We start from the raw sequence: 104,624 nt of genomic DNA, 5'->3' as shown, positions 1-104,624 counted from the left end.
CAAGACATTACAAAGAGTGGATGGTGCAGTCCTGTGAGCAATATTACCTTTGCCAAAAGAGAATATTAGACGTAGGTCTTTAATTGAGGCGTCAACGTTGGGACCAAGGTCATAATTGTGTAGTGGTTAGCACCCCGCTTTGTGGCCGCAGCAATCGTGATTCGAATCCTGGCCACGGCACGGGCAATGACCCTGGCGGCCCGGTGGTCCAGTGGTTAGCCCGCAGACCTCATAGTGCAGAGGTACCGGGTTCAGTGCCAACTCAAGCCTCCCTGTGTGGCGTTTGCATGTGTTACCCGGACCTGTGTGGGTTTTCTCCGGGTACTCCAGTTTCCTCCCACATTCTAAAAACATGCATGGCAGGCTGAGTGAACACTCTAAATTGTCCCGAGGTGTGTGAGTGTGAGCACGGATGGTTGTTCGTCTCTGTGCGCCTTGTGATTGGCTGGCAACCGGTTCAGGGTGTCCCCCGCCTACTGCCCAAAGACAGCCAGGACAGGCTCCAGCACCTCCCGCGACCCTTGTGACGATAAGCGGATTGGAAAATGGATGGAGGGATGATGTGGTGACCAGTGATTGTACTGCACTTCCATTGATGATGTTTTTCCTATCCCATCTGCCTTCCTATCATCTATGTATTACTGTATATCAAATAGCTATAGATCATCACAACATCTGGACTTTATGAGTGTGGAATCCATTACATATTTTTGTCTGCTGCCCAGAGGTTCTGTCTGGATTATACGAACAATATTTCTCTAACCCCTCTGACCTGGAAAGTCCAATAAGTATTTCCATTGTTCAGTTTGTTAACAATTTCACACAGCTGCCGGTTTGATGCAGCGCGCTTCTAAACCACATCAAATACATTTACAAATATATGGTGAAACGATTAGCTATGAAATTGACCAATATCGACCAGTGCCTTGACCTACAAGGAAACAAAATGAATGAGAATGTAGAGAAATGAACAGACTTGTTTTTTTTGTCAAAGTGTCGGTGGTGTGGTATGTGTGCCTTCAATTGAAGTGGCCAAGTCAGTGAGATCAGGAGCACGGCTGGTTCGTCTTCCTTTGAGATTTGTCCTACTGTAGCTGCTCCCGAGTGTTCTCCTTTAGTATTTTCACAGCCTAAATAAGTACTTTTTAACGTCGCAATATCATATTTATTCTGCAGAGCTTGAATCCTGGTAACTGGACTGTTCTTGTTTGTTGAAGTGTTTGTGTGTAGTGTGTGTTTGTTTATTTTCTGAAGTCATTAATCAAATAAGTCGTAAAATAATATGCTATTTGGCTAACAATGGTATACTGTATTGCTCAAAGTCAATCATCATGAAGTTAGTCAACTATTTTGTCAATCGGAAACACTGAGTGTTGCGGTTTAAAATTCAATTTTATTTTCAAATTGTGCAAAAAATATTTAAAAAACATTACAGTATACATGCCTATATAAAAATAAGTGAAACGACAGAATACAAACGCAGTCACATTCCTTTCATGACCTCACTGCAAAAAAAAAAAAAAGACCAAAATTATATCATTATTTACAATTCGGAGAACTTTACAAAACCCATCATACACTTCCCATTACAATTGCGGTATGTTAAAGATCGGACTGCCAAGCATAGCGATAGGATTGAGGTAGAATAAAGAAATATACACTGAGAAGATTTTCTTTGTGGCCACACGTGAATATGATATGAACAAGAACAGTAAATACTGCTCATAAGGACAGATTATCCTGGCTTGTGGTTGTAGTCGTACTTTTGTCCATTTTGGACACATTTCTCACGTAAAATGCAATGAAGTGTAGAATATAACAAAAGTGCATCAACAAAATGATTTGGATTTTGAACATGAAGCTTTCCGTACTTCCAATTATGGCTCCCGTGTCAACATATAAAACGCATCTGTCATTGAAATGTGACACATTCATCTGGCTTGGGTGGGGTCGGGGAGGCAAACATTTTCATTTGGAAATTAAGCCAGAAGAAGTAAATGCAGAAGTGATCCAATGCCATAAAACATAACCACAAGATTGCCAACATTCTCTGAGCCAAAACAGCAACGAGTCATGAGCAGGAGTGAGGAAGTGTTGCAAAAGGAGACAATATTTAAAAAAAAAAGTTAATACATGGCACTTCTTCCAAATATATATTATGTACACGCTGATTAAATAAAGTGTGATCAGTATACATTCCCGCATATGAAACAAATATTAATAACACCAATGTAAACATAATAACTTTCATCGAGCCAGCACCAGCTGTTCAATGTATTTTAATTTACAACATTCACACGTGAAGCCTTTCTAAGGGTTTTCTCTATGTGGGAAAACGTGATTTCCTTGATTTACTTGAAAGGGTGAAAGAGTTCAGACTGTGTGGAGGCGCTTGCCTTCCGCCGAAGGCACGTGTATGGTTGTGGTATCAAACCTGCAAGCACTTCCTGCTCCTCAAGAGCAGGTGAAGTGACTTTCAGATATACCGACAGATGCCTCACTCCCTTACGGCGAAGACGCGGAAGGAGCCTCCCTCTGTGTTGCTCTTGCTGCAAAGAAAGACCAATAACATGATTGGGAGGGGGCGTCTATTATTTTTATCCGACATTGACTGCAAGAAGAAAGGATAAGATTCATTGTGATTAGTATATATATAGAATAATAAATATGGCAACTTGGATGATATGTGTACCGTATTAGGACGGTTTCATGCAAAGCTTTTATATTTGCGCCTGAATTGAAAACAAGCACATGTGACGTGACTTATTACTGGCACGAACCTGCTAACGTGTTTACATTAGAACGCCTTTATAATTAGTTCACCAGTGAGACGATAGGCCGCTCACCTGCTATCATATCGCACATAATTATTCTTATTGTATAGGAAAGCGGTGATTAGGTGGTGGTCAGTATTTCCAGCCAGGAGCAATCAGATCCATGGTGATTACTCGCCCATATAATCCTACTGCACTGTAGCCGACGTAATGTTGGCCCAGAGTACGGACCTCCACTCCAGCCATTTATTGACCTGAGACCGCCGAGCCCGATTGCATGAGTGTTTTTTTTTTTTTTTGTATCGTTTTTGTTTTAATACTTTCATTGTAGTCCGACCGGTCTGATTTTTTTGGACCACTTAGCACTTTGTACACTCAATTGAAATGCCAGGCTATAAAGTAAGCAAAGATCCCATGTGTGGCCCATCCGCACAGCCAACCACACCATTACTCTTACAACAGGGCTGGCCACAAAGGCCTCCCTCGCCTACATTTGCACCCCGTCTGAGCCGGCCGCAGAGATGTGAGAAAAATGGCGTGCGTGCATGCAAGCAAGCCGCTGTGTGCTTTAAACACATAAATCCTGCTTTGGTGTAATGAATAAATGTACCTTCCTTTCACACAGATCTCAACTTTGAGCTGTATCCAGGGCGTTTTGGCCGGACAGTGCCACGGTGCAGAAGAAGATAAATATTATGTTTGCTTTGATATTAAAGCAACTTTGATTTGATTTTGAGACTCATCCAGTGTGCGGGATGATTCTGACCGCAGTCAGGCTTCCACGTGCAGCGTAAGGCCTTTAGACCAAACAGGGTTTCTCTTAGCCTGGTTCCAAACATGCACCACAATTTGTTCAGCAGATTTGTTTCTTGGGTTTAAGCAAAGAAATTCAGATCGATTTCAATAAAACAAATCAACAAGAAGCAGATTTGTGAATCAACTCGACTAGTACTGCCACTATAGAGTATTTTTTTGTATCAATGATTCTACTAATTATCCTATTGACTAATTGGATCAAACTATATTTTACAATTTTCGACATGGCAAAGTGTTTGCAAGGTTCAAGTATTGTTGTTGAGTAGGGGTACTCATGCTCCACACTGTAATATCTCTGAATTTGAGTGTGTGTGTGTGTGCGATTCCAAAGATGGTGCATGGTCTGATGAGTGATGTGGGAGGCAGCACATGGGAGTACAGAGTGGCTAACGGTTAGCCAGTCTGCATGTTAACTTGCTAAGTGTCAGTGGTGGCCGCAGAAGCCCGTGTGTGAATGTGCAGATTTTGTGTTTGTGAATGTTTTTATTTTGTTACCATTTGTTCAATAAAGCGATGGACCAAGTTATTCCCTTCGATTGGTGTATGGATCTGTAGTAAAATCATTCTTTTCAGAAAAACAAGAACATTGTGAAACTTCCAGGAAAATATTTAGGCCTCAACTTTTTTGTGATTGAATTGTTCGAGGTGTTTGAACAAAATTCAACTTGGTCAAATAATAACAATAAATATCTTTTCCTTGCCTTACATTATATAGCTCTTGTTGCCTAGCAACCGAGCATTTGTGACCAACACCATGTACAGTAACTTCATCTATTACTTCAGTGACCGTTTGTGGGCTCATTGGGCTTTCATTTCTCTTGCCACTCATTTAAAATGAAATGGGTCGGATTTCCAATCATATTTGTAAAATGGAATTAAATTCGCTTTTTTCAAACACGAAATGAGCCATTTGAAGAAGCATGTTGTAATGAATCAATCTTGCAGCGATGCTGTTGAGAAAAATTGTCCCAATCCTCAATACAACCTATACATTTTTTTAATGGAAATTAAACATTCACATTTACAGAAAAAAGGAAAGAATTTTAAATGTTTGAAAATACTGAAATGGAATCTGGGAAAGAACGCCCCCCCAAAAAACAAAGAGCAAATAATCTATTGCATTGACTGACTTGATGTCAAGGCCAAACAATCCTATTTCAGGTCACAACCATCCTGGATATTTACCATTATCTTGGTTTTATAAATTTTTTTGAAGATTAAATAGATCATTTCTGGCCCGGAAAGTTGTCCTGATTGTGGCGATGGCAAGTTAACAAACGAAAGGATTACCTTTCAGACTGGATGCCATTTTTCAGCACACCAACATAATTCTTTCTCTTGTCCAGAGGCAGGACGTCCACGAGCCCCCCGTCTGGTGAGATCACCCCTGCATGGATGGCCGCCTTACAAATACTGGAGTTCTGTTCGAGAGAAAGAGGATGGGCACGGTTTAGCCCCTTGTCCACAGGTTTCCATTTCTTTGAGGAGACCTCCCAGGGCACATTTGCTACACAGTGCTCGTGTCTGTGACTGTTGACATGTAACGGGACTGAGAGCCCAGGTGCCTCTGGGGAGCGGTCATGTGCAGCCAGCTGGACATCATCAGAGGCGATGTTCGTACAAAGTCTATTAAACTTCACGTAGACGTTACGTGCCAGTGCCAGTGCTAACTCAACACACTGACTCATGAAGGTGACGTGAATTCTTGCACATCACTGTTTAGTCTGCTTTACAGTGAAGCAATCCACTTTCAACATGGCTCAGAAGAGCTTGCAGTGGTCATGAGCAAAACCAGTCTTCCTGAGAACATTTCTGCTTTTTCTGGATGGAAAACGGTCAGAGAGAACTGGTACTGAACACAATCTCACAACAACTCAAAACACTTTAAGTTGGGCAACGCATAATTTCAATCAAGATGCCACTAAATCAATGTTTCCCAAGGTTTGGAGTTTTTTTTCCTCAGGGCCCAATAATCGAAATTGAAAGTTCAGCAAAAATGTGGCAAAATGGCAAATGTGAAGAGTACTCTGCATCACCTGTTTCCCCACCTCACGGCTTCCCAGGTTTTAAGAATGAAAACAAAAGCTAAGCAGCCTACTGGAACAGATTGTTCTTGAAATTCCATTGTTGGACATAATGATCAAGAACACAACAGATGTGAATTAAAAAGTTTCAGAAGGGCTAATCTTAACAACGTTGCTCACATTAAAATCCGCTGTTATTTATTTAATCATTTTTTTCTATGCTCGCCTTTATTTTCAGGTTGCATCTTGTTGTAATGAATTTCTTACATTGCTTGATTCTCAAGTTCAACAATCACATACTGGAAAGCTTTTACAATGAATGTAAAGAGCCTCGAGAGGTTCCTCAAGGTTTATTTCTAAGTCCTCCAATTGTTCCACTCCAAGGTAACCATTTTACTGGTTTTACCAGGTAACCATTTTACTGGTTTTGCCTAGTTTAAAAAAAAAAACAGTGCTTGTCTTGTATTTAGGTCAAGCAAGGTTGTTATGGTGTGGTAGCCGTCCTTCACACATGAATAAATCTATGTGTTTCGCAAAACCTCATCACTTACGTCCATGTAGATGTTGCTGCCAATAACCGGTGACCAATAAGAGGGTTGACTCTTGCAGTCAGAAGGACAGAAGACTCTAAAGAGGCAATTGGACATGACTGTCAAAATGGAGCAACATCGAGAGCTGTATCAAAGTGCTAGCTTAACTCATTTGCTTGGAATAATGTGCATTGATAATGAGCGTACAAGGATCATTCCAGAACTGGAGGGCATTTTTGGTCCCCAGTACGAAAGTTTCACATTTTGTATGCATTTGAGTTGTCCTGAAACACAAATTTAACTACAGCTGCGGTGAAAGTGATTCCTAAATATTATTCAAAATGCCAAATAGTTTTTGAACACCCCTTAAAATTGATTTTCATCTGTCTTTTCCCTCCCTCAATGATGAACTTGAATAAAAATGTAACAGAAAAAAAATGTTTTCGGGGTCTGGTTTCGTGAAGTATTCCTTGCAATCGTATTTTGTCTTATCACAGACATATTTCAAATTATAGTGTTATGTCAGTAGTTGTATATAAATTCAACATCCCTGTGAACTAAGATCATTTTAATCATCCAGAGGAAGAAAAAAGTGAGGTGCGTGACTCAGCCGAAATTTCTACGATCTTTTTAGCCATTTGGAGGAAGTGAAAAAGAGTGAGCTACGTGAGTGAGTAGAAATGTCATTAATAATTGCATAAGGCTCAGACCTTTTTTTGTTACGGTAATGTCCACTAATTCTAGAATGACACACAAATAGACGAGACCTCGTTCGGCTTTAGTGAATGCATGAGACGAGTCACCTCGGACAATGTGAGAGGGGCTTTTTGAATGGGCAGATTTCGGCCACTGTCGTGTAGCAGTCAATATTGGTTTCTGTGAGAGAGGAATGACAAAATACAACATACACATGTTAAGCATCTTGCCTTACTTGGTGGTTAAACAGGCCATCTTATGTCAGTGCAGCACATCTTCTCTCACCTTGTACTTTGGCCATCATAAAGGCATTTCCTGGCTTATATTTACTGCAAAACATGTTCAAATGTGTGTTTAGACAAAGAAAAAAAAATCACAGTTTATCACGGTATACATTTTTGAGGTTTACCTGAAAGACTCGATGGAATTTTTGGTGGCTTTGACAAAGAAGGGAACCTTTGTTTCCATCCTTGTAATGTCTACAAGTCCTCCGTTGTTGTCGATCGCACCGGAGTGAATGGCGGCACGGCAAATACTCGATTGCTACTCGAACAATGAAAAAGACACTTTCTTTCAGTCACAATTCATTCATTAAAATCAAATTGATCCATTTTTGTCGTGTTGTTTAGCAACCATGCTCACCACATCATAGTAGAGTGTTCCCCAAACTTTTCCTTTTCTATTCATGCAGTTAGCAGGACACTTGTATCTGCAAAGTGAGAAAAAGATCCAGTCAAATTATTTTGTACAATGATATACGAGAGAGAGAGAGAGAGAGAGAGAGAGAGAGAGAGAGAGAGAGAGAGAGAGAGAGAGAGAGAGAGAGAGAGAGAGAGAGAGAGAGAGAGATTTTAATGGACACTCTAAAGGGGTGGCCCGGTGTTTGACTGTTTAGCACGTCGGCCTCAACGTGCAGAGGTGCAAGGGTTCGATTTTAAATTGACAGTGCAGAAAATGCACAAAGTGAGAAGGATTCAATTACTGGTTTGCTGAGTCATGTGTCACAACATTATTGTTATAAGTTAAGTAGAAGCAGATGTTTGCACATTTATTCATTTGATTCAAGACAAAAATAGTAAGTCCGCTTTCATGGAGGATTGCAGACATTGGAGAACATTGACTGTTGAGAGGCTGAAATTCAAAACAAGGTGTCTAAACGAGTAATAAAAATAAGTATTCATTTGATTACCGATTAGCCGTCGATGAATCAATTAGTTGGTGCAGCTTCAGAACTATCGTTGTATACTTGAATATTTGCTGCCATTATATGATTTATGACATTCATAATACAGTATAAGCGATATTGTGTTTATTTTACTATTATCATTATAACGGAACGCTGAGAGAAACCATAAGTACGATGGAGCAGTGACAAAAATGAACTGAACACTCTCACAGTCCAGGCTGTACGAATGTATCTAGGTGGCCACCCGGTGTACATTTCTTGACAGGTACTTCATTAAAACAAATCTAAATAATATAATTATACCTGTTGCAGGTCACTCCTCTGCACTTGTCTCTCAGTCTGGTTTCACACTTGATGCTCTGAGCTGACCAAAAAAAAAAAAAAAACACACATCGTGAAAAATGAGGTAAAATAATAGAATATAATATCATGTAGTATACTAATACTTACCCAGATTGGCGTTACTAGGATTCCTTGAGGATGGACTGCTTGGTCTGGACACGGGTTTCTTTGGAGCGGAGGGTTTGGGTGCGGGTTTTGCGGTTGTGCGAGGCACGACGGGCACCTGAGGCTTCTCCACCTCGTTCATATCCTCAGTCTCTGTGCGCTGGGAGTCTAACATTGTAAAAAAAGATGAATACTTTTAATAATAATAATTCATACAGTGCATGTTATTGGCGTAAAAAGCTTGACAACCGCTGTATTAATGGATCATAGATATATATATATATGTATATATATTGAACTGAAATGTAACAACACTGTCTATCTCACGGTCATTGTCTCACCTTTGTAACACAAATTATTCCTGCATCCTCCTCCGTAGCTGGGAGGACACTGGGAACAAGGGCGGCCATTTTTGTAGGGAGCCTCCCCGATCCAGTTGCCCCTGCAGGAACACATGGCGCATATGTCGACTGAGGTTTGGAACATGTCAGCATCACTTTGCTGGCAGCTTCTGTAATGACTTTAACACTATTTGCCTGCGGTCAACACTCCAAAGAGGCTAATAAAAGCCCTCCTCGTTGTGTCTGAATGGAATGGAAACAAGCTCTTATTTTTCTTTCCCAATGCTTCGTTATCCTTTTTTCTATTTTCTGACTTCTGGAGGAATTGGAGTGGCCCTAAAATGTCATTCAGCGTTCAAATGAGCGGTCAAGCCAACAGCTGGGAGTACCGTGCCTTAGGAACTTGCAATTCGCTGCCAGGACGTTTAGGAGGAAAAATGTAAGCAAAGAGCAAAGGTGTCATTTCTGGAATGGTTGCTCTTACTTTGGGGAGTAGTTGCACACGAGGTAGACGGCGTTCTCCCATGTTTCCCCCCACACGTTCATCCTCGGACACACATGCACGGCGCAGCCAACTCTGCTCGTGGTGGCCCAAACCACCTGCGAAGAAGGGAACGAAAGAAAGGCCAATGTAAGCTGGAGGTTCTGGCTGAATGAATGAAAAGAAAAATCTCGTAAGTTAACCTATAAAACCGGCGGCCCATTTTTCCTCAAGTCGTCTCTCTCGCTGAGCTTTTGGGTCAATGGATCATTCCAGAGGAAGCGAGCAGACATGCGGTCACGATTAACGAGGCCAGTGGGACGCAGCAGAGTGGGCAGTCTGTTTTTCTGCCCTCGTCAGCTGCTCATCTCGTGCGAAAACACTTTGCCCTCTGGGATGTTGCCTCGATCCCTCTCATCAACCAAATGGAAAAGCCGTCATGCTCTAAAATCTTACTCGGAAGCGTCCAGGGTAAAATAAAGCACCTTCTTCAACGGAAAACTGCTGCAGCAGTGCTCAAGATGAATGATGTGCCATTTGAAGGGGGAATACGACACTCCAGGTTCCAAAACTCCTCCCAACTTTTCCTCTTTTTTCCTTTCAACGTGTGTGCGTGCTCTCCCTGCTTCGGAATGTTCATCTTTTTTCCTGGTTGAGACATTTCGAGGCCACTGGAAGCAGTGAGTCAGCAAGCAGAATTCGTTTCTGATGTGCTGCGACGTGAAGCTGAAGAGTCTCCATCTTTGGAGTGTATTGACCAGTGGTGCAAATAATTAGTTTTAGTACCGTACTCTAAATCTGACACACCACAGAGAAGAGTTTGGTTAACAATCCCGCCAAATGTGAATGTGTGAAAAAAATTGTATATCAAACGGGGCTTTAAAGTGGTGAAATACATACAGTACTCTATCAAGCCTTTCCAATGTCTAAACACATGCTACAGCTGTAAAAATATATCCGCTTAAAGTCTCCCGCGGTTGGAATAAATCCCACCAATTCGTCGTGAGGCCGACAACGAGGCGCTTGAAAGCAAACACGCTAATTAATAGCCCTGTTTCACATGCAGGTTATGAAGCGGGACATTTTTTTTTTCGCCTCACTCTTCCACTTTCTCTCCTTGGCATGCACGCACTCGTGGCCAACAACAAGGCGCTCTAACATAGGTGCATCAGCGGACCATCGGACGGAAAGATGCATTTTCAGGGTGTAGCATAGCTAGCTAGCTAAGTGCATATTGCACCCCTCAAGCTGCAGCATCTTTAGAGGAATCCAGGTCAAGCACGGAGGGATGAGAGTGAATGACTACCAGATGGCCCTGGTCAGGTTTCAGGCTGAGGGGCAGAGGGAGGAGTCCGAATGTTTCGGTAAACACATCTCAGCAGCTTCAAGATAAACCTTGAAGGGAAGATTTTCCTCAAATGCAGCTATACTCATAAAATAATAGGTCACAGTATCTTCAAAAGAATTTGATGACCTGACAAAGATAATAGCAGGCTACTCAGTTTAGATTGACACCATCTTGGATGTAGTCATTGAACATGGTAGCAAATGAATGGCATTTTCATTCATTTCAGCGGGGAAAGATGATTTGAGATGAGGACACCCTGCAGTATGATGCAGCAGTGCAGTTCAACGCCGGTGGAATATACAAAGACAAGAAATGTGACAATATCATCTCTTACAACGCAGACAACTGTCAAAACACATCATTATGATGTTTATGAGTGACCATTTTCATTCTTCTTCGACAGTGCGTGTGGCATGTGAGCATCTATCTTTTTTAAAAATGATTTGTCTGCCCTTCACACATTTTTTTTTTTTTTTTACTACCGTGTCTATTTGTTTACCCCTGTTATGCCTCTATAGAGACCTCTGGTGCGTTTGGGCTTCCCTCACCTGGGTGTAGTGGGTGCACATGGGCCCGGAGCAGCGCTCTGGACACCACGGGTTACACTCATGAGGGTAGGGATAGGTGTAGTCTTTCACTTCGTCGTACCAGGACTGAACGTGGAAGGCGGGTGAGCGGTATCTGCACACACAAAACAGTTGCTTGGCTCAAAAGGTTTCTGGTACCACGTGAACCTCTTAGCACCTCTTCCTCTCCATAACATGGCAAATTAAAAGAACTCCAAAGAATCAAAGCAAACGAAACATTGTCCCACCGTTTGACAAATCAGTATTGTAAACATGCCTTTTTAGGGTATTGAAGAGCACACAGCATGATGTGGTGGGGTTGGGGGGAGAGCGAGCATAGGGAGCGGAAAAAGGGAATCCTCAGTGGGTGTGCTGGCAGGGGAAGAAAAGAAGTGAAAGAGGGGAGAGTATGACGGCTCAGTGAGAATCAGAGCAGATTCCTGGAAGGGCACCTGCTGTGATAGCAACACACAGAGGCCTACTGTGATCAAACACACACATTCATACAACAGTCAACCCCTACTTACTGGACATGACATTGACAAAACTACCCATGATGGATGATGGTGTTTCCCAATACGTTTGCCCACATAATGTGTGGTACACTTGAATCGACCCAACACAGTTAAAAAAAAAAAAAAAAAAAAAAAAAAAAGCAGTAAAATGCAGCAGTAGTAGAAATACGTACCAGCGGTTTAATGGTTTCCCAGTGACACATGGACAGTAGACCCCTGACAACATGTACATGGTTCACACTAAAGATGGCAATAAATTCATTTTAAACAGGGATTAGCACAGTTTGGCTGAATTTTGGCCCGATTTATGGTGCCCTTTGGGAGGGTAAAAAAAAAACCCACATGAATGACAGAGTGTGGTGGCAGCCAGCAGTGGAGTCGGGAAAAATGATTTCTTGCAATTGGCACGATCGTCACCAGCTCTCAGCCAGAATGGCCTGTCGACAACACTTAAGTGATTGCCAGTGAATGTCAACGTGAAATAAGTTACCGGCATACGCCGTTAGCGACACGGTGTGTAAATTAGCCGCGCGCACGCACGCACACACGGTGCGCTGGATCGTGTGTGAGAAGGAAGGAGTCACTTATAGTCCAAGTGCTACATCTTGAAGGCAAACTATTGACGCTGAAGTAATGTGTGGATTATAGGCACCCAAGGCTCCAAATGACTTTATTTTTCTTTGGTGAGCAGTAGTGCTCATCTATGACTTCATTTGAGGGCAACTTTCTATTTTTAAACAGCATCCTGAAGCAAGGGTTTTGTTGTAAAACAAAAAATGCCAATATAATAATTGAACAATGGGTTTTCTTTTTTCATGTAATCAACAGGTTTGATTTCTTAAATTGACGTGAATAGAAGCAAACTCTTTTATTGTCAAGAAACTATTTCAGGGGTTATTTTAATTTCAAATATAAATATACATTTCCGTATAAACTTAATATTTCTGAATGGGTTGTAGTCTTTTGGCAAAGCAATATTGATTTTTTTTTTCCAACAGCTGTAATGCAATTTTGAGATTTGTTGTGCAGATGTCAAAAGTCAAAATCAAAATTCAGGATTCTATTGTGAAAACGGACAAAAAAGAAAACCTATATGTGCAATGTTCAAAACTATATGAACACTTTTCAGCTTATAGATTAATATTTATACACTGTTCTTTTGCCTAAGCATTAGCTTTCCTCAATGGTACCATTAATAATCAAACATGACATGTGATTTGACCATGAAAACAGGATAATTGTAGCCTTCTTTCCCGCTGCAGTTTCAACGTGTGAATTGTCAGTCGGAAAGATGACATTACGTGAAGCAAATCATTTCGATGGAAGATAAAACACTCTAGCAAGTAAGTTGATTCAAAAATAGATGTGTTGGGAATTCATGACACCGACGTGCTCCTTTTAAGGTGAAATGGACAGCATGTTAGCCATGATGTTTTTTTTCCTAACGGACTTAAAGACAACCAAACCTTTGGCACAACCCAAAACACAACGTTTTTCTCATTTAAATTCAGGTCAGTAGTAGTCAATCACATGATGACACCTGCTGTTTGTTATTTACAAACATGTTGAAATGATGGCTGCTTCACTGGTTTGTGTCCCGGGCTTGGATTTTATGTTGTATTCATTCATACTTGTAAATACAAATAACACTGCTGTCTGAAAATGTCTGGTCTGTTCATTGAGGAACAGCTCCAACATGGAAAACAAATCTCATTGGAATCAAAGTGGTCAAAAGTAGAAATGTTAAAGGGTCTCACCTGCCCCAGTGAACAGCCAGGTTCTGCCCGATGGACATGAGCAGGTCCTGCGGTCCATGATCCCACTGGCACACCTCGGCCCAGTGCGTGGCAGACCTCTCCAGCTCGTCATCCCACACCTGTCGACATTCACCAGATCAACTCAGAAGGTTAATTTGGACAACCCAAATAAACCTCCAAAATATATAATAATAATAATAATAATCTGCTCCTCTGAACTTTCATGGAGTTGCCCTATTAGTATTCCATAATTGTCCAAATATACAGATGTCTCACACAGTCATGCAAATAAGTGCTATTGGTGAGACATTCTGTTTACCAATCCACCCTAATTATTCTACTGGTGTGCTAAATTAATTATTTTATAAGTGAGGGCAAAGAGCGGACTTGTATATTCACCGAAAGCTCCTACATTTTAAGGCTATCAAATAAATGCTCCATAGCAGAGAGGACACCTAACTTACTCCTCAGTACATTTCCAGTCCTTTGGTGGTCAAACACATGCACACATGCACACACACACTCACACAAATCCCAGCACCCTGCCTAACCTTCAAGGAGTCCCAAAAACAATAATTGCTCTCGTTTGCCCACTCCTGTGCCATGCAGGCTGCTAACAAGCCCCCCCACCCCTCCCTCGCTCGTCTTCTCCAGCATGAAGCAGGTAAACTGCACAAAGTCAGCATTATTATCCAGCTTGTTAAAAAGAAACAGCAGGCTGGTAAGAGTGTGCCGTCATGACTGCATGTTTCCAGCTGAGAGAAAAGGCTTCTTCTTTTTTTTTTTTTTTTTTTTAGTATATACAGCAGCACTTTGTGAAGTATTTTAACCCTTAAGCATATTCCAGGTTCCATGCCCACCTATCCTATAACATGAAATGGAGCTCCTTTGTTCACTGAGTGCCAGTTTATCTGTACTCATGGTTGTCTATAACAAATTCTAAACTATAAAGATGATCAAAATGAATTCCTAAACCGTTTGAGATTAAGAAATTGATGATTAATCCTTCATCAATGTTTCAGCAAATAGGGACAGTTCACTTTTATTTGCTACATTGCGCATACGCATTACTTGATCTTGTGCCTGTGTCGAGGCACCCTTGACCTCTGACGCTTTGTATGCACAGTATCATTCTTACTTCTTTTTTTTCCACCGTCACTGTTTTGATGTAACCCCAGGATACAAAAAGTGCACATGTCTGCAGGATGCTGTGCAAATGCGGTAGAAACTCAGCCAGTTGTCAGGAATGTTTCAAGCTTCCCCGTGAACACCCTCCCACAAAAAAAAAAAAAAAAAAATCTAAATGATTTGGACTCTTTTCCTGTTTCGAGATCTCCCATGAGCCTTCGGCCTTCAGAGACAAGAGGTGCATGATTCCATGACCCCTGTGCCAATGTGGCGGAAACATGTACAGTTCTCTCTGTTTCAAGCTCGTACATTATGCCCCCCAATCCCATATATACTTCATATACATATTTACATGACTGTTTTACTGTTTCAACATTCCCCCACATGCGCATGGTTCTAAAGGAACCTGTGCCAATGTGGTGGACACACAAACAGTTCTCAGGACTGTTTCAAACTCCCTCGTGACAATTGTCTGCTAAAAGTACACATTCTTCAAACACCAACAAATGCATGTTTCTGTGGGAAACTGTGCAAATGTCGTGGGGAAAAAGACAGTTTGAAGCTCCCGTTTGAACACTGTTACCACTTGCCAATGCCCCTGCCCCCGCACCCAAAAAAAAATCTTGTACGTATTACATGTAGAGTTTAAAATCCTCAAAGATTTCCTTGATTTAACACAAACTGGTACATCCATCCAAATCGTGTCATGTGTAATGAGATTCCCAAGTGTGCCTCACCATGTACTCCATGTTGGCCGCACTAGGGTACACCGAGCCCCTCAGTTTGTTGTGCAGCTGGAGGATCTCTTCCCGGTCCGACCAGCGGATGGCACGTCTGCTCCTGCTGCCGCTTCCATTTTGGCCGGTGCTGTTGTGACCCACTTCTTGGTCCTCATAGCGACTCAACAGCTGCCTGAGCTCCTGGGAGTCGGGCAGGAAGAGGGACGTCGAGCTTCCGAGCCAAGAGAGGAGCAGGAGGGTGAGGAGAGGGATGAAGGCCATTGTTGACACTCTGACGATTGAACACAGCAGTGTTTTTTTTATATGTGAGGGGGGCTTGTCCTGACACAACCTGCCGGGAGGGAACATTTCATCAGTTTCTTCCTGTTGTGGGAGTACAAATCACAATAGTTGACAGATTACACAAGTCATGTACTAAAAACTTCCTCTTGCTTTGAGTTTTAACTGCTTCACAAAATGTCAAATTACAGATAAGCGCTGATGAGTAATGTGACAAGAAGATAACCAGAAATGCTGTCAATGCTGCACTAATGACTCATATAAATGAGTGCATCCCAATCATGAGCATAAGTGTCCTATGCCTCATTTTAAACACATGACCTCAGTTTTTCTACTGGAATTTAAGTTACAAGTAATTAGGTCACTAGTTTGCACATGATCTTCATATGCATCATAATTCCAAATTCAGATAAATCATTTTTGAATAAAAATGGTGCATAAGGTTTGGAGCTAAAGCATTAAGTTGTCTGGATTGACGCTAACAAATAATGGGCCATAGTTAGACAGGATAACTAATAGCATTGTTAGAATGCAACAAGCCGTTTGACAATAAATATTTGAACACGAGCAGGAGCGCAACACATGTAGACTGATACAATACTCACAGGGATATGTTGTTTCCTCCGTAATGAATGACAAATATTACTGCCGCTTACTGAAAAGCTGAGCCGTTTCCAGGTGTACTTGTATTTTACAGTCCCCAGGCAACCAAGGCGAGCATACCAGAAGAGTAGCACAATGTCCACTGAACTGAAGCAACAAATGCGCCCAAAACTGCTTAATTCTTAACTTTCTATTCAATGACGGAATCACGATGATGTTTTCAATTAGTACAATTAATCTAGCGTGGATTTTGTGTTGGGTTTTTCGACTGAGCTGGAACAGATAAATGGCAGATTCATTCATTTCCATAGGGAGAGATGATTTGAGATCTGAGTGTTTTGAGCTACGATCGGTGTCAAGGAACAAACTCAGTCTGTGTTTCAACAAAGCACTGTAAGGTAATCTACCAGTTTTTGTAATCAGTTGATGTAGCATGCTAAATTGTAGTGTGATTCATGAAAAAAAAATATCCCTAGAGCACCAGCTTCATCAAAAAATCAGTCCTTGAAGATAACGAATGATAATAAAACTCATGCTTACAGAGATTTGTGCAAACTACAACCACAATACTAAAAATTGTGCTGCATCGTGTTAAATGACCATCGGTCTGACGTCTCAATAAAAAGTTAATATTATCCTGTGTAGGCATTTTCTTTTGGGGGGGGGGGGGGCTTCAGCCGAGTGTTGGATCTCATTTGGTCGCTAATGTTGCGGCCAATAATGATTTAATGTCGAAACAAGAGGGAGGACTTGTTAAAATAAAGCGAGAAAGGTGCAGCGGGTCCGTGTGAACCGACAAGAAAATAAACACGAGTTCTCGCTCGCACTGCTTCGCTCCTTATCCTTGAATCCCTTCAACTCTTTCCCCCTGGCTGCAAAGAGGCGGCTTGAGGTCTGGCACCGTCTCTGTGTCAACACGCCGTGCCAGGGGCAGCTGAGCCAGGCACCAGGCACCACACCCTACTGCTGCTGCTCGCACTCAACCGAGAGCAGTGTCGCTGCCCGGGCCCTTCTCATGGTTCTCCTGAATTTTAGACTGGAGTGACAAACGGGGCGAGAAGATATGGATGCATACTGTTGCTTCACGCAGTCCGGCCTCTTGAGAGCTCTCCGCAGAGGGGATGGGGCTGACCTTTCGTTCACCTCAGCACCACGCTTGCATGTCATCTCCACTTCCCGAGTCATACAAAATAGGTGGTGTGTATATACCATTAGTTTCCTCGGTGACATACATTAGGCCTACAGTATACACAGTCATATTAATAACCCAAGGGTATGAATAATTTCAGGCGTGACCATATATACGCACACACACACACGTGTCACCAAACAGTAAAACCAAGAACAAATCTAAGTCATGCTGAGTCGAATGCCAAAGAATACGAGTGAGTTTTGAGGAGGGCTTTGAAGATGGGCAGCGAGGAGGCTTGCCGAATGTTCAGTGGGAGGTCATTCCAGAGAGAGGGACCAGCAACAGAAAAGGCTCGATCCCCTCTGAGCCTCAGTTTAGTTCTTGGTACTTCTAATAATATCTGGTCCACAGCTGATGAGCTCAGACAGGTAAGGTGGCGCGAGAATATTCGGAGATTTTATAAACAAAGAGGAGGATCTTGAAAATAACTCTAAACGGAATGGGGAGCCAGTGAAGGGATGCCAGAGTAGGAGTTATGTGCTCCCTCTTACGAGTATCAGTCAAGAGGCGAACAGTGGCATTCTGGACCAGCTGAAGGCGCGTAATGGAGGACTGGCTGACTCCAAAGTAAAGGGCATTGCAGTAATCCAGCCGGGATGTGACAAAGGCATGAATTACTGTCTCAAAGTGTTCATGTGAGAGGAGAGGTTTTATTTTGGCCAGCTGTCTAAGGTGAAAGAAGCTGGATTTAACAACGGCACCAATTTGCCGATCGAGTTTGAAATCACTGTCCAGTTTAAGGCCCAAGTTTGAGACTGTTGACTTAAGGAGACAGGGGGCCCAAGTCTACAGGATGGAATGTACAAGGGCCACTGGGACCAAACAATATCACCTCTGTCTTCTTTTCGTTGAATTTCAAGAAATTTTGTGCCATCCAGGTTTTGATTTCTTCCAGACAGGATAGGAGTGGCCTTAATGAGAAGGCGTCTTTCTTGCTCAGTGGGACATAGATCTGGCAGACATCTGCATAGCAGTGGAAGGGAATACCATGTTTCCTTAAGATGAAATGAACAAATTGTCTATCGACACTATCCTCCAACCCGCCCTGACAGCACTTGGTAGCTCCTTCAGCCAGAGACTGTTACACCCGCCCTGCAAGAAGGAGAGATACCGACGCTCGTTCCTACCGACTGCTGTCAGGCTGATGAATACAAAATAACAATCATAATGATAATAATTAAATGATGTGAAGGAAAATTGTAAATAGTACTGCGATTTATCCATTTTGTGTTCATATTGCATTTAATTGAAAGATGTTTGTTGTTTTTTTTCTCTTTCTTCTTTCTTCTTTCTACATACATTCTTGCTGCTGGAGGCTGTAAATTTCCCCAGGTTGGGACGAATAAAGGATACCTTATCTTATCTTATCTTATCTTCCATCCATCTTTTTTTTCAGGCAATTGGTGACTCCCAAGGATATGTTTGTCCAAGCCTCGTCGTGTGCCTAAAGTTACTAAGAAAGGTCCTTTGCCTGATAAAATAAAACATTGCAGAAAGCATTTTGCACAAAATAAATATTAACGCCTTCCTGGGTGTTTAGTTCGAAATATGCCAGCTTAGTTCAAGCAGATGAGAGTTGCCCCAAATTGAATGGATATTTACATAATGTCATTTATCACTTGTCATTACGCCTTATCTAGTTCCATGATTAGAGGAGTCACGGTGATACTGGGGCTGAGGCTGTTTGCCTGTCAATCCAAGTACTACATAATGATATACAAAAGAATGAATGACAGATGTGGAAGAAGTTGTGAATTTAGCGCTCCAAAAATCATCTTGGATTACAATGTTGATTTCCCGTCCATTTCAATGAGGGCTGAGGGGGCTGCAGAGAGCCTTCTTTCACATTCATCATCATTCAACTCTGTACCTACTGCACAGTGGATGCAGCTACAATGATGTACTTTTTGAAAAATGGAATGCACCAGACAAAACTGGTATGAATGAAGAGAAAAAAAGTGTCTCAAGGCAGATTTCGGTAACAACAATAAACTTTTGTTTTCTCACCTCTGCTCGTCTTTGGTCTCAATTCGCTTGCTTGAGGGCTGTCTTGTATTCCCGTGTGAGGATCTGCAGAGAGTTGTCAGCACGCAGGATGTGTCTACACTGGGAGAAGCTTGGAGAGCCTTATATAGAGAAAGGACCCCTCAGGATGAGAGGAGGGGAAGGGAAAGGGGGGGGGAAGCCTCCCCCACACCAGCTTCCCTGAAATGTTCCTGGCTCAGTGTGCATATGAGCAGCAGCAGCTTCACATCAGGAGGGAAAACTACAAATAATGTTAATCATCTCAGTGACAAATGAGTCGAGCAGCTGGATGAGGAGCCCAGAATGGAGCTCGGCTGACTGAGTTTTGCTCACATGTGTGCAAGTGCAAGCACTCGGCAAGAGCGCACAAATACAAAGCATGTTTTACCCTTCAAATCGAGATGAACAACTTCATCTAAGTGTTGTCTATGGTGTTTTATAAACAAAGGGGGTGCAGTTGCCGGCATTGGTGTTCAAATGGTAAATGGGCTGTCACTTTTCAAAGTCAGGTACAGAAAGGGCTTGACACTTTTACCTCATTGACCTACTGATGACGGGGCATCAGGCCCAGCTGGTTGTCAGTATCATGCTCAAGGACACTTGGACATGCTCGCAATGGGCGGGGACTGAACCCCCAACTTCTCGGTTGGGAAACAACCATTCTATCGCTGAGCCATGCCACCCCCGTGCATGGTATCGGATCATTTTTGTGAGTCAGAGCATGAGTTACCGGCATACACTAAAAGATAGTGGTAAGGATATCGGTGCCGATACAATTCCGGTACCCTGTATCTTGCCTAACGGTCAGCTGGGATAGACTACAGCTCGCATGCAACTTATAACAAGGACAACCACTAGATAAAATGGGTGGATGGATTGATTTAATTTGTTTTTATTCCCTATTTGTTGGTACCATATTTTCCATACTAAAAGGTGCACTGGATTATGAGGCGCACCTTCAATGAATGGCCAATCTACAACGCATCCACTAGATGGAGCTACGCTCAAGGAAATGCCAACAGAACGATCAAATGTCAGTAAAAAAGCAGCGACACAGTTCACTTAACCAACAGCAAGTTATAACATTGACTTGTTAACATTGAACTCTCTTGCCGCTGCTCTATTTCCATGTTCAACTGCATAACCCGATCACCTTAAGTTTGAACTCTGTGTTGTAAGCACGTCTCTAGCAAGGATCCATTTTGGGGGTTGACATATGACCGTAATAACCATACACAAGGCACATCGGATTTTAAGGCACACTGTTAATTTTAAGAAAATGGAAGGCTTTTAGGTGTGCCTTTTAGTGCGGAAAATACGGTAACTACTTTTCATCGATCAGCTTTGCTGTTTAGATGATCTCAGCGGGAGATTCCATGTTGGCCATACACCAACTGACTCAAGTATTGGGACAGGGAATGAAAATTTGAAGCAAATATGCAGTCGCCATCCATCATTTGCAACTATGAGAGCTCCCACTCTGAGGAAGATTTTGCGCAAGATGTTTGAGTGTGTCGGGATTTTATTTAATTTTTTTGTCCATTCATCCACACCACACTCCTTCCTCCTTTATGGACCTTGGAACCCCAAAGGGCCTTCCCAAAACTGTAAAGAAGGGAAGCATTCTTACTAAGATTTAAAAACAAAATTAAATGGATTTAAAAAACCCTGATTGATTGGTCATTTAGGGGGCTAAAAATTGTGTCTTGATTGGTGTGTGTAGAGGTGAATGTTGACTAAAATCGATGCCATCATCCAGTTGAACAATCAGTGTGGCAAGTGACTGGTTGGCACATGAATGACGCAAATGTATAGCGACATTTGGCAACTCTGGGTTTTCCACACTACAGCTTTTATTGCAACGTTAAACTAACATGTTGCTATGACATCCTGATTCATCTTTTACACAAAAAAGGCAGTATGTAATGTAAATGTAATGTAAAAACAAAATGTAGTTAAAGATTACATCTCAGTGTAAATTTGTACGCAAGTGTGGAACTGCCAATGTGGAGTATGGCAAATGTTTTTTGACTGGATACATTTAAATACGTTCAAATGTACTTGCCAGTCAAAAATATTGACTCCAGATTGGCATTTCCATGCTTCTGTAGTATTGAACTGAAAACTGAAACGTTTCATACATAAAATAACGTACTAGATCAAAAAAGGTGAAGCAACTACAACATCATGCAGTTTAATAGTTCAGTAAGTGGTTCTTTGCGTACCACAAGTGGGAGCCCGCTGACCACACTTTGAGAACCACTGAACCCAATCTTAACCACAGTTGAATATACAGTACAAATACTCTCAAAATGTACTTGCGCATACTAACAAAGTATCTGTACTTCATACTTCATACCACTGAATGAGGAGCATACTTTGTGAGCTAATACATAATTCATACAATTTCAGTGGAAACTCTTGTGACGTTATATAATCAGAAGCAGGTGTGATTGCCGTTTTTTTGGTGGTGTTCAAGGGAAACCACCATCACACACACACACATATATACACACAGTACTCCATATGTATTACAGTGCACGGGTTTATTTTGACAGGGGCTGGAGGAGGTGGTTTGGATAAACTCTAAACATGACGCACACAGGCGAGCTGAACATGAAGCTGATTAGCAAAACAAACCACAGAAAGGCATTGAAACGTCCGCACAGGTTGCGTGACGACACAAAGTTGAGTGAATTTTAAGGTTTCCATTGACTTGTGCTTCACCTGTTGTCAGAGGATGCTCCAACAGGGCAACCCTGGGCTTTGAGAGACAAAGTCATTGACACAAGTGGACCCTTAGCCACTTTTGGTTGAACCAGTTAGTCGGCGAGTTTACTTTACAACATTTAGGTTGCTTTTGGGGGGGGGGGTCGTTTTTTTTTTTTTAACGTCTCTAAACTCTCTAAGATAATACCAACAAATGTAAACAGTGTAATATACCAAAAGAGCAAGAGCAATGGATATCACCAAAATATTGCAGTGCATCTATCATTGTTTACAGGAAACAAATAAAACTAAACATCATTAATTAATCATGCCCTAACAGCAGGGGTGTCCAAACTTTTTGCCAAGGGGGCCAGATTTTGTGGTAAAATGTTGGGGGGCCGACCTTGGCTGACATTCTTTACATTGAACAACAATATTGTTCAGCAAATTTTAGTAAGCCAGTCTGTTTCACATTTCCATTTTTATTTTAATTTCAACAATCTTAAGAATTTCTTTTGGTTCATTTGAAACAGGTATATCACATGCAACTGCTTATTCACTTGACTTTTTCTTAAACAGAAGTCTCCTGAGTGCAAATTGATTGATTTGAAACATAAAATGTATCACCATGACTTTTCAATAGTCACAAAATCTTTGACTCGAACAACAAGGAAATGAACAAGCAATACACATATCCACAACTGCAAGGATCATTTGAAATATGACATATCAGTCAATTTAAACACGGAGTGATGTCTTGTTAACTCATGAGTGATGCCCTCTAGTGTCTAAATGCTATTACTCATTTAGTGAATGCTATTACTCATTTAGCCACTAGAGGGAAGCCGTACTCTATGAAACATCACTCACCAGTCTACGAGACCTCAGTCAATGCAACACGTGTTCCATTGCGGCCAACCTGCGGGCCAGACGGCACTGATTTTATGACAGGGGCCGAGGGCCGGATGAAATTCGACCGCGGGCCGGATTTGGCCCGCGGGCCGGAGTTTGGACACGCCTGCCTAACAGAATTAACCTATGGCTGTGCTAACTGTAGGCATAAAGAGCAGGATTACAGCAGATGACGTTCAACAGGCAGACTTCCTGTTTCCTTCTTGCTCAAATGAAAGTTTATCCCAATCTAGTGGTCAAAAATGGCATTACACCTGATGTAAACATACTCTTCCAAATGGCCAACAAAGGGACACAGTTGTGTCCACTCAGGTATGAGAACTTGGAAACAAGCTGGTAGTAGAGAATGATGTATCGCGAAGCGGTTTTTCGGCTATTTCGATTACTGCTATTTTTATATTGCCAGTCTACAGAGGTGTGGAGCTGCCAATGTGGAGAAAAACTATTTGGACTGCCAAACATGTTCGAACGTTCTTGCAAAAACGTTCAGACATACAGTACTCGAGAATACATTTGAACATACTCGCAAATACGGTCGATCACACTTTTGGGATAAATGCTACAAATGTAGCATTTTTTTCCCACAATGGTCTTGACTTGCACACGCGCGAGTAAAATATATATTTTTTTCAGCATTTGGCATTTACGTTAAGGTTTTCTATTTATCGTCAGCCGGGGTCGGGAACTCCGGTTCCTCGAGAGCCGTCCCTGCCCGTTTTACATCCCTCTCTACTCCAACTCCCTCCAACACACTTGATTCAATTGAACAGCTCAACAGCAAGCTCTGAAGACGCCTGAAACAATTGTATCCGCAACGTGTCAGTGTTTAAATCCACTGCATTTTTTCACAAGCTTTCTTTGTTGAATGGCTGGGAGAAATCACAGGGTTCTATTGTCTTAAAGTAAGGTGTGGTCTCCTTTTAAAATTACATTTAAGTTTTTTTTTTGTTCCTTGAGCTCTAAATTATTAGAGCTGCGTACCAACAACAGTTAAAAAAATTGTAACTCACCAAGAAGATGAATGCCGAGAGATGCTCCCTTTAAAATGAGAATACAGCCGCACTAATATGATGAACTTTGAACAGTCTTTTGAAAGAGATTGAATCTGAAACTGACATGAACAAATAACTTTTGACCACCCATGTCGACATTTCAAGAAGTTATTCGTCCATTTTCCATAGCGATGGTCTTTGTTAAGGTCACAGGGTGAGTTTGAGCATATTCCAGGTGACTGGGTGAAAGGCAGCAACCAATCACAGCAGGGCACATTTAGAGCTCTGTTTAGACTGACATCAACACAATCGCCGCATGAGAATCAAACCAATCCGCAATGCACAGAAGTCAGTCGAGTAACCCACTATACAATCCTTAACACAAGCATTGCTATTAAAACACAAACAAGTCATTGCTTGGGGCCGTAATATTTCCAGGGCCGCCCCAAACATCTCATAAAAACAGAAGTTTAAGGCTACCATTGTTTTAGTATTAATTCACGTGCTTACTTACACATTTAAGTATATCAGCTATCCAGGGGTGCCCATTAGGTAGATCTAAGACAGGTCCCAAGTAGATCCGAGGAGTGTCGAGAAGAAAAAAAAACAACCAACCATTTGTGTGTCCTTGTACATGTTAGTAATATATTTTTTGTGTTAATATACACTGCACACTAATCAGTCTCATTTTCACAAAAAAAATATTTAAAAAATAAAATAAAGCAGGTAAATCTTAAATTTGTGTGTGTGTGTGCGTGCGCGCGAGCCGGTAAGGGTAGATCCCGTGAGGTTAGTTGATCAAAAAGTAGACCTTCGATCCAAAAAGTTTGGGCACCCCTGAGCTATCATAATGGTATAGACTACTCCCGTCTCTCACTGTGCATGTGTAGATTTGATAACTTTTTATTCCAGCTGAATGGAAACGTTTTTTGTTGTTGTTGTCGTTGTTGTTAATCAAAATTGCGACTGACATTTTTCATAGTGACGCCAAGTGTGTATGGAAAACGGCACGAGCCAGACACTCTTGCCAGTTGCATTAAGTAGCACTGCATAAAATGAAGTGGAGTGGGACTCCAGATTTTACGAATACATCTTTGAAACTACACATTATTAAAGCGGTCAAAATCGTAAGCTATGTTACATGTCCCTTAATGTTCTTCTGAATTACTGTTAAAGCATGAAGATTGTTTCATTTTTTTGGTCAGTTCTGTACACGGATCTGGACGGTTCCCTTGGGGTCCCCCGGATGACTTAATATGAACCAGATGCAAACAAAACAGTGACCAGTTTAAACACAATTTGTCCAAAATAAAATACTGATATTTTATGTGGTATAGAAAAAAATGGTACAGCAGTTATACTCAATCACAGAGTTGCAAGAAAATCAACCGGTACCTATTCATCCGAAAAATGTTTGTTCATCTATCTATGCCAGTGATGTAAAGTGACAGGCTGAATAATTAATTACTCTTTCACTAAATAGCAGACGGACCAATTAACACATAGGTGTCAAATTCCAGTCCTTGAGGGCTACATTTCCTGCATGTTTTAGGCATTACTCCTCCTCCAAACACGCCTCCTTCAAATGAGAAGGATCCTCCACAGGGTCCTGCAGAGCTTGACGATAAGCTGATCACATGGCTGAGGTGTGTTGGAGGAGGGAAACATCCAAAACATGCATGAGGACCGCAATTAGTGAATTAACATGCTTTGTTCAACTGAACAGCCTCAGATGTCACACAGCGTCCACATTTCTGAGTAAATCGAGACCAGATCATCATTCTTCATCATTTTTGTGTGGTGCGTGTGCTATGAGAGGTTTTGAAAATATAATACAAGATAAATGACTTAGCTGGGAAACTATGTTAACAGTACACAACTCTCTCAGCATTACCATAAATACTTTGGCTGAAAATACAGTTTTAAACATAATTGCAAACCTCAAAATGTCAATGAGGAACTTGTGCGCGGGTGCGCGCGCACACATGGGTGTTGCATGTAAGGTTAAATATCATTTGGCAGAATAAAACATTGCATTTGTTGATTTGTGCAAACCGCACACACGTACATGGTGCGCATATAACTCCAACATGAAAAGGGCATTGACTTTTTCTGGACATGCTAAGCAGCGTTGTAGTGGTATACATTTTTTTTTAATCCCCTGGCTCACATTTCAAATGGAAGACATTCTTTGAGCAAAATGGTCTCCATTATAATAAACGACTCGCTCGGCTTTCACATGGATAAACCCCCCGCAGGCCTCCTCGCGTTACATTTGAGACTTTGGAAGGCTTTTTTTGTGGCCACTCAAAGTCAAATAAGATACCAACTTCAAGGCCATGGTGGTCCGACTTTGAATATTAAGACTAGAATGGCTTCAACAGCCTGTAATTATTCATGCAGCGCTCGAATTCAGGCTGACAGCTTCACTGGCACAAGCGTGCACAATGTCATTGGAAGCATGCTTCTTACATACATGCTTACGTGAGTTAAAAAAGCCTCACCGAGTGCATTTGGAAGCAGCTGCTGGAGCGCGTAGAGTACAATATGTCCTTTGCATGAGAACCCAAGGTCACAAGTCTACCCCTAAAACTGACAGCACGGGGGCCTCACACTTTGCTCGTGCATGTTTAGGATTGTGGCCCTTTGTTTTATTAAACCTGGCACATGGTGATGCCGTGAGGTCACTTTTGACCAAATGTTACTGCAGCTAACAGACTGGAGAACAAAAGCGGGAGTCTTGCGGGACAGAAGTGAATAGGATGAGGTGGTTTGTTCCTGAAAACTATCATAAACCCCAAAAACATTATAAAATTTGTGTTGGACGAGTTTATGGATAAGTCTATTAAACTATTGTTTACCCGAGTCAAAGAATGTTAAACTATAACAGGTAAATTTGACCTTTTCGTAAAACATTTGAATGTAGCTCGTCAATGTTTCAGGACTTTCAGCAAAACTGGCAGCTCTAGCAAAGAAACCAGAGCATTCTGACCCACTTCCAAGGTTTCTAACTTCTTTTTGTGACTCCTGCAGTCTCTGCTACATGACAATTCCGTGGCCACACCAATTCTGAGAACATCCTGTTTATGGCAAGGTACCGTTACTCGATTGGTAGGTGTCGGCTACTCAGTCTCATGACGTCAAAATGTTCACATGATGAAGACGACGGGTTGAATGGCAATTGGCAGTTCAGAAAATTTTTACCATGATTTAGAATTATTGTTGCACCTGTACACATGTCAAACTTTGTGCAGTTTTGCACAAAGGACAAAGCGTGAAGTCGCACTTTTGTGCAGAAATGTCACCCAGTAGTCCAAGGCAAGTTTTCTATTCCACTTGACTAGTGTTGACGATCTGCCGCAGAGCAAAGCATTCACGTGTTTGAGGCCAGCCTAGTTTTCGTTTGGAAGGAGGGGTTGAAAACAAGCAGACCAAGCAGATTTTTCAATGATGGGTCTGCTTTCCATTATGCCGAGGCAAGCCGCGCCGCAGGAGCAAGTGCACTGCATGGCAAACCAGTCACACACGAGTGTCTGTTGTGGAGCACTTGAAAAATGACAACACGTCTTTGTCTCTGTGTCATTTTTAGCAAACTCCTTTTGCACAATCCTTTATTCGAACAACAAACAAAATAGAATGGCGGAGGCCTGAAATTCAAAAGACAATAGATTGTTGTATACAACTCCAGCAGACAGTGTTATGAGCTCATACCGAAGACACACATGAAGCAATCCGAAAGCTCTGGCTGTCCGTTTCAAAGTCCAAATGTTCTGACATTCTTTTCTTCTTGGAGGAATAAATACGCAAATGAGGGTCAATGTCACAGCTTGGGAAATAAGCACTACAACGTTTGCAGCGCAGTATGAGCGCAGGAGATAAAGACAACAACAACAAAAAGTTGAAAAATAACCAGGAGTTCAATATGGTGTCCTTTGGTTAAGTTGGCAAAGGTTTTAAAGTTTAAAACCCACAAAAGTGGAATGACATCACAACAATCCACTAAGTGATTTTTCAAATAAGTGTTGAGATGTGGAGACATACCATGAGGTATTTTTGGCCATTTCAGTTTTCGCGATAATTTGGGCGTGGCTCAAACGGTGCTCAGTGACACACTTCCGTCCGCCGTCATTCGAATCACTGGTTATCTGGCCCTATTAACTCATTCAGTACCAGCCAATTCTTGGACCATGTCTGAAAAGATGGTTGAAAACGTCTTTGGGTGTGAATGAGTTTAGAGTTCCTTAGTTATTATTACATGTTGGCTTTCAAGATGGCCGGTGGCTCACGCCCTCTTCGGAAGGCGTGCAAAGCCCCGCCACGGTGGGATACATTCAAGTCACCGTTGATACAGTTTTATAGCTAAACATGTAAGCATGGGTAGGCGTAAAGTAAGATGCCACACAACGTAGCATCCATTATTCAGGAGGGTGTGTATTTAGCGAACACATCCACGACGTTCATAACCAGAGACAAGTTTTTTTTTTTTCGGTGGACAATTTTGAAGCCTCAAATCCATTTTTTTTGGTTTTCAATTATTCAAATTGACTTGATTTGTTGACCGCACTCATGTAAAAATGTCTTCACTTTTCAGAGACTTTAAATGACAATGTTAGATATGGGGAAACGGGGTGCACTTCGTTGGGTGCTTGGTGCTGGAGGTGATGTTGGTGAAAGTGGTTGTGCTGATGAGAGAAAACGAACTAAGTACAGAGCAAAGAACTACTTCATCTTTATTCATCGTTGTGCTTAAGCCCGTGTCATTTCCTTTGAAAACATCCAATTCAAACGCAAGCGCAAGTCAGAGAGGAGCATGAGCGTGGGGATGTTCGATAAGTGACCGAAACAGAAAATTAACATTTTAGTAACATGAGCAAACAAAAGTCATCACAATGAATTATGCAAAAAAAAAAAAAAAAAAAGATCTTCAACGAATGCCATCTCCATTTGTGTGAGTGTGTCTCCGTGCAGACATCCGTGCACTGGTGTCAGCTAATTTTTACGCACCCTTCAACACACGTTGCCGAGATGTGTTATTTCAGAGGTTCCCGCCCGATTCGGGCAGGGAAAAGATCGCAGATCGAACCTAAGGCTGGCCCCCTCCCCTCACAGCTGAGGTTTTGGGGAGAATTGGATGGGTGCTGTGGCTCAGACACACCGACGAGCCACCTGGAGATGACACAGAGACAACAAATGGATCTAACAGGAAATGTACAAAGTAAACGAGGGCAGCTCTTGCAGTGAAATCTATCTTTTGATTAGTTGCCATCTCCAGTGCAAACAATCTAAAAACAAGCAAAGTCCTTAAGGACTGCATGTTTTTCTTTTTTTCGGGACATTTTAGTCTAAATAGTTGCAAATATACCTGCCACATTATCGTAATACACAGAAAGCTTGCCGTCACAATTCTAAAACGCAATAAAGACTTTGTTGAGATACTCTGTCGACGTAAAAACCCAGGGAGTGTTCACTTCAGATTACGTGCAGCCCAGCCCTCGCTGTGCGTGAGGGCTCAACCTGTACCTGGATGAGGAAGAGGAGACAAGCAGGCTTGGGATGATGATGATGATGCTGGTGCTAGTCCTGGTCAATGCGCTCATTCAATAATGGGCCTTTTCACTGCAGCTCGCCAAATGAAAAAAAGCCAACACTGATAATTCCTGGTGAATCCGCTCAGTGGAGAGAAAATACTCCAACAGTCCAGTTTGCAGTTCTCCATCTGAACCGACTATTCTTTTCATGTATTTTTTTTTAAGTCCGGGGAAAAGAACAGAAAACGACAGCAGTGGTGCACAGAGAAGAGTGAGCCGTTGCAAGGAATTCTTGCTGAATGCAACTTGTGTCTCCTCTTGGGAAGAGGTGCTGGAAAAGCTGGCTCTCAAGGAAGCAAGGACACAAGGGAAGAGGAGGAAAAATCTTGCAAGAGAACAAAGTCGGGCAGTGTTCCTGTTCATCATATGTTCCACATGTGTGTTTGTGTGTGTCACGTGTAGGATGAGGGGAGCTGCGTTAGGCATGTATTTGTGAGCTTATGCATGTATGCTTGTCGCCTGCTCCGTTGTCGACGTGCGTGCGTGCGCGACTACAAGAGGTCAACGCGGCGGTAGTACAGCAGGTAAGCAGTGCGTTCTGCAATCTGCTTGACCACCTGGTACTGGTTGATCACCTTCACCGCCTGGTCATCGATGCGCAGCCAACCGTTGAGACCGATGTGGAAGACATCCGTGGTGTAGTGACCGCCTGTCGCACTGTTCCCGTGGTGATAGACCACTGCCGCGGAAAGAGAGACACATGCCTTTTTAAAGCCTCTTCCCTCATTTAATTTGAGCAAGATGATTATAAGTGAAGTATATGGAAAGAAGCGTCAGCATTAGTTTGCTATAGACTTTCAGATTCAAGTACTAGTGCGCTCTTTGAGCTCACTGATGAGACAATGAAGGACAACGGTAAAAAGACTGTTATATGTTTTTTCCAGGGGGAAGGTGGGGGAAAATGTCATTGAAATGAAAGAAAGAAAAAAAGATCATTTCTGGCTAATGTTGAGAAGTAGCGCTCCCAGCACGGCATCTGAACTTAAGCCAAATAAAACTGACCTATTGCGAAATTCAAACAAGGTAGAAATTCAATTTTCAAAGCACAGGCTCACCTGCAAACAGCCTGTACGTTCTTTGGCCTTTCACAACTTTGCTCCTCACTCCAGAAGACAGCAAGTCTGCAAGATATCACAAAGCCTCAGCATAAACTTTGTTGCATTGCATCCTGCTCTATTGCTGTCACAAAAGTGACCGTAGGTGCAGAAAATAAGCATATAAATAAAACGGAGAGATTAACCAGCACTACGCAATGACAAATTGACATTTACATCCAACATTTGTACAAGTGACTAAAGCTTTGATTTATTGAGACGTCTGTCAAATAAAACTGACAACGGAGGTTTTATTAGGTCCGTACTATTTTAAAACAGTCATACCTTTGCTTATTTCAAGGTCAACAGGGTACTCGATGATCTTGTTGAGTTTCTGACAGCCTCCAGTTTTCTCAAAGACAAATCTCTTGAGATGGAGCACGAGGACGGGGGGCAGCTCCTCCAGAGTCACCCTCCGACTGACCTCAATCTGACATGAGGGATAAAAATGCGTGCAATCAAAACTGATTGTGGGGGTGACAAGATTTGTCCCGGACCATAAAAACAGTTTGGGTGATGCTGATTTATAAGTGTGGAACTTAAGATAAAACCCAGGATAAAAAAAAAATGTTGCAAACAAGAGAGGAGGCGACACGAGAGAACAGAAGAGAACATTTTGATCTTGCCAAGCGATGACTAGTAAATCATTTCTGATGTTTTGGAGGCATTGAACACACAACACTGTGTGACTGCAGCAGGTTGAAATTAACTCAAAATGAAGATAACCTTTAGCAGTACACCGAGATGTTGAAGAACAATCAGAGGACAACAAAACTCTAGAAAAAAAAACTTGTTGGAAAGAATGTCGCATTCTTGTCTCACTAACAAATAAGCCAACTAAAACTCCGTGCAGGCCAAGAATAGTACCAGCAGTAATGCAAGTGATGTCTGACAGCACGTAGCATCCACATGTGGTACTTCTTTCATACCTCCTGCTTGCTCTTGGAAGTGTAGCCCTGGACCGACTCCCGGGCGACGAGCGTTTCCAGGGCCTCCTGGACTGTGCGGACCTTCTCGGACTGGATATCAAGCTGCAGCGTAAAGAAGGGCTGCAGAGTGGCTGACTCCTTAGAGTTCTGCTGATAGACCACCGACCTGATGCACAAGCAGTGTGAAAAAAATACCTCAGGTCACACAGGATAGCATCATCGACAGTGTCCAAAAAAGAATCTACTATTTGATTGTCCGTGGCTTTTTTTGGGGGGCTAATAATGACACACTTAATAATGGCAAACGTTAGTGCTGGGACAGTACTGAGCAAAACTCAGAACTATTTGGAACGCTCTGCACAGTACACCATGAACTTATGGTTCGGGGAATTTGCACTCGAGGTTGGTTGGTGAGTTAGTAAAAAAAAGAATGTTGCAATAATGTTGAAAAATATTGGATCACAGAATCTCTCAATTCAAACTGAATGTTCTGTGATGAAATGTTTAGAAACTGACGGAAATCTATTTGAACATTTGTGAACATGCAGAAATGGACTAAGTGGAAAAGACGGTTTCCTTTTATGACCATGAAATCCTTAACTTACTTTCTTTAATCAAACACACTTGACGTGTATCTGACAAACATCCGAATGAACTGCAATGAGTGATGTGAGTCATAGAAAAGTAAATTTTTTGGAATCCCCTCAGACTGTCATTGGGCAACAAGCTCTTTCCTAAAATACACTAACATCTACTAGCGCTCAAAATAACCACAGCGAGCAAATGAGCAGACAAACATACACCCCCCACGTTCTATTTTTCTGCTTCCAAACAACGTTGAGAAAATAATGTGGCCTGTACCAGACCAGAAGATCAGAGAACATGTTATTAAGGCCTGTTTTACCCACTCTGGGTCTTGCCTTTCAAGAGGGCCAGAGGTTAAGTGTCTCTGTGGGTGGATACCACACGCCTTCCGTCTCATGAGACATTCACAAAAGCAGCACGGCTATTTTGGTTTTGGTTTGGTCCGCGTACCTAATGTGTCCTCCAAATATGTCAGTGATGGGCGTGCGAACAAAGTCGGCTTGGCGAGTGATAGAAGTCTTGTTGCGGGGGCCAACTTGCTCCCATTCGTCCTCGCTCCCCTCTTCATCCTTGTCAGCGTCGTCTTCCTCCACACCAGGCAGTGACTCTGGGCCGTTGGCCGTCGGGTATTCTGCTCAAAAACAAATGAAGGAAACACTTGAGATGCTCGTGTGACTGTTCATTTACTAAAAACTGCCACCTCATTGCCTCTCATCAATTGAACATTTCCAACTTCCGCAGTAATTTTCACACACTGTGCCAGGTGACACACGAGTGTCTGTGAAAGGTGCTTACTCTCTTCCTCAGGCGAGATTAGTTTTTTCAAAGCCAGCATCTCTTCGTGCAGCCCGTTTAGAGTGAAGCCAAGATATTCCTCTGCATCTTCCTGTCGACCCTGGCAACACATCATCGGCATCAGTTTAAAAAACACGAAGAATGCCTACCGTCATAGAAATCTCAAGGTCAAGGTGTGGACACAGACAGAAACTCGTTAAATTTGCTGTGTTTTCATAAAATATGCAAGCAAATACCTTTCGACAATTGTTCGATTCAGTACATTTTCCCCAGCCTAATTAAAAATGTACATTTTGGCAATCCAACAACACTGGCCAACGGGACTGAATGTTCCAGAGACCTTGAAAGAAGCAAGAGATCTTGAGGCTGCCTACCTTTTCCGAGAGACTGGACTTAATGAGCGTGAGGAGTCTGTAGATGTACGTCGGCTCGAAGGGAACGCCTGGCCGAATGTCTTTCACCAGCTTATCGCCAACAGCTGTGGACAAGACTTTGGGTCAGCGTTGGAAAGAGAAGAAATGAAGTCAAATCATCATCACGAAAAGCAGCTTACCTGGTTTGGGTTTCGCCGGCACCGGCATGTTTGTGAACTCATTCACCAGCTTCACACTTGATAGTGAAGACAGAAAAGGCAATCGGTCAGCAAAGCACATAATCAACACCATGGCAGGATGCGTGACTCACAAGTTATCTATCATGGGTGTGGAGGTGCACGGCCTCTGTGTTTCATTTTGTAGAGGAATGGACTTCATCAGGTGATACATGGGAGGACACGCGATCAGGGCCTGGAGAGTCTGGGGTCTTCGAGTCAGGAAAGAAAAACTGGCATGTTGAAAAGATCGTTTATGATTCATGAGCTCAGCCTTTCCGAACCTTTGAGCCAAGGACAGATCTTATGATAAAAATCTCACGGCACACCACCAGACAGAAAGTCATTAAAAACACACACACACATCCTGCAATCAAAAACATTTCAATTTAGTAGAAAAATGACCATGGAATGTGTATGGCATACAGGTTGTGTTGTATGAATGGCAACTTGTGGATACACAAGTGAATTATGTATCTTCCGCCATCTGGTGCAATTTAAAAACATCAAATAGCAACCTCAAACTCTGTCAATGTATAAAAGTTAACAAGTTTTAATTGTCCAGTTAGACCTTCATGAAGGCAGATGTTGAAAGGATACAGCGTTGATATAGCACCAGTTTCCTTTGTTGACGAGTCCTCTCGGCTGCAAAGACACTGGTTTGTGTATCAACTTGACATTCTCAATAAGTTCTGGGGATTCAAACAGACAACGTTAAATAGGCAGGCTCCTTGCGCACAGTAAGTAACATGCAATCGGGCGTTCGAGTTGGAACATGTTCCTTTTTCCAGCTGTGTCTCTTGTGACAGCAACATAAGAGACGTGTGAACGGGAGCGAGGTTATGCTATTCCACGCCTAGGAAGGGAGACTGTCATTAGAACACAGCTCCCATGGTAACGTGGACAGGGTGACATTGTGGATTTTGCAGTTTGGGGAGGGGGGTGATTTGGACCCTCTATCCAATTGTAGTTTTTAGTTATTAAGTAAAAATAATTCGTAAAACCAAGACTCACTTCACTTGGATAACCACACGAACCATCATGGGACAACAATGTTATATCTCAATCACGAGAACCATATGGTTTGCCGCAATTATTGTGGACTGAAAACACATGTCGAATAAAGTCGTTTTAGGTTAATGACTGCAAATATGTTCTTGACAGTGAGAGTAAAAATTAAAGCCATCATCGAACCTTTCCGACTCCGCAAACGGTCCAGATGAGAAACATGAAAACCAAAACAAGCCTGAGGACACAATTCCTTATTTGTCAGGCATTGCCTTGTCCGGTTTTAAACACGCAGCAAAAATTAGTCACTTCACACATTAGACAAAAACAATCTGGCCTGTAATATAATCAGGACGTCAGGTGTATACACAGGAACTCGATGAAAACGATGGCAAGCACTCCAAGTGAGATTTAACTAAACACCCACTTCAACGTTCACACCCGTTACAGATGTGACCCTCACTTCTACCCCCAACCTATATCCCCCTTGCTCTGAGGAGTGGCTCACATGCCTGGTTAAACACTGCCATCAAGTGGTCAAACCGATATTGCTTTTCTTAATGCAAGACCCCGACTTGATCAGGTGCAGTCTTGAAAGCGTTTATTCACACCCACTACCCTTGATATCGGCTCACGGTCCAAGTGCTCGTGCCCTTTTTGCCCTTATCAGCAGAACAATTCAGCGCACTTGCAATCTGACTAGGGCACACTAGTAAAACAACTGTCTAACTTGTGACACTATTATATGCTATTAGTATAACTCTCTATTAGTAGGATGATTGACATTTCTGCACACAAATGGGGCAAGTTTGTCATGAGTGGGACAACTACGTGTTTCTAATGAGGCAAAAATGCACTAGCTGCCAACTGTGTGCTACTAGCAAGATTAGTGCCATAAAACATTATGTGCTAATATTCAGTGCTTCAAAAGTCATGCTCAGAGCGCACCAATGTCATCTTGTGCAGTTTTGCCTCATTACTAAGTCGCGTTGCCGAATTACAGCGCAGAAAGAATGTCATCCAGCAGTGGGGAGTAAAAACATACTAGTAAGATGCGGTTGATCCCTTAGTGTGCTGAATAGAATCACTAGTGAGGACAAAGGGGATAGCAGTACTTGGACCTTAAGGTGAATATCAAGATTGAATAAATGCTCAAGTGAAGCCACTAAAATTCTTGGCAATATAAAATATAGCTTGTTAACTTGTATGGAGAAAGAGTGGGTCGAATTGAGTAAATGGTAAAGTGTGCTAGTAGTACTACTAGTGAGATTGCAGAATATTACTAGTTAACATTTAGGGCTTCACCAGTGGTACCAGTAGCACAAAAAAATGAAAACTAGTGCAGTTGTGTCTCACGAGCAACATGTTAGTCTGACTGGTTTGCCAAAGTTGTCCTGGTTGTGTGCAGAAATGTCAGTGGAAGCAGTGGAAAAAAAGACAAGTGTGCTAAATTATTACTCATGAGGACAAAATGCACACGGCTACATAGAGCTGCATACGTTGTCATCGTGTTTAGTTATCATGTTCAGGGAAATCGTTTACGGCACTACTTTTCAACAAGCAATATGCAAACGGTTAGGGTGTGTGGAAGCAAACTAAAATAAATAAATGTTAGAATAGTGAAAATAAAGAAATTATCCCAAGATTTTGAAATCGACCAAGGGCTAACTAAATAATATTCTAGTATCTCTCTCTCTCTTGTTATTTTGGCAGCTTTATAAAACCTTAAGCAGGATTTGCCACCGCCCCTCGTGGCTGGCTGACTCCCGGTTGAGAATTTGGCACACCTCAGCAGAGGTGTCCCAAAATTTTTATTGCAATTTAAGCCAGCGATTAGGTCAATGTATTCACAGCAGCCGAAACCATGATCACGATTAAAATCGAATTAGTTGTGCAGGCCCACTAGCGCATGGACTTGAAGTTGGATATTAAGGATATTGGATAAATGCTCAAACGGCTTTCCGTACAGGGTGCATTTTAGTACAGCGGCAACATGAAGCATCTTTGCGGAATACCTGCAAGTTTAGGAGCCATAGGGTCCTCTGATACAGGGACAGGGCCTTCCTTGACCTCAACAAGCTTTTCCTCGGGTGTCTCTGGTGTCAGGAGGGGAGGGGCAACAACGTCCACGGCATTCTTAACCTCCACAAAGGCCGGAGGGCTGCCAGGAAGGGGCTTAGAGTTGTGGAAGAGGCTAGCCCAAGATTTGGGTGGGTTAGTCGTAGGCGCAGCAGGAACTGCGGGCGAATGCGACGACTTTGCCACTTTTGTTTGGGCAGCACAGTGTGGAGAAGCCTGCGCGGGGGTCAAATCGTCACTCTCACAGTCTTCCTTGTGTCCATCTGCACCGACCGGAGTGCCAGAGTCTGCCAACCCGTTACTGTCGGTCACCTCCCCCGCCTCGGGTTCAATCGTCATAGCAGCAGAAGCAGGAAGAGGTGACTTGGAGCGGGGGCTCCGTGGACTACCTGGAAGTTCAGGACTCTGTGGAGCCAACTGATCTGGCTGCTCATCTGCAGTCCTTGATCCCTCAGTCACGCTTCTGCTTTGACATGAGGCCGAAGAAGAGGGGGAAGTTGCAATGGTGCCATCTGATAAAGAGGCGGCCCCACTTTTCATGTCCGATGATGAGTCATCGGGGCTATCACAAGTTCTCTGATTGGCAGTGAATTTGGCCGTCGGAGCAGCTGTCGGCGTGGAGACGACACCCAGAGAGGAAAGGCCGCCCCCCGATAAAGTCTGACAGTCTGCATCCTCGGCATGATGTTGCGATACGCCCATTGCGTGTCCATTCACCAGTGCTGTCACAGGCGTCCCATCTGCAGCGCTGATGCTGTTGGTGCCGCCGGCTGATGGGTCCAGGTAGTTGTAGTACCCCGGGGGCCGCTTTTTCTTTTTCTTCCTCTCTCGCTGTCCCGGGCCACCAGGCATCCCGTCCATGTCCTGGCACACCTGATGATTGTCCAGGGCCGAGGCCTCAGAGTCGGGCCCATCCTCAGAGTTGAAGTGGCTTCCATCTGTGGCGTCGCCCACCGGAGTCGTTGTCTGTTGGGTCTTCTGGGCTGACTGGCAGCCCAGGATGAACTCTGGAGCCTGTGGGTTCAGGGTACTCGACACTTTGTACAAAGAGTCGTTCACGCCACCGACGACGGGCTTGGAGTCCATGACCTCATCAACACCAAATTTAATGTGCTGATAGTCATCACCTGCAGGTACCATGATACAGACATAATAAATCCATTAGACACATTTATAGACCTAAACTGAACAACTGAGGCTTTAAATAGAACATACACATAAAACCTACTTCTGCAATCTGGCAGAGATGCAGGTGGACCTCAAAAAATTTGAATATCTATTTTATTAATTCAATTCAGAAACTGAATTCAGAGAGTGGAAAGGAGCTCTATTTTGTATTTAATGTAATTATGTTGATTATAGCTTACAGTCAATGCAAACCCCAAATTCATTTTAAATGTCCTTCAAAATATCAATACAACTCCCAACGTGCTTTTCAAAATCCCCCCACCCCCACCCACCTCCACGTACATCTGTAGATTCTCAAACACCCAAGTTGTGGCACTGGTAATAATTAACATTGGTATTGTTGCTTAAATTTGTGGGGGGATTTTGCCTCCCCTTATTTTCCTCCGGTTGCCGTTTTTACTTTGCAGAACAAGGAACAAAGCGACACAAATTGAGAGTGTTGCCTGCTACAACAAAGGGGCCTAGATTCAGAAAGTGATCCATTTAATTGCATTGCGATCTCATTCAATGTGGCGGCATCGGAGGTGGTATGTGCGTGTGTAGGCTTCCTGACACATTAACATACCACCTACATGCATATGCGCGAGTGTAAACAGGCTTTTGGGCAAGCAATATTGCATTACAAAATCACAATTAGTACGGTGCTGGCTTGCCATTAAAGTACCGGTAATCACTTCTGCTGCGTTTGGTGTGCACCCTCGGCCACCAGGAGCCAGCATAATACAAACAGACATGAATCTCAACTGATAAAACTGCAAGCTGCTCTATTTTTCCAGCGAAAAAAAGACCACTTGAGTATTGGTATATTTTCTTTTGATCCGTGTCAATTCTCCATTTGCATTCAAATATCAATTGCTTCAAAGGTTAAAAGTATCACTTAATGTACTGAATAGAAACGCTACATAGAAACTATGTATTGTAATGTATTGCATCCATCCATTCTGTAGCCACTTATACTTTAATTTGTTGAGATATAATGTTGCTCTGAGGAGCAAAACTTTGAGACTGAATATTTTTTAACACAAACTATGACAGCAGGTTGACAAATGATGGCAAGCGTTTTGAATATAGAGTATTAAAAATTTGATTTGTTTGAATTTTATCAATATTTTTCAAAGTCAGACATAAGTTGACAACAACAAAATCAATGTACATTTCTGTAGTTCGAATATAGTGCCGTGTAAATGTGAGGCGCCAAATGAAAAAGTGAACAAACAGGAAATATTAGTGCGTGCAAATTAGGAAAACAACAATTGTCGTGACTAAGCAAACTGGTAACGCAGAGTACACAAAGCAGTGTCCTCCAATGGTCAACAGAGCGTGAAGCCTGCAGTTACCTGCTCAGATAAGAAAAGGCCCTCTCCGTTAGTAGGACTGAAATCACACGCCGCAATTGTACACTGCAGTTGAACCTCAACAACAGGTGTTAGGAACAACTCAAAAAAATGCTCAGTCAATGCGTTAGGTTTAATTCTTCCCAATAGATGGAAAATCAACTTGGGGCCTTGCAGAAGTGAAATGCATTTTAATGCAAGAGAAGACAAGATACATAACAGGGTCTTGAGCATGCAAAGCTCTACAGATTTGACCAACAGGCAAGAGAAAGAATATAGGCACAAGAAGCCACCAGTTATGAAGGCTGGATTTTATTTATTTATTTGCTTAATTTTAAAGTTTGACAGCACGACGCACAGCAGCGAGTCAAGCCACGGTGTCGGGCCCCTCCACTCACCGCAACCCTGCAGTCCCATTGACTCCATTATATATGGTACAGCAGGAGGGCAGTAACCTCCTAAATAGTCAATACAAATCAAGTTAAAACAACAGTCATATATGCATATGCATTTTTTTTTCAATGTGGCCGCTAAGTGGTGTCTTTCGTTTGGGTATTCTTAAAAGATCTCAATGTGTTGGTATCTTGAATTGCAAATACATTTTTGTACAGATGCATGCTAAAAATGTAACGCTCCCCACTTCCCAGTCTGGTGAGACCATCTCAGCCTGGGATATAAATAGTATTGCAATTTCAAAATCTGCTTTGATATAGCATATGACAAAAAGTATTTTAAGAGATCATGTGCTCAACATAAACTTAAAAGTAAGTGGATCTATTTCTCAGTAAAACAGAAATATTCTCAAAATTGTGATTGTATTTAGAGTCATTTGCGGTTGTTTTGTTAATGACATGATTGTTCTCACAAATGCTGAGCAGTGAGTGTGTACTAATTTTCATTTGTCGGAAAATATTTTATGGGGCACGGGGATGATTCTGAGAGGAAACAAGTGTTTTCAAACAAATCAATGGGGGTGTACTCATTCATGTTCAACGCTGTCAAAAACATTCACTGTAGTCAAAAGAAAAGTGAAAGTTAAATGTGCATACCGGAAGATTGGCTGACACAAGGCGCTTTGTCGTTGAACGGTGGAAGCTGGAAAGAGAAAGGGGGTGAAGCCCAAATGAGCACCGTTGCATAGGAAAGACACAAAAAAGTACAACCGATATTCTGAAATAACACATTCGAGATGCATGGTTGGAGACCGAGTCATTCTCAAGTGTGAGATCATCTGGCGTGCCACAGGAAGTTATTGACTAATTTAGTTGGAGTTTCAAGTATTGACGACCAAAAACATGTATTTGTTCATGTCCGCCTGCAACAATTAATTCTCTGCCACTAGATGGCAGGAGGTACAATTTACCAGTTATTGTACAAACGAAGGGCGGCCCGGTAGCCAAGTGGTTAGCACGTCGGCTTCACAGTGCAGAGGTACCGGGTTCGATTCCGGCTCCGGCCTCCCTGTGTGGAGTTTGCATGTTCTCCCCGGGCCTGCGTGGGTTTTCTCCGGGTGCTCCGGTTTCCTCCCACATTCCAAAAACATGCGTGGCAGGCTGATTGAACACTCTAAATTGTCCCTAGGTGTGAGTGTGAGTGCGAATGGTTGTTTGTTTCTGTGTGCCCTGCGATTGGCTGGCAACCGATTCAGGGTGTCCCCCGCCTACTGCCCGGAGACGGCTGGGATGGGCTCCAGCACCCCCCGCGACCCTAGTGAGGATCAAGCGGTACGGAAGATGAATGAATGAATGAATGAATGTACAAACGAAAAAAATAGCTTGGTTTTCAATTAAAACACCCCAAATGACTTCACTATAGATACATTACTTCATAATATACATACTTTTTGCAACATTTTTGTTTGCTAGTGTGCTGAAACATTTTTCATCCCAATGAACAATTACTGCCGATATATAAAATGTAAAGTCGTGTGTATTTTAGGTGGTTGCTGCAAGGAGCAATTAGACATAGCCACAGATTCAGAGCAGTATTATGGAGCTTCTACAATGTGAGTGTACATTAAACATAAGTCAAGAATCATTACCTTCTCACAAAAACTATTTCGGACATCGTGTTGACCCTCCTTACCTCGACGTAACATCGTGGAGTCACAAAGAACTGATTGATCTCATCCGGGCTGAATTCTCCAAAGATATACTGTGGAAACAAGACAAACATGAGCCCGATGGGGAGGCAACATTTGAAACGTGCATGTAATTAGCTGCTGTAATCAAAATGACAATGCTTTGAAACGAACAAATTCAACACAATTGAGGTCCAAGTCTACTCATATTAGAAAATGATTTTTAAAAAATTGTACTGTAGTACCACGAGTAACTCTAGCGAGCCCGAGTGAAGCTAAATTCAAAGTGCCGAGTCATGTTGGGTTAATCATAAACCTTGACCATTACTTATTAAAAAAAAAAAAAAAAGAAACAATGAGCCCCCCCAGGTTTGTGTACCAATATCTACTGTATTGTTAAAAAAAATAAAATACAAATTTCAACATGCACAGTGCAGGGAGTGCTCGGTTTTATGACAGGGCCCTGAATTTAAACTCAAGTCTGAACCTGCAAGTAACCGGCCACAACTGGTTTACTTATGTTATCTGAAGACTGAAGTCAGATTATCATGGTTTAAATGGTTCCATTGGAGTGGAAATTTCGACAAGGGTTCTTTCTGTGTTTATGTTGCCCTTACTCAGGGTTCCTCCCAATGTTCACAAACTAAATCTTTTTACTAGTTATTTTTTCCCAGGGAGAACACAGCACTGGACTACAAGGAGTGCGCATAAGTATATTTCACCAAATGAAACAGGAGGCTTAAACGTTCTCCCACCGACCGTGAAACACGCAGTGTACTGGTTAGCGATGCACCGACAGACACAGTTGAAGTACTTACATTTTACTACTTGGCGATACAGTGTACAAATGCCATTATGTCTCGTAATCATGATGGAAAAGCGCTTTATTTTAATCAAATATTGTTCAAAAACACAAAAGCCACCTCTATGGAAATGAGTAATGAACAGCTACCCGAGACACACTCCTTTTATGTGAAGAAACTGCTATTTTTTTGTGATGACTCACAATATTTAGGAAACAGATACAATAAATAACCGGTAACACTATATTTATGAATTTATCCCAATGTTTCAATTTTCAAATGATGACTTGTACAAAATTTGTAGAAAATCACAATGTCCCATTACTTGTGAGCTATTTTCTACCCTGGGGCGCTACCTGGTGCCTGCAGGCACCGCATCGGTGACGCCTGCTTCAGACGAACAACTTGCCCTTACTGAAAATGTTAACAACCAACCGGATGTTTGTCTAACAGCCTCACGAGACATTTCACGCAAATGTCACGTGTAACGAGGCGTTTCAGTTATGCGGCGTCCCAGTCTGAACACTAGGGGCACTGTATAAAAGTTGTACTCCAAATGTTGTAGACAAGCGACAATCAATAACCTAGACTGCGTGTTCACCTCAACACAAAAAGTGCAAATAGAAATACAAGGCTGCTTCTTGAGAATACCTCAAGTTATAAAGCAAAACTGAGGACAACTGAAGTGATACTTTACCACACCAACGTTTACTTTTCTTGCCGTACAAAGCCGCGATATTGGTTACCTGCGTATTGCAACAAAGGGCTCAGGATAAAACTTCCAATTAACAAGTAAGCATTTTAAAACTAAACAACAAGCAGTTTTGAAAATAGGCACTGTACTGTACAATTTGAGTTTCACTTGATACAACTTGGATTACCGTATTTTCACGACTATAAGGCGCCATTAAAAGTCTAAAATTTTCTCCAAAATGGACAGGACGCCTTATAATGCGGAGCGTCTTTTATATGAGCTGAGTTCCAAAATCTGTCTGAGACCAGACACGCTGTTTATATAGAGAAAAGGCGGAAGTGAGGTCGACCAATCAGTGAAGCGTGTCCGTGCACTTATATGTAAATATATGGAGAGAGAGAAAATGTGTACGTGAGTGACGACACGCACCCATGCGGAGAAGAGGTCGGCCAATCAGTGAAGCGCGTCCGTGCACATATATGTAAATATATGAAGAGAGGTGGACGTGAGTGAGGACAGGCACGCAGGGGGTGGGTCCGGCAATGAGTGAAGGGTGGGCGTGTAAGTGGACGCTAAAGGCGCGCCTCTAGCAGGACTGGTCTACAAACACGGACACCCTGATTAGGAAAGGACAGAGCCGACTCTTCCTACTCAGGAAACTGAGGTCTTTTGGGGTTCAGGGGTCACTCCTTAAGACGTTCTATAACTTGGTGGTGGCCTCGGCCATCCATTATGGAATTGTCTGCTGGTCAGGCAGCATCTCGGCCCGGGACAGAAAGAGACTCGAGCGACTGGTCAGGAAGGCCAGTTCTGTCCTGGGTTGCTCCCTTGACACTCTGGAGGAGGTGGGCAACAGAAGGATGCTAACTAAGCTAAAAGCTATGATGGCCAGTCCCTCCCACCTCCTCCAGCCTGCCCTGACAGCACTTGGTAGCTCCTTCAGCCAGAGACTGTTACACCCGCGCTGCAAGAAGGAGAGATACCGACGCTCGTTCCTACTGACTGCTGTCAGGCTGATGAATAAAAAAATAACAATCATAATAATAATAATAATTTTTATCCATTTGTGTTCATATTGTATTTAATTGAAAGATGTTTGTTGTTTTTTTTCTCTTTCTCCTTTCTTCTTTCTACATACATTCTTGCTGCTGGAGGCTGTAAATTTCCCCATTGTGGGACGAATAAAGGATATCTTATCTTATCTTAGCAGGTACCAGCACCTGTATAAAATGTGAGTATGTGCATTATTGCAAAACAACTTCGGTTTTGGTTTCCAAGAACCCCCGAAAATGTATTCCACAAAGAGACACGCCTACGAAGCGCAATTCAAACTCCAAGCCATTGGTTATGCAGTGAAACATGGGCACGACAAAACTGTCGTTCTTGGTTGTCATGCCAACGGACAGAAACTGCCAGATTTTCAAGCGAAAGACGCCGCCGAAAGAAAAGTTTCCAGCCGGCGTCATCGTGAAAGCAAACCAAAAGGGCTGGATGGACGAGGAGAAGATGAGAGAGTGGCTAAGTGAGGTGTATGTTAAGAGACCGGATGGCTTTTTCCATGCCTCGCCGTCACTCTTGATTTGCGACTCCATTCGTGCCCATCTCACACCAGCGGTGAAAAACAAAGTCAAGCAAATGAACTCCGAGCTTGCCGTCATTCCCGGAGGCTTGACTAAACTCCAACCGCTGGACATCGGCATCAACCGGGCGTTCAAAGTGAAGTTGCGAGCGGCATGGGAAAAATGGATGATCGATGGCGAACACAGCTTCACGAAGAGTGGGAGGCAGCGCCGGGCTAGTTACGCCACAATCTGTGAATGGATTGTGGCTGCTTGGACGAACGTATCTGCTAGTACAGTTGTTCCGAGCTTTTGGCAAAGCCGGCATCATTTCTGTGGAGCCACATGACGACAAGAGTGACTCTGACAACGAGAGGGAACCCAGCGGTTTGGATTACCGATACAGTGCACTCCGCTTAATAGAACACCATTGGGCCGAAGCGCTTCTGTTCTACTAAGCGGGGTTTCTATTAACCGGAGACACTTTATTAGGTACACCTTCAGACACGTCGACGACCAAGTTATGCACGCAGAAAACCCCCTGCTGACAAGTTAGAAGAGATATTTCGACTGTGGACGTCCATATCTTTAATCAAACAACAACTTTAATCAACTTCAGTCAAACATCTCAAATCACGAGAAAAATTTCGTTACTTTTGTCTGGAAACAGGAGTCCGTAATTTTGCGGTTGACTTCCCTCTCAATGCGCTGGATAAGAGGGAAGTCCTGGAAACCGCGGGCGTACCTTCTGAGAATCCGGCAATGCATCGTATCGTCTGAGTATGTCCTTCTTATCCGCAGGTGATAGCCCTCGTCTCTTGAGTGAAGTTGAAGCCATTGTGACGTGCGTGTGTCTATGTGTGGAGTGACGCATGCTACCTGTTACTGTATACGGCTAGAACTACCGCGTTTTCTCGCGATAGTGGTACAGTATCGCGATAGCTACACTTCGTCTCTCTCTCGTCTCTTGAATGAAGTTGAAGCCATTGTGACGTGCGTGTGTCTATGTGTGGAGTGACGCGTGCTACCTGTTACTGTATATGGCTAGAACTACCGCGTTTTCTCGCGATAGTGGTACAGTATCGCGATAGCTACACTTCGAAAACCACTAGTTTACAATGTTCATTGCTTACGGCCTGTTCTATTAAGCGGAGATCTGTTCTACTAAGCGGAGTATCTTTATAGGAAATTGCATTAGGCAAATCTGTTCCAGAGCCTTTTGCTCTATTAAGCGGATTACTCTATTAACCGGTGTTCTATTAAGCGGAGTGCACTGTACTTGCACAATTGTTCAATTCGGACACAGAAGATGACGACTTTGATGGCTTTGAGTGATGATTGACCAAAAAACGTGAGTACCTTGTAAATAAAATACACCCGAACTCTGTTCTGCTTTCGTTGCCTTTTTAAAAACGTGTTTTAGCTTCGAGCTTCAGTGTATGCTTCAAGCTAACGTGTTGGCGAACGTGTTAGCATGCATGCATGCCGTATGTTTAAGCTGGCGTATGTTTTACCACTGTAAAACTGCGCCCATTAGTACAGTGCGGTCTGTGTATTTGTAAAATACAGAAATGTCACCCATTAATAAGACTGCACCCAACCGTACGGTGCGTTGAATAGTCGTGAAAATACGGCAAGTAATTTCTTCCACAGCTCCCGATGCTGTTCTTTTCAATCTGCCGTATGTATGTATTCTTTCACTTCACCACTGCGTGGCCGCTTTAAAGAATACCTACACACAGTCAAAGTGCAAAGGTGACACCAGCGCACCAACCGCGGGGCCGGTTCAATCGTCACGGTAAGTAAAACTCTGGAGCGTGAACGGAGAGGCGCACAGAAAAAGAAAGTGCAAGTCAAGCATATAGAACTCTTTGCAAACGGGGCCTCACGTGACACCCCGCATTGCTGAAATTGCACTCCGCCAAACGACAAATAGCCGAGCGTAATCCGATGGCTTCAGGCGGCAAATACAATGACAACGGCGTGACTGCCGCTTTGCTTTACTCTGTAGGCGTGCCATGCGAACCTCGCTAAGCTGCCTCTGCTGCTGCTTTCCACTGAGGATTACAGCAAATTAGCCATCTGCATCATTTTACCGCTTGAGCCAGGACGCTCGTGTGCGCGCGCACGTACGCTCAAAGCTATCATATGGTATGAAAACATTTCAAGTCATCTCCTCATGGATTTGAAGATTCATCAAGCTGAGATAAAATATGCTCTTGAAATAGTTTGTATTTTTATAATGCGTGCACACCTGCCACGGGGATGGAAAGCACCAGTGCTAATGTGATTGTTGGAACCTCTGGAGCAAGCATGTGGCTGTATTTTAGTGTCATGTAATAACAGTGACAATAACCTGCTGGCATTAACTCTGGAGGGTGTGAGGATGGAAGGAAAGACTGCCATTTTGGGTGCAGAACCAGTTAAAGAATTCAGTGTTAGGACTAACACCCACCACCGAATACGAGAATAGCAGAGCAAACACCTTTGTAGAGAAGATTAAAATTTAGGATTTTATCAGACAGACGGACAAACAATAATTGTTTGTCTGTACTCAGACAGACACACAAATATACACATACTTGGGCTGCCACAAACAATTATTTTGCTGGTTGACTAATCATCAGTGATTAGTCAACTAATCGGATCATATCGTCAGCGCCCTAAAATAATTGCCCAAGTCTGTTATTTTAGGGGGGAAAAAACCGCATTCTGATATGCATTAATCATTTCAGGGGGGGTGTACGTGATCTGTTAAAGTACGGATGTAGCCGATAACGGCAATTTTCAATTAACATTTTAAACTCAAAGATGCATACGCGCACACACATTATACATAAGGGCTACCAACAATCAAAAGGAGACAAAACATTCGGATCGATGAGCCTGAACATAAGTGACAACGTTCAGTTATCATTTGGGTTCAGGTCAAAATAAACAAGTTCTGAAACATTCAAGTGTGAGCAGATAGTTACTTGTGTATACATGTTAATTGCAAACAATTGGAATATCCTAATTTAAACCCTGACATATAACTTCAGGACGCAAGGACATAATTTCCGCTTCTTACTTTTTACCGTCAATAAACATTTTATTTATGCCACTCACTAAAGCAATAAAGCAGCTGCTTTTCCTCCTTGCTCTGTCTAACCAGCACCATATTATTTTACCTCTGCTTGTGTTTCTTTCGGCAAGTTGCACGCTGGCCGCATGGACTTACATACACGTATTTGCATGTAGATATGCACACAGTGCCATTTTCACAGAGACAAATAACGTGAAAATACCACGTAAAAAACTAGGTATTCAAGTTATTGGGTGGCAACATAAGATGGCCGCCGGCGCCTTCACTTCTTGCCGCGGCAAGTTAGCGGGTATCGCCGTACAGTATGTACAATTGCTTCCTGTATTCAAAAGACCAAGTTTCCTTGCAGGGAGAGCAAGGACAAAACACAAACCAACTACAATTTCTTTGAAATGACCAAATAACTGCCTTTTTAAAAATTAAGACGAGGGTATATTTGGGTTTTGTGCAAGTTTATATGGCCTTTCAAAGCTCATATATATCACCAATATTCGGCTTCTGAAAGTGTTAGATTGTTTAACAAGCACTAATTGTAGAGTAATTATCATTAGAAAATATGACAACTGAAGGCTGTTTTTAAGATTTGGGTTCGGAATTCCCATTTGCCAGCGCCCTCGTGCATGTGCTCGGATCAAGAAAAAGGATGTTTCTCGGCGGAATAAAATGAGGCAGGCTCTGTTGTGGGTGCAGGGTTGAACAGCCTGACATCTGTGGCAGAAAGCTGGACGTTGAATGGCCTGTCCATTATGGGCAAATCACAGCCACCTCTGCGGAACACCGTCTCCGGGCAGAGGAGCAGCTTCAGTCACAGGCTGCTATCACTGCCCTGTTCCAACCGTCTTCCCCATTCCAAAAGGATTTTTAATTCCCTTTTGGGAGGGAAACCCTCACATCACATTTCCTCAACTCTACTGTCAGCATTTTGCAAGCTGATCACAATGCAGCTTCAGATTGCACTGGAATTATAAACTATTGTATCTACACTTGGAAAAAAAACAGACTTGTTGCTTGATACTTTTTATATTTTACAATTGATTAGTAATTCGGTAAACCTGACTACCGTGTGTTTGCAATGTTCAATTTTTGTTTTTTAACAATTGTTTTTTTGAGTTTTGAAGGTACATTTCAAACGTCAAATTCATTTTAATGCTTCAACTTGGAGAACCCATTGGAATTTCAGGCCGTAAAAGCTTATCCGTGAATATTTTTCACAAAAAACTGCCAGTCAATCCAAGAATTAGTTCCCAAAATAGAGGGGATATGTTGAAAATAAAATGAGTTATTCGATTTTACTCTAATTTGAAGAAATTACAACCAAAAAAAAGGCATTTTGACAATTTTTTTGCGGGATGTCTCAAAAGCATTTCTGAAAAGGCAATTTTCCCCCAACACACACAAAAATTGTTTGGGACTATTAATTTGATTTTCACAATTCTGTTAAAGCTGCCATGCAAAATTCTACGTTTTGAAAGACTCATTTTTAGGAGGATTTGCTACAGTGCTAAATTAAAAATATATCGCCAAAGTTTATTATTCCTGGCTTTGGTTATTTGATGGTGGTTGTCCATCACTGGCTATATGTGCAAATATTTGAAATACAAGTTTTTGGGTGCAAAAACCCTGCAATAAGAATGGGTGATGGCAACTTCGTATTCAACTTCCCTAATCGGGGCAAATGGTGTTCAGCATGTGCACGAACTCATCCTGCACACGGTCGTTAACTATCTCGCAATCGGGAACACTGTGTCACTTTGGACGTAGGCTGCAAGTGGACCTTGTTTCAGGTTAACCGTCTCCTTGAGTAACCCGAATAAAGTTCAGAGTTGCGATGCGTCCGCTTTACCAAGTCACACCCCCCCTCAACTTCCACAGCGATGACACCCGATGCATGAGTCCATTACCGTAAATATAAATCAAAATGTGCAGCATATAAAATCACGAAGGTCAGCTGAACTGTCGCAATTCGCGCTACGAGCTAAGGGGATGTTGAACATTTTGAATACTTTAACACTTAAAACATGTTCGACCTTCACCACCTGTGCAAAGCTGCTAGCTGGCTAGCAGATAAGAATGTCTTGTTCTAAAGCAACAAGAAATTACCAAACCATATAGAAAATGCTTCTTTTGTGGCACAGTTAACTGCAAATGTGCAGTAGGAAGCAGTGGTCGCTGCATGCGCTCAGAGAAGGCCCCTAGCTAGCCAGAGCAGGTGGGCCATGCAAACACGCAGCACTTTTCGGTGACACTTGACTCTTTGGCATCAACAGCAGACACTCACGCAGCATCGTCGTTCAAAGTGTCACGGTGGTTGGGTAAAGAGTCGTTCAAGTCATTTCCAGTCATTGGAAAATCCGCATAAGCCCATTCGACGAAGGAAACGTGGGGCCTGTTAGCTTACCATGCTTGCTGGTGCTGTTGCAATGAGGCTTAGTGGGGGCATTAGCAAGCACTTTTTGACACCACATTTCCAAAGACAACAGGAGCCAAGTCCTTCATTTATATCGACATATCCGTGCCGCCGACTTGTAGCATTGACACGACCCTAGTGCAAATAAAATTGTTTGTCGAACGTATACGCGGCTGCGAGGTCTAAAAGTAACGTTAGCTCGCTAACTACCTGGTTGCCGTAAGAAGCCATGCTCCCGGTGAGATTTGCTCTCCTCATCGGACAAGACGAAAACTCTCCCGGGGAGACGTTGGGGGAGCTCTGCAGTGGCCGCCTCGACGGGTGTCCTACTTCGACGCCGATGTCATTTTCCCAGCATTTAGATGTGTCCGATCCACGTAAAAGGCGTTTAGCAACCTCATGCCTTAGTACTCGTCGTAACCGCCATTTCTGTGTAGCGTCTTCTTCGCTTGCTTGGCGGCTAAGGGAGGTTTGTCATGCAGCGGGAGCCGAACGAATGACCGCACATACTTCCGTTGGCCTGGGCCTTCGAAATAAAAGCTGTGAAACCTAATCTATCTAACCCTGTATAGATGGAGATGATAAAAGAACACGCAAAACTTCACAAAAAGTAAGAAATACAGTACAGTAAAGAAGTACAGTAATCCTCCCTCCACCGCGGGGGTAACGTTGCAGAACAACACCACAACCAGTGAAATTCGCCAAATGGAAATAGGCTCTTTTTTTAAATGTAATACTCCCAAAGCATAATTTTAAACGCACTATTGAAATAGAAACACGTGTAAACAACATTGTGAGAAAGAGCAAGGGCAATGAACACAAACATGTACAAACAGCGTAACACAGATCCCTCTCTGTTTGCAAAAATATGTTTTTCCAAACGAACAAATGTATCACGTCATAATCATGCGCAAAGAAAAACGCTATAAAATGAATCTACAGTCGTCTTTTTCTGAAGGAATAGTTAAGATTGTATTATTGCCAATGTTTTATGTTATGCGTTCTGTATTTTTTTTTTGTTATTTTATGTTATGTTGTATGTCTGGAAACCGCATTATTAGATCTGCAACCTGCGATTGGCTGGCAACCGATTCAGGGTGTCCCCCGCCTACTGCCCGGAGACGGCTGGGATAGGCTCCAGCACCCCCCGCGACCCTAGTGAGGATCAAGCGGCTCGGATGATGAATGAATAGATCTGCAACGGTTCTGAAAGCGCTATGTAAATAATACAAATCTCCACATAGCATCATTGTCAGTGTTAAAACTCTTTATGTAACGGATATTTGAACACAAACACAAGATCACTGGTGCTTAAATTGTCCCTCAAATCAGAAACATATTCTCTACCATAATTATAATTGCTTGATGAATGTATTTTGAAATTGACTTACTTCAATGGGGTTTGCGACTCGGAAGCGGAAGCACTAAAGTAACTGGAGTGTCGTGTAACCGCGAAATTTACCTAAAGTCTTGACCATGTGCGCCGCACTTGATGCGATTTACCTACGCTTAATGTCGGCCATTTAATGATCACAAGTGTCTTGTTCGTAAATGTATATATATTTATTTATTTATTGCAATTTTGTAACAAGACTCTTTCGATAGTGAGTGACTGACAGGTGCATTTGCCTCAATTTTCAAACCGCTCGTGAAGGCAGTAGATTTTAAGTATTTCAATTTTAAGCATCCACAAAGCCTCCTTGATACTTAAGCACCACACAAACCGGGGAAGAACAAAGTGTTATTCTATTTTATTTATGTATTTATTTATTTTTATGTGTGCGTACAAATATCGTTGGAGATCGAGATCAAGTGGGCGTGGTGCACCACAGGTGAGCGTGCCACTCCGGAAGTAAGCTACGCACATTAAGGTTGTTGTTTTTGTTTCGGATAAACGAAAAAGGATACCCCCCAAAACGTATTTTGTACACAAAAGAAGGTAAGAGACGTTTACTCTGAGCTTTATGTTACTTAAAGGGACAGGAATCTGACTCGCTTAGGTTCAGTCAAAGTCACGAACGTAACAATGCTTGTTACAGTACAATGCTGTGCTTATAGACAGTTTGCAACTTTCTACATTTCTTGAATTCGTACACTGTCCCACTTCCTGGACAGTGTTGCGTACACCTGTCCGATTTAAAGAGACCCTAAAACAAGAGCAAATGCAGGCTTTCCAAATGCAATCCTCATTATTCTTTTTTGTATGGAAAGCTGCATGATTTTCGATTTCATATATTTGATATCCAGCAGCAGGTTGTACTGCTACGCTCTTTGTCCTCACTAGTAAATCGATTCGGTGTAATTGTGGAACGACTGTCTCATTTATAGTTTTGTTCCACTACTATCTTCCAATACTGTACGACATTTATGCGCACAAATAAGACTCTGTATACAAGTAGTACAGCTGCATGCTACCAGCGAGACAAACCCGTGCCCAAGCATGCTGCTGTTATTTCTAATGATGTTATCTAGTAGAATTTTATCATATCAATAGTATAACAAGTAGCACACAGTAGCCTACTAATGCACAGTTTTGTTTTTTGTTTTGCCTTACGGGGTTACCAGTAAGGTTTAATTGCATACGAGTAGGCCAAAGTGGCACTAATAGTGGGAGAAAAAAAACATTGTTAGTAAGACAGGTTTCATCCCATTACAATTTATTGTTTGACTTGTAAGGGCAAAAAAACTGACTAATACATGGGTATTAAGGATATGGAATTCTTGCTAAAAATATGTTTGTCTTAAGGCTGATTTATTAATGCAGCCTACCTAATATTGTCAGATAGCTATTGCTATTTATGAAATCAGTCTACAGTTTCTGCATTAGAATGTATGTTCTCAATTGAAGATGCCAGAGAGGGGCAGATACCAACCGAGGAGTGATGCATACGCAGATTACAAGAGCAAGGACAAGGATTCCTCTCACTTGGCATTGCCGATTGATAAGCATGACAGCAGAGATCACAAAGAAAAGCCCAGAGTCGCTGGCGAGAGAGGCTCTGCTGGTGACAGGAGGCCTAAACAGAGGGACGTGACAAGTGCACCTCAACCTGCTTTCAGAGACCACAATCATGAAGGACCCTCCACACTGTAAGCAACCAGATATAGTAGCACAGACTGTCAAGCAGTTGGCCAATCATCACTCAGTATATACGGTTGAAGTCATAAAATGATGCGTACCGTGGCAAATAGGTCTGAAATGATTAAAGGTCGGCGCAAGATCTCTGCATCAAAGCTATGTTGGGATGATTTTTCCAAATGGACTAATGCTACTGAATAAATGGCTGCACAACAGTGAGCATACAATCGTTTGACACAAAGGCAACATATTTAGCTCATTTAATATTGGCCACCACTGCTAGCTAGGACATATTGTAAAACCCTAGCAAGTGGTGAAGGATAGACACAACCGGCAGTGTACTTTTAGTCACTTTAATGATTAATAGAAAGACGTAATTAATAAGCAATATGCACATTCATACATGAGCTTCTACGGCCCACAAATGACACTCACTCACCCTTGCTCTCAACATGCAGACTAGCAAACCATTAGCCAGCTAACAGCCAGCCCTTAACCTGAAGTCACAAATCTACATTGCCATTCACCATGTCACATGTCATTCACCAGGCCAGGCACCACCTTTTAAAGCCACCGCAAAGTCACAGAAACTACAAAGTAGAACATGAGGGTGGTAACCCCAGGTGGACAGAAATAACACCAACACCTCACATGCACTTTGTTTTTCTAATATGTGATGTTGGTATTGTACGGAGCCCCTAAGTCCGTAGTATTGTCTATTAATGCAAAATCAAATTTTATCTGGCCTGGTTAATTGGTAGGATGCTCAGTTCCCCCCCCCCCCCCCCTCAAAAAAATGGCTGCATTCCCACAGTCCACTTTTCATTTTGATGTTATATTCCTGACAGGTATGGACAGCCATCAGTGTATTACTCTGACGATCAAAATTATGAACAACGACCCAGACAAGATCTTTACAATCTGCGATACATCCTCACCAGCCGAGGTAAGTTGTGTTGTTTGATGGCAAAACACTTGCTGTGTTTTCATTCTGTAGCTTGGGCTTTAATTATATCGTAGTGTATCCAGAAAGTATTCCTTTATACATTTTAAGTTACAGACTTATTCCAAAATGAAAGAGAGTGGACCCCTACTATTCAGTGGATGGGGATTAGGCTGCCCCGTGAATAGCAGAAATCCGTGTGTAACTGATAGCCATGGAAATGCATTGGCTTGGCGCTAAGAAAGAAAAAAAAATCTAATGGTTAAGGAAATCCCTCCCTAAAGAAAAACAAAAAAAAAGAATGAAAGAAAGAAAAAAATGGGCAAATATGTGATTATCCCAGTGCCTGACTTTACGGCCTGGTGTATGTCGAATTTTGAGACAAACAAATTAATGTACTTTACTCAATAAAGTTGTCTCTTCTGTTGACAGCAGGACTGAAGCTATCAATAGTCTATCAAATAAGTTATATACAATTCATCATTTCATTCCTTTTTCCCTGTCTAAGCTCAGTTTTGCATCTTTGATTTTTTTGTATGTTTTGTTTCTCCCGTTTGTTCTAGGCCTTTGTCAGCTAATGGAGGTGTTTGTCAATCTTCTGCTCATTATCTGCGCTGGCGTGCCTCACAGCAACAATGGCGGTTATCGTGACCTGGCCAGCCTGGGCGGCATCTACCACTATCACTTTGGCGGAGCCGGTGCCTTCCAGGGTGCCGAAGCGGAACGCGTCAAGGAGCTGGACCAATTGTTCAATGAGCTCAAGAGGCCTCCGTACGCCTTCGCCATGGCGTGCGCCGGGATAGTCATGATCTACGCTCTGGCCATGCTCGCCTTGGGAATTTTCAGAGTGCCTTACCGCAACCCGCCCGTGCTCCTGGTCGAAACTCTGATCAACCTTCTTGTTGGTTTGGGCTACATTGTTGCTCTGGCCTTCTTCTTTATCAAACTGCAGGAAAACTACAACAACCCCATCTGCCAGGAGAGGGAGCGCATGTACAAGAGCAGAGGTCACAAGGGCTTCGAGTGCCAGTTTCACGGTGCGGACATCGCTGCGGGTCTCTTCGCCGTGCTGGGCGTCTTTGTCTTCATCTTCGGGGCCGTGTTGGCCGTCAGAGCTTTCCGCACTGTGCGAGAAATGAAGAAGCAAAAGACAAATGTGGATGATCGCTTTTGAGGACAGTTAAAGTAAAAGTTAGACTGAATCGTAATAAACAGAGTCTCACTGCTTGTATTGAATCAGTGAAACTTTTACACACTTTTGTGTTTGCTCTCCTTGCTAGCATGAAAGAGGGACAAAGTAGTAGTAGTAGTAGTAGGAGAGAATAACCTTCAAAAAAGAGGCTCCAGGCTGTTAATTGTCACTCTCAGCTCAAGATTACTGTCAACCTAAATATAAAACAAAGAGGAAGTACATGTTGTGGATTTAAAAGAACCATAAAAACAACTATCTCAATGCTGTCATACAATGGGAAACTATTGGCACATAGGCTCAGTTAGCATTTGTGGCAGTGTTACTATCCTAAGAGCAAAGAATATCAAAACACAAGAGTTGCAGTAACAGATGCAGGTCGATAATATAATAATACTCACAGGCATGTATTCTTTTCCTCTTTGAAGAACAATCATTATTCATTGATATTACATAATCAATACAGTACTAAATACAGTATTAAATATCTGTATGCCCATTTTATACTACCCCCAGTTGACATGTGATACAGTCTGCTTGTTTTAAGTTATGAGCATGGTCGCGGAATGAATTCATTTTGGATTTAAAGGCAACACTGTCATTTCCTGGCACACATAATGGCGGCAAATCAATCTTTTTATATTAGTTTTGCCTTGAGCACAACAGCAAAAGTGCTGTAGTCTGTCAGTCTATTTTGGGCTTTTTATTTTTGTACTTTATATAATATTTTGTATTCCATTTACATACAAGTGTATTGTGTACATCTGTGTCTATATTAAACAACTTTGAACCTAGAAATGTTCAGCGTGGTCTGTCGTTTTATTTGGGTTTTTTAAAATTATTTTTTTTACATGTAGCATTTTCGTGTTCTGTTTCCATTCAAGTGTATTTTATACTTCTGTGTATTAAACATCTTTGAATCTAGAAATGTTTATTTTTCTTGTTAGACTTTTGGTGTCTCCTGCAATCAAAGTAATTAACACTTGAGTGAAGTTACATAATCAAGTACTAAAAACTGAGGTGAAAAATACCACTATCCTAAAATGACCCAAACCCTTTTGAAGAGGCAATCATTTTGCTATTATGACCCATTTTAGCCATGTTAATACTAATAACCTGGAGTCGTCGGTCAAACACATTGCTAGAGCTGTCATTCTTTGTTCCGCCAACAGATGGCAGGCATACTTTATTAATTATATCCATACACTATACTGTATACCTGTAATCCATTATCTGAACCGCTTTAACCGCACGAGTGTCGCTTAATATATATCCTGTATGTATCGCAACATCTGTGATCGTAAACTGCAATTGCAGACTGCTGGGCGCCAGGGCGACCTGCTTTATTTTATCTTATTGTTAAAATATTTTTTATCTTAAATGATTGTTTGTGTTTTTTACCAAACACTCGGCCCTGTCAGCGAGCTACCGTTCTATTGCGACCGATGTAATGGGCACGTTGGTTTAAAGTGTTCAATTAATGTACCATGCATGTTGTTGAAATGTGGAAGTGAACCGGAGTACCCGGAGAAAACCCAAAGAGGCACGGGGAGAACATGGGAACTCCGCACAGCAAAGCCAGGCCCCGGCCTGGAATCTAACCCATGACCTCTGTATTGTTAGGCGGACGGCGCTAAGCGGCAACCACCGTCCTGCTCATAATACATAATAATCTAAATGTGGAACAAGTCAGCTTTTTATTTTATAAAGGGTTTATTTTCTGCACAATTATTTGGACAACTTGGAATGGACTCTTATTCACTAATGTCAGACAGGAGTAATAATACACATGTCAAAATGAAACAAACAAACAAAACAGGATGGTAGTGTAAAATGATCGTTATATGTTGGGCAAGCCGGACAAAAATGAGTCAGTAAAAATGTTATTGCTACTTAGCAGCATTTTAAATAAAATGATGACCTCTCATGTGTCTCGTTGTCACTATTACTAAACTATCTCTAATTAGTCATCTTAAAATTAACAAACACCAGCAGCAATTTGCATGCTAGAATGCCAACCTTAAAAATCTTAGTTATGCTCCATGTTGCATAAACAAAATAGTTTACACATACATATGTTTTATGTTGATATCGAGAGCATGCCGTCAACATTAAATACAGTAATATTTTGCATCATCCAGTATGAAAATGACACCTCATCATTTGGAATTCCATAGTGGAGAGGGTGATATTAATTTGCAATGAAGTACAAAAATAAAAATCAGCTCCTTGGTGTCAAGAAAAATAAAATAGTCAGGCCTTTCTAGAAAATATAAAGGAACCTGGAGATCGAGTAAGGGCTACTTTGGTCACATGTTCAACAACCGCCGTGTCTTGGATCATTCCCATTCACAATAATCACAACAACATGCATCCACTTACTGCACAAATAGTCGACGTGCTTCATTGTACACACAAACACAGACACTTTGCAACTTAAAGAGGTTTCCACATGTGTTTCGACTATAATGCGACATGGCCATAAGAAGAACACTACTGGACCCGCTCCACTAAAGAATTAAAGGGAATATTGTCAATAAATGCACTGGACTGTATCCCACTCTCCTGCGCTCCCTCTCCCTGTATGTACACACGCATTTGGGATATATTGCATTACACAAATGTGTTGGATGAACATGTACACTACGAGACATAATTATATTAAGTCATAATGTCGTACATTGTGTGTGAATTTTTTTTTTTTATGAGCAAAGAATGTGTGGTTGTGCAATGCTGGTCAGGCATTGAATAAGGAACAAACCAAACACACTTATTTGTTAAATTAATCAGTCAGTCACACTCACAAAGTGCTGCAAAAATGATAAGATTTCGCAATGTAGTAGATGTAAGCCCATGCACCTCTGTCCAAATGTCAGGTTTTTGTGATATAAAAAAAATAAGCCCAATATTTTTTCTTTCCAAAATCAAAATAAAGCTGTATCATGCTTTTGCGCTATTTTCTTCTTCTCAAAGTGGGGCCTTAGCTCGAGGTGGCTGTACAGTAATTACCGGTATGAAAAGCTCCAAATACCATTTCGTGTTTGCACAACACAAAACAAAATGTCAGGAATAGCTCGACTTGAACATCTGGCATTTATTTGGGGTTAATCAGAGGCACTTAAAACAGTGTGTGTGTGTGTGTGTGTGTGTGTGTGTGTGTGTGTGTGTGTGTGTGTGCTGACTCCTACTTAATATGAATTTGAATCTGTCCGGTTAATACTGAACAAAACCACTTCCTCAAGTATAAAAGGGTGTGTATACTTGTGAAACGCCATTATCTTTGTTGTTTATTTTTATTTCCCCTACCAAAAAGATTTGGAAAAGGTTTTTAAACGATTAATTTTTCAAATTTTTCATACCATTAAAAAATGGTATTTTAATCAGGGATGTGTGACTTTTCATATCTACTGCACTATTGTGCGCTGTGTAAACAACGAGGAGGTGCTTATTGTCTTGCCTGAGATAACATTTATAATGTACTATTAGCCGATTCTGCACACTTTCAACACACATTATTATATTTTTTATACTTTCAAGATGTTTTTAGCATTTCCCTAATGTACTTCTTGTTTTCATTATTCTGTCAGTCAGGTGACTGGTATCCGAAAAAGCAGCAACAATCTCAATCTGATAGTGTATTTTTCCGCTAATCGGCATCAGGTGAAAAACGTATTTATTTATTTAAATCAGGGCTGGCCCTCATGCAGCAGTTCATTTGTCTATTCAGCAACCAAAGCGCTGTGTAGTGCACACCACCTCTGTCCACAAAGCTTGTCTTTGAAATGACCAAACTCTTTCTCTCTCATCCAAAGCTCACAAAAGAAAACAGGCACAGTGTTAGATATGGAAACATTTTGCTTACATGGACACTCAGGGTAAGTCGAGAGACACAACAAACTTAATGACTGCAAAGGAAACAGGATACAAGAAGGAAAAGTATGGCCAAAGCGCTCACTGGGCATCATTGTCAGGGATAAAAGACTAGCAAATATAACACATTTAAACGATTTGCCTTTAAACAGAAGTCTAATAATGCGCGCGACTTATTTTGTGACAAGCACACTTGTGACCCACCGTTGCATTTGCCGAGGCAATTAATCATTGTTTGTAGATGAGCAGAGTTGAGCACCATCTGACGTGACATTGACTCATTGTACATTTAACTAAGACACACACCGATACTCAAAATAAGGTGACTCGATTTGGCCTCAGCACAAAAAAAAAGTGATCAGAACAGATGGGGTTCAAATGAATTCTCTGTAATTCATTACTTGCACAATGTCTCAATGTTTATAGTTAGGACTTGGTGAACGATGAGAGTGCGTGTTTTTCCGCAATGACTCCAGCAACTGCCTGTTCAGTTAAATAACACAAAAGGTGCCTCTTCATTTTGTTTCACATTTCATTAACCGTTGTGATGCGCAGTTGTGCAGGAATTTTAACCAAGTAGAGTTCCTTATATCGAAGGATGTTGCTTTGCAATTCATGCTAGTTTTTATGGAGCTTGTGGTACTGTAAAAATGATTACTGGAGGGAAAATGTGATCGTAAGGGAAATCAAGGGCTTTCAGCACTCTGTAGGTGATATGATTCACTCCAACACACAATGAGGATCACATTCTCACAGACTAAACTCAGTACAAAATGCTTTAGTAATTAGGGTTGAATTCATGAAGATGACAAGTAAAAAGAGAAAGACAATTAAGGCTTCAGAGACAATAAACAGGACATGAGTGGGATTCAACCGATGGCTCATCTTCCTTTTACCACCAAATGAGCGGCAATGCTATAAGGCTGAAAGGGAACGCTGGAAAGAAAAACTATGCAATGCCACAACTGCACCACGACGCCAAAACAATATGTCGAATTGGCAGTGTGACCTGACTTTGGTCTCCTTTACATACAATTTCTCTTTTGGCACCAGGAACCAAGAGTCATCGGCCTGCATTATAGCTCTATTAGCTAATTATATTATTAATTATTAATATTAATAATATAATTATTAATACAAGCTATTATTAATTAGCTTATAATATAAGTGAGTTTTTGTAGAGGGGAAAAAACCCACATCAAAGAATAATTCTAATTATATTATATATATATATATATACAGTATATATATATATATATATATATATATATATATATACAGTATATAGCGGCTGGATAGCTCAGTTGATAAGGCATCGGTTTGGCATACGGGAGACGGTGGTTCGAATCCCGCTTGGGGCAAAAATGAGCACATAACACCATCCAGTGTGGGTCCTTGGGCAAGATCCTTCACGCTAATGCCTACCTCATACAATGATGAGAGACAATAAAACGAATGACATGCCGGCTCAGACGTCGCCCGGCCAAACAAGGTCTGTGTCAGGTGCTGGGGAACCAGAGCACCTTGATGAAAAATGGGCTACTGGAACAAAGCGGAGATGGGCGAGAGGCGATAACATGGCTCTGTTGGAATGCTACTACTCAAGCAACCCTAGTCAGAGGGGTTACATGCAGAGAATGTGGGCTGAATGGTTACTTCGAAACCCACAGTCACGGTTGACCGCGAAACAACTAGTAGCTCAGTGTTCCAACATCCACAAACGGCAACTGCTGTCACAACTTGAGATTGATGAGGTACAACGCAGGTTCCATGGTGAAGGGCCCCAGGCTGCCAGATCAGAGGAGGAGGTCATACAAGAGATTGGGAGGCAAGCCCCAATGAATGCAGATGATGAGATTGGGTGGCCAGCCCCAATGAATGAAATGCTGAGCGAGGCAGCAACTGACCTGAAAGCTAAGATTATGGCGAGAATGAAAGCTGGGCAACCTAGAAACCGATTACAACGGCTATGTGAAGTACCATCTGAAAGTCTCATAGAAAGTGTGAATGCAGCACTGAGGGCGATCCCTACCGTAACGATCACAGAAACCAATGAGCTGATATACGCTTCAGCATCAGTGATCCTGGAGACTCTGGGCTATAAGAGCAACCATGGAAGCCATGAGATACGTTACCCACCATGGAAAAGACGGTTGGAGGCTAAGATCAAGGCGGCCCGGAAATATGTGAGTCAATTGACGGAGGCCCAGAGAGGTGTGATGAAAAGGCCGATACCCGAGAGGTACATCCAGATGACCATACCTGAAGCACTCGAAACTGCCAAACAAAGGCTCCAAGCCTTGTCCAGTCGCCTAAAGCGGTACACGAAAGAGAATGAGGCCAGACGAATAAACAGGCTGTCCGCAACACAACCTGCGAAAGTGTACGCTCAGTGGCAGGGTCCTAACAACAGAGCCGACCCACCAAGACTGGAAACTGAAAGGTACTGGAAAGGCATATGGGAGAAGGAGGTTGCACATAACAGCAGTGCACAATGGCTGGTGACCCTGAGAGAGGAGCACAGCAACCTCCCTGAACAGAACCCAGTTACCATAACAGTGGCAGACATACAGGAAAGAGTCTCAGATATGAAGAACTGGACAGCACCAGGCCCGGACATGGTCCACACCTACTGGCTAAAGAAACTCACAGCACTCCATGAGCGCCTAGCAGTACAAATGAACCAGCTGCTGAGGGATGGGACTCACCCAGAATGGCTAACCGCAGGGCGAACGATCCTGATCATGAAGGATCCCTCGAAGGGTGCAATTCCATCCAACTATCGGCCAATAACCTGTCTCTCCACAACATGGAAGCTCATGTCAGGCATCATTGCGGCTAAGATAAGTGGACACATGGATCAATACATGAGCGAAGCACAGAAGGGCATTGGTAGAGATACTAGAGGAGCCAAACATCAACTCCTGGTTGACAGAACAGTCGCACACGACTGCAGGTCCCGACGTACCAACCTGTGCACAGCTTGGATTGATTACAAGAAAGCCTATGACTCGATGCCACATACATGGATCACTGAATGCTTGGAGTTGTATAAGGTGAACAGGACCCTAAGAGCCTTCGTTGCGAACTCGATGAGGATGTGGAAAACCACACTTGAAGCCAAGGGCAAGCCACTTACCCAAGTGTCCATCAAATGTGGCATATACCAAGGTGATGCACTCTCCCCACTGCTGTTCTGCATAGGACTGAACCCCCTAAGCCAAGTAATCACCAAGACAGGCTATGGATACCGCCTCAGAAATGGAGCTACAATCAGTCACCTCCTCTACATGGATGACATAAAGCTGTATGCTAAGAGCGAAAGGGACATAGATTCCCTGATCCACACAACCAGGATCTACAGCAGCGACATCGGGATGTCATTCGGGCTTGAGAAATGTAGTCGGATGGTGACTCAGAGAGGAAAGGTAGTCCGCACTGAAGGGGTCTCACTCCCAGAAGGAACAATAGCAGACATTGAGGACAGCTACAAGTACCTTGGTATACCACAAGCCAATGGCAACCTCGAACTGGCAACAAGGAAAGCGGCTACGGCCAAATACCTCCAGCGAGTGAGGCAAGTCCTAAGAAGCCAGCTCAATGGCAAGAATAAGACCCGGGCAATAAACAGCTATGCCCTGCCAGTGATCAGATACCCTGCAGGAATAATAAGGTGGCCAAAGGAAGAGATTCAGACCACGGACGTTAAGACCCGAAAGCTCCTAACCATGCATGGAGGGTTGCATCCCAAATCCAGCACCCTGAGACTGTACGCAAGCCGAAAGGAAGGAGGCCGGGGACTAGTGAGTGTGAGAGCCACTGTCCAGGATGAAACATCCAAGCTCCATGAATACATCAAGGAGAAGGCTCCAACAGATGACGTACTCAGAGAATGTCTCAAACAATGGGGAACAGAAGATGAGGCGCTGGAAGAGGGACCATCATGGGAGGACAAGCCCCTACACGGGATGTACCACCGGACCATAACTGAAGTGGCTGATCTCAAGAAGTCCTATCAGTGGCTAGAGAGGGCTGGCCTGAAGGACAGCACAGAGGCACTCATCCTGGCTGCTCAGGAACAGGCCTTGAGCACCAGAGCCATCGAGGCCCAGATATACCACACCAGACAAGACCCAAGGTGTAGGTTGTGCAAAGAGGCACCTGAGACGATCCAACACATAACTGCAGGGTGTAAGATGCTGGCAGGGAAAGCCTACATGGAACGCCATAACCAGGTGGCTGGCATAGTCTACCGAAACATCTGTGCGGAGTATGGACTGGAAACCCCAAGGTCAAAATGGGAAACACCTCCGAAGGTGGTGGAGAATGACAGAGCGAAGATCCTGTGGGACTTCCAGATCCAGACTGACAAGATGGTAATGGCGAACCAACCAGATATCGTGATCATAGATAAAGGGCAGAGGAAAGCCGTTGTAGTGGATGTAGCGGTCCCAAGTGATGGAAACATCAGGAAGAAGGAACATGAGAAACTCGAGAAATACCAAGGGCTCAGAGAGGAGCTGGAGAGAACCTGGAAGGTAAAGGTGACAGTCGTGCCTGTGGTGGTCGGAGCACTCGGGGCAGTGACCCCCAAACTAGATGAGTGGTTGCAACAGATCCCTGGAACAACATCGGACATCTCAGTCCAGAAATGTGCAGTGCTGGGAACAGCAAGGATACTGCGCAGAACCCTCAAGCGTCCTGGCCTCTGGTAGAGGACCCGAGCTGAATGAGGGACGGACACCACCCGAGGGGTGAGATGAGGATTTTTTTTTTTTTATACACACACACACACACACACACACATACATACACACACATGACCACAGCTTTTGCAAATTCACCTTTTTGGGGTAACCTTGTGGCGGACACTAGGACCATGCTTCTCACCCAGCAGGCATACAGTAGGGGGTGTGTTTATGTGAATGTCTTTGCCGCAAATTTGTAATTGTTTAGACCCACTTGTTGGCAGTCGTGGAATAAAGACGTGTTTACAGGCAATCGTGCGTGCTCCTTTTGACTGCCACAACCTATACCTTATTTGTTGAGAAAAGCCAACACAATGAAAGTATTACTTTGGAACCATCTTCCTTGGCATTTTGGTACCAAAGAACTATGCTGAGGAGTGAGTGAGTGAGTTGAGGAATTTTAGTAAAAAGTTGTGCTTTGTCACAATCTTGTGATAATCAAGAGATAGTTCGGAACCTTTTGGGGGCCGTCAGTTCCTCGCAGATTTCGCAATTTGATTCTATTTACGAGAGACAGGAGACAAACACTGCTGCGACTAGCCAAAATCTGTGAAAAAAACTATTAGACATTGCAACGGCCCGACTAAATGAAGCAGCTCCTCTGAGTTGAACAAAGTTGCTTGGCCCCAAGATGCCAGAAGATGGCGGTAAAGTAATATATCTATGTTATTCATAGCTTTGTCGTGACCGCAAAAATAGCGGGTTCTCAAAGAAAATACCAAACCGCAAATAAGCACGGTGTCACTGTATCTGCCTGAGTAAAGGAGGAACAGTAAAAATGTGTTCAAGCTACAACTGAATTTGCGCTAAAGGACGTGAATTGAGTTTTGTTGTCCCATTTACCATTTCGTATGAACATTGGCAATGTGCTCCAAACTTGAAACATTTTTGACAGAAATTTTGGTCAAGCACCAATAATCAATGTTATTATTCCTTCAGCCTTTTTCTGTTTTGTCTTTTTTTTTTGTTCATTTTAAAAGAGATAGGAACACACAACTTTGCATAGCTGCCTTCATCGCATCAAGTCAAGGCGCATTGCTCCGAATATTGACATTTCAATCTTGATATCAGCACATACCGGTTATTAGAATGACGCGTAGCATTCACCTATTGCAGAGAGATGAATCAAAATGTCTTTTGTGAGGATGTTAAAAAAAATGCAGGTCTTTATTTATGGTCAAACTAGGTGGTTCGCCGCCCTCCGGGCGGCTCATCAGCTAGTTCCTGCGGAAGGCTGGTAAGGTGGTGGTTCGCCGCCCTGCGGGCGGCTCATCAACTAATTCCTGCGGAAGGCTGGTAAGGTGGGCTTTCGGCCCACAAAAGTGTTGTTGCTTGGTTCAACTTTTTGTTTATCTTCATTGCTTATCGCGAAAATAAAGAGATGTTTAGCGTTCTATTAAATAACTAACAATTTCATTGCAATGCTTGTGGGTAGACAACATTTTTTCGCTAAGATGCCCGCGCGATCGTAGTGAGCCACTGCCTGAGCGGCGCAGTGGCGGCACGCAGTGGCGGCGCGCAGTGGCGGCGCGCAGCGGCGCGGTGAAGTAGGTACGTTTTGAAAAGGGACAGAGGGAAGGACAGACCGCGTGCGGGACGACGCGCAATATATATATAGATTCTATTCCCAGTCCTAAATTACAGCAACACGCAGCATTTTTGGGGGACCTTCCCACCAGGGTGGCATGAGAATTGGTCTGATGTCACATTATCAGTAGCAAAGGGCGTGTGGCAATTTATCTGGGGCATAACATTCAGGAAGTTATTCAATTTCAAAATAAGTCGAGAAAAAAAACATAGTATTGTACTATAAAAAAATAGTAGATAGCAGAAAATATATTGTCAAATTCTTGACGGCTTCCACAACTGACGTTTGCATTACATGTGCATGTAAGTGAAGAGTGAGGCCAACTCTGACTTGTTCTGGCTCACAAGCTAGGACTATGTCAGAGTTGGTGGGAAAAATGCTCAATGCTGGATTGGTGAATCCAGGTCTGCGGGTTTGAACAGGGGTGGCCAAAGTTTTGCCTGGGACCCGTTTGCGAAGGAGAATTAGAAAAAAAAAATCTATCTTCCATCCATCCATTATGTGAGCCGCTTTATCCTCACAAGGGTTGTGGGGCATGCTGGAGCCTATCCCAGCTGTCATCAGGGTGTGTGTGTGTGTGTGTGTGTGGGGGGGGGGGGGGGGTGTTACACACTGAACTGGTTACCAGCCAATCGCACGGCACGCACAGGCCAACAACCATTCACACTCACAGTCACACCTAGGGATAATTTAGAGTGTTCTATCATTTTTAAAATATTAAACTTTAATAGAAGTTGTAAAATTACCACGCACTAATTGAAAATATTTGCTCTGTTAGCTATAACACAAAGCTGAGACATGTTTGAGGCTGCTGTTCCTTTGAATGTATTTAACTGATCTTAACTTACATTGGATTGGTTTTAGCAAGTTTAATAAACAAAAGGTGGTGAATATCAAAGTGGGCTCGTCACCCTTCAATTTTTCTGAATGCAGTCCAATTACTGGAAAAGGTTTAGACGACGTTGAGTTTAAAAGGTGCAATCAGGACTCATTCAGAGTTTTGGCAACGACACGATCGACCATTTTTATCCCGCAATACAAACACAAACCAGACCTAACTCAACTGAATTGAGGTTTGATGGGAACGGGCCCATTTGAGACTGAATGGCAAACATTATGTGTATTTTCTTGTATAAGCTACAGGAAGCGGAGGGCGAGCTGTGTCAACTTCATTGTCCTTCCTCCGGGTCTCAGTAAGAAGCTCTACTCTAAAACAGCCGTGTAGCCTGGGAACTCTGAGGCTGAGTCATCTCCAGTAGGCACTTGGACTAGAAGAATGTGACCCGCACTGAGGACAGTCCTGGGCAATCCCAAAGTGAGAGGATATGTTGGACAGTTTCAGGCTTGAGCCAAAAAGCGTCTTGCTCGCATGATACAAAGAGAATTTTCCCTTGAATCTCACACTAATTTCTCAATGGACGAATCTCCTCCACTTCCCTGGGATGGCACATTAACAGCATGGCAACCAGGCCGTGTGTGCTATGTTCCCCCTTTTACAGGGCGGTATCATAGACCTCAGGCTTTACGGTTGGGGTCGCTCCAGGACCTGGTACCAGGCTTAGGGCAAAGGGAGTAGGGGGTTGTGATTGATCCCACCCTGCGTCTTTGACAGAAGGGGGTGTGGACGGCGCAGAGGGGGCTGAGACCAGAGAGCTATGGCCTTTTAGCTGCTCTCTGACTTCCTGCTCCAGACAAGGAGGCACAATCAGCTGGTCTTCGGGATCCTGCTGTGCCGGCGCAGTGAAATACCCAGACTTTTTTTTAGGTGCCTCCAGGGCCACCTCGATGAGATTATGACTGTCCTCAGGGGCCACCACAGAGCCGTTGGACAGCTTCTTCCCGAACAGACACGAAGTCGAAGGTGATTTCTTCAAGTCTGCGAGTTCTCTGCCACAAACAGCCAGCAGGCAGCCATTGGTCGCGGAGACCACCACACTATTCTGCCTGCGCATCTTGCCATTCGGATAATCAGACAATCGCTTTTCAAAGGCTGTGTCCTTCAGGCTCTCGGGGGCCCCTGATCGCAGCTGGAAAGCGCAGCAGTGAATGTCCACCTCCACTTCTAGCTTGCTGCCATTGGAGATGACGCCTTCAAGAGGAGTCTCATCGTCGCTGTCCAAACCGTTGTCAGAATGGTTGCTGGAGAACGTGGCGCAGGAAGGTTGCCGCTGGAACGGGCCCATGTGGCCCCCCAGCCCGACCGAGCCTGGGACCATGATACCGCACAGCGTCGTAGCGGGGTGCAGGCTACAACGTCTCTCTGGACGTGGCGCAACTCCTGAGTTTGGGTGCTCATCGGAGGCGGTGGAGCCTGCCTCGCTGCCGACCTCTGACGCTGACGTTTCGCTGTTGAACTCAGAGACCACCCCGCTAGTGGATGACAAAGTAGCCGTGTCACTTGGGGCTGGCGTCATGCATACAGCCAAAGGGCCCGGAGGGGGACCCCTGGGTTCAGTGGTGTAAACGGGTGGCTCGCAAGTGCAGCTGTCCTCGGCAATGTTCAAGGCCACGACCGCAGCCCCAATGTTGTCCTTGCAGCCGTAGCTCTGGGCCAGCGTGCAAAGCTTTTTGGCGGCGGCGCGCGGATCCCGCATGGCCTGAACCGTGCGCACGGCTTCCTGGTAGGATACGCGCTCAAACAGCGCGCGATTCCCCAGGATCAAGAATTCATCCAGGGATGAGAGCGGCTCGGTGTGCACCCAGGGCTTCGGAAGCACCCACGGAGACAGATAAGAGCAGCCCAGCAGGCGGGTGCAGCACGTCACACCGCTCACTTTGTTATCCTAGAAAAGAGACAATTCCTCGGGGTAAGGCATGTGTGACTGTGAATATCAAGCCAAATATTAATGATAGATGAAACATTTTCATTTGTAGCGAGCAGACTGCAATCCAGAAAAAGCTCTCGCTGTCCAGTATCTTTTCGTTTACTGTCTGTGCAGATTCTCCGGTCGTCCAGGTCATGGTGATGTGCAATGTTTGAATTGAAGCAGCTGGACTTCTCTTGTTTGTTGAAGACCTTTCACCTTTTGTCCAAAAGGCTACTTCAGTTCTACATCTCATGCAGTGGAGTGGAGTGAGGAGTGACCTCAACATTGGAGAGACTAAGCAGCCTTTGCACAGGCACATGACATAACATCTGAGAGCAGCTTCTTCGGGTGCAGAGTCAGTGGGGGGGTGGGGGGGGGGTTGCATCTCAAGAAGGGACATTTCCCTGAGTACAGCGACGTCAGGGCGGTCCTTTCACCAGCCACAAAACTGCACCTTACAGTGACCACCCCCACCGAGGCATATCGAAGCAGCCTTTTGGACTAAAGGTGGAACCTCTCAAGTCAAACAGCCGCGAGGTTGTATCATTCAAAATCACACAAAGCTCACCTTCAAAAACTCTGCGAATTACAATTCACTTGTTTTCATGGTTTACAACTACCCAGAACACAGGACACTTTCGTCACTCATCCTTAAGGTTATGACTGACAATAATAAAGAATTAGTTTTACTTCCACTAGTTGTTTTTTTTACACTGGAATTTTTGAATTGGAACGGGGTCTGCAATAGACGTCGAAAAATAGTTTGGAAGCGCATTAACAGATCGACACAATTAATTCCTCTATTTTCTTTGGTCGCATCTGACATTTGCATGCGGCAAATGTTTGCTAAGCAGGTTTGTCAGAGGACTCACAATGCAAGTCATTTGAGCGTTTATTCGATTTTCTAGATATCCATCCTAACATTTGTATTTATTTCTTAAAATTTCATTTGTCTAGGACTGGGTCAGGCAATCGTGAAAAGATTCTCATTTGCAATACCAACCCCAAAGCAGACATCAAAGTAAAACAAATACAAATCAACAAACTGTTCAGTGTGATACCACAGTTACAGAACAGAACATAATACATTGCTTTATATCATAGCAGATGATGACTTAAAGGTTCAAAACAGGTTAAAGACAAGTGAGCGGTCATGGAGAGTATCTAATGCAGAGTGGCCACTGACTACTCTCTACACTGTAATCGGAATATTACCTCGGTAATGATGGCTTTGTTGAGTTTAACTCTTTCCATCTCCTCAGTGCAGTTCTCCAGGCTGTACACCTTTGAGAGGGGTACAGGTCGACCGTCCCGACACAACACCGCTTGGCAGGTGCCCACGTTGGACACTGTCACACTGAGGTAGCCTCCTGGCTCCGAGGACTCATGGTGGATATAACACAGCAAGGCAGAGGCACCCAATTTCTGGCCGACCGTCCCTAGTTTCCTGTTCCGTTGGTCAATCATACAGACAGGGTCAGAGATACACTAACTCTGCAGAAAAATGATGATATTTTGGGGAAGTGCACAAACCTGTGTGAAGTTAGGAATGTGTTGCTCATATACACACTGTCAATACTGGAATGTTGCACTTCCTCGCACAGCACGTCACCCATAGTGCACTGGAGCAGCCGAGGGACTTCCTCATTGCGGTCGCCGTCGAAAATACTGTAACATGCTTCCACCCTGTCTCCAAGTCGGTCGATGGCCAGCACGGACACACACAACCTGTTGCGGCCATGACATCTGAATTCAAATGCGCACTCCCAAAATGTTTTATTGTTTGTCTCATCTAAAGTCAGCTGGCATACACCAGCTCACTTGAGACTTAAGATTCTCCCATTGCTGATTGATTCATGAATTGGCATGTGCCAAGGTTGGTGTTCATGTACTGTATTCAGACACACAAAGATGCCTTTAAAAAGGTGAGTTAGATAATATATATTTTTGCTTTACTAATGAGGACTCAATTTGTTCATTTATTCATCTGGATATTATAATTTGGGCAAATGGTCGGCCTTTATGTATATCAGGGTAGAATTTTCGGACATTCAAAAATAGCAAGGAGTTGAAAAGCTCACTTATTCCTTTGGCCGCTCATTTCAGAGTACCCGTGGCTCCAGGGAGCAGAGACGTTTTGCGAGTCTCCCGTTGCAGTCGATTTCTGGTCCAGTTTCAATGTAGTGATGTGACTTAAAATCAAAGATAAAATTCAGTCGGGTCTGGTCGTCTTTTCACCACCAGAAATTGAGCTGAAGAATCTATGAAATTCTTTTAAGAACAATGTCACATCTTGGGTTGGAAATGTTCGAAGTTGCAAACTTTCTATGGGAACGAACAGGGATTTTACAGGATTTAAAAAAATTGAAGCTAGGCTCTTAATGGGGTAGTTAAATATAGTTGGGGAAAATATGCTTTAATATAATCCTGACCAAAACCAATCAGATTTCAGGCAATTACAGTCGTACCTTGCCTTAGAAGTGCCTCGACTTGGTTGACTTTTGTTTGCTTTGTTTTACAAGCAAAATTTTGAAATACTGTATGAGCAAGCTTTGGATATGATGCAGTTTGAGTCAAGTGAAAAAAAATTGAGCTATTAAGAACCGTAGAGTGATCCATCTTATATTCCCAGTACAGTATTCATCTATTCGCAGATTTTTGTTGAAAACTGTTTTTACTTCAGCCAAAGCCATGTCTAATATAAAAATATTGCTTTGGCGTCATCTTGTGGCATATTAGTGCCAAGCAACAATGTTGAAGGGAGGCTAATAGCTTCATTCGCTCGGGCGACAGTGTTGTCTAATACAAAAAAAAAAGTGCTTTGGTCTCATGTTGTGGCATCGACAGGTGATTCAAACCTTTTGGCGTAGGCGTCAATTACTCAGGGATATTCACTAGTTGCGGCAGTAGTTCACTGTACTATAATGCCCTCTAATGTGTGTTTCTTTTGAGTAAATTAATCAATTCAAGTTTCCAATTTAGGATATCCTCAATATTTCTCAGTTTCCATTCCCATAGAAATTTGCTTGAAGATTTTCAACCCTTTGCGCAGCGAGTCATGTCCAGGATACGAAGGCAATGTGCATAAAAACCTTTGTGGGGTACTCACCTGAAGAGATTAAGAGTGTTGTGTTCCAGCATCAGGCCGCCGTTGCCCGTCAAATCCAACTCCTGGAGGCTGGGCAGTAGAGATTCAGGCAGTTGGATCTCAGTCAGCTCATTACAGCTCAGATCTACAAGCTACAAATACACAACATGACCCGTTTGTCTGGTGATGTCACCCACCCCAAAAAGCCAACTGTCTGACCTTGATTTCAGGAAGGTTGAGAATCTCCGGGAAGACGTTGATCTGATTTGAGTGTGCAATGAGGGTATGCAGTTTCTTGCAGCTAGACACCGTGGAGGGGATGCTCTTCAGCTTGTTACCACTTAGGTTGAGCTCCTCAAGCAGCTCCAGCTTACTCAGCTTACTAAAGACAAACAAACACAACCAACTTGTGCTAAAAAAGTATATACTACGAACACACAGGCTGGATTCTTTAATCCAATATTCCATCCATTTCCTGAACTGCTTCATCCTCACAAGGGCCGCGGGGCATGCTGTAGCTTATCCCAGCTGTCTTTGGCCAGTAGGTGGAGGACACCCTGAACTGGTTGCCAGCCAATCACAGGGCACAAAGAGATGAACAACCATCCGCGCTCACACTCACACCTAGGGACAATTTGGAGTGTTCAGTCAGCCTGCTGTGCATGTTTTTGGAAGGTGGGAGGAAACCGGAGTACCCGGAGAAATCCCACGCAGGCACAGGGATAACATGCAAACTCCACACAGGGAGACCGGAGCCGGGATCGAACCCACGACCTCTGCACTGTGAGGTCGAATTGCTAACCAATTGACCACCGGGCCGCACGGGGGTCTCAGATGACTTGAATAAGAAATCCTGCCATGACAAGAAAAACAAACGTAAGCTGTTTACATTTGTCCGTACAGTGTATTCTGCAGGAGATCTTCCGATTGTGCATCCCAGTAAATCGTTGTGTGAACGTTAATTTGCTTCAGGAATTGTGCCTGTTAAATACTGTACAACCAGATGGCATCTTCGAAGCAATGTGTGCCTCTTTCCCCTTGGGCAAGGTCATAGTGTATAGACACAGATGAACAGTTATGGCAGTTGCTTCAATCAACTGGTTGAGAATACAATATCAGAGAGAGAGAAGGGAACAGCTTCTACCTTCTTATCCTCACACTTAAAAGATTAGATGAGATTCTAATAGGGCTAATCAACATTTTTTTTCTCATCAATAATGTAATCACAAATATTATTATTCACAAGGATTCATCATGTTCAGACGCGATACTTTAAAATAAATGGATTATGATTTTAGAATCAATGATAATTATAATACAAAGTAACCTAATTAATTGGTTTAAGTATCAGTTTAATTTTTTTGTTCACTATGTGGAGTATTATTTTTTTAAGTTATTAAATATTGAGTTATGACGTAAAGTAAACTAAAATTCTCTAACAACTGTTGAACCTTTCTTCTTCTTTCTGCATGTGCGGCAATACAGAAATAAATAAATTTAAGGCAAAACCCGAAAACTCAGGTAAATTAATTGAAAAAGATGAAAACAAAGGATGTTTTCAATATAATTATAGTTACTAAATATAGTTAGTTTTATAAACGTACAAATGTACTTTCAGTTGATTTCATTTTTTAAAAGTATTTATCACTATTTTTGTTTTTGTTAATGAAAATGTTTTCCCGATTTTAGTTGGTTATTTCATTCATTTTCATTCACAGTAATAGCCTTACATACAATATATTTAAAATACTCTTTCGGAATAAAACTTGTTTTCAATCAATAGGTGGACTGAGTACACTAAAGTATTCTAGCGTTCATCATAAAGGGGTTATTTTTTTAGGTGGCTCCTATGTAATACTGCATTTGGTTGTGCAGGTCCAGTATACTCAACGTTGAACAAACCTGGCAGGGAATGAGAGCAGCTGGTTGTAGGCTATGTGCAGGACCCTCAGGTTGTGGTGTCCTACCAGCAGAGCGCCGCAATTTTCATTGAGGTTGTTCCTGGTCAGGTAGAGCTCCTGCAGCGTACTTAGGCTGTCATCTGATTGGCCACTGGGAGGAATACTTTCCAGGTTATTGGCGGATGCGTTTAAATGTTTTAGACTGTGAAGGGGGAGGGGGGGGACAAATCATTCCACACGTCATTCGTTTTATGGGCACCAGGTACAACTGTAAAATCGCAAGACATCCAATACAAGTTTGTGTGAGAGCACTAATCATTGAACGATATGTTGATTGTGTTATATACTTCGCTTTGGATGATATTGAGTGGTGGTTCTAAAACTTTGGTTTGCGTTTTCAGTCACGCTGAGTAGATGTTCAAAGCATTTGCATTTAAATGAAGCTTTATATTGCCTATCTACTTAGCTAAGTAATCTATACCTAGCTAAAATACTCGGTATAGTATTCACTTTGTTTATGAGGAGAAAATGCTTGTATTTGACTATAATGGGAAATCCAACTTTTGGATTTCCCATTATAAATAAAAATGATGTGTGTGTGTGTGTGTGTGTGTGTTGGGGGAGATTCAACTAAGGTGATATGAGGTTCAGTACTTGCTACTCTTCTATAATCCTCAAGGGATATATTACAGAAGTGTGTTTTTTAATGGCTTGTATACAAATATTTGCACATCTGCTCACCCATCAAGTGAGAAATTAAACAAGCAGTAAATTTGTTATCTGCCAATTTCTGAAAATATGTCTTCAGAGTGAGCCCTTCTCAGCAATATTTCTGATCATTTGTGTTGCCACTGCAGGGTTGTTTTCATCGAAAATATCTTTTTTCCACCAAAAATTGTGGAAAATTAACTTTTTGTCAAACGAAACGGTGATTCGGATGTGATTTTTCTTTTTGCTTTGGTGACACCTCAAACTATAAAAACATATAAACAAGACCGAGAAAGGGCTTTTAATGGGAAAATAACGCACTGTAATTAACACTGACTCCTCACATGGCCGTGAGTTGAACATCAGTGGCTTTTATACATACAGTAGCATTCGAAATTCACTCCATAAACTGCATCATCATTTCTCAAGTCTGTGACATGCACTTTCTACCACCTACTATGACACACATACTCTCTATACCATACAAATACATCCTCTCTTTGAATGTGAGGTGCTTGAAATAGTCCGACGACCAACGGCCCTCATAATTGACGCGAAAAGACAACCTCCCTCAGCTTTTGGTGGACCTTTGAGATACTGTCTCTTGACTGACAACCTGTTGGCCTGTCTCTTGAGTGTAGCTGTGTCCTATATTGTAACATCATTAAAAAAAAAACAGGCCAGGAAGATGATCCTGCACAGCGAATCCGCCATGATTCCGTCTCAGCATTTGAGACGCAAAAGTCCATTAGAGCACTAATGGGTGTTAAGTGATTTAGCTCACAGGAAACAGTCGGCGAAATCTAGCTCACGTTGCAGTTTAGTTCATCGATCTGGACCGCCACCGTTCCATACACACTAGCCAAACAATGAGAACTGATACATTAGTTGTCACCTTGGAAAAAACCACGAAGAATAAACCAAAAAAAAAACATTCATGACAAGATGGAGGATTTAAAGAGATTAATGGGACTCACTTTAAGGCCTTGAAGAAGAGACTCTCTGGGAGTTCTCCTAGCATATTGTGCTGGAGGTCCAAGACTTCCAAGGGAACGTGGTCGAGCAGGTCTGGCAATCTTGACAAACGATTGTTCCCCGCAAGAAGCTTCTTCAAACTCAAGCTGTTGACCAACCTGTCAGAAAGAAGACATCCACATGCAGCGGATTACAACAAGAAAATGAACTCTCCGTCGGTTTGGATAGCACAGTTAGCAGTTTAAAGAGAGTTGATGTACAATCTTTAAGAAAGGAAAGTCATAACCATGCAGTTTACATCAGTGTGTTCATGATTTCGCATTTGCAAATTCTCACCTTCACAGAAAAATTGTGGTCAGGCAGAATCAATAAAACTTTTGGCTTGGCACCACCTCATGGTAATGTTGTCACTAAGGAACTATGTGAAAGTCAGTGGGGGAGCTTCATTTGGACAAAAGGATTGGTCGCTGCCATTTTGTGGAATTTAGAGGCAATAAGAAACCTTTTTGGAGGGTCATCAAGTACTCAGACAGATTGGCTATTTGCAGCAGGGCTCAGTCCCAATTCCCACAAATGAATGCTCATCACTTTTGCATGAGTGTTGAAAATATCCGAAACAATTGCATTCGTTTTACAAATAGAATTAAAGTATAAGGTAACCATTTGTTACACAATGACTGAACATTTGACTAAATGACCTGCTGTTCTGCTGTGATAGTGAGTTAGCGACTTCCTTTCGCCTCACTATTAACCCCTGATGTGACGAATGCCAACACACTAGGAAATGAAAACTCTACATAGGAGTAGTGAACTTGTGAATGAGGGGAGCACAAGGGAAGGCGTGGACAGCGTGACTGCCTCAGAGTCAGAGGTTCTGGTTGACAATCCCTACTCAAACCTTTCGGCGTGGGGTTTGAATGTTCACCCCGTTCTTGCGAGCTAAACCTAACCTGGATGGAAGCTCTGCGAGGAGATTGTGCGTGACGTCCAGCACCTCCATTTTTCTGCAGTCACTCAGCCAATCTGGTAGGTGTTCCAGAAGGTTCCTGTCTCAACAGACACACAAACACTCACCTTGGTATAGTACATTAAATACAAAAAATAAATAAACAATGGGTCACATTTTCCCCAGCCAGAACTCACTGTGATAAATCCAAGTGTGTAAGTTGGTTTGGGACTGGGTAAACGCTGACTGAGCTAAGGCCTGCGGGCAGATGGAGGTGGCAGTCAGCACTCTTCCGTCACACCAATTTTTGCTTATCAAGAGTAGACATGCCGACTGTACACTACATTAGGTACACTCACTTGAGATCTCCAATATGCCCAACAACGTATTCTCTTACTTTCGTAGCATTTCTTTCAGCTCGGCTGCTTTCAGTACAGGCATTTGGATGTTGGATTTTTCATCCAATTGGAGTTTAGCCTTTGTGTGTTGCTATGTGCATCTAATCTGCCCCGAGCTTTCCTCAGCATTAGCGCTGGTTGAAGTAATTGAAAATATACTGCAGAAGTCTGACTTGCGCCAACCTTAGATTTTTTTTTTTTTTTAACTGACCGTTCGGTAAAACGCCATCCAGAGAGTTAGTCTGAACTCCTGATGTCACTCACTAGGCACTGCCCCTTAAAAGCACACTTCAACAAACAAGACTTTGGGCTTGATTACAATTTGATTTCTTTACACATATCTATATGTATATTTTACAAGATAAATATATTGATGAGTATGATGAATTTTATTTAAATTTTTCCTTTTTTTGGGCTATTTTTACGTAAATATTGAATCCAAACTTTAAAATGTAAATGGTTCTACAATTGATTAAAAAACGGATTAAGTCCGGTAAATCCCCACTGAAGTTCCGGTTACGAAATATAGTTTATGGATGGTTAGCTAATGGACGCTGACTCACGATTGCTGCCAGCGTGAAGCATGTGTAGCGCGAAGCCGCTGACCGTCAGCGCCTTCAGCTGGTTGCGCTGACAGTGGAGAGTCTCCAGGCTGCAGATGGAAGTGAGGTCCAGCGAGTCTAAACAGTTGTCCCTCAGGTCCAGGTGGGTCAACTGAGTCACTGCCTCAGGACTCTCGCTTTTCACACACCGTAGTCCATTTAATCTACATGTCACAGTAAAAACAACAAAGGTTACACTGAAAATGTGCCATTGTTTGATGACATCTCCTTAATAAACCACAAAAATTAATTGATGAATTGACCAAAGTTGATCTGAACCGCGTAACACTGCCCTGAGGAATTATGCTATGGTCCTCTTAATTTCAAAACACTGCCTTCTTTACAAAGCAAATAAATTGAGACTGAATCAGCAGTATTTCTCAACAATCAATTCTACACACAAGTGATGGGATTATTAAAGAAACAAATATTTCAAAATTCTTTTTCTTTCATTCTAGCGTGTATGAAGATTAGAAATGCAAAATTCAATGGCATCTGATTCCCTGAAAAAAAGGTTTTACACAATTAAGTATCAAAATAATGATTTACACTGTACGCTGCCATATTGGATTTTTCTGAACTGTTTACGTTACCACTGTGATGTGTTCCGTGCTGTAACACGCTATTGTTCATTTTGGACTAGTTTCATGGTATATTCTGATATATATACGTCTAAGCGCCTCTGCAAATCAACGAGGCGCCGCTTACGGCCATACGACATTAATATAATCCCAAACTTTCCTTGTTGTTGATTTACCGACTCAGTCAAAAGGATTACTTTGTCGCTTGTTTTTATTTGCGTTATCTTCAGGCAAGTGGGAGAGGTTCTCTCATAATGCCATGTGGGGAGTTAATAAACAGCTGCACTTTCACAAGTGCGAACTACTCAGAAATTCACCCTCGACGCACCTTGTCCTTATAAACACAGCTGTTCCTCATTTTTTACCTACATGCCATCCCAGCACTCTGGTTCAGTTATCGGCTGGCCTAAGGTGAGGCAGTTGAGTGGTAGGAGGAAATGTGGGCAAGAAGAGAAAAATCAATGAGCGATTCTTCAACTACCACCACTGAGCCGACAAATAAAAGTACGAAACCAATTCCACTGAAGTTGGGATGTTGTGTTAAGCGAATAAAAACGGAATAAAATGATTTGCAAATCATTTTCAACCTCTATTGAATTCAATACTGTAGAATGAAAAAATATTCTAGATTCAAATAATAAACTTTATTGTTTTTCCCAAATAATCACTAACTTGCTCAAAACAAAAAAAGTTTAACAGTTTGAACATTAAATAGCTTGTGTTTGTAGAGTATTCAATTAAATACAGATTTGAATTAAATACAGGTTGTTAATTGTTTAACACAATGTCCGAACCTCATTAGAATTGGGTTTTTGTAAGTGAAGACCTGAGATGTGAGGAGGGAATAAAACACCTAAGGAATGAATAAAACACCTGATACTCTCAACAAACTGTCAGTCTATCATTAGAAAGTACAACAAATCTAAACTGGAACGAAGAACTTGTTTAGCGTTAGGGGAAAGGATGTTTATCTCTCTGACCTTTCTGAATTGAAATGAATGGAAATGCCAGTGATCTGTTCTCATCCCCCGGAGCTTCCCCCAAAAAATGCGAAAACACACCCACATACAATTGTACTTGCATAATGTACAATTGTACTTTATAAAAACGTTTCGGGATCACTTAATGAAGTGGGCTGTAAAGAAGTAAAAATTATTGTGCTGCATGCATTGTGACAGTGTAATTAACACAAAGAAGTGTTGAATAACTGAATCACTCATCTGCAGTAATTATTTTTCACAGAGTACGAAGATATGCCTGTGAGTATTGTTCTATTGTCTGTCTACATATGTTGCTCTACCCTCTGTGTTCAAATATCTGTTGCTTAACGGGATATGGCGCTATGTCACTGATGCGATTCGGTTAGCCCATCGATGGCGTTTGCTAAACTGTGGAGAAAAAACCCCCTGAAAACTGAAAAAAAAGCTCTGATTTGGAGTGGAGTTGAATAGCCCAAAATATTTGTAAGTCAGGCCAACTTTTCCGAATCAGAATCAGAATCATCTTTATTGGCCAAGTATGTAGAACACACAAGGAATTTGTCTCCGGTATAACACGCTGCACTAGTATCATCGTAAACAACAAAATCATTGAACCTTAAATGAACCATTTTAGAGTAACCAGTAGTTTTGTAGCTTTTGCACGGGAAGTTTGCCAGAGCATTTCTGGCCCCTCAGTACTGGAGTCGAACATTACCATGCCACATGTAATGACAGATCCATCCCTTAAATTAACGGCTCTTGATTTGGCGTGTATTGGTCCTGATGCAAGGCGAAGAGGTTCTCATTATTTATTACCTGAGGTCGACGTGTTTCAGGTGGCTCATGGTGAGCAGAGCACCCAAATCCAAACACACCAGTTGGTTCCCAGCCATGGACAACTTGTCCACTCCATTCAGTCTCTCCAGCACTGCTGGGATGTGATTGAAGTCGTTGAAGGAGAGGCCAAGACTGCTGAGCTGGGACAGTCCACCCAGCTCAGCGGGAAGGGAGCTCAGGTGGTTTCCATCCAAAGACAGCGTTTGCAGGCTACAGGACAGGAGGAGGACTTGGTCTCAGTATCACTGAGTACTCATTTGTGAATAATTGTACTGGTATTTGGCTGGTTTGAAAAAAATTGAATAAAAGAGCCCGAGTAGCAAAATTATTTTTTTATTTGCGATCCCATAGAGAAAAGAGCTGCGGTCACACAATGACAAAAAGTGCCGCCTGTAGGAACTACGAGCATTAGTCGTGAATACCCCCGCAGCATAAACATGGACTCATACCACGTTGTGAGTTACAAGAACGCTCATGATAGTTTAAGTCTTCGCCGTACAGTAAACTTTATAATTCATCTGTGAGACAAGAGTTACATGGCCTGCTGGGTGCTGCTGTTTTGCTTAGCAACAAAGTGGCTATATAATCTACACATGCTTTTTCAGATGCTTGTTTTTTGTGATGTAAAGAAAAAAAAAGAGACCATGAAGAGTCGTTTAAAAATGTTGTCAAGTAATAATGTGACCTATAAATAACACAATTGAAATGTATTTTATTATTTTGGGATGCAGGCAAAAATAATGAAAATATTGTATTTCGCACACCTGCTAATAACTGTGTATGTGTCTGTGTTCGGAATTAATCCAACACATCAAAACATATGTAATATGGGAGTCAGCACACAATGGCCACTGATCACCCCACGTAAAATTTGGGTGTTCAAGTAGGCTTTGCCTAATGTTTTGTTGGTGGTTTTGGTTTCTAGCAGAGCCTTGAAGGTTTTGTGCAAATACTGACAAATATTTGGAACTGTTCATAATTCCTTCCACTTTGACCAATGCCCCAGTTCCAGCTGAAGAACAACACCCTCACCATGCTTCACTGTAAGGTGTTCTTTTGATGATGAGGAGTTTTTTGAGCCACACAATCTTTTGGTATTCTGACCAAAAAATGTCAAACTCGGTCTGACACATTTTCCCACGTGCATGTGCGAGAGTTCAAGTGTGTTCCTGAAACAAGAACCGTAAGAATATGAATGTTTCATTCTGAACACATCCTCAAAGCAGGTAAAAGAGGGTGTGCATATTTGTGCAAAAGCATCATCTCAAATGTTTATTTTTACGTTCTCTCTCGAAAAGATTCATTTGTTGTTGACTGGGTTGTACAGGTTAAAGATAGGTCACATTAATGGCATTTTAAAAATTTCCCTTGGCCTCACAAAAACTTTGCAGAACCTCCATTACAATTCAAAATGGCTCAGCAGTTAATTCTTTAATGTTTGTGCATGAATAATAGCATCTATAAACTGAGATGCAGTAATTCAAGTGACTGTATAATATCTTTTTTATGATAAGATGGAGTAATTAACATCTTTCAAAAATATAGACTGGCACAGTAATTCAGAAATTAGATGAGTGGTGTAAAGATGACTTGTGCTAAGTAGTACCAGTGTGCTCTATACATGCGTGTGTCACCTTTGCAGGTTGCAGATCTGCACGGGCACGTTGTGCAGATTGTTGCAGGAGAGGCAAAGTTCGGTGAGGGTGAGAATTTCACACAAGCATTCAGGGAAAACACCCAGACGGTTGTGAGACAAGTTCAAACTCTTCAACTGAGAGAACCTAAAGACCAAGAGAGCAGAATTAGTCACATGCCACCACACTTCTCATTCTGTATTTGGTCCTGTTCAACAAATGGCAGGAAAGTGTATGGAAGACCTTTTTAACCCACTTTATGTCAGAGAAAGGACACGTTTCTAAGAAAGTGTCCGGGAGTGTTTCTGTACTGCTCATGAGTTTCAAGAATAAAATGTGGCAATCAAAGTGTAAGGCAGCCTAGCATGTTCATGTACATTTAATAGGCTAGCTGGGAGCAATTTGAGACATTTTTAGATGATTTATAAACTGATAGCCTGTTCTAAGAAACCCAATTATCCATAAAAGACTGTACTTTAGGCTTGAAATGTTATCTCACAAAAAAAATCCAATCTTTGTAGTGTTCATTTAAACCTTAAGCTAATAATGAAGTTCTTATCTCTAATGTCAGCAAAATGTAATTTTGTAGCTCAAATAGGGCCGAATTACTTTGAAAAATTATCTATCTATTTTTTTCTCCTCAATATTGTGATTGAATATGCAATTATTATTCTTAAGTATGTACAGTATGTATATATATATTTTTTTAAATACACATACATACAGTACTTATATAATATATATGTGTGTGTGTGTGTATATATATATATATATATATATATATATACAGGTGTGTGTGTATATATATATATGTGTGCGTGTGTGTGTGTGTGTGTGTGTGTGGGTACACACACACACACACACTGACAGTTCAAAAATAAGCATACTTATTTTTGTTTTCAAAACTGCAACTTTTGCGATTTGAAGTTAAGCCATCATGATATGATATTTGAAATGATAATGATATTTGGGTGAAGTCTGTACCTGGGAAGGTGGAGGAGTCCTCCAGGGCCCAGGAGGCTCATGAAGTTGTGTCGCAGGTTGAGGTGGGTGACATCTTGGCTGTAGAACAGATACTCGGGCACCGCCTCCAGACTATAGCACGATAGGTCCACCAGGCTGACTGTCTGCGACACCACCTTGCAAACATATACGCAGGCTCAAAAAATTGTATTAACACTGGTAGCTAAAGCAGCTAAATACAGAGAGGCCTCGACTTAAGCGTATAATTCATTTCACGACAATTTGCGTTCAAATTGCTTTGCGGTTATAACTATCGAAACATTGATGCTAGTTTTGTTAGCTATGGGAACGTATGTTAGCATTGAGCTAACAGACTTTTCTAAGTTATGTGCTTTGATTATATAGATAACATGGAAAATACTCTTTGGTTTGTGTTTCAACATTAACTGGGAATGACAGTAAACAGATTGAAGCAAGCATTTGGTCTCTTAAAATAATTGTGATATTCACTGCCACTATTTATTGCTCGTTGCTCAAATTTTTTGCTAGCAATTTTAGATGGAAAAAAAAAGCTAAGCAACAGCTCCTATATCAAAAAACTCCTGTCACCAGAAAGTTGAGTTACAACTGTTCATGTAACAGAATTAACCATTCTGACCAATCATTAAATTCGATTATGAATACAACAACAGAAAATGTAAGTTAATTTTTTTTTAAGTTGAGCCAGCAAATCCTTTTTTTTCAGTGGTTCATATCACAAAGGACTGCATTTGTATTTTCTTATTTTTTTTTACATTTTTTTTTGCACGAAGGAAGCAGCTAAACAAACCTGCGTGTTGTTACAGGCTGCCTTTCAATGCTGGGGTGCGCGAGTCTGAGAACAACGACCCGCATTAACCACAAGACTGCACGCTGAGCAGCGGGCCAGAAAATGGGCCGGCTGCTCACGGGAGCATGACATCACATCTAACTTGATTTGGGAAATGACAGAGACAAAACTGCTCATCTCCCACACAAACGCTCCGCACGAATGCTCACTCTTGAAGAGCAACTGCTTTTAAGATAAATGAAACTAATTAGGTAATGTGAGAGTGGAGCAATGGATAGAGTGAGGGGAGAAAGAAAGAAAACATTGTGACTCTAAATAAGTGAAGCACTGTGCTAGACGAGGCAGGCTAAACAATACACATCAGCTTCAATGAAAGATATACCACAGTCGCACTCATTATGCATGGTCATAGACAACCGCAGTGCATCCCAATGGGCCAGGGGGGGCTATTTACTCAAATCTGACAATAATTTGGTGGCTAATATTGCTGCATAAATCACAGTTTAATGGCTAATTTCCCCAGTCAGTTCAATTGCATTTATGGAAGATCTTTTTAGAAAGTATGTCCAATAAAGTTTACAATGCAAGTTTGTTGGTAGAGTAGTGCGTATGACTTTTTCCCCGTAATATTGTGATTGTGATTTTATGTACAATTAGCATTGTATTTATATAATCATCATTAATATGATTACAGTGAGTTTCATATTTAGTCATTTGTTTGTATTTGTTTCTATATCAGTCCATCAAAATATGTGTATGTGAAACCGGTGCATGTCGCAAAAATAAATACAGAAATAACTTTTTGTTGCTCTTCCGGGCACCTACACTGTATCTGCTACATTGCAATTTTCGTTTATCTTTTTGATGGATTTCAATGACAATTTACAAGTCTTGTGTGCCAATGATTTTAAGCCAGCTTCAAGTGGCAGTCAATCGCACCTCTGGTGCTTCCCCATTAATTCTCAGCCCATCGTGCAGTTGCGATTGGTATGTCACAAGTGTGGACGGGAGAATCCGCTGAGAGGAAAAGCGCACGTAAAAAATAAGTTGTGCACTAACGGGGGATTAAATGAATATCCTCCCATCACAGGTGTGTATCACTTCACCCATCGGCATATTTTGGTGTCAAGATCACATTGACAGCGTATATCGGATGTGTACACACGCGTCGGAAGATTTCTGAGCCAGATTTGGGAATGAAAACGTGTCGTTGCTCTATTCTGTAGGGAAATTGTGAAATTAGAGTTTCATCGAACCTTGATGAAAAAAGGCAGAACTTGGTCACTAAAGTGAAGTACCAGATACCTTTTTGGTGATCCTTCACGTACAGCCACAAAAACAAAAATGTCAACATCCTCTTCATTAAAAATATATATGTATTATACATCTAATGTATCTAGGTGAGGTGAAAATATTACTTTGAATGGAAGAATGTCATTTCTTCATTTTTCCTGCGCTCCTAAATGCTGATTAAGTGATACATGCATTCAGTCAATTATGTTTCAATTGAAACAATCATGAACATTAACAGCTCAAACAGATAAAAATAGTTGTGTACTTATCAGGCCATATGAATGTGTCAGAATGAGTCAGACATATTTTCTCAAAATGCAGGAAAGGCAATTTTTGCTACAAACAAAACTTTTTGTTATCCAAGTATGTTGCCTTGAAACTTTGAGCTCACCCAACATTTTTTTTACTGCACAGAACTCTTCCTTATGGGAATTTCTGCCACAGGGTGTTGCGGTATTCAACAAGTGTAAGCATAAAAATGTAGTGCAGACTCAATTCATTTGCTCACTCAAGATGGACACTCTCATTAGTGGTCAGAGGTGTCTAACATTTTGATTCTTTTATTGAACCACTAAATGTCCAAGTACTCGATGCAGCGCTGTAAACCTCCTGGGTGTTTGTCTTCAATACATGGTGGACTCATGAAGCCAACCCACCTTCATCACTCTTCAGCATGTCTCCTAAGAAACAACCTCTCATCTATATGTCTACGAAACTCCAGAGCACTCTACGGCCGAACAGTAATCCATCTGCCCATGGCAAAGAGAAATACACAGTCCACTTAATGTGAATCTGCAACTACCGTAATTGGATTCCGTTTTTGTTCTGTCGGCTTTCGCCTCTCATGGCGACCATTGTAAGCTGCCTTTACCTCAGAGGATACGCTCATCACGTCTGCTTGGCTGGAGGAAGGTGCTCAAGCGCAAAAGACATTCATTGAAAGTAAAGCCTCACACACTCAATATTGCACGAAATGACAGAAGAAGAATAGATAAGACGAATAATGAACGAGGAATAAAGTGGAGAGAAAAAGTCTCCATACCCTTGTTCAAATGTCAGGTTATTAGCTCAAAAGAGGCGGAACGGTGACCCACTGGTTAGCATGTCCGCCTCGCAGTGCAGAGGCCGCGTTCGATTCCAGCTCCGGCCTCCCTGTGTGGAGTTTGCATGTTCTCCCAAGGCCTGCGTGGGTTTTCTCAGGGTACTGCAGTTTTCCTCCCACATTCCAAAAACATGCACGGTAGGTTAATTGTTTACTCTATATTGTCCCTAGGTGTGCGTGTGAGCGAGGATGGTTGTTCGTCTCTGTGTGACCTGCGATTGGCTGGCAACCCATTCAGGGTGTCCCCCGCCTACTGCCCGAAGACAACTGGGATAGGGTCCAGCACCCCCCACCCACACACACACAACCCTTGTAAGGATAAAGCAGATATGAAAATGGATAGATGGATGATTTGACGGGCTGACATTTTATTGAAAAAAAGCTGCTCCTACTTAAATTTGCCTTATAATGTGTCACCTTAATACTTAAATTCTTCAATGTACTTTGCAACATACACACAGATTCAATGACTTTGTTACCGTCACCTAGTTACCGTCAGTTCCCTAGTTCGAGTTACTTAGAGTTAGGTAAAGTTGTTGTTACTGAGTTACAATTTTTCTCGTATTTACTGGGTGTGTGGCTGTGGTCAGAACAAACCAATCGCATTGAAATGTATGTCAACTGGGAGCCAACTCACACAACTCACTATTTTAAGTGCATTTGATTAACCTGAAATGAAATTTAGCAGTTTTGGTTTGAGCAATAGCCTGAAGGTTTTGTGCTAACACTGAATGCTATTTCAAACTGTTTATCATTCCATCTGACGAAAAACAGCCCCAAAGGACCCTGCTGTCACCATCATGCTTCACTGTATATGCAGTAGATATGGTGTGCTTTTGGTGATAAGCAGTGTTGTGTTAGCATTCAACATCATAATAATGTAATAACAAGACCTAAGAATAATGATAATTTCATTTGCCTCCTTACTTTGGATGCTTGTCGATGCCATCTCTGGTAGTCGACCAGTGTGTCAAAGTTGACAAAGTAAGTCTGAGCCTGTGATCCGGCAGAGCTGAACATCAGACAGTGTTGTCTCCTCTTCACTTCCTCCACCTGAACACAAACGCACATGATAAGAAAATATTCAAAACAACCCTCTGTATGATGCGATTCACTGCAGAGCCACTACCATGACTACTTTAGAGTGCCTCATTCTCAGCACTGAGTGTGTGCATATGATGCAGAGACAGATGGAATAACAAAGGAGGGGGTGGAGTCGGGAGGGTGGTCAAATTTGACAGCCAGATTGAGGACAAGGGACCTTGCGCTGGCGTGGCCGCTTTAGAGCGCCTCGTTGTCTCGTCAATGACCAGGGGGACCTTTTTCAGCCATGAGGCATAATTTCTCAGAATAAGTACTGTAGTATGTGCACTGTAGTAAAGCAGCAGTTTCTTGAACCCGGAGCGCTCACCTTCCCCCCCACCAGGGGCAGGATATGCATCTTGCCGGTCAGACTGTCTTTGACAGAGGCCACTATGAGACACGTTCCGCAGAGAATGACCTGTCGTTCGGCCCACTTGTGCAGCTGCGTCTTGCCCTTACGGACGCTGAACACGCCCTTCAAAAGGGTGCGCTCCTGCTGGTCCGCGTTTACGGGTCGCTCTAAAGAAAGAAATAGAGAAGACACACTGACGTTTTTAGAGCAGAAACACCAACATCTCTACCATGCATAGGAAGCCCTGCCTTTATCTACTGTGGGAAAAAGACTGTAATTCGTAGAAAGAGAATGAAATCACAGATTTAGATTTAGGTTTAGTTTCATGGTTGGTAGTTCATTCATTCATTCATTCATTCATTCATTCATTCATTCATTCATCTTCCGAACCGCTTCAACCTCACTAGTATGGTTGCAAAATTCTTTCAAAGGTAGAAAATTGTTCGAATTGTTGAGATAAACTGGAATAAACCAGGAATTTACAAAAGTTATCTCATAATATGGAATTTAAATATAGATAAGGAAAATGGTAAAGACCAACCACGATGGAATTTTGAGGCCGACACTGATTCCGATATTTGTCAGAAAAAAAAATCCAACAAAACCGATTACAGTAATTGGCGGTTAAAGTGGAAGGACGGATACAAAGAATGAAAAAAAGTTTATAGATTTTGAAATATCTTGGTTGGTGTACCCCTGAAGAGCTGTCGAGTTCCAAGATGTCGCTTGGTCATTTTTGATTTTGTTTGGTGAGGCAAAATTTGCAACCTAGTCATTACACATGACAATTACAAGGAAATAAAATGCAGATTCCATGTAATCAGAAATGCAGAAGCAGTCATTAAAAAGCAGTATGTACAAGGCATGAGATGATACCCTATTATAAATCTGTGACAAAATGTCTATTTCAGCGGATATTGTATTGTACTGAGTATTATAGTATCCTGGCTACACACACTATACAGTAAGTACAGTGAACTATGCAATTGAAACTGGAAATTGCAATTATCAATTTAAAAAAAAATAAATCATCTGGATACAGATTATTTCATTTTGTGCAACGACTTTTTGAAATAAAATACAATAAATACACTTTGGATTTTCGATGAAAACACAAACATTGCCTGTTGTGTCTAAAAGCAGGGGGAAAATATAAATACCTCCAATCAAGCCAATCATAACTGGGTCTTAGGGTAGAATTGGGGAGTTCAGGCAACCATCCTTTTACGTGTAATACATGTTAATGTAGCTGTATACTCTTAATACACAAACGTGGAGTTTTTTGGGGGTTTTTTTGTTTGTTTGTTTGTTTGTTTTTTTGGTGCAAAAGATTTGAGAACCTCTCTTCTAAAGGAAGTAGAACGTGCAAGTGTTCCCAATGTTGTGTCCTTTGAGAGCAAATGCACGTGAGTTAGAAACAATGTGCAACGCAATAAACTACGGTACGTTTGAAAAGGTAAAAAAATAAAATCAATTTATTGCGTTGGCCGGGAATCGAACCCGGGTCAACTGCTTGGAAGGCAGCTATGCTCACCACTATACCACCAACGCTGATGGTGAAAAGCGTAGCTTGTTTATTTAAATAGCGCCAGCAAAAAGCCGTCAAAGCCGCATGACGAGCGCCGTTTGGTTTCTCTTTTAAAGCCAATCACTTCACGAAATCTAAGGGCGACGTGTTAATTTTTCGACGTTAAACTGTGGGGACTCGAGCCAACACACTTTTGTATGACGTCCTCGATGTGCGGGTTACACACCACGTTTCCATTTCAAAAACCTTAAATGAAGCACCACGAGGAACGGAGTGAACGAACGTTAGGGGCTCAACTCCAAAGCTTAACTGTTTTCTCTGGAAACCCTTTCGAGCTTTTAGTCTGTATTATTCATATTTGAGGTCCACATGTAATAGAATGACTGTGCATTTCCAAAAGCGGAATGCGGGCCCCCCCCCCCCCCCCCTCTCAAGTGTATGGCTTCACGATTGTTGGGCAGCTTTGGACAACTGTCACGTGAGGTGCGGAATTTGGTTCCAGAAGCAGATATGACACTAAAGTTGAAAAGTAAAACTCTGTCTCCGAAAATACAAAGTAACTACAGAGAGTAGGGATGGATAAAGAAGACACGGAAGAGAGCTGACACTCTGCCTGAGAGAAAGCTTGATGGTACTGCCCAGTAACCACACGTGACACTGAATAAGTACTGTGAGACATCAAGCCTATATGACAGAATAAAGGACAAAGGTTTGATTGCATACAAGTAGGCCAATAGTGGCACTGATGGTGGAAAAGATTACTCGTCAGACATGGTCGTCAGCTAGTGTGCTGGATACCAGTCGTCCATGGACCTTAGTCAGGATAAAAAGGATACGGAATTAATGCTCCATCACCTTTTCGTAATATTCTTCTCAATTTCTTGTGCTGCGCTTGCCACTCAGCGGCCATGATTGACAATATAATACAATACATGCTGATTTATATAGCGCTTTCACAACAGCGGCAGCTGTAACAAAGCGCTTAACAAAACAGTTAACATAAAGTAAAATAATAAACACAACACTTAACATAAAACTCGGACAGTCGTGCAGTCCTAACCACTTTTCTGTCACACGCTTTGTTGTTTGAAGCAGTTTGAGTGGCAAACATCCTTCTTTCCATCCTCCTTCACTTTCCCTCGTCAAGGACGTCCGACTGTAAGGAAAGCCTGTCTTCCTTCCTTTGCCAGCAAAAGTGATTATGACTGAGCAAAAGAGCTTATGACAACAAACTGGCTGCCAGGCACATCTACAGCAGCGCCTCTTTCTTCACGTCACAATAGAGCGCTCCACAATCGATGAATAATCGTTATTTTAGGGGGTTATTGTCATTTTTTATTTATCATATTGGGTAGTTGTAACTAGGAACATCGCTTTTGGAAGGATGTGTTTTTTAATTTACGTGTTTGCGCAGCATAACACAGAATAACAAGCAATAACCAAAATAACAATGTCACTGTTAAACACTAAATCAGGGGTGTCCAAAATTTTTCTTTTGATGGCCACATACATAAAAATGGAAGGATGAAAGGGCCACTTTAAAATTCTTCAACTTTTAGAAACATGCAAGTCAGTCAAGAAAGCATTTATATATATTGATTGTTTTGTCTAGTTAATTTCATCAGCTTTCAGTGTAAGGTGTTTAAGGCAAATTTGTCCAATTTGTTTGGGGTGGCCAACAGAACAGAATAGATCCAGCTCTGCATTTTTTATTACTCTGCGGATCGTCCGTCATGTATCAAGATGCATAATGAATTGTTTTTTTTTCTGGAGACACGCCCTCATACACAATTTGGAAGTAGCAGTAGACTTATGTGAGAAAATCAATCCAGCCACCTTCACCTCACACTTTATTAGTGGGGCTGTGGAGAGTGTACGAACAAACAACATTATGGCACGCTGCACCAACTGCTAAGCATCTCACACACACAGCAACAACTCTCCAGAGAGCCCGAAATTCATCTCAGTGAGGAGAAGACTTGCCCCGGGCCCTCTTCTCTTGCTCTCTGAGCCTTTAAAAACTGATACTGGGCCAAAAGAGCTTTCACCCAAAGGCCATCATCTGTAATTATCCTCCGATACCGCACAATATTTATGAATGCATTCGGATGAGCAATGTCTTTTTTTTGCTTTCAAAAGGCGACTACATTTTTTTCTGCTTCGTGTTGTTGTTTTACAACAACAAAGACAACAATTTGACTGACTTTTATCATAATCGACAACTACTTTGATCTTCGATTCATTGAACCATTTTTTCACACAGAGAGTTGCCCAAATCTTCTGGTTTCAGCCTCTCAACAGGAAACATTCCAATTTCTGTAGACCATGAAAGTAGACTGATTGTTTGTTTTTTGGGGTTTAATCAAAATAAGAAGTTTTCAAACATCTGATTGTACTTTGGAAAACACCGATCACGTTTTGCCTGTTCCCTGACATGTTGAAGAACTACTAACTGAATCATAATTAAGTTAGAGGGGGGGGGGGGGTCACTTTAACCTTTCAGGGCCAGCTGTTACTACAGTGGATTGCTATTCATGTCATCGGGTTACAGGGTGCATGAAAGGGTTAATCCATTCTGAAAAAAAATATGATTTGCAGCCGTAGGAGGAATAACCTGTAACATGTAGTTGAACCTAAAGCAGGATGTCAAAATTGTAACCATTCATATGAATCAAGTAGTTTTCACCATGATGAAATTGACATTTTTTTTCAGTCGTCAACTTACTGTGTGCGCGTCCAAACACAAGGTTAAGCTCGCTCACGAACACCACCTTCTTCTCTAATTTGACAAGCTCTGCCCCCAATCCCATTCAGACACACCCTTATCCCTACAAGGACGTATTTATTGGTTGCGTTTCTTAAAAAACAAAAATGGGAACAGGACCTTGAACAATTACAATTGCGATTGAATATGCAATTATTTTAAGAATTAACTATCATACACACGTCAACTACTTGACAGTTTTGCCTCACTTAAAATATGTCGTGGTCCTCGAATGCCAGTGTCGGTTTACTGTTGTGCAGAAATGTCAGACAGTACTCGGGGGTGGGGCACATTACTAGGAGTCACAATGATTCTACTGTACTAGTGTGCTAGATTTTCTTACTAGTGGGGATGATGTAAAATATGTACGTGCCTTGGCTCAATAGAGGTTGGGAAACACTTGTTGCATCGACTGTTTCGTGCGCACATCGGATGAATGATATTCACAGCAGTCTTGCTTCTTGCATGATCTTATCACATCTGAAAATCATTAGTTGCCTTACACAATGCGTCCTAAATATAAAGAGCCAACGACTCTAAAACCAGTGTTATCCCCCCCGAGGTATGGAGTGTTTTTAGTTTCTGTGGAAATAGGCTTGTTGCCCAAATCAAAGTCCAGTCTGAGCTAGTAAACCTCCTCCTCCTGCTCCATGACTGCAAATAAAGTTGACTCCATGAGGGTTAAAGTGGATTAAATGTCGGTGGATGTTGCGCAACGCTGTTTTCAAAAGCGTATGCCGCGTCGGAGGAGAGCGCGCAATGACTGATGGGCCCCGGCAGACTAATTGTCACCCTGTGCGAAAACCCCACCCAACCGCGGTGGAAGAGTGAGAAAAAGTGACACATTGGAACCATCCGCGGCCTTCGCTCAGCGGGATAGTCGTTGACATGTGACTTCACGCGGCGAACGGCGAGGCTTAGGCAAGGTTAAAACATGATGTCAAATTATTACAAGGGGAAGTGGATGCATTAACCACAACAGGGCGGAGGGCTGCAATGCCATTAAACTGGATGTTGACATAACAGGAAAACTGCTGCTTCATACCTCATGGATTTGGCTTGACAACGTGTATTGCGGTTCATTATTCGCACCCACACTATGTCCGTTTTTTTAGTAGTTGTTTTTTGTTGGAGGAGAACTCAGGCAAACATTTTGTTGTCAATACGTTCTGTATACCCCCATTTCAATAGTGTGTGTTCACGGAAAAAGAATTGAGCAGATCAATCCATTTGTTTTTGTCCATCTGAAGGGACGTCCTCTTACCACCATGCCCGCTGGGATAGTCATATACGGTCACTCAGACACACACTCAGACACACACTCACACACACACACACACACACGCACACACACACACGCGGATATACATACTTGAATTGTCTTGAGTATGACTGCTATGCCATCCATCCATCCATTTTCCGAACCGCTTGATCCTCACTAGGGTCGCGGGGGGAGCTGGAGCCTATCCCAGCAGTCTTCGGGCAGTAGGCGGGGGACACCCTGAATCAGTTGCCAGCCAATTGCAGGGCACACAGAGACGAACAACCATCCACACCCACACTCACACCTTGGGACAATTTAGAGCATCCAATCAGCCTGCCATGCATGTTTTTGGAATGTGGGAGGAAACCGGAGCACCCGGAGAAAACATGCAGGGCACACAGAGACGAACAACCATCCACACCCACACTCACACCTTGGGACAATTTAGAGCATCCAATCAGCCTGCCATGCATGTTTTTGGAATGTGGGAGGAAACCGGAGCACCCGGAGAAAACCCACGCAAGCCCGGGGAGAACAAGCAAACTCCACACAGGGAGGCCGGAGCTGGAATCGAAACCTGGTACCTCTGCACTGTGAAGCCGACGTGCTAACCACTGGACTACCGGGCCGCATGACTTATGTTGCAAGCTTAATTTAAATGACTAATGACCTTCAGATAAATCACCACTGGTGCACTTTCAGCTGCTATCTAAGGTCAGACCACCAAGCAATGTGGCCGAACACTACCGAAGTAGACTCGCAACCAAAAAAAATGACAGTTGGCGATACTTTGCTGCACACCAAGCAATTTTTCACCATAGACCAAGCGGTACGCTGCAACAGAAAACCTGCAACGATATATCAGGTGTTGAGGTTCCATGTCTAGTGCACTATCCTGTATTGTTTTTCAGTGAATCACAAAAACATGGCGCGATTGTCGAGGAAGAAGCGGAGTGTGGATATTTGGACAGGCTCTTGGTAATAATTGATCACCCCATGTAAGAGTGAGTCCAAAACCTTTTGTTCATATTGCGTGACAAAGAGTATCCAAGTACAGTTAAAACCTTGTGAGAGACACTACAAATTCATGGTCACTTGGCAAAATTTGTGCAAGCACGGTGCTGAATCTCGTCCTGGTCTCGTCTCCTGGAACCCCTGCTCGCCGTCTGCATGATATTTATATCTTTCAAATCTTTTTTTAAATCGCACATTGGATTATTTCAAGGCAACTGACAAGTACTTAAAAGTCAGACTCAGAATAGCAAACGCCTTTGCTGGCACTGAAAAAGTCAGGCCTGACAGTCACATGCCTGCCTTGGTTAGACTTAAAGGGGGAGTCAAGTCGAAAATGTTCTTTACAATAACATGCTTTATGTGCTCTCACTGGACGGTATTCTGATTAATTGTGTGACTAAATAGCTTGGGAACGTGACATGAGCAAACCCAGAAATCCGGGTGAGCCATGACGGTCGTTACGTGAGCCCTAGGCACTATGATGTCATTTTCAATCAACGGCAATTGACAGTTTGAGATGAACAAAAACTGGTGGATTTTTCTGCTCCACTCATATTCCACAAACATAATATTAATCAGAATACTGTGGTTAGACTTTTGACTTCCCCTTTACGCCGTCTGAGAACACAATTATATGGAGCATTTCAGAATGTTTGCAAGTATGGATACATCCTGGTGTCAGAAAAGTGATTGACGAGCGCCAGTCCTGAACTGAAAGGGGAATAAAAACTTGCAGTCTTTCAGGTTGAGTTGAAACTGGTTGCCTTTCGCGTGAATCAGAATGATGTAGTTCTCACTTTCCGCTATTGTTTGTCTGTTTCTATGGAGGAAAGTCTGAATGTTTTCAGCAAGACAGGGAACATATTGAGGCCAAAGAAAAACTCCCTCACAGTCACAAGCCATTAAGAGGAGCTGTCAGGAAATGATGGGATTCGACTCTCATGCTTGAGGCGCTTCGCTTTGTACCTCACTTTTACACTACCATGCATTCATCTATTCGCAGTGAATCTGATCCACTTCAATATGAAGTAGAAAATGTACGTCCGCCTTCTGCTTGGTGGTATTGATTCGTGTTATGGTCATCCAGAGGCAGAGTAGTTATGTCTCACTGTCGAGGGGGGTCTGGGTTTGAATATCCTCACACATCCAAAAACAAATGTTCGCTTCATTGAAGACTCGTAATTGTTCATAGGTGTGCGTGAATGGTTCCCGATACCGGAATGCGTCTGCGATTGGCTAGTGTACCCCAACCCCCGAGCAAAGTCAGCTATGATGGGCTATAACTCGCAAACAGAATTTTTTGATTATTTGATGCTGTAGCCTGAAACTGTGTGTCTCATCAAAAACAGGTCAAACAGAATCTCGCTATTCTAACACAGTAATCACTGGCTATTTTGCCGTTTGTCTTTCACACTCCAACTATAGCGGCCATTATTTAGTTTTCACATCGATGCTGATTTCCATTATACTGTGGCGTTTCACATAAAATAGTGGATTTTATGCATGTTTAAATAGCACCTGTTAAAGGTTTAGAATTACCGTAATGTCTCTGCTAATGAATGTTAGCCCCCATCTATGTTGTTTTGCATTATATGTTTGCATTAACTCATTCAGTACCAGCCAAATCTAGACCAAGTCTGAAAAGACGTTTAAAAACGTCTTTGGGAGTGAATGAGTTAAGCTAACGGAGTTTAGTTTGAGTAAATTACATAGCTTGAGTGAATATTTCATGCTCCTTGTAACCTGATAACTTGATGAGATGTCCACTGTAGTAACTGTTGTCCCTAAAAGGGTTACATATACGGTAGATTGTTTAATTCTCTTTTGTTTTATTAGTCTATTTTGCGGTAAATTTCAAGTGAGCATGACAAAAAGCTTGAAGCAAGCATATGAGCGAGAGACGACTTCTCGTTTCATTTGTGTCAACGTGACAGTGGGAGAGTGATAGAAAATTTTCGAAGGTACGTTTCAATATGTTCAAGTCTGTTTAAAGCGTGTGGGAGGGTAAAATTATTATTTTTAACTGTTTTTTATGTGGTCTCTATATCGCGGATTTTCATCTATCATGGGGGTGTTCTGATATTTATCTCCATTGAGGAACTTCACTACAATTATGATCTTGAAAATTGAATAATGAATGGAGAAGTTCCAGTCCATCCATGGACAAGTAGGCCAGAGTAATAAGAACAAATAAGTACACTCTGGGGTGTCCAAAATATATCAACCATGCGACTTATTCAACGCTGACACTTTGATTGGAAGCCAAATCAATAACTTTATGTGCTGCTTTTTCACCTCTCCCACATGACTCATCATGGGACAGCGGCGGTGGGTCTCGACTACGCGGTGCGTGCAGGAACACAGCCCAAACGGACCGGCGCCAGAGATGACAGCAGTCCGCATCCCAGCTCCCTACAGCTGCATGGACGGACGGGGCTGACCCACGCAACCGCTGGCCCACGGGTCCCCTGCCTTTGTTTTCTCTTGGTGGATTTTGATGAAGTCAGCATTGAGCCATCATTACTGTTTGTTTTTATCCCATCAGAGCACCCCAGCATGAGCACGCGGGGGATGCTCGACATGATGTTCTTCATCAAATAAGACCATTATGATGGGAGGAAGTGAGGAGATTTAACATAATAATAATAATAATAATAAATATGTTGAGCCCCCGGAGAAGAGCTCTGACAGTAGAACCTTGAGATATGAGTGACCTAATTTTGGAGTTTTTCGAAATAAGAGTCACCTGACTTGCATGGAAAAAAAACTCAAGATGAGAGGGCCGCATGGTGGCCGTGTACTCGAGTCACTTCCCAACAAGCAGATAAACAATTTTTCAAATAAAGGGGTTTATTGCCCCTCCCATTTGAAGTTTACTGTCAAACCAAGCATAAAACAAAGGTGACTACCGCACCATTCTGTACTGTTAACTTAATGCTAACACAATGCATAATGCCATAGATGGGCTAACCAATAGCACAGGTACAATACAATACAATACATGCTGATTTATATAGATAGTTATAAGCTTTTAATCAATGGCTATATGAACACAAGAGGTGCATCGACACATGTAGACAGACAATTTCACAAATCTCACAGACATACAGTATCCATTCTTCATCCTCTGCAAGAAATGAGGAATATTATTCCAGTTTATAGAGTCACTCAAAGTAGTTCTGAAGGTTTTATTCGTTTGTAGCTGCATGACTGCATGTTATATGTATTTTTTTCAAAAGTAAAATATGATAGAGTGCTATTTTTTGGTTTAAAAAATACAATTTCAACAGGGCATGGTGTTACTGGTTTAGAAAATGAGTGGATGGAAAATACTGCAATGGGACTCAGCCGAGCACAGAATTCCGATTTGGATTTGCACAAAAATATAAAAACACATTAACGCGAGGCATATTCTATTCTATTCAATATATACACAAAAAATGACCTTAAAAAGAAGGTTGAATAAACCACAATGGTGGCTCTTCATTGAAATGCACCGAGGCAATTGTATTAGTTTAAATCTGATGATACAGCAATACATTTACTTGTATATGATGTTAAAAAAAAATGAAAAATGGCAGCAACAGCACCTCCTGTATCTAAATATATGTGCATAAAAATTAAAAAAAAAATAGGGAGGCTTTCAGCCAAAAAATGCACTTTGTAAATAGAAAATGAAATATTTTAGGATATAGGTTAACGAGGTTTTTAAGACCTCTAAGAATGCTAAGAAAAGTGATTGGTGAAAAAACTTGTTATCGCCCTTGGGGGAAGTAACTGATTTACTTGAGTTTATAAATATGATGAAGTACATGAGAACCCAACAGTGAGGGCTTCACAATAATAAACAAAAAAAATATTGATTTCAAAACCTGATAAGCTTCAGCTACAAAAGGAAAACGGATGACTGCGGCTAATATGTTACATGATTTGTTTGGCTCCCCATTGCAAGACACAAAAAAATGTACCGTGAACCAAAAATGGACAATGCCAAAAAAAAAAAAAAGGAAAAATCGACATTAATAAGGCAGCCTACATCAGGACTAAATACAGCAACATGAGGAATGACTACTTCACTAAAGATCGAGTACTACACCGGCCACACCATTAAACGCACAAGCACATTTGAACAAGATCCAATACGAGAACTATGTGGAAAATTATGCCTTTCTAATGATAACAATGGCTAAGCACGCCACAAGGGTGTGACTCCACTCAACCTTTACTTGGCTGGCCTCGTTCGTCCCCTCAATCAGAGGAAACGGGACCTCTATCATGAGCATACAATGAAGATGGATGATGATGACAGCCATGATGATGGGCCCCGTGGGTTGGTACTCACCGCTGTAGAAACGGATCAAGCAGCTGAGGTCTGAATTTGCAGCCTCCTGCTGCACTCGCACCGGGTCGGCGTAGCCCATCACGGCCAGATAGTCGTAAAGCATCTGGAGCGGACGCTCGGTAGGCTCCAACCTCCTGTGGCACAAACCGGGATGACAAAAGGAATCGTAAATACAATAAATGCGCAAAGAGGTTTTTTGGGGGAAGATTATTAGGACAGTGGGTGAGCTCAATACTTCACAGTAAGCAGCGTGTTGTTGTTTCATTGGAGAGGGAAATGAGTTTATTTTCATTGTGTAATACTTTTCATTAGAAATAGAGCGATATTTGCACAAGTGGAAAGCTGCTGCATAAAAAACAAAAACAAAACATGAAACACGCCACCCGGCAAAAGTCCAGCTGGGATTGACAAAAACACACAGTATAGATGTTTCAATTTAAATGCCACTTTTATAGTCAATGGTATACTTTGGATTGAAATGTACTTTCATGGGTGGCTCAGTGAACGACTGGTTAGCACATCCGCCTCGCAGTGCAGAGGTGCAGGGTTTGATTCCGGCTGCGGCCTTCCTGTGTGGGGTTTGCATGTTTTCCCCGTGCCTGCGTGGCTTTCCTTTAGGTACTCCGGTTTTCTCCCACATTCCAAAACCATGCACTGCAGGTTCATGGAACACTCTTAAATTGTCCCTTAATGGGATTGTAAGCGCGAATGGTTGTTCTTCTTTGCGTGTATTTGAGCAGGGGTGTGTATACTTTTTTATCCACTCTCCCTTATTGTCAATAAATATGCTAATCACAATCTCAATCATAAATAGTGTCTATCCAAATTGCACATTATTATCTTTGTAAAAGAATGTATGATGAAGTAAGGGGACCTAATGTTGTGTCTGGTGATGGGAAGCAAGCTCACGCTAGAGATTGACATTTTCCTGCAGCTTAAATTATCCTACAAGAAAGGTCCTGGTAAAAGTGTGATTTATTCAAATGGGATATGCATATTAAATGCATTTGAAGAGTGATTTTGGGAGGAGGGTGGGTGGGACATTTTATAGTCCTCAAAAGTGACACAAGGTCCTGCTCTTGCAGCCCGTCCACACAAAGTGGAGATGGATGAGGCTCCTGACCTCAATGTATTCGTCAGGCTGCTCTAATAGGCCACTTGTCCTAGTGTGCCCTCTCTGTGTCTCTCTGGGAGGAGGCGATCCAGATTTCTGGGCGTCTCCCTTTTGGAAAAGATTTTGGGCATGACCGAGTGGGAGGAAACCGGAGATTGGCCTGGGACTGACCGGTTGGCGTTGCCTGGCTTGGAGAATCCCCAGAAATAGAACAATGACCAGGATGGCTGGATGGATGTTCTCTATTAAAGGAGACATCATGTGTATTTTTTTCACAACAGTTACCAGGTGAGTTGATAAAGGTTAAAATGCACAGAGGATGAAGATTTACAAGTTGTAGCACTTAGTTTGGAGTATTTCATGTAAAAAAAATAAATTCACAGCTCATCCTCGTTGTTTGATGTGCCAATAGGCTTCCATTACCCTGACGACGAGGGTCGGACTCGGCAAGTGGCTACTCTTTTGCAAATAGCTCAGAGTCCGAAGAGAAAAGCAAGTCTCCATAAAGAGAGGCATTTTCACCTGCGGAGGCAGCACTTTGACACCAAGCTGCCAAATTAAACTTTTCGCTTCTGTGGAAGAGTGGATGGATGGTTTTCATTGTAAGTTAGAAAAAAAAATGCATGATAATAATTAAATAAACCAATAAATCTACAAATAGATGACACTGCGGGTGCCGAATTATAAGTATCTGGGGTGCACTATACAGTGGTGATACAAGTTGAATTTGCAGGAAAAAAAATCTGTACAGGATTTTGAAATAAAAATACAGTATTATCAGTGTAATATTTTGCTAGAAAAAGGCTTTACTTGGCCATCAATGCGATACTTTGCAAAGCAGTTGAAGAGTTTTTTTTAATGGGGTCTAAATGCTTTTTAAGGATTTTTTTTAAGACTAAAAGATATCGTGTATTAGTTTTTGCAGACTTAGAAACCAGCTTTCCAGAGAAAGCATTAGGAGAGCCTCGATTATCAAAAATTAACCGTGAAGTCTGAATCGCAGTAGTACAACTGAAATCCAATTTCAGTAATATCCTGGTTATAAATCTTGACGACTTCTGTACTCCATTTTAAATGGAATCATGTCTTACCGGGAGGCAGAGAAGCAATTTAAGTGCATCAGCACAGGACTACAAAGTGGAGCCACTCAGCTGATCTGCTGTTTTTAACGAGCCCGTAGAGAAATAGCAGCGCCCCAACATCTGAAAGATAAATATGAATTTACCTTAGCAGATCTCCGTGTAGTTGAACAAAGAGGCCATGTCCGTCCCTCTGAGCGCACATCTCCTCCACTGTGGTGCTGGTGGAGCAGAGTACCAGCTGCAGGTCGGGCTGGGGAGTGGAGGAGGCTTGGGGTCCAGAGGCAGGTATCTGGGGGTCCACAGTGCCTCCGTACAGACACACGCAACCCCGCTGGGTGTCGCTCTTCAGCCAGTCGCGTTCCCGGGATCCAAATCGGGTCTTTCTCGTCATGCAGCCGTGACTCCCGACTCGCTTCATGTTACGCTGTGGGCACGCACACACAAACGAACATGATAAAATACAAAGTAACGATGGAATTAAATAGAATGTGAACAAGTTAAACAGTTGTTGCCACATTTTGTGCTTTAATTCAATGGCCATCGTGCTGTTCCTTCTGGTGCGTGCCATCGGGGGGCAGTAGAATACAGACATAATGATATTGATGGAGCCATCTTAGCTCTTCACTAAGCTTCAGTAACATTAGATGCTCTTCGTTGAGGATAAAGAATACAGTCCCGTGAGCATGACTTGTAAAAAAACTCTGGCAACCACTGTACCAAAAATTTACTGCATTGTGTGGCCATTGGTCCAAATATTGAACATTTTAACCATTTAAGTAACAGTAGAGGAAAAATGTACCATTTTAACGGCAGTGCATTTGATTTGAATGTTAATTTTCAGTCTCGCCAATTACTCTTCATGTTATTTTTCTTTCTAAGTGGAGGGGCAGGGGGAATAATATTCCTGGGTCAGTGTCACTCAGGGCTTCGGATCAAAAACTAGCACCATAACTATCCATATTCATAACACGTCATATTTCCTTCATGTTAAACTGGGTAAATTTCACCTGTCAACATAGCAGAAGTGTTAACTATCCCCCGTGCCCCTTCAAAGACCAATAGGTACACGTTTCTGCAGGAACCTGCATAAATGTGGTGGGAACACAGACAGTTCATGGTACTGTTTCAAAGTCCCCCTGTGAACCGCCTTCTCAACTAAAGTGGACTATATTATGGGAACATATGCAAATGTGGTGGAACCACAGACAGTTCTCAAGACTGTTTCAAACTCCCCCATGAACACCGTTTCCACAATCCCACAAAAAATACGACTCCCGTAAGTACAGTTTCACACTTTTAAGAGACTCCCCCAATGACCAGACACTGTTAAATCTGAAATCCATGTTAAGAGGCATTGGTCAAAATGGGCAAACTGTTCCACAAATAGACAAGATTGTAATTGCACTGACCTGCATCCATTTCCTATCCTCCCCATCATTTTCATTTAAATTGCATCTCCGCTCTAAAATGTCAGCATTTGTGTAGTAGAGCCGCACCATGACTGTGCACTCGTAAACGCAAAGAGCCAACACGCCGTTATTGGCGTTTGTCAAGGATGCGCCTTGGCCTCTCCTACTCATAATATTCATGGGCAAGGCTGTCAAGTTGCAAGTCCCATGATTGGTGTGCTGACCTGTGTTGATGACATTTGTTCTGTTGGGAGATCATCAAGACACATTGGACCTCATTCATATGCGATATACCGGAGGTCAGACCAATAATGTTATATAACAGTGGTCCCCAACCACCGTTCTGTGGAACAATAACGGGCCTCAGCCAACTTGGGACGGGGCCACACAGGGACAGACCTGCGAGCTATGAGCAAATTCGCTCTATGAGGCATTGCGGAAATGTATCCGACTCTAGCCACTCGAAATGCAAAATGAAAATGAAGTAATTTCACAATTGACTCGCCTGCAGTACAAGTCATTTTATGCAAAGGATAAGTAATATATGGCTGTGAGTATTGTTATATTGTCGGTGGATATGTGTTGCTCCACCGTTTGTGTATATCCGTCACTGAAAGGGTGAGCCCACCTATAGCCTTTTGGACTGTTTGCTCGCATTAGCTAAACAGACTTTACTCAGGCAAAGCTATCCAATTCTCTTCATTTTATGTTTCGTTTGACCTCAACTGGGATTGGCAATAAAACAGCTTGAAGCCTTTATTTTTCGTAGAATAATTGTTCCCAATCGGCCAAACTGCTGCTAGTTGAGAAGTAAGTTTAGTTTCAAGTCACGATACAAATATTTCCTCAATATTTCTTTTGAACTGACAAAGTGATGTGAATCGCTGGATGATGTCACTGGCCAACATCAGGTGCACCTCACAACCACAGTGAGAAGAAACATGCTTGCCCGAACAATACATCTAATGAGAGGTCTATTTTCATTGACGATCTTTACTAATACAGTCATCTAATATGTTAATTATTGTGTGCGGTGCCGCTGTGTTACAATGTAAGGTGTCCCTAATATTTTGGCCACCTTACTACGGCCACAGTTCTGATCACGCTGTTAAGAGAATGTTGATTTAATACAAATTACAACCTGACAGTGTTCATCAAACTGAGCATTATTTTTGTGGCATCACAATGGAAAATGTGGTCTGTGCGTGGCCATCCCGCCTTTAAATCGGCATGACATGCTTGTGCACGTTGCCCGCAATCCAGGGCGCGATTTGAACGATCCACGGATAAATCATCATAAACACGATTCCCCTCTCATCGTGGGTATAGAGATTTGAGCGCGTTACATAATGTTACGAGTATCCCATGCACTTTGCTCTGTCATGTAAGACGACACCTTGCAACGAGGGCATGTTGAAGCAGTCACTAAGTGCACAAGCAAATGAGTGGGGACGTAATTGCAAATATCACCTGCCTTGAGCACTCGTATCCCGGCTGGGGCGGCGGAAGCTCCGGTGCGGCAACCGCGACCTCCGACGTGGTTGAGCCCGGATCGGTGGAGTACCGTATCGGGCTGCCTGTCGATGCAAGCCCCGCGGTTGTCAGGCTCGTCCTCCATCGCCATGGGTACTCGCTCTGCGCAGAGACCGCTAAGGTTCCAGTGGCATGGTGAGGATGTTAACGGGAGGCGGCTGGCGGCCGATTCTCACGGGGAGACGCAGACGAAGCGGGAGCGCCATAGTCCGCGAGCCCGGCGGAGTCGACTGCTGCCTGGCTGGCTGCGGGAGGGCCTCCGTTGCCGGATCAATAAACATGACGGGGGCGGGCTTTCGCTCCTCATTATTCGACAGCCGCTGCTCTTTCGCTGGGAAATCACACGCCCACAAACAGATGGAAAGCCGCGGAACATGTACTGGCACTCGTATCCTTCATATGTATGCAGCGTAAGGTCAATGCGCTGTACTAATAGTAATAATAAGAAAATAAAAGCAATATCTAACCAAGTAACCAAATATTTGACTGGGTCAACTAAAATTACCATAATTTACTGACAGCTGTGTTCGAGTAACATACCGTCAGTTTCTTCTGAGTGGAAACCGATCCCATGCTGCCCACAAAGAAGATGGGAAAGTGTACTACTGCACCTTCAGCAACTTTGTGTTTCAGAAATCCAGTGTCAGTAAATACGGATTTTTGGCGCTACATCCGTAAGTGCTTCAAAGTGTACTGTGCAAAGCAAAAGCCATTTATCGCCAACAGCAACTAACGCTATCCGTAATTCCATATACAACAAGTAGCCTCTTGGAATCTACTTGTAGCACTGCTTCACCGTTTATTCGTTATCCGTGATATCCAGTTTAAGGTCCATGTACTAGAATGTAGTTTGTCCCCACCACGAGGATAACCTTTTTACTAGGAGAACGTGTTACGAGTGAGGCAAAACAGTGCACTAGGTCAGGGACCGGCCTTGAAGGTGTGACAGATAAATACAACAAAATAATATAATATGTCCTGCATGAAAACTATGGTATTTCCGAAACACAATAATAAACATGAACCATGACAAAAGAAACGTCCTATATGGCCGCAACACTCTCTGGTCGTGATGGTGACGTTTAAACCTGCCTTCATAAACAATTAAATGTACCGGTAGCTTTCTTTTTCTTGGAAGTCATAGGCGCTTCATCTGTGTCCTTTTCCCCTTCCCAAAGACATTCATTCATTCATTCATTCATTCATTCATTCATTCATTCATTCATCTTCCGAGCCGCTTGATCCTCACTAGGGTCGCGCGGGGTGCTGGAGCCTATCTCAGCTGTCTTCGGGCAGTAGGCGGGGGACACCCTGAATCGGTTGCCAGCCAATCGCAGGGCACACAGAGACGAACAACCATTCGCACTCACACTCACACCTAGGGACAATTTAGAGTGTTCAATCAGCCTGCCACGCATGTTTTTGGAATGTGGGAGGAAACCGGAGCACCCGGAGAAAACCCACGCAGGCCCGGGGAGAACATGCAAACTCCACACAGGGAGGCCGGAGCTGGAATCGAACCCGGTACCTCTGCACTGTGAAGCCGACGTGCTAACCACTGGACTACCGGGCCGCCCCTCCCAAAGACATTTGTTTTTTTTTGTTGTTGTTTTGTTTTTTACATATTTTACCAGCTCCTGGGTTTCATTTCAGCGGTACCCTATCGCGTGACCGAGAAGCGCGCCTTGACCTGCCTCAAGAGCGACATACTGTAGACGGAGAATCCGGTAAATTTTCGAAATAAAACATCTTTCAGATTCCGAAATCAATTAAACAGAAGTAATGTAAATTATTCTTTCTGTGCGGCCCGGCACCAAATGACCCACAGACCAGTACCGGTCCGCAGACCGGGGGTTGGGGACCCCTGCACTGGGTGACAACTGTGTGCTACTTGTACCATTAAATTCTATTCATTGTCATCAAGCACTAAACTTGTCCTAGATTAGAAGCACGATAAATTTGCAAATGGCTTTCCATAAAGCCATCTTGCCACACTAGTAACATGTAGATGTTCTCCGAGTAGATCTTTTGTCATTTAAGCATTTATTCAATGTTTGATATCTTTGATATCCAGGTGCCGTACTATACGGTGTCTGTCTTCAATAGCAGGGCCGCTTTGGCATACGTAGTACTGTAGGTCTAGTGCATATTACTAGTGAGGCAAAACTGTCCACAAGTCAACTACTGTGTGGTACACACA

At 42.4% G+C, this 104,624-nt stretch overlaps 4 protein-coding genes and 2 non-coding genes across 10 annotated transcripts; 1 reads left to right on the top strand and 5 right to left on the bottom strand.

Annotated features, from left to right (window-relative positions):
• Positions 1-1,373: 1,373 nt before the first annotated feature.
• On the bottom strand, positions 1,374-19,586 carry crispld2 (cysteine-rich secretory protein LCCL domain containing 2). Of its 2 annotated transcripts, XM_052063794.1 has the most exons (15): positions 19,431-19,586; positions 15,347-15,680; positions 13,482-13,600; positions 11,192-11,324; positions 9,299-9,414; positions 8,815-8,915; positions 8,477-8,641; positions 8,330-8,390; positions 7,483-7,549; positions 7,250-7,383; positions 7,126-7,169; positions 6,948-7,020; positions 6,166-6,241; positions 4,881-5,011; positions 1,374-2,549 (listed from the first exon to the last, which is right to left on the bottom strand). In XM_052063794.1, exons 2-15 carry the CDS (start codon positions 15,608-15,610, stop codon positions 2,498-2,500), a joined length of 1,536 nt encoding a protein of 511 aa, XP_051919754.1. In that variant the 5' UTR covers positions 15,611-15,680; positions 19,431-19,586; the 3' UTR covers positions 1,374-2,497. The 2 variants fall into 2 exon arrangements, 1 of the variants encoding a protein (XP_051919754.1); XR_007962160.1 differs by lacking the exon at positions 6,166-6,241.
• A 9,790-nt stretch (positions 19,587-29,376) lies between these two features.
• On the bottom strand, positions 29,377-50,378 carry usp10 (ubiquitin specific peptidase 10). Of its 2 annotated transcripts, XM_052063769.1 has the most exons (15): positions 50,089-50,378; positions 41,336-41,404; positions 40,300-40,345; positions 39,649-39,708; positions 36,665-37,855; positions 34,242-34,333; positions 33,737-33,846; positions 33,606-33,661; positions 33,427-33,530; positions 33,053-33,152; positions 32,708-32,888; positions 31,673-31,838; positions 31,029-31,173; positions 30,705-30,770; positions 29,377-30,328 (listed from the first exon to the last, which is right to left on the bottom strand). In XM_052063769.1, exons 1-15 carry the CDS (start codon positions 50,134-50,136, stop codon positions 30,141-30,143), a joined length of 2,622 nt encoding a protein of 873 aa, XP_051919729.1. In that variant the 5' UTR covers positions 50,137-50,378; the 3' UTR covers positions 29,377-30,140. The 2 variants fall into 2 exon arrangements, with proteins under 2 accessions (XP_051919729.1, XP_051919730.1); XM_052063770.1 differs by lacking the exon at positions 39,649-39,708.
• LOC127600114 (small nucleolar RNA SNORA24) lies at positions 34,468-34,546 on the bottom strand. Its single transcript, XR_007962280.1, has one exon. It is a non-coding gene; the product is annotated as a small nucleolar RNA SNORA24 (small nucleolar RNA).
• Positions 50,379-51,320: 942 nt separating the features above from the next.
• On the top strand, positions 51,321-55,887 carry marveld3 (MARVEL domain containing 3). 3 transcript variants are annotated; one of them, XM_052063804.1, is made up of 4 exons: positions 51,321-51,710; positions 52,727-52,968; positions 53,806-53,903; positions 54,464-55,887. In XM_052063804.1, the coding sequence occupies exons 1-4, from the start codon at positions 51,636-51,638 to the stop codon at positions 55,072-55,074; spliced, it is 1,026 nt and encodes a 341-aa protein (XP_051919764.1). In that variant the 5' UTR covers positions 51,321-51,635; the 3' UTR covers positions 55,075-55,887. The 3 variants fall into 3 exon arrangements, with proteins under 3 accessions (XP_051919764.1, XP_051919765.1, XP_051919767.1); XM_052063805.1 differs by having other exon boundaries at positions 51,699-51,817; XM_052063807.1 differs by lacking the exon at positions 51,321-51,710 and having other exon boundaries at positions 52,686-52,968.
• Positions 55,888-66,163: 10,276 nt separating this feature from the next.
• Positions 66,164-103,321, bottom strand: phlpp2 (PH domain and leucine rich repeat protein phosphatase 2). The gene is made up of 19 exons (XM_052063749.1): positions 102,366-103,321; positions 99,626-99,906; positions 97,287-97,420; positions 86,351-86,541; positions 85,867-85,992; positions 81,737-81,891; positions 80,753-80,899; positions 79,098-79,328; positions 76,682-76,884; positions 75,918-75,978; positions 75,725-75,820; positions 74,777-74,932; positions 73,093-73,293; positions 71,410-71,572; positions 71,212-71,342; positions 70,184-70,294; positions 69,636-69,830; positions 69,318-69,549; positions 66,164-68,078 (listed from the first exon to the last, which is right to left on the bottom strand). The coding sequence occupies exons 1-19, from the start codon at positions 102,513-102,515 to the stop codon at positions 66,789-66,791; spliced, it is 4,254 nt and encodes a 1,417-aa protein (XP_051919709.1). The 5' UTR covers positions 102,516-103,321; the 3' UTR covers positions 66,164-66,788.
• On the bottom strand, positions 87,854-87,925 carry trnag-ucc (transfer RNA glycine (anticodon UCC)). Its single transcript has one exon. It is a non-coding gene; the product is annotated as a tRNA-Gly (tRNA).
• Positions 103,322-104,624: the final 1,303 nt, after the last annotated feature.

Source organism: Hippocampus zosterae, chromosome 4 (genome assembly GCF_025434085.1).
Source record: "Hippocampus zosterae strain Florida chromosome 4, ASM2543408v3, whole genome shotgun sequence".
NCBI lineage: Eukaryota > Metazoa > Chordata > Actinopteri > Syngnathiformes > Syngnathidae > Hippocampus > Hippocampus zosterae.
The sequence above is the reverse complement of the archived record's forward strand: the minus strand, read 5'-3'. Positions and strand labels throughout refer to the sequence as shown.

Bases quoted from the DNA above. Each gene is read 5' to 3' on its own strand.
- phlpp2 (XM_052063749.1), bottom strand. From the start codon at position 102,515: ATGGCGATGGAGGACGAGCCTGACAACCGCGGGGCTTGCATCGACAGG. The intron at 85,993-86,350 runs GTGAGCGCTCCG...GTTTGTGTTCAG, and splicing joins TGCCCCTGGTGGGGGGGAAG to GTGGAGGAAGTGAAGAGGAG. The intron at 80,900-81,736 runs GTACAGACTTCA...CTTGGTCTTTAG, and splicing joins GGACTCCTCCACCTTCCCAG to GTTCTCTCAGTTGAAGAGTT.
- usp10 (XM_052063769.1), bottom strand. From the start codon at position 50,136: ATGAGGAGAGCAAATCTCACCGGGAGCATGGCTTCTTACGGCAACCAG. The intron at 32,889-33,052 runs GTAAGCACCTTT...GTTTTTGAGCAG, and splicing joins AATCTCGCCTGAGGAAGAGA to AATACCCGACGGCCAACGGC. The intron at 30,771-31,028 runs GTATGACTGTTT...GATATCTTGCAG, and splicing joins TGACCTTGAAATAAGCAAAG to ACTTGCTGTCTTCTGGAGTG.
- marveld3 (XM_052063804.1), top strand. From the start codon at position 51,636: ATGTATTTATTTATTTTTATGTGTGCGTACAAATATCGTTGGAGATCG. The intron at 51,711-52,726 runs GTGAGCGTGCCA...TCTCAATTGAAG, and splicing joins GTGGGCGTGGTGCACCACAG to ATGCCAGAGAGGGGCAGATA. The intron at 52,969-53,805 runs GTAAGCAACCAG...TATTCCTGACAG, and splicing joins CATGAAGGACCCTCCACACT to GTATGGACAGCCATCAGTGT.
- crispld2 (XM_052063794.1), bottom strand. From the start codon at position 15,610: ATGGCCTTCATCCCTCTCCTCACCCTCCTGCTCCTCTCTTGGCTCGGA. The intron at 7,384-7,482 runs GTGAGCATGGTT...TTGTTCGAGTAG, and splicing joins GAACACTCTACTATGATGTG to CAATCGAGTATTTGCCGTGC. The intron at 7,021-7,125 runs GTGAGAGAAGAT...CCTCTCTCACAG, and splicing joins TATGATGGCCAAAGTACAAG to AAACCAATATTGACTGCTAC.